At 39.8% G+C, this 144,179-nt stretch overlaps 5 protein-coding genes across 5 annotated transcripts; all 5 read left to right on the top strand.

Annotated features, from left to right (window-relative positions):
* The first annotated feature begins 855 nt into the window (after nucleotides 1-855).
* On the top strand, nucleotides 856-51,490 carry map2k5 (mitogen-activated protein kinase kinase 5). Its single transcript, XM_070904308.1, has 22 exons — nucleotides 856-1,106; nucleotides 1,458-1,506; nucleotides 2,517-2,584; nucleotides 6,662-6,731; nucleotides 7,531-7,571; nucleotides 9,050-9,117; nucleotides 9,249-9,297; nucleotides 11,206-11,270; nucleotides 18,921-18,960; nucleotides 19,109-19,177; nucleotides 19,826-19,907; nucleotides 20,922-20,983; nucleotides 22,861-22,909; nucleotides 23,012-23,085; nucleotides 24,257-24,307; nucleotides 24,440-24,511; nucleotides 26,040-26,069; nucleotides 31,000-31,026; nucleotides 31,367-31,399; nucleotides 38,208-38,269; nucleotides 39,350-39,395; nucleotides 51,380-51,490. Exons 1-22 carry the CDS (start codon nucleotides 975-977, stop codon nucleotides 51,488-51,490), a joined length of 1,350 nt encoding a protein of 449 aa, XP_070760409.1. The 5' UTR covers nucleotides 856-974.
* A 14,002-nt stretch (nucleotides 51,491-65,492) lies between these two features.
* Nucleotides 65,493-71,672, top strand: LOC139287414 (SKI family transcriptional corepressor 1 homolog-B-like). The gene is made up of 8 exons (XM_070908435.1): nucleotides 65,493-67,256; nucleotides 67,895-67,976; nucleotides 68,061-68,132; nucleotides 68,282-68,344; nucleotides 69,437-69,511; nucleotides 69,713-69,787; nucleotides 70,449-70,514; nucleotides 71,575-71,672. Exons 1-8 carry the CDS (start codon nucleotides 65,493-65,495, stop codon nucleotides 71,670-71,672), a joined length of 2,295 nt encoding a protein of 764 aa, XP_070764536.1.
* An 8,307-nt stretch (nucleotides 71,673-79,979) lies between these two features.
* On the top strand, nucleotides 79,980-125,375 carry LOC139282405 (E3 SUMO-protein ligase PIAS1-like). Its single transcript, XM_070902104.1, has 13 exons — nucleotides 79,980-79,993; nucleotides 104,010-104,505; nucleotides 116,510-116,594; nucleotides 116,707-116,845; nucleotides 117,006-117,140; nucleotides 118,237-118,342; nucleotides 119,183-119,256; nucleotides 119,528-119,688; nucleotides 120,772-120,908; nucleotides 121,299-121,521; nucleotides 122,367-122,506; nucleotides 123,028-123,068; nucleotides 124,655-125,375. Exons 2-13 carry the CDS (start codon nucleotides 104,013-104,015, stop codon nucleotides 125,018-125,020), a joined length of 2,100 nt encoding a protein of 699 aa, XP_070758205.1. The 5' UTR covers nucleotides 79,980-79,993; nucleotides 104,010-104,012; the 3' UTR covers nucleotides 125,021-125,375.
* A 5,113-nt stretch (nucleotides 125,376-130,488) lies between these two features.
* Nucleotides 130,489-131,475, top strand: rxfp3.3a1 (relaxin family peptide receptor 3.3a1). Its single transcript, XM_070907497.1, has one exon. It carries the CDS (start codon nucleotides 130,489-130,491, stop codon nucleotides 131,473-131,475), a length of 987 nt encoding a protein of 328 aa, XP_070763598.1.
* A 2,605-nt stretch (nucleotides 131,476-134,080) lies between these two features.
* Nucleotides 134,081-142,270, top strand: LOC139282046 (mortality factor 4-like protein 1). Its single transcript, XM_070901811.1, has 12 exons — nucleotides 134,081-134,212; nucleotides 134,708-134,754; nucleotides 134,865-134,932; nucleotides 135,080-135,166; nucleotides 135,386-135,466; nucleotides 135,674-135,699; nucleotides 136,465-136,553; nucleotides 137,574-137,675; nucleotides 137,957-138,045; nucleotides 140,095-140,267; nucleotides 140,539-140,623; nucleotides 141,686-142,270. The coding sequence occupies exons 1-12, from the start codon at nucleotides 134,173-134,175 to the stop codon at nucleotides 141,768-141,770; spliced, it is 972 nt and encodes a 323-aa protein (XP_070757912.1). The 5' UTR covers nucleotides 134,081-134,172; the 3' UTR covers nucleotides 141,771-142,270.
* Nucleotides 142,271-144,179: the final 1,909 nt, after the last annotated feature.

The following is a 144,179-nucleotide window of genomic DNA, read 5'->3' as shown; positions in this document are numbered from 1 at the left end:
TGAAAGGAATATTTACCTTTTAGATACCCACACATTATACCCCCAGAAAGCTATTGTGTACTCTCTTATCAAACTTGATCTCATATCAATGTCATGCACAGCAAAAGCAGTCCAAGGTGGCAACCGTCTCTTTTGATGGAGAGCTCGGTAATTCTTATTCAGTATGAAAGGCTGTGCCATCCAGTGTTGCCCTAATGCACTATTCTTTTTTTCAGTCTAACTCTATCTAATCCAAAGCACATTTATAACTAGGATGACATATTATTTATTTGAAAGCAACAATTTAAAATAGCAACACTTGTAGTATGAGGAAGAACTTTATTGGTAGGTGGACGCGTTTTGGCTTGTGGCCTTCATCAGGGTCATCCACTTCACTTCAAGCCGAAACGGGTCTGAATAAAGTTGTTCTCTTTAACAAATTATTCAAATATGTGACAGTGAGCTTTTGCAAGAGTATATTTGAATAGCCTGCGTGTACTGCATGAATTTTATATATTTTTTCTGCATAGTCAGTATTTGAAATACCCACTGTGTGTCAGGCCACTTACTTGACAGTAATTAATGCCCAAAATAGCCATGTTTTGAGTGGGTACAGGGTTGGAGGTCTTTTATTTTGAAACTTCCCTGGGCGGATGTTGATTCGGAAACGCTTCAGGAGCAGTTGTGGTTTCCTCCAAACTAGCTTCATGGCTAAATATCTCTGATGACACAGTATAAAACTTTGCCCCACATAGCGGGCGAATACAATTGTATTCACCGTTAATGCTAAACCTTTCATGCGGTTATGACGTGACTTCGGTGTCGGCAGTTACTAAGCTCAACGGTTAACGATTTCAAATCCCCGCATCACTTAACACAAGTGTCTGGACTGAGCAGGATGCTAGCCTGTGTAGTTAGCAAACCACTGCAGGAAATTAGCTCCTTAGCTTAGACAGCCAGCCAAGTGTTATTATGAGGCTTAATTTTTCCTCTTTATGATCATACTCGATTTAAACAACCGCTGCGCAATGGACACCGAGGCAATAGTGATACGTATAAAAACGCCGTCAGGGGACATGGACTCGTCCGTCGACTGTCCATCTCTTCTGAACTTCAATGACTTGCTGGTGAGTCTTCTAAATGCTAGAGAGCTAGCTAATTGTCACCCTTGACTCCACTTGATGCTAACGTTAGCAGTTTTCGGCTTAAAAACAGCTGTACAGTGAAACGACATGTACATACGGTTTTGAATTTGTCAGTTTCGCTTTCTGACTGAACGTGTCTGACCTCAACTCATGTACATTAAACAGTTAACTTTTACAACTCCACCACGACCCCACCTTACATATTAATGATATATGTGAACCCAATTAGGTCTGTCTCACTTCCTCAATCGTAACTCTGCATCTGTATACAGTTTTTAAACTTTGTTACTTCATCGTTGTCTCTGTTATAATTCACTCTTCCAAACATTTCAGGTCGCAATCAGAGATGTCATGCCTGAAGCTACTGTCACGGCCTTTGAATGTAAGTGTCTGATTCACACTTGTTTTGCTTTACAGCTGAAACAGGGACTCTACAACCACAGCATTCATTATGACGAGGCCTATAATACATCACAGCACTTGCTCAATTCCTGACAAGCTCTCAGTAACTTACTTTGTTAATCTTCTGTGTGACCTTATATAGTGTTTCTTGTCTGTAACCACAATTTATATATGTGCAAAACCATATTCCTATAATTTACCAACTTGATATCAATAGTCATTCCCATAAGTTTTCCACTTAATTAAGGTTTTATCTCTTTAGATGTATGTAGATCTAGCTACTGTATGTGAAGAAGGCAGGAAAAGGCAGGAGTCAATTAACATGAATTATGAATTTTTTTTAGATTGTTGTATATCCTGATAAACACTAATAATAAAGATAAAATTGCTTTTAAGCAGCATTAAAGCTAAATAGCTTGTAGTGATGCATAATGTCAGTTTTAGTAATTGTTATGTCAAGAAGTTGACAGATAAGACAGGTGAGTATGTTGAAGTTTGTGCTTGTCTTTCGGATCATTAGTTATGAAATGTTGACTTAGCAACTTATTTTTTGTGATTTTAAAGGCATAAATATAAACAGTAAAACACTGCTTAAAAATATTAATGCCTTTCTTTGTAAATGACGTGATTGTGTTACTTAAAAACTGTGTGAAATATACTTTGCATGTCATCACAGTTATTGGCAAATGAAAGTCATGTGCACAGTTTCAGAAAGAGTGACTTAAGATGACTTTGCTTTGAAGGTTTTCATAATATGGAATGAGTTGCAAAAGTTTTGTATTGCTCGTTGATATAATACTAAATTTAGTCTACTTTTGTGTTACAGTTGTAACCGTGCATTTTTGCTATACCTTATCTCTTACCCCTAAATCAATCCAGTTTTATATCAATAATGTGTTTCGCTTTGAGGGTTGCCTATGGTGTTCATGTTTTATTATTTTATGAAAAAGTCTTACAATTCAAATTTAAAGATGCTTCTGTGTTTTTTAGATGAAGATGAGGTGGGAGACAGAATCACTGTAAGAAGTGATGAAGAACTCAAAGCCATGTTGTCCTATGTGAGTACATAATTTAAAATTAATTTGTAATTTTTTCATCATGTCACTCTTCCATCCCACAAACTGCACAACAGGATTGTATTTTACTGTGTTTTTTGGGGTGTATTTCTTTATTTGACAGTAGTTCTGATGAAAACTGTTCACATTAAGGTTAGACCTCACTGTTGCCGTTTCTGTCTACAATGTATATACGGCATGCACTGCATGTCTAAACATCTGGAAGGAGAGAGATTTTTTGTGCAGCTTTTCCAATCCAAATCAAGGATCTAAGAATATAGAGCGTTGTATGCTGTGCAGATTGTAAAGCAAATTTGTGATTTTGGGGTATACAAATAAGATAAACTTGACCCGACAGAGTAACTGGACATTGTTTTAAATGTCCTGTATTTTCTGAGTGCTTTGTGCAGCACAATGAAAGAGCCACTCACCTCCCTTTTTTATCGGGCAAAAATCTTAGAGACAGACATCTCAGAACCTAGGTCCATAAAACTGTCCGTTTGAGTGTTTTCCCTTCTAGCTGGCATGAAGGTTTAAAAAAAACAAAAACAACAACCACTTAATGAACAATTTGAAAAACGTTACATATGTTTTTGCTGCAGTAGCTAATCTCAGAATTACAGGGTCCCTCCCATGGTCACCAAAACCTTATTTACTGGTGTTCAAAATGACCAGGGCTGTCTGATCTATCAGATAACGTAGAACTTTAACAGTAAAATTCTCGCTATAATGTGATGTAGGAGGCACTATTGATCTGGTAGAAACAAATCTAAACTAAGATGCTGATGACAAGATTGACACATTTTAACTTGCTTCCACCTCTACACTGACATTGTATTTACCTGCAATTTAGCAACCTATAAAGAGTTTTGAGACCATATAACCTCATCCAGTTGTATTTAACCTTATGTAAAAACCAGCTTATTGGCAGTTTTCAGGAACAAACACATACTCATACACAAGCACACACTTCCACTACCCATTCAGCTCCCCCAGCTAGTGCAGTGCATTTTCATATTCCACCATACTTACTGTTCATGCCACGGACAGTAAGAGTAATGGCGTGTAATGGGTTTCTCTACGAGGTACACTGAAAGCTAAATGAACTGTCAATTTTTATTATTTATTATTCAGTACTTAAAGTTTTGCCTCATTAAAGAGCGGGCCCCCCTGGGCTGCAGAATTGTTCAAAATCTACTTTCATCTGTGGATGTCTTTTACCCCCCATCAGCTCACAATGATGCTGCTAGAGCCACAGGCACAATTTACACTCCTTGTTTTTTGTCCATTTTTATCATGCATTCACTTGTGGTTGCTTTTTAATCATTAGGTAGCATAGGGTAGCAGGGTGATTAAGCAAAAAGAGACAGCTGTTGTGCCGATGAGAGTTGTGAAACAGGGATGGAAAAATTATTGACCTCAGCCAGCTTCATTATTCACAAATCCAGCTGACATGTTTTGAGATTCTTTTGCGATTTTCCCTTGCTGTCCTGTTTGAATGGGAGTAGCTTTTGAGAAAGTCACAGTATTGATGTCCCAATAAGGTTTCAGGAATTTCCTGTCCTGGGTGTTTTGGTATTACCACAGTTATTTTGAATATTGTTTGTCAAAATTGCACCTTAAAATTAATTTAACAACCTAATTTGGAAGTAAAATTATGCTGCTTCAGTAGATTATGACGGGGCAGTGTGGTTGTTCTTTTCTTTCAGGAAATGTATAAATGCGTGATTTAAGACTATGATACTTTTATTATGATACTATTTTGCTCAATGATCAACCAAATATCAGCAATAGTTGCATAGAGAATCAACTGCAGTAACACTATAACACCTACAAGCTACAGCTGGAACCATCACAGTCCCTGACATCAGTTAATTTTGTCAAATTTTTTCTTTAATATATCCATGAACTTGATCTTTATCACGTTAATCAGTACCTATGTATGTACATATATTTGGCAGAACAGGCTACAATAAACATATTGATTTTGTAGTGCAAAATGGCAGCTTATAGTCCCAACACTTCCTCGTTCTTTATTCAGATGATGTCTTGTGATGGCATATTAATTTATGACCCTTACCTACACCTCACTCTACCCACTACAAATATTTAGTATCCACAACACTGCACTGCTTCGTCCACAGATTTCAAAAGCCATTTGTACAATGAATATTCGGCAAACAAATCCAGGAACCCCCATAATGGCTTTCTACTCCTCGTGGGACAGCCAAGTGTACAAAAAGCTGCTGATCACCTGGAAAATACTGGGCTCACTAAAATATAATTTACACTAGCCGAGTACTTTAAATGTCTTATGCAAGGGTTATGCATTTCAGCAGTCATTTGCATTTGTATTCAGTGGAGTTTTTCTCGGCTGTTTGCTGTTGTTGCCATTTGGCCTCCGCAGAGACCCCAGTGGATTTTTGCCTCAGTGTTGTTAATTCCAGGTGAGCAGACAGCCATTGTGTAAAATTACAAGGAATTAAGAGAAACCAGCATGTTAGGTGAAAGGTGGGATAATTCATTAGCGTCTCTCATGGTTGCCTTGTGTGTGCATGTGTTTCTGTGTGTGTGGATGTTTGTGATAATACATTTACAACCAGACTTTTAAATATGTTGCCACTACGCAGTGTCCTTTTTCTTATTCAAGATCTCTGCTTTAACATTGCCTAGCGAAAAAATTCATGCTTCGTGTTGCTGAGCAAAATTAATGCTCAAATTCAGCACTTAATTAACATCAGTCTGCAGAGGGCATTTATTGTGAAAAGTATCCCCCATCACTGAGAACATTGATTGCTACATGCTCCTGTGAGACCCAGTAGTCTTCCAGGCATCTCTAATCATTGTTCGACACCTTGAAAGACAGACGCCCCTGTTCAAAGTTAAAGACTGGCCTGTGTCAGGTGCTAAAAAAAACATGTGACCTCATCCGTTCCTCTCTCAGCTCCCCCTGGAGGTAGTGGCTCTAATTCCACCATTCTTACTCCCATTTCCCCTTAGTCTGCTAATGATGATGAGACCTCCGCTCTCACTCTCCCACTTGTCCCTTAAGGCTGAGCGATGGTATTTGGGATCGGACACTGTTTAGTTATTGGCCAACAATGGAGAATGTCTTTTAATAACACACCTACTACAGATTAGGTGGTAATTGCAGCCTTAATCAATAAGCTAGCTGAGCGGAAAATTAAAGGTACGTGAAGCCCGACCCCCCCCCCCCCCCCCCCCATACACACCCTCAACACACACAACATGTTTTTTTGGTATTAGGCCCATTGTTCAGATGTGGCCTAGTGAGAACGCTGGAGGGCGAAAGCAGAGGCCTAGGAGCGAGGAGGGATCTGACAGTGATAAATAGGCCTTTTAATAACAGCTGTGCCACTTGGGTAGCCATTCTGATCCATTCCCATCCAAGCCGGTCCCATCGTCCTCCCTCCCTCCCCCACAATGAGAGAGCAAATTTACATATCGCTGTGATGACTTGGTAGTTCATACTGGATTGTAAATGAAAGACAATGAACACATGTACTGCGGACGACATAGTGACATACATCTTCTAAAGTATCTAAGTAAGGTCTTGCTGTTATTTTTTCATGTTTGAAGCCTCAAAAAGGAGGGGACATAAACAAAACACACATGAAGACACACACACACACACTCACAGTTTAACAGATGGTTTGGTTAACTGAAACATCAATTATTGCATTGCCTTGGCAAGCATCTGCGAGGCTCCAGAGTGTGTGTGCATGTGTTAGTCCTGTAGGATATGAGTGTTTGGTGAGCTGTTGACCTGGAGGAGAAAAGGGTTAATGCTACACTCCTTCACAACAAGCCCACAGGGCATTGGTCCTCTTCGGCAACAGATTTCAGCACAGCATGCTCACATTTTTGGAAACACTGTGGATTAATTCTGACATCATTTAAATAAATTTTTTATGTGTGTAGTACTCTAAAATGTGCATAGTCAAAATGCAAATTTACAAAAGCTTTTGTATGTATAGTATATTTAAGTTCTATTATGTGTAATAATAACTTCAAACCACTATTGCTATCAACTATTTGTGACTTTCTTTTCCCCTTTAGTACTTCAACACAATGAATGAACAACGCATGAATGGACTGCTGCCGGACCCTCTACAGATTTTTCCACGAGGTATGGAGTGACATGTTACAGTTTATCATGGATTGGTAATACTGAAAGGCTCAATACATCTTTGTAATTAATCTGTTGACAACCAATCACAAGCACAATTTAAGTATATAAAAATAATATACAAATTTCAACTGAAATTTGGGTAAATCCCTCATGCTGCGTTCAAACAATTAGAGTATTGGAGCACATGGTGGCTGGAAGTAACAATGCAGCCTCTGGACAACATTAAAATTCAGTGGCTCAGTCTATTATTGTGTTGACGGTCATTTATAAATCTACGTTTCTTTTGCTTCAAGGACGTTGAAACGGCAAGCTTGTGTTCAGGCTAAGCCTTTCCCAGATCTCTGGCATTGTGTAGTTTCTTCCTGAACTGTTTTTTTTACTACGAGTGCTTTTTCAATACTTACTTCCTTACTTACTTTATATCTCCATATAGATTTCTCACCACTCAAAGTCATACATAATCGCTAACAGGCCCCAAGGGCAAAGTGACAGAACATTTTATTGTCTCTCTTTTACTCTGTATCTTACGCGCTTCCTGTCTCACTCTCTTTCTTTTTTCTCTTTCCCTTTCTATCTCTCTAACTCTGTGATTCTGGTTTTCCTTCCTACCCACTACCACAGCTGTCTCAAGAGCCCAACGTCTCAATCACTCTCTTGTCTACTAACTAATTTCAGAGTAACCCTCATTTCATTTCATCTTTTTTTTTTCTTTTCTTTATAAAGAACTGATTCTTTTTCAGCACATTTGTAAATGGCCCAGTGATGTGTTCTACAATCTAGTCAATTACTGTTTCAGCCGGCAAGACTCCAGGGATCCGGAACATACATGGCCTGAAGGTACCTATCTCAATAATTGTTTCAGCTGCCTTACACAGAGACCGAGGGGAGGGGAGGGAGGGAAGTTGAGGCAAATGGATTGGTAACGCTGTGTTCCACTTATTGAAATGTCAATTGAAGTCAAGGCTCTCCTTTTCTTTCACTCATTTTCTTGCTCCCCTCGTCTATGTTTATGTATGGGGATTGCTGGCTGTGGCTGTCGCGGGGCTTGTCTCTCCTTTTCTATCTTTTTATATTCTTGTTTCTTAGGCTGGGATAGTCATTAAAGAGCAAAGTGTTAATGCTGAAACCTTAATCCCCCTCCAGAGTATTATGATCCTCTCATTCCATATGATAGGAAGAACATCGGTGTTGGTTAGAACAAAACCTAAGTCAATAAGAAGATGTCATTGTTCAACCATGAAATTGTCATTACAAGCCCCCCCTCTGCCATTTACAAATGGCCTTCCACAGACCTCCCCATTTTATGTTAGGCATATGTTACTATTGAAACTCATTGCTAATTACCATGGGTTAAATGACTTGACACCTCCTCCATCTCTCCAGATGATCCATATTATATCCATCTCCATTTCAATAATAAAATTACCCCCCCCTCCCCAATACTGAAAGTGTTTTATTTAATGTATCCTCTGAGGAGCTTTGATAACAACTACTGAGTTGTGTCAGTTTTTTTTTAAGGTCAAGGGTCTGTTTTGAGAAGATGATGTTTTCCCAAAAACCTTTAGTCCTATGGTAATCTTTCCCCTCTTTTCTCCTGTTTTAATATAAAAGTAATTTGCTGTGGGGAATGTTGTGCACTGTTTAAATTAGGTCTTTCTGGGCACTAATTAAAGAGAGATTCCCTGTGCTTTAGTGGACCCAACGCACCGGCCTTTTGACCTCAATTAAATGAGTTATTTTTAGTATCCCCTTTACAGGGTCTTGTCTCCTCTTTTGTGTACGATATCTGGGTTGAGCACAGAGGTCTTTGCAGTAAACATAGATGCAGATGAATAGATGTAAAGAACAACGTCCCTAGTGAGGCATGACATTTTTAATTTCTTAACTTTATTTTCCTCCAGCCCTTGCCCAAATCTGTTTTATCTGTCTCATTTCCTCTAGTGTTAGAAATATTGCTGTACTTTCATGCAAATATATTTTTGGCTCTCCTCTCCTCCCTTTTTGCTTCTGCTGTCTGTCATCCTTTCCCCTCCTCTATGTGGACACCTCTTTCTTTCTTCTTTGCCTGCCTCCCTTCTCTCCTACGAAAGCCAATTAACCTTCAGGCTGAACTGAGAGCTTGTGTTTTGTTCTTGTTCATTAGGGGGTCTGGCCATATGTCTGTCTGTCTGCCTGTCTTTTGGCCTTGACCACTAAGCGTCTGTCTGTGGTCTGTGTGTGTGTGTGTGTGTGTGTGTGTGTGTGTGTGTGTGTGTGTGTGTGTGTGTGTGTGTGTGTCCTTTCACATTTGTGTATATGTATATGTACACCTTCAGGTTAATACAAGACCTAACCCAGCCAATGACTGCACTCATGCTGTCCCAGACTCCATGGCCAACAACAGGTGAGCTTGCTGGGCCACGAGGAGCATGTTTCACTACCTGGAATAAACTTTGCTTGGATGGTTGATAGATGAATAGAAAGGATGTCTGTGATACTTATGTCAGTGCACCTGTGCTGTGTTCCTTCCTCCAGCTTAAAGAAATCATCTGCTGAGCTGAAGAGGATCTTGACAAATGGGCAGGTGAGCCTGTGTTTTGGGTTTAAGTAGAATTTGACCACTGTTATTCCCCTGCTCCTGCTCTCACACCTAGTTTCCACTGACAAGAGCACATTCTCGCTAGTGGTTGGCTCCTCTATTGATTTTCTGTAATACGAACTTGGGGCATGTTATACAGTGTGTATTTGGTTATTGTCTATTCACTGTGCCTCACTGGGAGTCTGTGGGTTCCTGAGCGCAAGCCTACAGTCATGTCTCTCTCTCTCTCTCTCTCTCATATACAAACAAAGACACCATGGCAAGCGTGTCAGGGAGACAATTAAGCCAGTGGCCTCTCAGGTTTCTGTTGTAACACAGTGAACTAATAGAGTTGTCCTCTCCATTCTCCCCCATCCCTTCATCCATCTCTTTTCATTCTCTTTACCTCCCTCCTCTCACATGTTATCAAATCAAGTGAGGTGACTTAGGGGGAAACGTGTGTGTGTGTGTGTGTGTGTGTGTGTGTGTGTGTGTGTGTGTGTGTGTGTGTGTGTGTTTGTGTGTGTTTGTGTGTGTGTGTGTGCGCGCATGTTTACATGTATGTTGTGATGCTTGCCTCTGTCTGGCTGTACAAAATTGGTCTTGACAGCCCCACATTGATATCATATCAGCCGCAGTACAAATAGGTCTCTGTCCACACAAGCTGGCTTATTGACAGGGCACTGTTAGCCTGCAACCTCATTGAGCGCCACACACAAACAGTTCATAAACATGTTGAATGTGGTGCTTCAATGCAACATGGACTGGTGAAATAATCAATTAGAGAATTATTCACTGGACATTGTAAATTTTGGAATGCAAATATAAACAATGATTTTCATTCCTGAAATGTTTTTTATATTCTGTATGTTTAAATTAGGGGATTTTCAGGACACTCAATAAGACTTTTAATATAAATAACAATAAAATATTGTTAATAAATATATTATTATATAGCTTTTCAGTTTTAAAATCTAGGTTTCGTATCATAGTAGTCGATATGTTTATGTGAATGTAAAAAAGCTTTTTTGGAAGAGATCTGAAATGTATTTAATATGTGTATTTAAGATATGGAGCAAATATATTAAGATATACTTGTAGCACTTTTTTTTCAATTACGGTATTAAGACCAGAACAAACACTACATAATAATTTGTTAAGTTATAAAATATTCCACACTTTGTTTAGTCTTTACATTCTGTAACACTTAATTTAAAGTATGTGGTTTTGTAACGGCTGAGCTTGAGGAGTCAATGTTTTCCTCAGTGTTAATTTTTCTAATTATCAGACAGGTGGTGCTTTACTCTACTCCACCTTTAGGAATTCAGATCAAATGCTCTCTTCTTCAATGCTGAGTAGTTACTGTTATTTGAGATATATTTGCATGTGCTCTAACTAAACCATAACTACAAGATTATTTGAGTGCTCTGTTTTTCATCTGAATTTCATTGACTTACCGGAAGATTTTAACTGGTAATTTTCAAAACGTGTTAGCTCGAGCTACGTTATATTACCCGCCTCTGACACTTTTTGTCAAAGTAGAGTGGAACGACGACAGCAAACAAATCGTCACTAAACTCTACATCAGTCACTCCCCCACTCACCCAAACACAATGTCCTTTTATAAATTGGACAGCAAATGTTGTATTGATCTCTTCTTCTCCGCTTTCTGTCCCTCTGTTTTCTCTCCTTATGTTGCTGAACTTGAAGTGACCTGAATGCTTGTCTTGTTTATAGCCTCCAGTGACAATGTAGTCCCCCCCCCCCCCTCTCTCTCTCTCCCTCTCTCCCTCTCATGCTCACTCTCTCTTACCGGTGTAGTTGCACATATCATCCACTGGTTGCATGTCTTCTCATGTTATAACATCCAAGTGCCATTATTGTGTAACTGTGTGTGTGTTTGTTGCTCTGCAGATAAATGCCCAAGATATCAACTATCAAGAGCAGCTTGGCCATGGAAACGGAGGGACAGTTTACAAGTAAGTATTTGCTGGCTCTCACATTGAGGCACCAACATTGCAAGGCCACAGCACAATAACGAACAGTGACACTGAACAGATACCTGCTGAAGCAAGTGATAGTCTGAATGATGTATTCAGTGATGTTGAAGCCTCTTCACAGTACAAATATTAAGGAAGAATTAAGGACATTTCAGATTTTTTCTGCTCATTTTTCACTCAATAGAGTTCTGTGAAGGAAGGGTACTCCATTGTTCGCCACCCTTCCTCTTTTCCTTCATCTGTCCATTTATCTCTCAGTGTTTGGTGTGACATCTATCAGGCTGGTTTGTGCCTGTACCTGAATTTATTTATTCTGGTTTGAAGGTTGCAAACATATATGATATTGATTTGGGGGCTGTAAAGTATGACAGCAATTGACTTAATCTGTCTGTAGTACAGCACATTACCTGCCACGATAGAACAGCTCCATCTTCTCTGGCTAGACAAATGTGTTACTGCCCTGCTAACGTTATGACAGGGTTGGCATTTGTGCTGCTCCTTCTATCCCTTTTTTCCCCACCTTGTGTTTCCTCATTCCCATCAATCCTTTGCTATTGAGCTGTTTTATTGAGATTGAAGTATTGATCACTGCTCAAACTAACCTTGACTTGACAGAGTGGTCTGTCTCACACAGTCCCCGGCAAACCCAGTAAATTTCCTATCTAGCAAATCCACAAGATTTTTATTCTCACCCCTTTCTTTCCAACCACCTTTTCCCGTTTTATGACTTTGAGATAGTTTCATTAAGAGCCAGTCCCTTATAGTTGTAGGAGAATAAGATTGCTGATAAGTTTGGCACCAGAAATGGTTACACTGCACTGGGGAAGGCCAATATTGCAAGCCCAACAACTTCTCAGTCAATTTAGCCCAGCAAAAAATCCATATGCTGTGGTGCTGAAATTTTTATGGTTGGAAGGAGAAGATTAAATAAATACAGATAGAAAAAAATCCCTGGTTGTTTGTTATTTTGGTGTTTTAGATTTCGTTTAATTTCATGTACAAATTTCGTGAACAATGGCTCAATTCCATTAAGTGTAAGTCATGACAGGGACCCAGGACCCTGCAACTCATATAAATGGAATGCAGTTCCAGTCGATCTCAATTACACTTGGGCTTTTCCTACTATGTAATGCCAAAATGTCTGCCGTGAAAAAGATCTGTTCTCTATCAATGCAATGAAATGGAGGAGCTTCTCACAGCTGGAAAAAAATAAAATCTAATTGAGTAAAACCTCAGAAAAGATATAGAATTTATGTGAAAGCATTTTTCTGTCACTTTGTAAACTTAAATTAGCAGTTGAATTCCAATGACACACATATTGCATTGCATATACTATTACCAGTCTCTCATACGCTCATACCTTAGATTTGTTTACATTTTGTGCTGAATTAAAATTTAAAAGTCAGTCGTATCGTTAATGACAATGTTTGGATCATTACAACATTATCCATTTTGTATTGTCTCATAAATTCAATACATATGTAGATACATGGTCTAAGAGAGCAATTGATATACTCCCCCAGTGCCTCCTGGACATTCGACAGAAGTCTGGCCAGTTTAGGAGCTACTTTATTTGCTCCTTCACCCTTCTAGAAATTTCCCAGTTGAGGTCAACTTTTCCACACCCTGCTGAGGACAGATAGGGCGATGGCTTTTCCTTCTATGCATCAACAAATGCTTTTTCAGAAACTTTAAGGGTTCCTGTAAGTCATTGTCCAAGCCTGTCATAAGTCCACACCCTACAACTGGGCATTTGCTTCCAAAACTACCACAGCTGCATCCTTCCTGGTCTGCCGGTCCCCCTCTGCTGAGTCAGCAGTAGCTTAGTAAGCACCAACCGTGTTCGGGTGCAGCCTCTTCCTCTGCAATGTTTTGAAGAAGGTCCATTCCATGTACCCAATCTCCACCATGACACTGAAGAGGCTGGCTTGATTATGACTTGCCAGCAAATAACAGAACAAGTGACAGCTCAGCTACTCCATCAACCCAACACCAAGTGTCTTGTGCATTTAATTGCTTACTGTAATCGTAGATCTTTGACTTTAGCTTTTGCACTGGCATTCAAACATACGCCCTTGACTAGAAAGTCCACACATACAACAGTTCAGATCTGCCCTGGCTACCCTGCACTCTGCCTGTGTAAGTCACAGTCACACCTGCAAGTAATGCAGGACCCTACTTGACCACATGGCTGTCACCCCAGAGCTTGGAGGCCTGACTAATGTTGATAAGGTACTTAAAGAGAAACTTCAATAATCACTTTTTGCCATGAAAAATGAATGAATAAATAATCTTTTTATCTATTAAACAGAAAATGAATAGTATAAGCTTGTGTTCTAGGCCTTCCTGCCTCCTGTCTATAACTACACAGGTCATTGGAGTTAGAGGAAACTCAAAATTGTGAATTTGTAACAGAATTGGTGTTAATTGTGTTGGTGGCCTTGACATCAGCTCCTAGAAATTTTCATCAGTAACTGTTAATTGCTTCCTCGTTTCTTTAATTTTAATTATTTTGTCACAATCAGAAAAAGCTCAAAATATTTAATACTGCTCTTCCCTTGGCGACACTGACTGGATTTTTCCATTCAACTTATTACAACGGGTATAAAGTCCTCTTTTCTTCTCTGTAAATATTTCATGCCAAAAGTAAATTAACTTATTTTAAGACAAAAAAACAGTGATACAGTAAGTTCATCAAAAGAGTTATCCAGTCTGTCTTCACAAAAGCTTTATCATGGTGGGATTTTCTTAAGGGTCTGGACAGGAAGCTGAGGTTATCCAATCAGGTGCATAAAGAGATGAAAACATGAAGGGTCTATGTTGGAAGGATCAAGGATCTCAATCAACCCCAACCTTTGTGTGTTGTTTCTGCACAGAGACAAAAGAAAAGAGCATTACATTAGCATGGGTTAGTCTAATTGTCTCCAACATATTTAAATGTCGTCATTACAATGTTTACATTAGAATGTTGTATACCTCTTCTTTATTACTTATTAACTTGGGTTATATCTTTGCAGCTCTGCCCATTGGTTTTTTTACATTGTACTCACCAAAGTAATCACTGAGATCTTTGATCAAGGCAACATCTCTCATTTCTACATTGTTCTGATTAGAAAAGCTTTTCTTCTTTTTTTAAACAACAACACATTTAAAATGAGAATTTTAGCTATATTGGCCAGCTATACCAAACAAATGTTGCTGTATCAAGCAGGAAATTAGCCATCTTTTAAAATACTGTACGTATACGCACAGAGGGCCTAGACAGATTTCTTGCTACCTTAGAAACCAATTCTCTGTCCTCTTCAGTCCTACCCTTTGGTCCAGCTTATATTAGGCTTATCACGTGTGAAAAGCACTACCACTCCCCACCTTTTAACCTCTTTGCCCATTTATGACCCAGAGCCATTTAGACTCAATTGGATGTTACCAACACCTCAGCTCTCCATAGCCACGCGCTGACCTAGCCATCCATCAATGTCGGCCTTTGTTTTTTTATTACACACTCTCTCAGAGGTCCATCTTGTCCACCAATCTAACTGACTCTATGGCTTATAAATACAATAACAAGGACACACAGGCTATTTTCGTGACTCATGGATCCAGCAGTGCAATTAAAACAAGCACATTTGCCTGACTGTGACTGTGGTGACATCTACTTAGACACCCATGGCTGTTCCTTTAGTCTCGCAGCCCATTTTCTCCATTGATTTTGTTTTTTCACCTCACTGATTAAACTGTATATTGAAGGGCCAAACCACTTTGGTTAATTGGTGGTAACCTAGTATCTTGTATCCAGATATTTTCAGATTGTGTCTAGAACCAGTTTCCACCTGGCGTCACAGTGCCTCTCAAATGCATCTTGAGTGAACTGTGATGGTGCTAGAGATGAAGATTCTTGTGGCTGTGTGCCTTGGTAAATTAGCGGTAGCGGTTTGAAATAGGTGAAACAGCTTTTTTCTGGAGATGATATATGTTAAACTATGAAGCTGACCAGGTACTCCTTGATTGCAGCCTAGTACAACATCTCCGCATTAAATCCTACCTTCCTAAAGGTTGTAATGTTCAATTAATTTCCTAAATAATCATTAATGACTGACGTCGGCAGCATGGTGGCGCAGTGGTTAGCACTGTCGCACGGGAGGTAAAGCTGGTTAGAGCGGGTTGGCGGTTCGATCCCCAGCTGCCCCGTAATGTGTGTCCTTGAGCAAGACACTGAACCCTATGTTTCTCCCGCTGGAGACCAGCACCTTGCATGGCAGGTCGGTTGCCATTGGTGGGTGAATGTGTGAGTGATTGGGTGAATGAGACTTAACTGTAAAGGTTGAAAAGCACTATATAAGTGAGATCGTTGAAATAACTTGTATATCTCTTGTTTATAGGTAGACTGTTTGGCTCTTTGAATCTTTCTCCAGATAATTAGGCTAAACTATTTAATGGTTAAGAGGCTGTAATCTGACGCCTGGATGGAAAAAAGTGTTTTACAGCCTCAAGCTAAATGATTATGAAATGATTCGGATGTGAAATGATTGTTTGAGTATTTGGTATCCACTGGAGGTTAGTGTGACTCAATGATGTTCCAATTTATTCATCTTAAATGGGACATTGTGTAAACTATGAAATTTACAATACAGACATAAAAAACAGCAAGTGTACAAAAGTTGTTATTGCCTATAGGTGTCGAAGATGTACGTTTTTTAGCAGCTCTTGTAGAGCCTGTAGATGGCAACATTGACATGTCAACATCTGCAGGTCTTAACTGTTGCAGCTGTTGCTTTCCTTTCCTGGAGGTCACACAATGTGGCATGTGCAGAACTGGTCCAACAATGAGTGAATGCCATAGGACACCCTCTAAGAAAACAAATCGATTGTAATATTAAATATAAACATAATGCTACACAGCCAAATGCCCTTACACTATCTCATTAAAACCAACAATCTGAGAGTAGAACAAACAGCAAACCAACAACAGTTGTGTTGTTGTAATTTATTTCTCAGCCACAAGAGGCTTGCTCTCAAAAGTAATGTCCATTCATGGCATTGAGGAATATTGACTTTCAGTTTTTTTTAGCATGGTGGGATATAAACAAAACAAACATTTCAACTTCAGCTTCGAATGAGCCTGATATTTAGCAAACGTTTTTGTGTATATTTGTGTGTACATGCAGGTCTGTCTGTCTGTGTCAGTTAGGAGACCCATTATAGCCATATCAGGTCAGAGAGTCGGGGGGGGGGGTGGGAGGCAGAAAGGCAGCAAGGCAGCCCGTCATCCATGTGGCAGTGTAAAAGTACCACGTTAGCCCTGATCCAGGAGGCCAGTCTCTCTAACCCCCAGCCCCAACTTCAGAGACATAGAGAGAGGCCCTATGAATACTGCATGATGGAGCTTTTATTACAGAGCGAGCTGGAGTGTAAATAAGATCCAGGCAATGGGGCACATTTACTGGGGTCAGATCAGGGGGAAGTGGCGGGGGGTGGCTATGTAACCTTGTCCCCATGTCTCCCGCTGTCACAAGCCTGTCACTGTAACTCATACAGGGATGCTCGGCCCTGAGGTGGTCAAGGACAGTCTGAGAATAAAGCTTTAACCAAGCAGTAGTCACACCATACCTCCAGCCCTAAAGCTGTTAAAACATCTTAACAGTTGTATATCTAACTTAGACATACAGTTTGTTTATCATTTAATTATTATTGTATAACATTTGTTGCTACTTCTGAACATATGCAGTAATATTGGGCTTGTTGTTCTGTAAGTTATATTGTGGGGATATTTCCCTTCAATCTTTTGTGAAGCATATTTAAGAAAACACCTTGTGTAAAAGTGTTAGGGTTAGGGTCACAAAAGGAAAAGAAAAACAGCATTAGCTTTAACAAACAGATGTGAGGCTTTGCATGAAGGTACATACACAAAGCTTGTACGCACACAAACACATGGTATCCCACATACACAAAGCTGCTCTTCTCATGTGTTGAAGTAGGAGTTAGGTGCATTCAGCCACGGGCAAGGTATTTCTTTCAGCATGTCTAGACTTCTCAATCTCTTCAGGCTGCCTTACACATACACAACCTGCCCAGTCAGTATTTAACATGTCTACCTCTGCGATCTTGCCCAATTAACATCTTCATCTTAATTAAGAGGCGGCAGTCATGCTTAACTGGTATTGATTGTAGCTTAAAGGAAGACCAAGACATCAAAATGGAAACAAGGCCATCAGCCTTATGTGCAAAGAGCTCTTTTCCAGAAAAGATGACACTAATGATCAAGAACACTCAGGGCAAAAAGAAACAACACTGTCCACTTAAGTCAGAAGATGGCTGAAGGCTTATGGTTTATTCTAATAACTAAACACACCATTTTTATTTTTTGTCATTTCATATTTGGAGTATGGACATTTTGTAGAAGCAGACATCATATCTGTTTCAAAAATTGTGAACCTGCTACATGTAAGATTCAATTAAAGGAAATTATGTAAATAGCTATTAGACCTTGACACAAACAATTAAATGTTTGTTTTAGTTATTCTCTGGACAGCTTGAAATGTAAATGTCCTACTAAAGTTTACTCTTTTTTTTTTTTTCTTTTAATTTCTTAAAAGAATCTCTTAATCTCTTAATTGTTTTTGACTTCAGCAGTGAAGTAACTATCAAAGATAGGTAAACTACAGCTCAAATACAGCATGGCATAGCTACAGTCAGAGACCAGTGTTTATTCAAACTGTGGGTAAATACACACTAACCCGACATGGCACTAATGGGTGTTATTAATTAAAGGCCTGGGCCAGTTTTGAGGTGTCTGGCCGAAGAGCAATGTGATACTCTAATCTAAGACACATTAATCACACCTTGCACCATACACATTCTCTCTGTAAGACCCACGGTCAGGTGAGTAGCCAGGTATCACATTTACTAAGCCTGCTTGCAAGCTAACCAGCCTGTGTGACGTACACCACCTCATCCCCATCACCTGACAGCTGTTGGACAGTATTCGTCCTTGAGGATTGTATGTTGAGAGGTCCTGAGGTATTGTCACTGGTGCCGTAAACTAACCTTCAAGGGCTGTAACTAAAGCCGATGTTTGGCATTAAGGAGTTTGATAATTAAATCATTACGGGGCCGGTCTGTGGCTGCTGCTTTACTTGCAACTCAAAACTCTGTCTGGAACAACTAGCGATAGGGCTGACTGGATCTGGTTTTGGGTGATGACCTCAGACCTTTTTAAGAGAAATGACAGAGGCATTTTGTCATGCTAACTCTACTATTGCTCAGAAACACAGAGACCTGTGGAGTTTTTATCGCACTTTGAACTATTATTGCGCTATAATGTCCTTTCATTACCCATCACTTGAACTTTATCACTATGTTTAGTACATTACATTAAGGATTTGCGATTGCTCTGATCAATATTCATTTATTAACCACATCAGAACAGTGACATTACATTTTGTTTTTCAGAGCAATGTGCAGGGGATTTTTGTTTTTTGTTTTTTCGTGGCACTGTACCTTTTTAAAAAGGAAAAAAAAAACTACATGATGTTTGAAAATGAAAACACAAATGCTCAAGTTTCCATTTAAATAAACTCAAGTAACTGCTTTCTACAGTTTTGTTTCATATTATGTGTTTTGTCCCTGTAGGGCATACCATATTCTTGGCAAGCGGGTTTTAGCTGTCAAGGTGAGAACTCCTTTCATGTTGATAATAATATTACTCTTTCATAAGTGACTCTTAATCTAGTCCCATCCTAACCCCATCAGAACTTGTTGTTTATTGAACCTGTTTATTAAAGGCTGTACCTTTTCTTTCCCCCCCATTGTGATTACAGGTCATTCCCCTGGATATCACGGTGGAATTACAGAAGCAGATCATGTCAGAATTAGAAATTCTCTACAAGGTTAGTTTTTACCGATTTCATCTGTTCCTCTTCACCAAAACATTTCTCTTTTCTCCATTGAATGTTGCTGTCCTACCTCTTAAGTACTTATTGCCTCTGGTCTTACAATGTAAGCTAGGGATACATGTGACACACGCGCAACACACATGGACTAGGCATGTGAGTTTACTGATCACTGTCTTTGAAACAGGAGTTTTTTTTCTGTTGTGCCTAAAATGTACCGGCCCAGACGCTGTGAGCATGGAAACTCACTTAAACTGGGCATGAATGCACTTTGTGTTATTAGCATTGAACATGAAAAAGGAAGTTGTGGTTGCCCTGAAACAAAGAGAACATCAACTAACCTGAGCTCAATATTTTGATGTGTTTCTGTGTGTGGAATTAAATCATAAATAAAATTGTTTATTTCCAAACAAAAAGAGTTGATGGACTTCAAATTGATGCTTTTGAGCTCTGACTACAACCAATTCAGCATGTGTGATCATGAGAAACTTCAGCTGTTGCACTTTTGCACTCAAAGTCCTGGTCACATGATCGCTTTTGCACTTGCAGATTCATAATGAGGATGTATAAGCAAATTATTTTGTATCACAGATGAATATTTTGGCATGCCCTTTATGATCACATTGTCTCTTCTCTTGATTGCAGTGTGATTCACCCTACATCATCACTTTCTTCAGTGCCTTTTTTGTAGAGAACAGGATATCCATATGCACAGAATTTATGGACGGTGAGTTTGTCTGTGGCTCAAGCCAGAAGATCATATGTTTTTCCTTTGCTAACCACAGCTGTGTAGAAGGGACTTTGGGGAGCTGTCCTCTGTCTCTCTACTGTGTATCCATTTACACTTCTGCAGATCAAGAGAACGTCTTATCGCTGTGAGCTGCTTAGCATGCCTGTGTGCTAAAAGCTACAAGGGTGTGATAAATCTTGACTTAAGTGCATTTGTAGGTGCGTTTGTATGTGTGTGTCTAGACTGGTGTGAGATGAGGGACTGTCTATGTTTTTAGATGTGTGTGTTTGTCCAAGTGTGCGTTAATGCAGTGATTCCCCTGTTTCACACATTTGCAGGCTTGTTGACAAATTCTTGTCTAACGTCTCTGCACTCTTCTCTTCATGAAACTTTTCTTTGGTCAGTCATTTCAACTGTTGTGCTTGATTACTGCAAACAAGAAATTACAGTGTTGTGAAAATTGGACGGGATAATGAAACATCAATGATTTTGACATCTTGTTTATTGTTTTATTGATAAGACAAATAAATATCAAACAAATACAATGAAAGTGTCAGCGAGAGGAATTATAACAAACAGTGAATATATTGAATATAATTGTGTAGAATCACTTTTATTTTCAAGTACATACCTGGAATGTGTCCTCTGTATTTAAGCTCTGGAGTGGACAACTATTCTGTGAATGTCCACACTGATGTGGGACATTTTGATTTTGATCCTTTTCTTCTTAGGTTTTCTTTGCCTGTTTCTGTGAACATTTTTGATGTGTTTAGGAGTGCTCATCTTTACTTCTAACTATGAAATATATTTACATATTTACTTTGTTTTTTGCTGGATCTGGATCCAGATTAAATTGCAAGCAATAGTTTTTTGTCAGTTGTTTTGATAGGTTTGGAGTGTTACACCCTGCATGACCAACATGAATTTGGCTTTGTGTTGAGCCAAAAAGGCCATCAGGAGATTAGTTAAGACACTATATCACTGCCTGAATGAATAATTTGTCTTTTACAGGTGGTTCTCTGGACGTGTACAAAAGGATTCCTGAGCACGTGCTGGGCAGGATCGCTTTGGCAGTAAGTTTCCATGAAATACTCAAAATCTTCCTATCAGTAGTTTGATTACTGAGTGAAAAGCATTTGAATTGAGAGGTCTGTTCTGGAGTTTTTAGAAACATTTATTTAAGTATGTATATATTACTGCGCCTGGCAGTAACAGTTTTCAGTGTGACCTGTTATTTGTTTGTCGGATACAGAACATGTCTGAGGAAAAAACTCACTCATATTATTGATGAAATAAAAGAAAAGAGAACCACAGGTGTGAATTTTTCAATTAGCTTCTATTTGGTGAAGTGACTGACAAAGTCAGTGTTGTTTTCCCCTTATCCTCCCCTCTCTCCCTTTCTCCCTCCCTTTTTACTCTCAGTTAAAACTAGCATTTTGATAAAATGGCCTTGATGTTGATAAATGCATGTCTCTTTTTGACACTCATTATCCTTCCCCTGTCTACACCTCCTCTTTTCTGTCTACCCCTTTTAATTTTGTCCGTAATCAAACAATGACAGCTATTTAGTCAGTGTTAAATCTAATTCACAGCTTTCCCTCCTTTCCACTGTCACAGTTGTTAATTATCACAGAGGGAAAAGCACCCAAGAGGGTGTGAGTGAAGCTGCACACTGCAGTTGTTGCACCCACACTACCACCTTTTGAGGCAGCAGGACTTCAGAGAGCTTTTGTGCTTCTTTAATTTATCTCAGAGCTTGTTGTGCATCAGAGATTGATGACAGGAGCCTAGAGGCTAAAATCAGCTCTCACATCCCACAAATGAAAAAATCTCTACAAAGCAGTATTACACATAGAGAGATATGTAATACAAACAAAAATATAATGATTGTATGGCTATTTTATGAATCTAGCCAGTCGTAGTCATATGAGTGCAACGAATGCACTTGCGATGGCTGCACAAGAGCCTCTCCTCTCTTACCCACTTTACAAAAACATATTGCTCCTGCCTGTGTGTCTTTTACCCAGGTGTCTCCTCTCTGTGAGTTGTACACGCATCACCTCCAAGGAGAGGCAACAAGGAGGCGTCCTTACTACATGTTCTAACAAATTCAGTGAATTTCTTTCAATGCGAAGCAGCAGCGTCTCAATACCAAGGTCCTCCCTAATTGCTTAGCTCCTCACTCGATCCTGTAGGGAGACACAAGAAGAAGAAGAAGAAGAAACGTTCTTGGTTGCTTGTATCTGCAATGTTATCGTTTATCTCAGCTCTCCTTTGCCGCCACAGTCTGATACAAAGTCTGCACTAGTGCAGCTGACACCTAATGTAGTCAATTTTAGGATATTTTTTCTGTTATTAAGAGAGAGAATTGTCGTCTCTAAATTGGAGGGCATCGCACTAAATATATAAAAAAAAATATATATATAAATATAAAAAGCACATCAGAATAGCAAATGTCTGTGACACTTCAGTTACCTCCCACTCTGTAAAAAAAAAAAATAAAATAAATAACTTTACCACACCCAGGACGAAATCCACATTGTTGCAAAATTCTCCTTTCACAAGAAGGCTAATCAGTGTGAACACACACTCTGGTCCTCATTTATGAAACAGGCAGCACCACTCCCGATTAGCAGTCTAAGGGCAACATCAACACAACATTAGAGACATATGTGAACTGTGACAGCGCAGCATTTCAGGGTGAATCTTGTCCAACCCCCTTGTCACTGAGGTGGTCAATAAGCTCCTAAGAGGAATGTGCCATAACAGTCAGGTTGTGAAGTATAAACAGGGTCATTGTCATTCTTCCCTACCCATAAGTTCAGTTTGTATAGTTCAACTGGAGCCTCTCCACATTAATCAAGTTAATTCATTATTCAGCCAACATGTGCTGGGTAAATGTTGAATGATGCCAAAATGAATATATTTTTTCTTTCGTCTGTGTCTTTAGGTAGTCAAAGGCCTGACATATCTGTGGAGCCTGAAGATACTTCACAGAGGTGAGTAAGGCAGCTCTGTGTTATTAAAAAAAGAGCAGAGTTGATAAAGACAAGCTACAGAGTGCTGATGTTGCAGTTCTATCAAGCAGTTTGTCTCCGCAGATGTCAAGCCTTCCAATATGCTGGTGAACACCCGGGGACAAGTCAAGCTCTGTGACTTTGGTGTCAGCACACAGGTACACTGATTTGTTTGTGTGAGCATGATAGCGAGAGAGAGAGACAGAGAGAGACAGAGAGAGAGACAGACAGAGACAGAGGATGGAAGAGAGGAAGAAAAACAATTGTCTATAGCTGCATCACTGTGTGTGTGTGTGTGTGTGTGTGTGTGTGTGTGTGTGTGTGTGTGTGTGTGTGTGTGTGTGTGTGTGTGTGTGTGTGTGGTCAACCTGTCAATCACTGCATTCATTTTCAACTCAAAACATCAGTGCCCTCCCAAGGGTCTGCCTCTCACATTAACTCCCCCCCCCCACTTCCATTGTTTTGCAGCCTCAAAAAAAATCACTTGTTATAATTATGACCCGCACACACAACGGAAAGCCTCATTGATATGTATTCAGTAGTTGTGGGGAAAGCGTGGGTGGCAGACAATAGCCTAGTCATTGTGTGTGGGTGTGGGTGGGTGGGTGTGTGTGTGGGTGGGGGTGTGGGTGGCAGTGTGTGCTTGTAATGTAATCATCAGGGACAGACCTTCAACGTTCCCTAAAACATCAAGCCCGAGGACTCTGTCTCCCTTTTCAACACACACACACACACACACACACACACACACCATCCCTTCTGTGGCAAACTGTTATTCATTTTTAACCTCCACTTCCTTGAAACCTCCAAGGTGAATTTTACACCCAGTATGTGTAACACTAGCAGCATTGACTTGTCCCCTGTCTTTTTAACTTTATTTTTCTGTTTATCTCTCTTTCACACATATACACTCCCCCTCCCCCTCCCCCTCTCACACTGTAGGGCATGCTCCAAAAAAAAAAAACGCCATAAGGGAACAGACACTCATTATCACAGTCCTGTCATTGATGGCATGTGCCATTGTATCCACACACACACACACACACACACACACTAATGTCTCCTTGTCTTACTCCTGTTCCCTTGCGCGAGGGTTGAGAGCATCCAAAAATATCAACCTGACATGTCTATAGATTTAGATAATGTCAGTTATGCCCAGCTTTTTTCTTTGTTTATTCCCTAATATAGGATATATATATATATATAGAAGGAACTCTTAAAAGTTATTTATACGGGTTAAGGTGGCTTATTACAGTCAGTTTAATAGAATTTATATTGATATGCAGCATAATTATTTGCTTATCCACTGTTAATTAATTTCATTTGCAGTTGGTGAATTCTATTGCCAAAACGTATGTGGGAACTAACGCATACATGGCGGTGAGTAACCCCTTAAGTTCAGTCTCATGTCAAATAATTTGTAAGTTGTATGAGTGATGAGATGCGTTAGCACAGGAATCGGAGCCTCTAACTTTGTCCATACAGCTTTTGATGTCTGTTTTTGCTCCACAGCCAGAAAGGATATCAGGAGAACAGTACGGTATCCACGCAGACGTCTGGAGTGTGGGAATCTCTTTCATGGAGGTACGACAATAGAAATGGCTTCATGCCATACCTGGCATTTGTACACAGAGAGAAGTGTCGGATATTTATGGAAAGGACACTAAATTCTTGCAAAAGTGATCCATTTATATTTTTTTAAATTACAAAGTTAGGCATCATACACTTCAAATAGAATAGATTGTCTTGTATGTCTTTAGAGTGGCTGTTGCATGTGTTCGTGTGTGCGTGTGCATCAGTATCTCTGTTCATCTCTCCTTGCTTGACTGACATCCTGCCTTTTCAAATAACGTTTTAATTTCAGCATTACATTTCCCGGGTCTCTTGTCCGCCCACTGACGTTATTGATTCTCCATCTGTTTCTGTCCACAGCTCTCCCTCTGCAGTATAACAAATGATTTGGACTTCTGCCTCGCTTTTGTTTGTCAATACTGTTTAATATCATTACAATTATAACAATAATGGATGAGTTCACGGAGAAGGAGCCTTGTCAAAATTATTGACATGATCTCTGTGTGATAAAGATAGAGTTTTATAGGAGTGGACCCCCTGGCCCTACTCTCTTTATATGTAGCTGTGGATGTGTGCATTAAGCTAAATGAAATGGCTTGCAGTCCCACTCAATTTGGATTGATCTTTAGCCTACAAGTTGGTCTATTTATGTTCAAGGAAAACCGTGAGCGTTTTGACGTTTTAATAACGTAATGTTGCCAATAAGCTGCCCTTGACCAAGATGAAAAATGCCCACCCCAAGTGAATTGCCAAATGTCAGGAAGAGCTGTTACCCAACCCCCCAGCCAAAATAACACACATTATGTACAAGCGTCCCACAATCCTGTCCTCCTTGTCTTTATCCCTGCATTTTGTTCTCTGCAGGTGGTAATCGTGGGGGGGTTATTAACTAATAGCTGATGTTGTTTGATGAGGAAGTGTTATCAGCAGGTGGGCACTAAGCTTACCTCAAAGACTGAAAGTCTCAAGTTCTGCACGCTTCAGTGGCTTTAGCAGCATTTTCCTTCTGTGTCTACACTTGAATTCCATGCCAGTAAGACACTGGCAATGGCATGTATGCATTCATATATGTATGTGTATACATATGTGTACATATATGTATATCTATATATACGGGGGGCGGGGTACATTATCATGAGCGCCTGTGTAGTCTAATGGAGTCCAATCAGGTAGCCATGCAAGAAAGTCTACCTTTTGTGAAGCATGTCAAAGAAATGTTGACTCAACTACTCTACACACACACACACACACACACACACACACACACACGTAAACAGTATCTATGAGGGTGGTGGGTAAAATATTAGGGACTGACTAAAATATAAAGTTACTAAAATTGCCCATTATATGCTGCACACATGTAAGCATTATGAAGGGGCTGTTTGATTGGATTGCGTTAGTTTGTACAGGTGTTTACAGATATTGTCATAGGCCCAGAACTGACTCAACCTTTTCCTGAATTCTTATTATTATTTCAAATGTCTCAAGAAGAATCTAAGAATATCCTGTAGCACTTATTATTACTTTCTTCTTTACACAGTTGGCGCTAGGCATGTTCCCCTATCCACAGGTGAGTTATTTTCACTGTTTCATATATCTGTATTTTCAGCTAATTGTTTTGATTTATTATCGAGCTCCACTTAAAAATATTCTGTTTTATTTAAAAGGAGCATATCTGTTAGAACTGATTTTGGCTGTGATGATTCCTGATTTCAAGAAAACACTGTACTGGAAATTGCAATTTTTCAGATCAGATTATCTAACAAAATTTTGTATCATTCAAGATTTTTTTAAAAATTATATTTAATAAGATGATGTTTTAAATATTGTATATACCTTTTCAAACAATTATTTATATGGTTAGATTTTCTAAACTTTGTCCAATCAGCTTTTGAAATGAAGGCCCTGCATGAGACTAAGATGTCTGTTGATCTTGTATATGTAATCTTCTGTCATATTACTTTCTAGATTAGTTGTTCAATATTGATATACAACCTTAAACGTATAAATCTACTGTTTGGGTTAATTTTTTTCCCCTCATTACACTAAGTTAAAATCCTGCTCAAATGTAATTGCCGACCACAGAAGTGACTTCCCAATCCCATCAAGTCTTAATTAGCCCTTTTAAGATGGGTTTATCTAACTAATCCCTAGCTGAGCAATCTAAATCTGGTTACCTCAGGTTACCTCCTGGCCGCATGCCTCCACGAAATGTGAAGGCACGGATTTTATCTAAGAGTTTGTTCCTAGAACTGCATTGTGATTGAGTTCAAATTATGTTGAAAATCTTATTTTACTATAAAAAGGATGTGATTTTTTATTTCTGCTAAAACAAGTCAGCCATGGACAAACACTAGCTACAACCTCTCACTTTTTGTACAGTTTGATTAACAAAAAAAAGTCTTTACACTGCTCTACGTATTGGCACATTTGTTAATTTTCTGTGTAATTTTCCTGTGGGCTTAATGTATGCAACACTTGGACTGCTCCATCAGTCAAATGAAACTTCATTGCAGTTTATTAAAGAAGCAGAGTGTAACCACTGAACCGTCTGCCCAGGGATTGCCTAAGTGACTGCTTCTTTCAGTATGGCAACGATCCTTCCTGGGAAAGAGGGAAGCAATTTGCTAAACATTTGAGTTGAATGTCATATCAGATTTTTTAAATCTCAGCGATTTCTTGTAGGCCATGGGTGTTTTGGACATTAACGTCAGTTACCTTCTTTTGAAGATGTCATCCTATTAATGTTATCTATTATGTGCTGAGAGAAACTCAAATTTGTCTTTTACAAGAATTAATTCAGCACCTAGTTGTGTACTTCTGCAGTGAACAGCCATCTGTGAGACAGATTATAGTCGTGGTGTAGCTATTCACTCATTGTCTGTGTTGATTATTAATGATGAAAAGCATATGCAAACCTTTGTGCAAGGGAGCAAGGGTGCGTTTATACAACACTTAAACTGTATCGTGACGTAAAGGTCACACAATGATCAATCTGTGTGTCTACATGTGTGTATGACTACAGCCTCAGGCATGTCTGATTTTAAAGTGCTGTTCCTTCCTTCATTTAATGCTTCCATTATCATGTTAATTGTTAGTGTATTTGTGCAAATGAATGGTTGTTTAATCTACCCTCTTTGATATAAATGGGGTGGACAAAGTACTAGAAACACCTCTCAATTTCTAGTTTAGGCTCTCCACTGTCACGCAGCCTTCCTCATCTCAGTGTTAATTTTCCCCTAACTCCATATGGTACTGCAGACAGTTCACCTGCAGGCTGTAACAGAGCGGTGTGGCGAGAGCGCTCAGATCCAGCTCGTCAGGCGCAGCCAGCCAAAGTCCTCAGGCCTAAGCTGTCATTTTTGCAGACGCTGGCACAGCTGTCTGTGCAAAACCCCCTGCTACACTTCACAGAGAACATTTTAGTACAGACTGAGGGAGAAGTTGGAGAACACGAGAGGGAGAGAGAGACTGGAAGAGAATCAGAGTAGACTAGTGGAAGACACAGGATGGGTTGTTAAAGTTGAATTTGGCTTTGAGGCATTCATGATTTGCACTTTTGAAAAGCCAATTTTAGCATTGTTAGGGGTCTTTTGTTCACCCTTTACATTCTGAGGAAGTGTGTGTGCTTGCCAATTGCTTTTATTTGTGGATGTTTAGTTGATGCATTATCTCTCATTCATTCTGTTTGTGTGTGTGTGTGTGTGTGTGTGTGTGTGTGTGTGTGTGTGTGTATGCACACACAGTGGAATCATCACCTCATGTTTGTCATGATTAGAGATCGTCTCTTTAATTTCACTTCACCACATGTCGGGATTCATTTGCGTCCTTTGTCAGGAGTTAATGGAGTTTTTGCACGGCTCGCTCTGAAAGTCTTTGAAGACACCAGACCTGATGTGATGTGACGTGTATACAGCCGCCAGCACTATAGCTTCTGATTGATTTGTTGTCTTTTTGTTTGCTCTATGGTTGTTTTTGTTTCTCTTGATTTTGTCATATTTTCTCAAATTTGAATGAATTTCTGGATGAAATATCATGTCAGTTTTTGTGTGTGTATGTTTCAGGAGCTTCCATTACACATCACTGCATCCATCAAGCAGCATAGGCACTTTCTCTTTGATGCTTTGTTTTTCCTTCTCAAATGAAATGGAAAGGAAATGGTATTGTGGCACTATGTACTTTGTGTCTTGTAAACAATGTTTGCTGTAGTTTCTCAGCTCCCCATGCCAGCCACACTGTTAAACTTTGCTTGGTCACATGTCCTTCTTTAAGAAATTAGTTGGAATTTTATTTCAGTGTATTAGGCTTCCCTTTTAGGCTTTAGATTATTTCACAAATGATGTGAAAAAGATGTTGACCCTTGCTTCTCAATTTTAAGTAGGTTCAGTATATCTGTCTTACAACCATGCTAATTATTATCACCCACACATTTTTGAATAATGCACAGTGTCTACAACCTATAACCTTGTATTTGGCTTCCCCATGCGGCTGATGAATGGTAAATGATTTTGGTGATGCAAGTCATCTAAATTTACCACCATTGAAGCTTTTGGCTAACGATGAAAAGGTGATCAGTTTGTAGGAGATCAGAGAAGATCTACAGTCGTCTGATAATTTGTAAAAGCCTATAATTTCAGGGTAGCACATCAGAGTGACTTAGTTGCTGTTGATCCAACGATGAAGAAAAGGACCTCTCACCCTCTCCCCTCTTCTTATAGTGATATCTCCACTGCCCTTACCCATAACCAAAACGTGCTTGTCAACTTTTGTTGAAATCGACCGTTTTGATCAAACTGAAGCCTTTTGTAAGACTTTTCTGATTCGTTACCCTTGAAGAAGTATGTTTGAAATCCTTAAGAAGGGAAACAGTCATCTGATCTTTTAGAAGTGTTTATTGAGTTGCTCTTGAAAGGGACAGAAATCATTTAACATCCAAAAATTTATTTTGTGGCTTCTTATTTTCACGTTGAGATATTGTCAAATAATGAAAGAAGCTTAATGTGGCTCACAAATCGTCACAAAGCCACTTGATTGGTTCGTAACAGGGCTCTCCAGCTCAGAGGAACAAGAAGGTGATGTTCTATACAAATACAGTTGTCATTTAGTGATACACACACACACACACACAGGTACAGTTATAAACACTCTCATACACAGTCCTTTACAGACGGTGAAGGACATGGTTCCCTTCCAACCTTCTGCAGCAAACACAACACCGTTATTTGTCAAACATGAATTTGTTTGTTAGTCTTCGATCAGGTATCAGATTAAATGCATTACTGGAAAGTCTTTTTTAAGTATAAATATCATATTAAACAATATTTACCCTCAGGGCGAACATGCAGATAATGATATGTCTCCAAGATAATCAGTCCACAGTGATGAGAGACTGTTAAGAAGGAAAGATCTTTTTGGTATGTGGTCAAGCTACCTAGTACAAGAAGAATAAGTGCTCAATTATGCTTGAATAAGTTAGTCTCCCACTATCCAATTTCAACCCCTGGAGCAGCACGCAATTTTGTCCTAGTAATTATTTCTGAACAAATTAGTTTTCCATAGTTGCCTTTAATGTGTCTGAATCAGGCAAAACTGGATACAGAGGCAGTTTAGGAGTCTCTTGGTATTTGCAGAGTGTGAAAACCTGTATTTTATTGAGTGAATCAATAAGTGCTCTAATGCACTGTCAAAAGACCTGAAGAAATGAGCAATTTATTTACCAAACATTATTAGAGATTTAGCTGAGCCCAGGTTTCAGGCCTTGTATCATTTAGTCCAAATGATGAAGTTATAAATTTGGGATTTTAGAAATTAAAACGGATTATCCTGATGGATTTAGTCTTGGGATTTTAAATGGGAAACTTAAATGATTTCTATAGTTTCACTGCAGTGTCAAACATTTTACGACATTATCTCAGAGGCAGTGTATAGATCTCCAAATGAAAAGCTTGTTTTGATTTTGACCATAGAAAGTACACTAAGTACGTAAGATAAGTATTGGATTTCTTAATGTCTTTTGCTATATGCTGTAACACTAGTTCTTAGCTGTTATTTTTGTCCACACCTTCGAGGATTCAAATCACTCTTTTCTTTTACCTTTAACCCTATTGCCATCATGTATGCAGGTAGCTTACCATGTCCTGGTCTGTGTTGCACCTGTACCATTGGCACATTGAGCGTGCTCATTACAAAGCTTGCTCATGCTGTTTGTAACAGTTATTCTACATCCCAGCACATCTAGATAACCTGGAGGGCAGGAATAAAGTACTACTCTCAAAATTAGCATTAGTGGATCTTTTACCCCCATTCTCCACAAATGAGAGCAAGGCCATTAACATTTGTGTGTTTTCATTATGTAAATGGTATTAACGCATACTCACAAATTGCCAACAGGAAAGCAATAATTTTCTCCTGGTGATCATAATGTGTCCAAGTGCATCATCTTGATTATGACACGCTAATTACATATTGCCTTGTCCCTTCTTCTCTGTCTTGCCCTACAGATTCAGAAAAACCAAGGATCTTTAATGGTAAGTTTTATTGCATTAGAAAAAGGAGGGAAGAAAATAGAGGTCTCCCACACTCAAGTCTGTTACTCTCTCTTGGCTTTCTCATATGAAAAAAAAACTCAAATTGCATTTTTGTAATGAAATATTAGATCATGTTTAAACTGCTGGTATTACATTAGGTGCCATTATGGAATAATAAAAACATTGAGGAGCTGAGGGATGGCTTTGCCTGAGCTCGCTGCATTTGATTAATCTAAGTAGATACCTTTTTTTTTTATCACGCTATTGATTTTCCTTATTGCCAAGAAATTCCATGTAGGCTAACATGTTTTTTCATCTCCCTGTGTCTCTCCTCCTCCAGCCTCTCCAGTTACTGCAATGCATCGTTGATGAGGTGAGTCGTCGTCTTATGTGCTTTTGCATCTAAAGTCAGTCCTAATGGCCCGGAAAGCTTATATTTTGTTTCCTAATGAAGCAAACCACTCAGGCGGCTTTGCTCCCCACTCACTCAACCCTTCACCCTATGCAACTGCCTCAGGCAATACACATATGCACACGCACATTACTGTAGAGGTTGGACCTGTCATGAGTGACACACACACACACACACACAGCAACGCAACTCTGATTTCTGTATACTACAGAACCAAAGCAGACAAAAATGTGTTTAACCAGGACTATTCTCATAACTGCACTGGGTGGCTATTTTTTATATAAAAAGGCATAAGACTCACAACACTGAAAATATACACATATAAACAAGCATGTGTATAAAAGAAACAGACCATACAAAAACAAAGATGAACAGACAAAGAAAATGGCAACAGACACACAAAAAAGTTGACATACATAATTTCATAATCTTTCATTCAAACTCGTCCCCTTTAAATAACCCAAACTTGGACACATCTCATTATAGAAATAGACAGAGCAGAGGCACATAACAGAAGTATATGATGAAATTAGGTTTAAGTGATATATCTGGCATATTCATCATCCTCTTTATAATTAGTTAGTAATATCTGATACTCGTGTCCCCTCTCTTTTTCCTAACACACACAGTTTATCAGTTGAAAAACGTAAAAAACCAGGCTACCACACACCCAACCTGAGCCTAACCTGAGGAGTTTTCTATCCTTTATCTACTGTATGGACACACTATTTTATTGTGTCTGTGTACCTGAAGGTGTAAGCTCACAATGCCTACATTTTCATCAAAAGCAGCAATCACAACCTTTCTCTCCTTCTTCTTTGCTGACGTACACTAATAGAAAACATGCCACAACACCTCTCTAGCATAAACGCAGCCCCCCAAACCCCATCACCAGCCATATCACACATTAAACATACAATGTCACTTGTCCTTAACTGCCTGTAGATCGGCCGTAATTAATAATTAAATGCTTTTGGTTGTAATGGATTGACCCGGGCTGAACTGTTCATTAGTCAGCTAGACAGAGGCATCACTCAAACAATTTTTCCTGTGCCTTTTCCTGTTCCTCCCCTTGAGGCGAGAGAACATTCTCTGTTGTCCCTGGCGAGTCTCACTGTCCCAGCTAATGCAGTGCTTCGTAGGAAGAGAGACGAGGATAAGCACTCTTTGGAAAAACGCTCAGAGAGAATGTAGAGGTTGAGGACTGCACCAGAGTATGGAAGTATATACACTTCAATGTGCAGTACAATAACCAGAGAAGTGCTTTATCTTAGTCCTCCCAGATTGTTGCCAGTTCCGGATCCCTCTGCCATCATTTTGAGGCCCTTTCATTGTGCACTTTTAAGGACACAATTGCTAAATTAAAGCCTTCATCCAGTCTTTTTAGATGTTTTGCCTGTCAGAATTTTGAAGGAAGTTTTTAACCATGTTGATACCACTATTTTATCCATTGTAGAGGGAGGGCTGTGTTCCCTCCTGCCTTAAGCTCGCAGTAGTGCTTTTATGTCATCTCAGTTAGAGGGTTAACTGGGTTAAGCCACGCTAACTATCTCACACCTTCAGCCAGTACAAAACTAACAATTAACAAATACTAGAAGACAAGATCATATCATCCCTGTTTTAGCCTCACCTCACTGGTTCAAGTTGGGATTTCTGGTTAGTATTTCTACTTACGTAGTGACACTTCCACACCGCTGCACAACACTGCGCTTATAGGCGCAACACCTCATTTGGTGTGAATTCAGCCTTACAGGCATGCAGGATCTTTTTAACCTCTTCTCAAAACATATGTTTTAATAACGAGATAGCACACTTTATTTCCAATGTGTCTAATCTGTTAAAATTATTATTATTGTTGTTTTTATCTTATATTATTGTTGGGTATTTCCTGGTTTAACCACGTAAAGCACTTTTTATTTTTATTTTTCCTTCATAAAAATACCCATATGAATGGACTAGCACTGATCCCATGGAGTAGTTAATTTAAAGCTTTGGTGTTTTTAATTGGGCTAGACACACCTGACTTCAACAACATGGCAGGTGTGATAAATTATACCTGACTCACTGACATTTAGTAAGTATTGCCCATTGGTACATACGGTAGATGTGATCCAAATACTTTTTATTTTCTTTAGATGTGATGCTTTGATATTGTGTATGACTTATCCACTGGGGATTTGAAAGTTGCTGTAATGGCTGAATGAGTAATAGGCTCCTTTGAGTGGATCATTAATATTATTGTAGCTTGAGGTATGTGTGTGGTGGGGGGTGGAGTGTGACAGTCTGCCTCTCTTTTTTCTTTCTTTTTCTATCATGCACAAACACACTGTGAGGCATTGCTGAGAAAGGCTCAAATAAGGATTTGAGTCTCATGAGGCTCAGAATAAAGACCAAATTAATACTGAGATGAACATTAAGTTTAACAATTAGAAAGTAGACTGAATAACGAATACACAAAGGATTGTAATTTTCACCTGAGTGAATCTCAAATACAAAGGTGGCTGCACAGAGGAAGTTTGTTTTTTTATGCTTTTTATCATTTTTATGTGGCACGGAGAGCAGCCTTGAAAATCATGACGTCAGCATAGATAAAATGTAACAGAAGAGAAAAAGTGGTTGCAAGTAACAGTTTACAAGATAGAACGACACTTAAAGAGTCGGTTGACTCAAGTTAAAAAAACATATCTTCTCACGTACCTGGTGGTATCCAGCTATGCAGATTCGACTGGCATCCCAACATTATGGAGGTAGATGTCCCAGTTTATCTGGATAATCCACAGAACAAGCTGTCCACAGTTAGTAGTTCGAGTTAAAACAATTGAATGCTGCAACTGAAGTTACACTGGGGGCTTAAGAAAAGCAATATGTAATGGATGCTTGTGTAGAAATTGCTTATATGCAAGTCCAGCCCACAAAAACACAGAATCCAGTTTGAGGAGAACAAAACCTGAAGGCCTGAATTATGAAATATTCGATTCAGCTTTGATAACTTTTTGTTCATTTGGATGAACACATTTCAGGACTTGTATGTATGTCAGTGATTAAAGTAAAACTTATTACTACTACTTACTTATATATTGAGGCCAAAGACTGGTGTCACTGCTTATTTGATACCTCATGTATGTTTAATTTCAGTTAATTTAACTATCCTCCTTGTAAGTGTATATAAGTGCGCTTACACCATTAGAAAGTGTCTAGTGCGTCTTTTTAAATGTTAGTTGGTATTGGAGTGTGGCAGAGAAACATGCTCAATTTATTAAGCCTAGGTCTTGAACGAGAAGTTCTCTGTAGTAGTTCCTCCCATCTGTCCGCTGTCCACCCTCATTAATGTGCCTCTTTCCTCTATTTGTTGAATAGCAAGTGGCTTCACTAATAAAGAACTCCCACTTTATTTTCAAGCCTGTAATTACTGATCTAATTTTGCCTAATAATTGCTTCATGGCAATGACATGTATATTTACTCGTACCCTTGTACCCTCGTAGTGTGTGTTCTGTCTCATAGTGGAGCGCGTTGACAACCAGAGGAATAATTCACGCAGACTAGCCACTTTCATCAGCCTGCTTGTCTTTTGTGCTGTCGCCTGCTGCCACATCAAAGCTGCAGCGGTGTTCCTCTCTGCTGGAGACATGAATACATGCATAAATGTGTGTGTCTGTGTCTGAAAAAAGGTGCATGTGCATGCAAATATGTGGGGAAAGTGCAGAGAGAGATTTTGTATCAGATTTACCTTATACAACACATAAATTAGTTGTGTAGTCAACACATTGCACAAACTGTAGGTCCAATTGATCCTGTTTTTCTGTGTTTGTGTGTGTACACCATAGTACAGTGGTTGCAAATTATTTGGTACTCTCCTTCTAAACGCAGTGTACTCTCAGGCTTGTGGTGGGCAGCGCTCAAGGGCATTTGTTTGTGTATGGCTGTGTGTGTGTGTGTTTATGTGCATGTGCTATGATATATTGCTCAGTGAGATTAGAAGGGAACCCATTCCTTTGTTAATTTAAATGGGTTCATGCATCATGCTTTGCGGGAGCCTGCCGATCAGAGCATTAAGGAATGGCGAACACTGCCCAGAGGTGTTTTTAATGGCACAGCAGGGCTTCAGATTTAAAGAGGTTTAATTTGAATAAACGCCTGGTTGTGGACCCAGGCTTTATGATTTTTGTGCACATCTGAGTAGTTTGTGTATTTTTGTTCATATCTTTGGATGTCACTGCTTTGCATATTTTATATCTTATAGGAGTTGCACCTACTATTTACCTACTGGTCAACATACTTTTGATATTTTCTGGTAGAACCTCTTGTGTCTGAGGTAGACATCCCTGTCTTGTGCACATGCTGGTTTGTTGGGATACAGTACGTTTAATTTCAGCAATCAATGTCACATATCGGAAGATGGGTATTTTAGTAATCCAGAGTTGTTGGTGTTTTACTTAATGCCAGTTGTCTCATTTGTAAGGAATGAACCTTTGTATATTGACAATGTGATATATATATATATATACATATCAACATTTTCTCTCCAAGGATATTGAGGGCAAAAAGTATAAATAAATATTAAGATCTTTTCATGCCAGCAGCAAAGACTGAGAGTAAGGAAATGGATGGAGTAATGAGGTGAGGGGCAGTAATAGAGGGTCAGTCTGGCCCAGCTGTTCATAGAACCTCCATTGACAGCTTGTAACAAGCCTGACACACACACACACACACTTGTGGAACAACATTGGGAACATAGTAAAAACCTGCAGTAATGGAGAAAACGCCAATGGTTGCCTGTTCTTCAACAGTGATGCAGACTGCACAAAGCATTTTCACACACCATCCCTCAGTGTGAGAGTGAAAAACCACGTTTGACATTTTGAGAAATGCACTTTGCGTATTTCCCAAAATGTCAAACTTTTCCTTTAAGTAGAAATATGCTTTTGGTGTACACTGTAAAGCTGCTACGGTAACCGCCACTTTTTATACAGTTTGGTGTCTAATTTGAAGGTGGTTAAGTGTTTATTAGCAAAAGGTTGGTTCACAAGGAACACAGAGGTGGAAGCATTACATCTGGCCCTAACAGACCCAAAAGAACTGTGCAGCTGCAAACATAACTTATTTAATTATTATTTATTATTTCAGATCAGTCAAGGTTTTAGTTCACAGCTGAGATAGATCAGCCTCCAGAAAAATGTATTTCCATTTGTATTTTATATCTATTTTTAGGGCACCCCAATCATTTTCATCTGTGTTGCATCGACTTGAAGTAATATGAAATGTGTGAAATGAGGGTTCAGTGTCATTAATATGTATGAACAGGAATAATTGGTCAAAGGTGTCCGTTTCGAACAAACAATATTTCTGACAGGCTGTATCAACAGCCCAGCAGTTTTTAGGGTTTTTGCCTTATCTTGCTTCTCTAGTTGTTCAGTGTAATCTAAGTAATATATTAATTGTATAAACAACAGTTTCTTCCTTGGCCAGAAGACCTTGATTTGCTCTTTTCAGTGAGAAGTGCATCTTGGCTTTGTCAAAGAACTGGGCATTTAACTTTCTGAAGTAAATTATGAGTCTAAGAATTAGTACTTACAGTATTAACAATTACAGACAAATTGTGATAACGACGTTAAGAAATTGCTATTTCATGGTTGTCATGTTCTTCCAGCCATTTATACAACCATGGTGGTAGAAATCCAAACCATGACAGCTTTAATATACAGAAGTTTCTCTTACATTTGCACTTACACCTTTTGAATCACCAGATTTGTTGATTGGTTGACTCAACAAGACAAATGTTGTGTCACCCAGCAAGTGTTGTACATTAACATGACTGCCAATCACTACTCAATGCTGCCATGAGTACAGAGGATAAAGACTGCAGCGTGTAGCCTTGAGATCAGACACAAGCGTTCATACAAGAAAGGTACTTAACTCTGAACCTCACTGAATCCAGGCTCTTCAACGTTATATACTCTTCAAACCAATGTATCAGTAACTGTATAATGACACATACAAAAAATGAACCTGTAGGCGTAGATTACATCACTTTCAACTAGTTACAACCCTGTTGCACCGAAACCCTAAATGTAGTTTAAACCTTTCTTGACATGTTGGTTCAGTCCTCTCAAAACCTAGATCAGAACCAGTCCTCCTCCCAGGAGAAAAATAAGACAAAGACTAAACCCAAATGTCACATGTGTTTCATGTCATATTTTGATTGGTTGGTCACATTGTTAAATTAAATTTCTGACACTGCCAGAATTTTGCAGCAAGCTGTCTTTCATTGCCAGTGCTCCAGTGCAAATCGGCCATCAGTGGACGTGTCTCACTAGGATCTAGGACCGCCATTCTGGATTTTGTTTTGACCAAAGATTTTGCCATGTTTCTCTTTCAATTCTCAACTTAATTCTCAAACAGCCCAAAATTGGTGTGAAGTGTCACCATGATGGTTCTATTAAACTTTGATCTCTCTCATTTTGGCCTTTTTTTATGGTGGTTTACACTAATTTTCAACTTTGATTTAAATCATCAAACTGAGTTTTATTCATCTAGTGTTAAAATACATTCAGCAGGTAGGATTAAGTTTATATTGGATTTAATAATTTCAAACTAAGTTAATCTAAACTATGACTGACCCTAATCTTAGTTTTGTTTAGTTTAAACCACCCTTAATCTATTTTTTAATTTAAGTAGTGGGCTGTTAAGTGTCAGGATTCCTCAGTCAGTGCAGTGAGTTATCATCATCCCAGGTGAAAATGTTTTACATTGTTTTGTTCCTCTTCGCAGGATCCTCCAGTTCTTCCTGTCGGCCAGTTCAGTGAAAAGTTTGTTCACTTCATCACTCAGTGGTGAGTCAGTTACACCTTCAGATTTTAAATGGAATTGGATCTGTTTTCAATGACTGTTGATTGTGTTCTGCATTTGTTTGTGATTCTAGTTTGTACTAGCTTCATCTGAGCCCCACAGAGCCAGACTGAACAATTACAAAGACCACAAGCTGCATTTAACATAGACGAACCAAATCACTGTAGATGAATCAAAGGTATAATGGTATACAATGGGATTAAAGTGCATTGACTGTGTGTGTTAATGCATTGTGGTTGTAATGGTTTTAGCTATGATTTTCACTGCTGCTGATATTGAATAAAAAGCTGTTTGTTTTTTACGAGCAATGATTGATTTATCTAATGCAACAGGACAAAGACAATGTTTACCCTGTGTTTGCCTCTGATTCATTAGCCTCTTGTAACCTTTACAGTTGCACAAACATGAAGATGCACACCCAAACCACATGCAAGCAGTGTGTGCGTGCAGCACTCACTGGCTGGCTATACCAGCTGTTGTTTATCCCCCATGTCTGCTTTATTTACTCAAACAGGGCACCTCTCTCTCAGGACACACTGAGGTACCGGTTCCCTGCCCTGCCTTGGTGCAGGACTGGCACTGTCTTCTCCCAGGCTATTCTTAGAGGGTCATGGCCCATTCATTGAGATACATAAACCAGTTACATGACTAACTGCAGACAAGTCCCTGCACTAATTTCACAAAGTCCTCAATATAGGTCGTTTTGACAGATCATGTACGTACACATAAATCCGCTGAACCAATGTACTAACTGCTTCAATTGTTGTGTGTTCTGAGTAATGAAAGAAATATTAATTGAAGTCAGAAATATTAATTAAACGATTCTATTTGAAATAAATGTGCTTTATTGTTAGTCTATAGTGTTTATTGTCTATCAAGCCCTCTCTTTCAGTTTCTGTGGCATTAAAGGTTTCATTTCAAGCCTCCTCTTGAATATTCTTTTATAAATGACAATTATGCCGTTCATGAAATGAAAGTTAGGACAAAAACGTCTCTTGCACACTTAGAAACACAGTTTGAATAGTGGCTGGATATAGACTGGTTGTATCTCCTTTTTTTTTCAGTATGCGGCGGCAACCCAAAGAGAGGCCTGCCCCTAATAACCTCATGGTAAGTTAAACCAAGCTTTCCTTTAAACAGTTCCAAGGACCGCAGAATATAAGTTTTGAATAACTGTGCACAGAGGGTGATCATATTCATGCATTCCAATAAAATTCAATTAAACATAATTTTATTATCTCTGTAGTTGTTGGAGTATACAATTGTATTTTTTGCAATTATTGAGGTGTTTTGGGTCAAGGACCTTCGAAGTTGGCATTGCTGAGTGGAAACAACAGTAATGAACTTTTTTCTACCAATGAAAGATGTCAGAGAGAGGTCAGCAGGAAACCTTGAGGTAGGATTGAGACCCACTTCAGCGATAATTCGGTCAATTCACTGCTTTGGAGCCAGCCTGAATGGATCAGGCATGGTTGTTGTGCAAGAGTCAAATAATTCCAGTTTACAAAAATTAAGTTTTATAGCCTAATGAAAAATTTGGGCAAGGGAAACAAGTGTGTGTGTGTGTCTGTCTGTCTGTCTGTCTGTCTGTCGGTCTGTCTGTCTGTCTGTCTGTCTTTGTGCATCTAACGGTAAGAAATTTCTAATTGCATGGGCTCCATTGTACCAAAATGTAATATTCTCAGCAAAAGTATTTCTTTCAGTTCTAAATTTTAAAATTTGAGGAGCTGAGGTGCTAATAAAGTAGGTATCTTCAGGCACAGGGTTGGAGTTAAGAATGTCTGAAGGTCTGAAGTAAATTTTTATCTCCAATAGCATTTCGAGTGTGAAATATGCCATTGATAAAGGTGCCACTATAGGATAGGAAAACATAGCCTAAACCCATGGCATCGTGTCTGCTGTCCCATCTCTAAGTGGTTTAAAGTACAATATGTGTGTGTGTGTGTGTGTGTGTGTGTGTGTGTGTGTGTGTGTGTGTGTGTGTGTGTGTGTGTGTGTGTGTGTGTGTGTGTGTGTGCTTTTAGATTGCTGTAAAATAAGTTTGTTGATGTTGATTTTGACTGGCTGAGACTTGCTGACTTAGAATAAGGCAACCGTGATTTGGTTTTGTCGCTGTACTAACAGCCTTGGCAAGTTGATTATTTTCAAATGCCACAAACCATAGATTATATGCATTGTGACTTTGGTTCAGTAGAGTTTCATAAATAAGGGAGAGGACTTCACCAAGTTCCAGCTCTTCCTTTCAGTGTGGTATACAAGTCAAACCACACCACTCCCTCCCGACTTGGACTTGATGATTTGTGTTCTCTAGCATTAGCACACAAGGCCACAACAGTTTGCACAAACTGCCTTTTAAGAGTTGCAACACGCTCTGGTTTCTGTGTTAGGACCAAGGACAGCGACAGGTCCACAGAGAGAGAGGAGGGTGAAGGTTTGTGTTGTGGGGAAGGAGGGCTGGAGGGTGTAAATGCAGAGCTGCTAACAGATTGTATGTTCTCAGTCTCACACCAGGAAGGAGGAGTGAAGGGAAATGTTGTCTAGACACTCATTGGGAATTCTTGCCTCCAGACAAAAGTGTTTCTCTTGAGGGAGACACCACGCACTACTCCTTTTGGGGAAGTTTAGCTTGTGTTTGCAATGTGCTGCTTTGTACAAAACCTACATTGTTTGTGTCGAGTGACACCTTTAACTCCAATCGTTAATACGTGTGTCTAAGTCCGTCTAGATATTTGTTCCAGTGCAGAGGATATTGTTCTTAATTTTATTGAAAAATCTTCTTCTTCTACTAAATCTTCTTTTCTCGTAGTCTGACTGAATGCCCACTTCACATACTGTATCTTGTCCACTGCCTTTGTATTCATACCATGAAAAAGATTATGAATATTTGACGAGTTTCACAACCAAAGCTTCATTCCAACAGAATACATTGCACACACCAATATTTATCAGTCAATATTAGACCCTCACCGATGAATATGCAAATTATCCCCAATATATGAATACTGTTGATCCAAGACCTTGTTTCTTATCTGCGGTGTCTACACTGCAATAGATATAATTCTGTAATATATATATTTCTGTAATGCCAGTGAAACAAACCTAGATGTCGTCCATAGGTCACATTACAAACTGTCAAGAAGAATGTTCTGATGAGAAAGGACAATATATGACCCAAAACATCGACCATGTGGTTCATTTCTTTGTGAGTTGCCTACAAACTGGGCCACAAAAAAAGAAGAATTAAAACATGTACAGCCTTTCGGTTTGGTTACTCCCTTAAATAGACAATTCCGTTAATGCTCTCTCAAAAGTTGAATTTGATAGATAGATTTGATAGAATTAATAAAAACTGCAAGAACAATCTTATCTCATGGTCAGTAGCACCCTAAGGAACTTAAAGGTAGCCTGTGGAGTTTTTGCCCATTAGTAGCATTATGGATCAGCGTTTTTACAAGTGGGTCCCCATTTTATTTAGATCATGCAGAACGAGCACAGGTGGCATATACATTGCTATTGTATATATTTTTTACTTTTATTTTTCACTTAAATATTGTAAATGTGTATATTTTTATTTTCTATTTCTTATTTTTTATATTTTGTACATACTTTTATTTCTAAATTTATGTTACTGGGAGCACCGGTACTGTATAATTTCCCCTCGGGGATCAATAAAGTATTTCTGATTCTGATTCTGATTCTGAACACAGCAAGAAATGCAGCAATGTGCCAACTAAGGCAGGGAAGAAGAAGAAGATTGCATGCAAGTAAATAATTCAGGATTTCGGATGTTTAAAAAATCAGCTTTGCAATTATTTTATAAAGAAGAAAAAGCATTGAACACATTTGTTAGACCTCAAGAATACACACAATGCTTTCGCTGAGTAACACTGAATCTAAACAGGAACGCTGTTTACAAGTAAACTGGGTTTAATATAAAGGCAATGAGTAGATCCCATTCCTCCCTATATTTTCTCCGTAAAGTTAACAATTTCTCATGATTTCCTTTTAGTTGTTTATTGTCTTTTTATGGTGTGCAAATGAAATCAATCACCCACAAGGTTTAAAGTATCTATGTAGCGATTCTGGATTTCTTGCCATTTTTTCTTCTCATTTGAAGCATCAATTCAAGCAACTACTATAACTTGGCCATCTTTTTATTACTATACGTAGCTTCCTTTTTCAACCACACGCTGCTTTTCTTTCTGTTTTTTTAATGCTTTCGGGTCATCGTAGCTCACATGGTGGCATTTTCATCACTGCTCCTGTCAATGTTTTTCTCAACTCCCCTCCACATTCCTACTCTGCCCCACTTCCTTCACATTCATTGTGATCCCTGTGCTCTTTTTCAAATGCTCACAGTTCTCTCTCTCTATTTTCTGCACCCACTTTCTCTCCATCCCTCTCGTCTTTCCTTTACCTATATTTTTGTCCTCCTGTAGGCCTTTCATTTCTTCCTCTGCCCACGATGAACTGAGATATAAGGTCATGGATGCCTGTCTTTGTGGCCCCCGCCTGCTGATTGTCTTTCTCTCTCCTCCTCCTCATTCCCTCTTTCCTCCCCACCTCGCACTCTACCTCCCCCATTCCCCCAGCCTCCTGAGTACATTAAAACTCTTTACCTATTCTATCTGTATGTTAATGCACCTAGCCACCGCTCCCCTTTTCTCCTCTCCCTCTGTGTCACCATTTGCTATCAGTTTTTATCTCTGCAACTCATTTCTCTTTGAAGGTAATGCGGGAAATCACTCAATAGCGTAGACACTGAGAAAATAATGTTGTTTTATGACTACACAAACTCACCTAGTAGCTGTAGTTTGCTCATCAGGTTTCAGCATGTGGTTTCTCTAATCACTGGTAGAGCTTTTATTGGCGTTATTTTCTTTGGGATTTTATCCTATTAGACGTTCTTCTGGCTTCTTTTTGTATTCCTGCTCTTGATGGGCTCTGTCCCCGAAGCTTTAAACAGTGTGCTACAAGTACATATACTGAATGCTTTGCTCATACTATTGATATTTTATCCTTTTCAGTTCAACTTTTTTTTTTTTATCATTCTATGCGACAAAGGCGCACAATGAAAGGAAAACCTTTTCTGGTTAATGCTTTGTTCCCTATGTGAATAAAGAAAGAGAGAACAAGGACAATACCAAGGAAAAAAAGGTTAATGATAACAGAAGTATGAAAGAGTCTTGTGTCCCACATTTAATGATTATATTTTGCACCAGAGCAGGAGAATTTAAACATCACTGCAAAAGCACATGCATTTGCACTTTGCTAACATGAAGAATGACAGTTTTGTTTGATATATAATTTTTTATATAGTGTCTTTATTCTCCAACAGTTTTAAAAACCAATGGAAACATAGGCTGCATGTGTAGTGGTGGCATTGGGGTGGTCTGAACATGTTTTGTGAGGCGAAGGTTAACATGGGAACTTTTGAGGTGTGTGGGGATATATTTTTAATACCTAAAACCAAGCCAGTTTCAGACCCATGTTTTGTTATAAGTACAGTTGTATATTCAAGTTTTCTTGTTGACATATAAGTTACATTTACAATCTTTTATTCACTCACCAAAATGCATTTTGTGTGTCCTTGGGGCTTCACAAAAAACAAAACACATTTCCTTTCTTATAAAACATTTGAAGAACCCTATTTTGTTTACTAACTTGCTGTCTTTTTCTTCCCTGCCTTTTTTAACACATTACTATGTTTCTTTGCATGCCAAAAAGCCTTATAGCGCGAAACCAGCTGCAGAAATATGTACACGTGTTTGTTCATGTATGTGTGTGCATAATACAAGACAAACTGAGACAAACTTGTAAAGACATTGTTCCATCGTGCTACTAGTGATCAAAAACTCCACTGGGTGCCTTTTTAAACTGAAGCAAAACAACAATCCATCCTTGCCACATTCTACTACACAAACACTATTCTCCAAAAACATCCCATAGTTGAATTATTTTGATTGATTGGCACATATTTAGTCATTACTGTCTCTTCTGCAAGTAAATTAGGAAGTTTGAATTGACTTTCAAATTTCATGTTATTTGCAATATTTCATTTTCAGCTTTAGAAATTGTTTATAGTTACAGTATATAAGAAGTAAATCAGTGGCTTGTAATTTGATGCCTCACCAATGGAAACCTTGAGTTGATCTGAACCCAGGTGGTTGACACCATGACTCATAATCTGTTTGTCATTTTGTTGGGCGCTAACTAATCAAAAAGAAAAATCTAACTGAACTCTGTCTGGCTGTAGAGATCTTTCTTCCCTTCATTTGTAAAGAATGACATGATGAACCATCAGAGAGGAATGTGAGTGTGTTTTTCTCTCCTTATACTGATGTATCTTTCATCGTGGACACCCTATCCTGTCATCATAAGCTAATGACGTTGGTCAGTTGAGGAGACTTTCCATTGGCTCGCGCCCAGGACGTTAGCTGCAGGTACTTGGTGATGACCCGTCCCGTCTGAGGTTTCTTGCTTTTGGTTCTTTCTCCTCCCCCTTCTACTTCAATACAAGGCCTGGTCTGAGTGCAGCAACTATTGGCTTATTTATCAAGCTTTAGGGCAAGAAAGACAGAACATATAGTGTTTGTTACATTTAGCATCAAATTAGCCTGAAAATATACAATTGGTGTTACATTATTTTGTGTATTTGTGTGCTTCTTTTTGCATGTGTTGATTTGTGTGGATGAGAGTAAAAAAACAAAAGTGATGATCCCACATCCTTATATTCTTTGATTGTGATTTGATGGACATTTCATTTCTCCCTGCCCCCTCTCCCTCGTTGTCCCTCGATCCCCAGCCAGCAGCCTTCACAGAGCCTTTTAGCACCCTTGTCAATGCAGCCCTCCTATTCTGCTTTTCTATTCATAGGCACACACACACACAAATTTCGTAGCCCTCTTTCAACCCCAGAGACACCAGATGAGCCCCTCGGTTTTCCACAAAGAAACCCCCCCCCTGTCTCAGACTGTCCCCAAATCTAGTTTCGACTTACACACAAACACACACACAGATAGAAGCTGAGCTTGACCACTAACAGTGCTTTCGTTATAAACAAACAAACTCTGACAAGTTAATATTAATCCATGATATATCTGTCTTAAACCCTGTCACCATAGTAACCTCTGACCCTTACCATCCGTACTGTTGATCAGGTGGCTCCTTAATAATTATGTTCATTTTGTCTCTTATAAACAGTAGTTATAGATGTTGTTTTACAAAAGCAGAGAAATTCTTTGTGTATTCTTTTTGTTTGTTCTTTTGTTGGTTCTTTTGTTGTCGGGTTTCTTCATTGTCAACTGCTGAGCAAGGCAATGAAGAAACACGAATGTCCCTTACTGGCTGACTTAGTGACACCACATTATTGAGACAGACATGTATGAGATGAAGCATGCAGTGGACTGGAGGCCACAAGTTTAGATACATTGTCCTTACAAATACTGGACATCCACAGAATATGGCAGACACTCTCAGAAAATTCATTTTGGATCAAGGAAGTAGCAGATCGACTCATTTTGCTTTCTTTCCAGTTCATGAGCTGCCTCAATTCTTGAACACTGATGGCATTTGCCTTTGTTGTCTTGGTTTTCACGTCTTTACATAATGTGGTACTGTTAAAGAAGGGGTGAAGATGTAGTTTACTCCAAAATGTCTTGGCAGAAACTACATCTAATCATCTATATGTGTAGTTAATTTTGATAATGCTTTATGTGGGTGATGTCTTCCATGAGTTTTAGTTATCATGTGTCTTAAACTGTGGAAGCAGTTTTAGTGTCTGAGGAATAGATGTCTTCATTTTTACATTGCTACATATGCAAAAAGGATTTTCACATGTATGCTAATGTATCATTGCACCGCGTTGGGATTCCTCTTGTCTCTTTTCAGGCTTGTGCCAAATCGCTGGTGTCTCCTCCTCCTCCCTAAACTTTTCTGTCAGCACCTTCGCTGCCAAATGTTTTCACATTTCACCCTTGGGTCTTCATTGACTTGAACCCCATTCACACATTCTAGGACTACAGTGTGGCACTGCTGCACAAATTCTTTTTCTGGAAAAGTTATATGGTCAGTTTATCAGTGAAATGATGATTGGACATCAAAGGACCAGTTCCCATAAGGTTTCTTGACACCAAGAATGTCAGTAAGTAGTTCTCACAGTTATTAGTTTCTCATTACTTTTCCTCATTAACTCCATCCTCTATTGTTATAGTCCTGGTCAATGCCTCTCCTAAAACATATATTGCCATATAGGTGTAACATCTGCGCATGGTCACCCTGTCCACGATCCCAACCAGTAGGATTTGTTAGTTCAGGGACAAGCTACAGTTTGATGGCTAACAGCTTTGAGAGTGAATCCTGGCCGCTGCTGTAGTGGACATTTTGCTCTTTTATATACTTGTTTGGAGGCTAAACGAGGCCGTGAGAATGATGGTGCTCTTACTGCTCTTGGTTCTCTTGTTTTACTGTCCTTTTTTTTTTCTTTCCATTTCGGTGGCTAACATTTAGTGTTGTGGCTCATTGATAGGTGGACATCTGGAGGAAGCGCTGCCCAACAGTCACTATGCCAACAGTTTTGAAAGCAGCACATAGATTTGAAAGTAGCATTAGATGCTTGGATCATTAAGTTTAGAGGGGAAATGGCATTGTAACACTCCTAAGAGAAGTTTCCCTACATTCCCTGTGCGCTAAGATCAAACTACACACACATACTATTCATTCATACACACACCAACTAAAGCCAGCCAGTTTCCAGAGGGAGCTAGTGATTAGCATGCAAATCTGTAAAGACCTAGTTATTCTATCTACCTCTTCACCCTCCTCTCTGTTTCACACACACACACACACACACACATCCACACACTGACAATCACACCATGTTTCTTCCAACACTATTTCTAATGAGGTGATGACCAGTCTCTTGTTATAATTGCCTCAAACTCTTTTTTAATTTCTTCTGAGCGTATTAATCATACATAGAGTTATTTAAAATCGCATAAATTAATCTTAGATTAAACAGACGCTTCAAAGGCTTCAAACAATTAAAGAGTTAGGTAGTATTTCCCCTGGGTTCAGGCCATTTCTATTTGAGCAGAGCAGTTGCAGGTGATTATCCCATTTTGATGTGACCAGCCGGTGATTAATGTACGTTTTTAAATGACTCCTTCCCCCATCTCACCTCTGTCCACGTACTGCTACAGCAGAAAATCACAACACCTTCAATGACCTTACTAAGGAGTGGTTATTCACTGTATTTATGACTCTTCCCTTACAGGTTTCATACTTCATTTAAGTTGCAGGTAAATTTAATTATTAAGTGATTATGTGCGTGCGCGTGTGTTACAGAGGATGTATTCCTAATATACTCAATATCAGGGTGTGTGTGCACCTAATATAATGGTGAGTCTGCAGTTGACAGTCTGCAGCAGTCCTTCCTAACCTGCGGGTCATGTATGTTGGGCCATGGAGGGGCCGCGAGAAGATAAACTAATTAGAAAAAAAAAGAAGAAAAATTGTTTCTGCTCCACTAACATTATGTTTATCTTTTTTGGACTTCGGAAATCTTAGCTTTTGTCTTGTGAAATATTTGATAGTTTCACAGCTTGGGGACTCACAATGGAACATCAGTCTTTGGTTGAACTGCTCACAGTTTGTAGACATGCAACCTGTGACGAAGAGTAACAAGTACACACTGCTTGGCTATAAAGAGTCACATAGCTGAAACTGGTACTGGTTCCCTTTTTGCTCCAGATAATAAGGACTAAGAACAATTCACTTTGACAAAACAATGTCGTGAAAATGTCTCTTGTATGCTTGAGTTCTCTCTTTTTCTCACTTTATTTCTTTAATTTTAAAACTTTACATGCTAATAATTTACATGCCTACTTTCAATCAGGTAGCAAGGCTTGTGTTGGTGGAAGGATACATTTAGAGAGAGAAAGATCTGACCTTAGCCACAGCTTCAGATGAAACAGTGTGTGTTTTGCCTGAGTTAATGCTGTGTTTCTACAGTGTGGTGTGTGAGTGCAGTATGACGAGCCACGCACCTTCATCCAGGTCAGATTCCAGCAGATGTCTGCGGCCTGTCTGGGTTAATTTCTCAAGCAAGAGGTGGAGAGCTGGGCTTTTAAAAACATCACTCAGGACTTCCTTCTTTATTTCTGTATCGCTCCCTCTCTACTGAGGCAACGAAGAATGATTGATGAGATGGGTATTCATCACATAGGGGCACCCAGGAGCGTCCAGTCCACCCGCCTCAAACTGACACACACACACACGCTCACACTGATATGAGAGTAATTAACCTCAGACTGTGTTAACCCCAGCTGCCCATTAGAAGGACAACAGGATTGATGGGACTCCCCCCAGTCCTTCACAATCTTTTATAGTTTGTGCAGGATTAGAGCACACTGGAATGTGTCACCATTTTCCTTTTAAAACGTAAAACTGCACCAGACTAAACATGCGGTGATTGAATGTTCACAGTCTGAAGTAACAGTAGTGAGCAAAGAAAGAGTAAAAGTCAAACAGAAGTCAAACACTCACTTTATTTTTATTAACTGTACATATTCTTCCATTTAACATATTTTCCAGTGTAACTGCAAATAGACAAGAGGGGATCCCTGGAGGAAGAAAGTGGACCGTCACCACCAGTCTGTCCTACTTTGTTACTAATCTTACATTGTCTGCACCAGTTTGGGTGTTGCTGGCGGGTATTTAACGTTGTGCCACCCCAGAAAAAAAACAGCCGACAGCAACACAACTCACTTTGAAATCACTTTCTGCGTCAAATGTGAGTCAAACTAATAATGTCATTTGTTCCCGTTTTAAATGTTATATTGTGACTATATCTCAAACGATACACGATTTTTTTTTTAAACAATATTCATTCTTTCGCATAAATGCATAACATAAACAACCATTTTTCATAAGGATTCCTTAAACTGTTTCATCAAGTGTCACCAAGATATGTACTGAGCAAGACATTTTACAGTTGAAAAATAAACTCATTGTTTTCTGGTGGACAAAGATTGTAATAATGACACTGTTTCTAAATTAAAGCACTTATAATCAGTGTTTTTATAACAATACCTGCCCAGCACCAAATATCAGACAGCTGGTGAACAGCCAGGCTGATTTAGTGGTTGGACTCCGATTGAGACCATAAATAGCCGAGCAAATCTTTGTCCACAAATTCCTCTTATGTGAGACAATGTCTTAAGCCGGGCAGACAGAAAGATTAGCCATGATTTTAGAATTTCTGCCAAATCAGTTGTCGCTTGACGTGCATATTGGATTTCAGATGGATTTCTGGCATCAGAAATTTTGGTCGGTTACTTGCAGTTTGAGCAGTTCTACAGTTCGATGGCTGCTGTCAAACGATCTGTCATAAATTGTAGTGAGCTTGTTTTAAAATTAGATTTAATACTAGACTAGTATTTTACATGTTGTTACTAAATCTGTGACTGAGACTGAAACCTTTCCTTTGTACTTTCTGTTCGTCGTACAACTCCACAAAGTAACGCCGCCTTTCTCTCTTTTTGTCAACACTGTTGAGGACGCGGTTGTCCTGTTTGAATAAACTTTATTGGAGATGTCATTGGACAAAACCACCCGGGGGGGTTCACATTTATGCTCAGTGACAGCCCCCGCATCGTGGGGTCAATTGATCTGTACAGCATAAAAGTCTCAGGTTGTGGTCGTGCTGAAAGGGCCATTAAAACATATAGTGAGTTAGCACGATGTAGAAGATTAATAAAAGAAACATGCTCAGTGTCTGTCCAGCTTAAGTCAGAGCTGAACTCCTATTAACAGTGACAGTCTCTTGTTGTTAAGGACAGAAATCATTGAAATCAGTGTTGACAAGTTCATTTAAACTGGTCGGCCACAGCGTTATTTATCTAATTGGACATCGAGACACCACAAATAAAATTCACGGTCAGCCTCAGTTGAAGTGTCTCATTTACAACCTCCTCCCCTCTCACCTCTGACCCCTCTGTGACCTCTGGCTCTGGTCTGGAAAGTCCCCCAGATGAGGCTGGTGATTGGGACTGTTGTCATTGAGATATCACATGTGACATCTCTGTTTCGGTGCTGCAGCGGTAACAAGTGAACGCTGCCACCGATCCACAGAGACTGGTCGCATGTTTGTTGGTTTTCAAGAGCTCATTTATTGGCACTATTGACAGAAATCAGTCAAGATGAAGACTGTATTCTTTGATGGAAATCTGATAACATTTGTTTGCGTTACTGCCACTGCTACCTTTTATTACAAAGCTCATTTTACAAGCTGTTATGACTCATGTAGATCATTAAAGATATATCTATAAAATGCCCTGACAAGCCATTACTTAAACGTTCTGCATTTAAAACCAAATCTGTTGGACATAAATATTTAAGAGGCTTTAGTGATGTTCCTGTTTAGTTTATTTGTATTTTATTATTATTTCTTGAATCGTGATTTAGAGTAATTATACAAGTAGAACTAAACCATACACTTCACATAAAGGTGTAATAATGTTTGTGGCTCCAATCTGTTTAATAATAAAAATAATATTGCAGGACAGGTATTAACATTTTTTGATAGCTGTTGAATTATATTTTCTTCTGTTTTTATGAGAAAGCTCATTACTTGTGTTTTTAGAGGCCGAGGATGACAATTATTCTGAAGGTCATATGTATGGAGAGACAAAAGATATTTATTTTAAGTTCAAAGAATTTATTAAAAATATAGATTTTTCCAACACAATTTGCAATTGAATCTGAATGACTTTTGAGTGAAGCAAAATTTTGTCTTTTAAGTATAAAATCTAATGTGGTTTCTCATTGCAGTTACATTTTAGATAAGACAATAAGTCCATTGCCTCAATATGTCTCAGGAATTTCAGACTTTAAAAAATAATTCCAAAATTTGTCATACCAGTCTGACTTTTGAATTCATTTATTCACTAAATAGCTGTTTCAATTCATTATTGTTAGTATTGCAAACCCAGGTTTTTCAAATAAAACCTTTTAAATGCACTTGTTAACTTGTTTACCAAATAAAAAATGATTTAACACTTCTTTCTTTCTTTCTCTTTATGTTTTTGTTCTAGGATCATTCCTTCATCATTCAGTACAATGATGGTAACGCAGAGGTGGTTTCGATGTGGGTTTGTCGCTGTCTGGAGGAGAGACGAGCTCAGCAGGCTCAGGGACAGGTCTAACGTCCTCCTGCTGCCCACGATGGACCTGGACATTTGATCCCAAACCTCGACACTTATCAAAGGCTTCAGGGTCAAGTACGTCCATACGCACTGTACGAGTGACTCAATGTACTTGGACAAAAATCACTAGTTGTTAAATACGTTATGTGAGTATTCCTCACATAAAGTATTTATGTGTCACGCGCCGTGACATCGAGGAGCTCACATCCTTTGAACTCTGCATCCGAATCTCTGCATCCAAAAAGTGCGGAGAGAGCTTTCTTTCTATCGTGGTTCTCCAGCCGCAGCTTCGTCCAAACGTTTTTTCGAGAGTAAACAGAAACGAGCGGAAGTGAGCATCACAGTCGGATGAATGGAGATAAACAGTCCTGATTTAAAGGATCGGTGACAATAAACGACTTGCTGGCAGAGTTGTGCCCTGTTTCGAGGATGGTATCTCAAATAACCGTCTTGTGCTTTACTGTTGACAGCCCTCTAGTGAATGTTAAGGTTTTTACCTGTGAGTAACTGCCCATGTGTGTGCCTGTTTTTCCAGTGGTGTCATTTATTACCTCAGTAAACTTAGGTTGTCACTGTAATAGGAAAACTTCCCCCCAAAAATTAACCCATTTTTAATACCCGAACTAGAACGTTTGTATCCAGTTATTTCCTAATCTTGTGAAGTTGTGGTTTTAACTGGATACAAAGCTCTGTCTCTGTCTTCGAGGGGTGTTCAAGTGAACAACAAGCCTTCCGTATCAATGAGTTTGAAGCAGCCCTGCTGTGTTACAGAGTGCAATGAAATGTTGACATGCATCTTTTCTTGATTCTCAAGCTCACTGACCAAAACAATTTATTGTTCACACTCATCAGGAGGAACCCTGGTTTCTTTCCGTTTAAACCAGTTCTTAACTTTGTTGCACATCTTTTATTTCCGTTTGCACAGACATGGCTGAAGTTGAATGCTGCTGAATTAATTGTTGGAGAGGAAATTGTGCTGAAGCAGATCGCCACTTTCATTCAGCAGCTATTTGTTTTTCTTACAAAAGAGAAAAGTAACAGAAACCATAACTCTTCTTCCCCTTATAAACACTTTTTTCATTTTCGGTTATTGTTTTATCTCACTTAGCTCTGACAGAGCTCTTACTTTAGCAAGATAAGTCATGTACTATACAGAAATTATGCTGTTTTATTGCATTGCCAAATCAGTTGATATACAGTACTGCAGAGGGAAAACATTAACGCAGTGCACTTAACACCAAAGACGCAGCCTACAGTGACATGATGTGTGCAGCGTGAGCATCGCTGGAAACGAATGTAACGGCAGTACATCAGCGCAACAGAAAAAGCTTAAAGCACGAGTTTATTCTACATGTGATGAGTAGTTTCTTCAGTACACTGTTCGATGTGCTTCTGTCCTCTGTAACGATGAGGAGACGCATGCGTGGTAGATTTTAATCACTGGCCTTTGACTGTAAATCACCCGAAACTGAGAATACATTTGTTGTTTGTAGAACAATCAAACATGTCATTCATAATTTGGGAACTCTTTTGGGTAACAAGTATTTTTACTCGAGCAAGCTTACATCATTTTGATTGTCCAGCATCTTATTTTCAGAACGGGCTGTTCATTTAGCATATATGCTACTGAAGTAACATTTACTTTCCTCTAGAAATGAAAGAAATACTGCATGTGTGGGGAAATCCCAGGCTGTGTCCCAACTCCATACTACATACTAATTCTAAGCGGGTTTTGAGTATTTAGTGCATATATGGATACATTAAAAATGTAGTATACTAAAAGATGCAAATATGGATACACTGTTGTCCCACAATGCAATGTGTGGCCGCTCCAGACACATCTTGAAAACAAAAAGTCTGAACTCGAGGTCAACATACTAGTATTTTCCAGAACTAAGAAGACCGCGAGATGCATTTCAAAGTTTTGGTAAAAGCTAGTAAGTAGAGTGTTTTTGTCAGGTTACTGTTTGTAAGGTCAAGAATGAACATTTGCTCTTGAAGATTTCAAGTTTGTCTTTGGCGAATCGCAGTTTAATCAACGGCCATCTGCGCACATTATATATATTTTCTTATAAATACAAAATTATTACAAAAGTACAAAAATGTCTTGAATGCTAACTGCAAAACATTGTACCATGAAAGTTACATACTACATGGTATCAGTACAGTCTGTTGGATGGAATTTGGACACAGCACCCCAATCCGGTGGTAACGGCTCCTTATTGTAGTGTGATTGGTCAAACTAGTTTAAAGAGTTACGATGTGGGAGGGAAACTTCTCACAGCGCCCTCTACTGGTTGTGCTTAGAACTGATTCCAGATCCTGGACAACATTAAATATATCTGTTAATTATTGTTAATAAACATTGCTTATTTCAATATACAGCCAAATTGTTTGTGTTAGTTAATGGAATCCAGTGAACTGCACAACCAACGGAGGCGTTCTGTGTCATGAACCCTCCCATATTAACACAATTAGTGCCATTATTTGCCTCAGACACCTGAAAATGAGGCACAGCCTTTTTACTTTTATGTACATAAATATATTTTGGGAAGGACGTCTGTGCAAGGTGCCATTCATTTCCATAAATAAAAAAAAATTACTCTGATAACTGGTGAAACTCAAGATTTGAAGATGTTCTCGTAACTGAAATATATCAACATGGATTTTCAAGCAGTTGCACAATGAATAGAATATGTACTCTGCATTATACCACATATATTGTCAATTATATTCATCTGTCACTTTGGGTGAGTCAAGTTTTACCTGTGAGACATCCACCTTACATTAAGTTGGCCTTAAATGTAACTGAAGCTATAAATACTTAGAAAACTAGTAAATAAGTGTGAAATAAGACGAGTGTGTTGTGGCCACTGGCTACTGATGAACACTCTGCAAATGTTAATGTTTTCTTGCAACTCAAATGAAACCAAAAAGAAACAAACATTGAATATTTCTGAACAGATTAACTGTAAATCTCAGACACTTCTTTTATGGTTTAGCAATGTTCTCATTGACTGTGATTTTTAAATATGGATCTGCAGTATCAGTGGAAATATTTATTGTTTTTTTTACTTTTCAGCCTGCTTACAACAGAGATCACCTCTTGTGACTCTTGCCGTGTTTTTCCTGTTTTTGCCACGAAGCATTAAGTCAGTGATGGAAATCAGCAGAAATATTAATGCTGTGATGTTACTGGCTGATTATGGCCTTTTCTGTAATTCTCTGTGTTGGCACACATTCCAACCATAATGCACAAATAATAATAAAATGTATTTAAACATAAGAGTTTGGGTAAGTTTGAGATTTTGTCTCTCTTTCTCAGTCTAGATGTTGATGGTTTTATTTTGAAGGGGAAACAGATTTCACTGCTTTCACACAGGCGCACAGCGATGAAGTTAATCAGTGTGAGGGAACAATCACTGTTTTTCGGTCACTTTCAGTCACAACCTTAATAACCTTCAGGCTTCTTCTCTTCACCAGCCCAGAAACTTGATGTTTTGTTTTTGCTTTTGAGAGAAGTGCAGCTTCCAGATCTTTTGAAGTTACGTTCACTTGCCAGTTTATTAGGTACATCAATGCAACAAATCCTAGCTTCATGTTCGGTTTTTGTTGAATCTGTTGTAGAGAGGTTTGATTAAACTGTATGGTCATATTGGAAGCTGTAGTTTGTTGCATTATACAGAACATTTTGGAAATGTTGCCAATACTGTATTTCTATCGGTGTCCCAGCTACATACTAATTTTAAGCAGGTTTTGAGTATGTAAAGCATAAAAATTATCATCTATAAATATATGTAAAGACGTAAGTATGCATACTAAATTTGTTAGATTTTTGAGTGTGCTCCCAACAATGTGGTGCATGGAAAAATAACAATTAATTGAAGATAGTGGAGACGACTCCAGAAACTCCAGAAAAAATGTCAAGAACTGATATTCTAATATTTAGTCATTGATATGAATGAAGTAGACTGTCAGTATAATGCAATACGATTCAACAGCAGCACAAACTGCAGCCTCTAAACTGACCAGACAGTTGAATCAACATCTCTCTAAAACAGTTTCAACAACTGAACATTATAACCTTCATGTAGGTAAGATTCATTGCAGGGCTGTTGTATTAGACTCTATTAGTTTTAGCTAGTTGTACCTAATAAACTGGCACACGCAGGCAGCTTGATGGTGTTTTCATTAAAATTACAATAACGAGACTTGGGACACCTGTAGGACATGGCCCCAGCTCTTCACATGGCTTTAAGTATATAGAAAAATTATGGTAATAGTTTGACATTTGCATGTCTTTGCGTAGAATGACCCAAACCTGTAAGCACCTTCCTATCCTGAGTTCAATCACTATTTACATTTCATAATTAATCTTAGTCAACCTTTAATTAACATCAGCCTTATTCTTGGTTATTAATTTGTGCATTAACCTGTGAAAACTAGTTCAAAGTCCACATATATAAGATGATGTGTTGTTTTTTTTACTACATTTTCTTTTTCCTGAGGTTAAAACACTTATAGCTCTGAACATGACTGAGCATGAATCGCTCCCAAACCTTCAGCTCCTGATGCTGAACTTCATTACCTCTGAAAAAAATAAGTGAGTCAGTTAGAGTTTATTAGAGGAGCTGAAGTAAAACATGGACTTGATAACAGAACTTTAACCTCAAACCCATCAGATACTTGCTGGTATTTATCAAACACAATTCATCCCCTCAACAGCTTCACATGCAGAATTAGACCACACAAACTAGTCCTGCTGAGGTCCTGATGAGCCTCTGAATTAATACCACTACATTAATAGTGTTTATAATGCAAAAGATCAATTCCACAACTACCAAAATGAGCCATCATTTTAGGGTAAATACATTCATTAAAGTCTGAGTGTCTAGATAGGAAGACTGATAAATGTGGCTAATCTTAATTTGTCTAAAAATATGTTTTGAAATAGAAGACAGTCTACCAAAAACACTATCTAATTTAAGATTTCACTTTGGTGGTTTTCCCCTTTGATGTTTGATGTGGTTTGATGATGATGATGATGATGATGATGATGATGATGATGATGATGATGAGCAGTGTTGGATTCATTTCTCATGTAAAAATTGAGTCCTGAATCCTTGACGTTTTTAGCCAGCGTGGCTCTGGGGATGTTTTGCATGTGTTAGTGTGCTGGTCGATCCACCACTTTGGTCCAGCACGGCTTTAGACTCTTGTTGATCTTTGGACTGAGCCAAGCTAGCTGTTTCCCCCTGCATCCAGTCTTATGCTAAGCTAGGCTAAACCCTACTAGACTTCAGCTCCAACAGTAATACACACAAACAGTAATAGAAAGTGCTGTATGTACATTCAACCTACAACATGGGAGAGTTGGACTAAAAGCTGTAATTGTTAACGTGAATGTTCTACTCAGTGGTGGAAATAAACAACTTTGTAACTAAATAAAAATGGAATTTAATTTTATTTAGTTACAAAGTTGTTTATTTCCACCACTGAGTAGAAAGGATGTTTGTTAAATAGCAAAGTGCATGACAGAGACAATGAAACAAGAACAAACAAAACATTGCTGCGAAACATGACATTAGTGTCCATGCTGAGAAGAAAGTTGCATTCACCAAAACCATTTCATTTGAATTTGCAGTAATGTTGTCACCCTGCTAACAGCGGCCAGTCAAAAAAAGGCTTTGTACCTTATGTGTTCTTAAAACAGCTGCTACTAATAGTCTGTCAGCCATTACAGGATTTGGCAGACAGTTAACATATTCAGGTGGAAAAGAATAGTTTGGTTTGGCATCGTGACCTTTTACAAGCTCATTTACAGCTCACCCTTGTAGTATAAAACACAACCAATGATTAATTTTACAGAAGGCCAGAGAGGTCTTGTATTTAATTACTGGGGGGGGGTTTCTGAAATAAATCAAATGAAATCTTTCTTTTGTCTTTAGCATCAACTTTCAAGATAACACGTTAATGTCAAGATCATAAAAATTATTTTCTTGCGGCCAGCATAAAATTTAATGAATAGATAATTTGTCCTCCCTGGGCTTCCACACAGACTTGTGTCCTTCACAGCTTTATTGTGTTACTTACTGTTCGTCATACTTTGTTCCTCAATCAGAGACCTTGTGCGACATTATTTATACAAGTTTCTGTCTGAATGCAGCCACACATGTATTGACTGGCAGCCTGATTTGATCATTATGCCGCTGTGTGTAACACAACGGAGCGATGAAGGCGTTTCGGGACCCAGACACACACCTAAGCAGCATGTAGTCAGTCAGCGCCGTGTTGTATTGTTTGCATTATCAACTTTTTAAAAGGAGCCTCAGAAAGCAGAAGGACAAACGGTGTGATTGCAAAGCTCGTCCATACTTCTATGATCATGCAGGAATCCATTCCTCGCTTTATTTGATCTTTATGAATAAAAGCCGGGTTAAGCAAAATGACTGATCCTCCTGCTGTGACAGATACTTTACCTGCTATTTGACCCCTCTTACGCTGTAAGCACCAATTATTCTTCGAGGGACACCAAAGGCAGTAATACAACAAATACCCGCTATGAGCCAGAATACTGCTCGTCCTTGTATTTCTTTTTCTTTTTCTTTTTTTAAATGGCAAGAATCTCCAATGGGAAAGGGAACTGCCTCTATACTGCATGAACCTCGCGCCGCCAACATCCCATAAAAGTGTTTCGTGTTTGACAAAGTTGATTAGAGGTTGAAAAGTGCAGGGTGGACTCCACAGTGAAGGGTTTTGACAGTACACTCACAGTCCAGCCAGGCAGCAAATAATTAAGCTTTTGTCACATTTACTGTAGTATCCTTTGAAAAAAACAACGCTGCCCACCTGCTGCTGGATCAATAAGAGAGTTGTCCTAAAGCATCAAGCTAAAAGCTGCTGCATGCCGCCAAGAAAAGGCTGCAAAGCTCCTTATGATGGTCCCTTCAAGAACATTTTTGTACCTTTCTGAAACTGGAAGTCCTAAAAGTCTCTGGCCACTTTCCACAGCTGGTGTGAGAAGTCTGTTAACATGTCTCACATCCACTCTGTTAACTGTTCAACTACTACCAACATGCATAGTAACGTTTTCTGCATTTATCAAGTGTAAACTATTGTAAACGCCGCTGCTTGAGATTTCTTACAATCCTGTTTCTTTTTTGCAGTTTCATGAGCAAAATCGTAGCTTCTCTTTGCCGTATATATGTCGGCCAACAAGTGGCACACTTGCTTTATTGCTTTACCAAGGAAGGAATAATATTGATCCAAATTGGAACAAAACACTTTTGGGAAGCTAACAAAATGCTAATGTCAGTATGTTAAAATGCTGGCAGCGACTATGACCATCTTACTTTAGTATGCTAGCATGCTAACATTTGCTAACTATCACTTAAAACAAAGTACAGCTGAAGTTGATGAGAATGTCATTAGTTTTGGACAAACTGAAACTGATCGATGGAAAGCAGGAAGTGAATGTCTGCACCAAATGTCATGGCAACTTGTCCAACAGTTGTTGAGACATTTCACTCAAAGCCTCAAATGTGAACCTCATGGTGGCGCTAGAGGAAAAGTCAGGGGATCACCAAAGAGATTAGGATTCATCCTCTGGGGAACATGAATGTCGTTCGCAAAAATGTGTGCCAATCCATGCAGTAGTTGAGATAACTTCTTCAGCCTCTCGTTATCTTCTGCTAAACTTTTTAATACATTTCTACACAGAACAAGGACTTCAGATTTTGAGCCCCATCTCTCGCACTGACATTAGGAAGAGGTTTCTTCACCGCAGCCACCAATAACTGTCTCCACCTACATGTGGGCATGTGAGTATTGTTTTGTTTTAAGATGGACTTGAAAAATGGGAATCCAGCCTTTAACAGGAGCCCACACCTCATGCCTGAGGTGCAGTTTACAACTGAAGGTGACAAATGGTTGGTAGCAGCATTTTATTACTCTCAGTAAGTAGCCACAAAAATAATCAGATTTTGTTTGTTTTTTTCACTTTGTACTGTTAAAGCACTTTGGATTTGATCACCTGACAGTGTGCAAAAGGCTCACTTAGACCACAATTCACAGTTCAGAGAAAACAATTGAACACTGAAGTTAATAAAACATTTTTTTTTTTAAATCAAAACCGTATTTTTTTCTGCAGGTGGAGGTTTTGTGTGGGACATGTTTCCTCAGTATTTGTGAAATCCTCCAGCTCACAACGTTGCATCACCCAGTATAAAGCTGACATGATCGCGTTACCTGCCGATCAGATGTGTTGATTTAACCAAACTGCAGCCTGCTGGGATCAGTGGTGCTGATCAGTCAGCTCTGCCTGCCACAGATGTTTGTGGCGTCAGATGATGTATGGCTGTGCTTCATGTGACCTATAGTGATAATATGTCTGGAATGAGGATTTGGATGCTGCATGATCTCATTTGGCGGGCCTCTCTCCGGGATATTGACCGCGCTTTGTTTGGAGATGCGTCTTCATTTCTGGCAGTCCCGGACCTTCATATTCCCAAAGTCCCACCGAGCTGCGTCTCCGCTTTGTGTCGGCCAATGACCTTTTTTTTTTTTCCCACAGCAGTCCGACTTGATTAGCACATCAGGCGGGACAATGAGTGGCCGCCCTGTACACAGCCATTACCCAGATCCCTTTATCAATGTCCTGTAATTAAAATGTCACCGTTTAATTTTCGAGCCATCGCTTTCCTCTCGGCGGAATCTTTCCTCCAATAAAAAGTGCAATCGAAATGCTCTTTTCACTGGAAACAAAAAGGGATACGGGGAAAGCGTTTAGCAGCGAGGGATCAATAGGCCCTTTAGTCCAAGAGGAGGATTGATTGGTCTCTAAAATGGGATTTATAGGGGTCATGGTTTTATAGGGTGCTGATACAACTGTTAATTATAAAACATTTGGCCTCAATCGCTGCTGTTATTAAACCCGTCCTGATTGATGCGCGCTTGATTTATCTTTTTACATCATAAAAATGCAAGTGTTATGTGGAAATGAACCTTTAGCAATAAGATGAAACACGTCCTGCAGAAAAAAAAATATGATGATGCTTCAGCTTTTGACTCAAATCAATGACATAGATTGGTGGCATTAAAACACGTTTACACTCCTGGTTGTTTTACAGTTAGAGGTGTTCGGCGTCTTAAACCCCTTTAATATATATATATATATATACATGGATTCAGTTTTTAGACACCTTTTATAGGCTGCATGTTTGCATTGGACCATAACACCGTAAGTGATGTGACAGTCGATTAAATAAAAGGTTTGAACTTGATCTGAAGTTGCTGATCAGGCAATCAATCAATGAATACATCAACATGTGAAGGAAAAGCAGGTATGCATTCTCTATAAACTACATCACTGTCATGTGTGTTGACTTTTATTATCATCATTTTAATAAAGAGAACAAGGAACAAACACGGAAGTGCTTTAAGAAGAAGTAGAGCTGCATTAAACACACAAAACAATAAAAATAATAATAATATTTAAAATAAGTGCAATATATATATATATATTTATTTCTATATATATATATATATATATATCCTGTGTCTATATCCCAAAATAACCCAAAGTATCATTAGTGTAAAGCTACACTTTATCAATTGCTAATCAAACGCTTATTAAACGTTATTTCCAATAAACAAGCGTCGCATCCACTGCCGAGTTAAATAATCCATCAGGTCTGAGTTCACCTGCTGAGTTGGGACTCCTAATGACTTAAACCTGAAGCGCATTAATGTTTCAGGTTAAAGGTTTGTTTAAACAATTGAGCGCATATCAATGAGGCCCGGGTAATTTGTATCCAACAGTAATAATAAAGAGCTCGCCTAAAATTACCGCTGAAATGTCTAATTAAAAACTCCTCGCTGCTGATCCAGACACGTCAGCTCACGTTTCCCCCGGAATAAGCAGCGACAATGGCTGCATTCAAGTCGGCGGTCTAAATAATTAAAAAGCGAGGAATAATTACAGTATAAAATTGTAATTATTGGCGGGGGCTGCAGGGGGAAGCCTCTTGATGGTGAAAGAGGAGAGGATGCGCTTAGGATCAGGTTCAGCATCAATATTGCAGGGAGGTAAAACTGGCGAGCTCAGGCTGCACACACACACACACACACACACACACACACACAGGCTGATGATGCTTCATACACTTCACACACACTTCATACACTCTCCTCACATCAGTCCGAGTGTGTTCTGGTTAGTTTATCGCTGTGGCGTCACTTCATTTATGATAAACTGTCCAAAAACTCGCTTGACCATTTGTCTGGTTTCTCTTGGCTGAAATATCCTTTTGCTTGTTTGTGTATTTATAGTAGCTTTCTCGCCATCAGCAGCATAAACCTTTTGTTATTCTGCAGATTATATCAAACATGTGGAGACCAGTTTGAAGGCAGTGACGGTCTTAGACTTTATGGGGTCCACGGTCCCCTTAAACCCCCCTGCCCCCCATCAAATACACTTACTGCAAGCGTTACTCAAACATGAGGGAATGGGGCATTTGTTGGGAACTATTTTCAGCGGTGGATTAATACACAAGTATTTTTTGGCAGCAAGACTGTGTGTGTGTGTGTGTGTGTGTGTGTGTGTGTGTGTGTGTGTGTGTGTGTGTATCACCAGACGTATGTGTAGCACACCTTGATCACAGGTTGTGAACTCCAGCTCACTTTCAGCACTATGTTTATTTATAAACAACACATCTGTCATAGAACTTCATTATGAAGATGTTATTTCATATTTCATATTGTTTATGACTGAAACGTTGCTTTAAACTGAATGCTGACGGTGTTCCTTCATTTTTAGATGTGCATGTTATAAATAATAACTATGATCCAGATGCTGTGTCCTCTCCTATCTCTAAATTTACTTTTATTTTTATTTTTCTTACTTTCACACACTGAACTCCTCATGAAGGGCAATAAACATGTGAAAATGTGCATCACCAAGAGAGATGTTCCTCTGTTGTGGTGTCAAACATGAAGGATGGAAAACACTATAACCCAATTCTGGATTTTTAAAGTTGATATCGATATTGATATTTTGGAATTAATAAAGTCAGATTATTATATGTGGGCCGATGAGGATCCCTTTTTTTATGTATTTAGTGGGACATTTTACTGTTGAAAAATTAACTTTTCAGCACTCTGTTGTATCCCCTCTTGGAGCTTCTTATATACACTGACACCGATATATCTGCTAAGATCACTAATATCGGCCTGATTCTAGTCAACAGGAGAAGGAGAGGATTTCTTTTAGGGTTTATTTCATGGAGAATCTTGTGGAATTCATTTACATGTATTATTATTTTCAATCTGCGACCTCCGAAATAAAAGACCTTCAACAATAAGAAGGATGAGGCTCCTGTTTGAAGGTGTGGCTGTTCATCACACTCTTTTTTTCTTTTTTTTTCTTCTCCATCCATGATGATTAATGTAAAATAATGTCTGACTGCTTTTGCCTTTTCTTCCCTCCACTCATTACTTCACAGATTTCCTTCTGTTCACGTCCAAACTCTGTCTGTCTGTCCAGCTGCTGCAGGTATCGACACTTGTATCTGTGCAGGACAGACGGGACATTAGCTTGGTTAAGCGATCAGCCATCGATCCGGTTATTAATAATAAATTAAGGTCTTCAAGGCAGCCAATCGGCTTGACTTTCACCATTTACATCACTGACATTTATAAATATATTAACAGATGATTGAACTTTCTTTCTTTCTGTGTGTGTGTGTGTGTGTGTGTGTGTGTGAGAGAGAGAGAGAGAGAGAGACAGTCTGGCCTGAGGCACCACCATCATCATCTTCATCATCATCATCATCTCATCCCAGATTCACTCCATTTTCATCGCAGAGAGTCTGAACATAAAACGCCTCCAAATTATTTGACGCACCAACAAAGCCTCAAAATTCAAGACGTTTTTTTCTAGTTTTTTTTTTTGTATCCTTCATTTCTTCCTTTCCTTCCTTCTCTTTTATCGCTTGTAGGCCCTCAGATTGATTTGGGTGGCCGGTGTGGAAGCCTAACAGATGGTCGTGTAACTTGATAAATGAGCCCGGGCCTTTTGTCATTCTTGTTGCCCTCCAAAGTGCCACTGTTTGTCAGCTCGCTCCCGCTGCGGTGGAAATAATACAGCATGTGAATGATTACAACTGAACTGATGCTTAAAACACACTGTGCAGGATCAGTTAGGCCAGCAGTGGTGTCCAATGTGGGGTCCGGGGGCCCCTCAGAAGGTCGCTGACGGGCTCCAGGGGGGTCACAGTTATCACAGTTATAATTTCTCTTTTTGCAGATGTGACTTTGTTATGTTGCTCTCTTCTTAATAACAAATATATTCATGAACGGATTTTAGGGCTAAAATGTTTCTACATTTTGGGGTCAGCGGGGGCCTAAATGTGCGTGATATCTTCCTGTTTCTGCTGTTTCTGGTCATATTTGTGCGTCAGGGCGGCGAAACTGTGAATTATCAAAACTGGTGTGTAGTCTTAGAGAGAGAGAGAGAGAGAGAGAGAGAGAGAGAGAGAGAGAGCTATTACACATCAGCGTGACAGGAGAGAGAGGGGAGGGGGAGTGTGTGTGAGAGAGAGAGAGAGGTGCCATGTGCTTCCTGTCTACACGCCATTCACCTCCCCGGGATCCAGCGGGATGGAGGTCCTGTCTGCTGCTGTACTGAAATAAAGTGAAATAAGGAGTCCAGCTCAGAGTTTCTACGGTCAGACCGCCTTGTCTGTGGCACCCTGCCTCTCTGGACTCACCGGGCCTGCATTTCCATCTATTTATTCTTATTAATTATCATTTTTCCCCCCATCCCAAACCCTGTTGGAGTGTGTCGTCTTTTTAGGAGAGAAAGGTATGTTTGGGGTTTTTTTAATTCAATTTAGCAAGAAACTGTGATAACTTTGTAGTCGCTCTTTGAAATTGTTTGCCTTTTATTTAGCAGGCAAAGTATGTATGATAACCCGTCAAACGTCGGTCAGTCCGTCACTCTGCAATAGTTGTATTCGTGTCAAAGCCGCTGCGGGATGTTTCCATGTCGTGTCTGAGCGGCCTCCGTAAAGCCAATAGACGAGATGCAAAAAGTAAGTATGTGCAGGTGAACGTGAGATGGGCCTCCTTCAACCTAATTTCGAGCAACTGGCTGAGGCTAATCTGCGCAGAAGCTTTAATTATATATAAGGCTAGTCTTTTATTAACAATGCGAAGAAGCGCTCTCGGATCTGTGTAATTACCAGGAAAGCAGCTTATAGTTGTTCTTTTCCTCTCTGCTAAGCGCATCGGCGCAGCTCAGGCGGCATTTTCCTTCTGTCCTTATCCGCCTATAAGGATCTTATGTGACTCTTAAGTAGTTGCCCCATAAGTGCTGAGCCGATTTTGAAGATAAGAGGAGGAGCAGCAGATCCACCTCCGCGCAGGAACCCGGATAACCTGAGAGAGAGGAGGCCGAGGACGCGGAGGAACGAACCGATGCGAGAAATAATTAACGAGACGTCTGATTGATTTCACTTTTCTATATAAACTCCTGCAGCAGCCTGGTGTTAGTTATATTCCGTCATTGAAAATATATTTATTTCTGTATTATTATTATTATTACTATTATTGTTATATAATGTCCCATAAATATCAACATTAATAGGCCCAGCTACGTGATAATAATGGTAATAACATTAATAATAGTAGGCCTGTAATAGTCCTAATGATAATAGGTATTATTAGTCACCTTTATTTACCTTGATACTTTCATCACGTCTATTTGATTTACATATGTTTCTATTTATTTAACATATTTATTTTGGTTTGTTTTGATTTGAGTTGTAGGCTACCAGTGTTTTTGTCACAAGTGAAATAATTTCAGGATGACGCAGTGAAAATATTGTGCTTTTGCATTGTGTCAAACAGCACCCCCCCCGCCCCCCCCCCCCCCCCCCCACCCCCCCCCCCCCCCACCCCCCGGTTCACTCCAGCTTTCTCTTTGATTGACAGGCTTCCAGGGATGGAGTCGATGCCCGGACAGCTACGAGACGCGGGACGAGATGCCAGCTCTTCCCCCAGTTTAAAGCAGGACGCGCAGAGCTTCTCCGGCCCCAGCTCCCTCAAACCAAACCAAGTGAGTGAGACCTCCCTGTACGGGGTGCCCATCGTATGTCTGGTCATAGACGGTAAGGAGAGACTCTGCCTGGCGCAGATTTCCAACACCCTGCTGAAAAACTACAGCTACAACGAGATACACAACCGCCGGGTCGCTTTGGGCATCACCTGTGTGCAGTGCACCCCCGTCCAGCTGGAGCTCCTGCGGCGCGCCGGGGCCATGCCAATCTCCTCCAGGCGCTGCGGCATGATCACCAAACGGGAGGCCGAGAGGCTCTGCAAGTCCTTCCTGGGGGCGCACAGCCCCCCGAAGCTACCAGAAAATTTCGCCTTCGATGTGAGTCATGACTGCGCCTGGGGCTCCAGGGGCAGCTTCATACCCGCCAGATACAACAGCTCCAGAGCAAAGTGCATCAAGTGCAGCTTTTGCAACATGTATTTCTCCCCAAATAAATTCATTTTCCACTCCCATCGCACCACAGAGTCCAAGTACCTGCAGCCGGACGCGGCCAACTTCAATTCGTGGAGACGCCACCTGAAACTGACGGACAAAAAACAATCTGAGGACATTCACCACGCGTGGGAGGATGTAAAGGCCATGTTCAACGGGGGGAGTAGAAAGAGGACTCTGCCCATGAGCGGGTCGGGAATGTCCTCGTCGATGAAATCACAGGCCTCGTCCAGCCTGGCCCAAACCAGTTCCCCTGAGATCCCTCACAAAACTTTACGGTGCGACGCGGATCAGGGGAATAATAACCTGAGTTTGGTGAGTGGCGCACGGACCTACCCAGTCATCCCAGTGCCCAGCAAGAGCTTTGGCATGCTTCAGAAAATCCCCCCACCTCTGTTCCCCCATCACCCCTACGGCTTCCCCAGCTATGGGCTGTGTCAGAAGAAGAGCGACGGTGTGCCTGATGCGAACAAATCCAATGTGTCTGGTGTGTTTTGGCCTGGCACGAAGGACACCCTCTACCCCGCTTTCCCCATGTTTTGGCCCACAGCTGGCGGCCTACCCATGCCGCCCTACCCGGGGTCTCCACCCAAACCTCCCCCAGAGCTGCCAGGCGTCCGGCAGAGCGAGCTCGACTTATCGGACCAAAGCGACCGAAGTGCAAACACACCCAAAGACACCAACCACCACCCTCACCATCAGCAGGACAGCGGGGAGCGCTGTTCCAGCTCCCAGTCCTCCTCCACTAGGAACGACGAGGATAAGTCCGGAGACGAGACCCCTCAGAGGAAAATCAGCTACATCTCGGCCTTCAGACCTGTAGTCAAAGACGCAGAGACCATCGCCAAACTCTACGGGAACCGGGACAGCTACGGCGTGCGCCCTGGCTACCTTTCCCCGGATTTTATCAGCGAGAGCTCCAGTTATAGATCAGTATCACCGGACAGGGACAGCGTGGTGGACGACGACGACGACGACCCGGACGTGGATGTGGAGTCCAACCGGGGACAAGACGAGGAGGAGCAGATCCAGATCTCGCCGGGGGCGGACCACCATGACTCCCCTGTGCCGGACCCGGTCTCCTCGGGTGCTGAGGAGAGCCAGGAGCAGCCTGATGCCTCCAGCCCCGCGGCCGCAGCATCATCACCGGAGGACTCCGTGCACACCGGGTCATCAGATGAGGACAGACGGATGCGTAATGGCTCCCCTCTTCATGAAGTAAGATTAGATTAAATGAAACTTTAATGATCCCTGTGGGGGGAGTTGAATTGTCGCAGTGGTGGAGAACATGACAAGACTTTATACAAGAGAGGAGGCCGATAAAAATGTAATCAAGATCAATTTATTCAATCAATTAAAATATAATCCAGATGCAGATATCTGACAGGCGTATTTTCTAAATATTAGAATAAAGGTCAACAGGCGGCCTAGTGTTTAAAGAAGGGTTGCCATTCACCAAAGCAGCAAGACCACGTTACCTCTAAAATCAGAGAAAGAGAATCCCCCCCCCCCCCCCCCCCCCCCCCAAAAAAAAAGAGTAAAGAGACACATTAATTTGTACTGAAGTATCACCGATTCAGTCCGAGTAATTAAAGTATAAAACCGTAATTTATCCTGATTTGTTTTTTGGATTTATTCCTATTAAAACGCCTTTCTGTTTAATTATAAGACGTTGCAGCACCACATCAGTGCTTCTTTCTTTTAGGAATCAGCTCAACATCTTCACAACAAATAGAGCTCCTGGGTTTGTTTTTTATTTCTTTTGAAGAAAAAGGTCTCAATTATGTGAAGAACCGCAGCAAATGACATATAATTGTTCCGCGTTATTAAACCCGAGAGTCTGCTTCGTTTTACAGGTGTACGCTCATGAAAAGGACGGCCACGTGCTCCTGAACGAGCCTTCGTCGTTCGGGTCGAAACAATCGAGCAGATCCAACGGTAATTATTCAACCAATTTATGGTTTGGTTATTAATGCAAACTGCGTCGTGTTTGTCTCTTTTAACTCGCTTGTTTGTGTTTAGGAGTTCATCACGTGTCTGAAATGCAGAACCAACGCACTGCAACGTCCTTCCAGGAGCAGAAGAACAGACAAGGTTTTTAATTTGTTCCCTTTTAAATTTAAAATCCTTTTTAAAATTTCAAAATCCACTCGTCCTGTCTCTTTGAGCTGCTTCACCGCGTTTCACCAGAAGCCTTTAACTTCTTTGTAGGTTAAATCGTGTGTGTTATTGTGTTTGTGCAGCCGATGGAGCTTTACGCATCGACATCAGCGTGCATGAAAGAGACCTGGAGAACATGGCCAAAGGTAAGAGGCTGTTTTCAGGATCACAAGGAAACAAAAGAGAGAGAGAAAAAGTGTAGCAGGTGATATTAATTATCATCAGCAATTATCCCCGTTTGGATTGTGATTTGGGTGCAAGTCTCTCCAGCCAACAAATCTATATTTATACAGCAGCTGAACGGCTGACAGGGCCTGGGCACCACACTTAATTAACACTGATATTATTATTATTATTATTATTTGTTATTTTTAAATGTAAGAAATTACATTCAATCAAATATAGACAATGATTTGCCAATTTGGTTTAATTTCTGAATTTATGAACCTAGTTGTATCCCGACCGCTCTTCCAGGGTTGTTTAATGATCAAATAAGATAAATAAATACGTGTAGTATTATTATTATTATTATTATTATATTAATATTAAACATTGGATTCCACCTCATTTTAAATTCAGCTAAATGCCCACGGCCTGCTAAAGATGACGTGCCAAAATCCAAATGTGAATTTACATTTTTGTAGGCCTAAAGTGTTTCCATAGTTGTTAACCACTTAATCACGAGATGTGGGAGTTTTGACTTATTATTGTAAGAGGAAATCGTTTAGAGGCTATTAATATTTTAACGAACAGAGCCATAACCCCGAGGCACGGCAGCTAATTATTTTACAACGCTTGGAAAAACCCTGGGACTCCATTATTATCGTCTCAACCTCCAGGCAATGCATGGCAATTACTGTGGCAGCGAGCGAAAGCAAAGCGCTGAAATGGTTGTTATCAAGGATGTAAACGCACCTGAAGTCGGTTTACTGGGCTGACATAAATCTTTATGAGCAGAAATTCAAAATATATCATATTAAGTGGATGTGAGGTAGATGAGGAGAGAGAGGAAACATGGGTTTTGTTATTTTTTTACAATTATTTGTGTGATATTGGAGGTTATTTGCATCATGGTGCATGATTTGTCATTGCACCACATCCCTACTTGTTATTCAGAAGTACTGTAGGTGTCAGACCAGGTGTGTTTCAGTGTTTTAGGGTGAATAATGACATTTCCTTGCAGCAGATGAACATAATTTGGTGTTGAAATTGACATATTTTGGGTTTGGGCTTTGCAGAGGAGTTGCAGAAGCAGCTTGTGGAACAAGTTGAGCTGAGGAAAAAGTTGGAGAGAGAATTTCAGCATTTAAAAGGTAGGACAAAAAGTGAGTCTGATTGCAACAGAGAGATGTGTTTTTACATCTTTGTTAGGATCTGAAACCCTGTGCCTGCAGCCTAGATGTTAGGAGAAGAGCGAGTTATTTTGTCCCTTTGAATCCAGGAAATGTGTCTTTAAATTCATCTCCACAATGTCAGAGAGTTTTCCATCTGACGTGGCCTTCGGTACTCTTCAGATAATTTTCAGGATCAAATGAAGCGCGAGCTGTCCTACAGAGAGGAAATGGTCCAGCAGCTGCAGATTGTTCGAGGTTGGTCTCTCTCTCTCTCTCTCTCTCTCTCTCTCTCTCTCTCTCTCTCTCTCTCTGTATTTTGTGCCTCCATAGATTATGACTGTAAAGCGGATGTAGATCAATGCTCTTTAAGTTTATGGGAAAAAAATCCGAGCCACAAAAGAGCGTTTAAGTAACATAGGAAATATCAATCCATCCGAGCCAACTAGCCTCTAAACTGAAACAGAAAAGGAAAAGTGACACTTGCATATTGAAATATTGGCCATTTGTGTGCAGCCTTTTTCCTGTAAACTCCGTATTTTTTCTCCTGCAGTTGAGTGAATCATTAGATATCAAAAGGTGAAACTGAAGCCACATTGTTTTGTTTGCAAAGGTTATTTTCTCCTAAATCATACCCTGGAAAATTGAATAGACAGACCATTATGTAGCGCTGTATCAGTTACATGCAGTAGACAGCAACTAATGCCACCCGTTAAAGGATTGGTTTAATGTTACAGTAGTTTAAATACAGGGTTCAAGTACACAGAAGGGTCACTCAAATACCATAGGGGCAAACGGCATACATTACACTCCTCCACCTCAGATGCTACACAGCAACTCACATTTTCTTTTTCTTTTTTTATTCCTTTTTTTTTTGACCAATTTTTTCATTTTTTTTATTCATTTTATTTTTGGATAGACACTTTGTGCAGCGAGTTGGACCAAGAGAGAAAGGCTCGTTATGCAATACAGCAGAAGCTAAAAGGTAATTTTATCTGGTCCAAAAAAAGGAACATGAATACATGTCATTTTTTTTGCCTACAAACATAAATATGCAAGTGCTACTTTTTTATGAAACATCTCCTGTCATCAGTGTGATCGATAGTAACCGCAAGACACCATGAAACGATGGGTTCACACTTTGTTCAAGTCTGTCTTAAAACAATTCTGACGTGCCCACATTGAAAGCACTGTTGGTCCCTTTAATTGTCCATTCTGTTTGTAAAGAGGTGCCATCTCAAAGCAGTTTCAATGTAAATTATGGGAAAATCCACAGATATAATTCAGAAAAAATTATAAACTCAGGCAAAGCTAATTTGAGGCTTCAGCAATCTGAGTTAGTCAAATCAAGTGTCTATCTTCCAAAGTCTTTTTAGTACAAAATGTCCTCTTTCTGTCGCCGCCCCTCCACCAAAACCAAAACATTTTGGGGGAACAAAACCTTGAAATATCTCAAAATAAGTTTTGACGCTTGGCTGAGGTGGAAAAGTTTGTGTATCGACAAAAGCAGACTGAATAAATCATGATGATACATGAAGCATGTGACTAAAACATCCTCTGGAGAGACTGAAAGCAGTCAAAGACGGCGAGGAGACTGTAGCCTTCCTCTAATTAATACATGAGCCATATTTGTTTGCATCGTTTGATGTTTGACTGACGCTCTTCTAATTACGTCATCTCCCTGCGCCCTCTTCCTCTGCAATGATTTAATGGCGCCTGACTGGAGAATTAGCGTCTCCAGCTGTTAATCTCGACGTGCTCAACTCCTCAATTTTCTCTTAACGGTAGAGGACGGAAAAAACACGCGTTCATTCTCATTTTACATTGAAATCATGTTAAGAACAGGTCCCTTTAAGGACAGGAGGAACAACTGTCTCCATGTACATGTGAGGATTGTTTTATGACAGACTTTAAGACAAACTGTGAACCTATCCTTTAGCAAAATCAACAAAATACAACTTCCACCTGTAAAGTGAACAGTATTTTGTGAGAGTGTCGTCTGTGTTTGTCTGCATGTTCTCACTGATGGACTCGTTCCTCCCCAGAAGCTCATGACGCCCTTCACCATTTCTCCTGCAAGATGCTCACCCCTCGTCAGTGTAGCGGAGCCTGCACCTTCAAACCCCCGCTGCTGCCTCCGTAGTGCCCGGCGCCACCCTGCACTTGACCCCCAGCACAGCCAAAAAAAGAAAAAACGAAAAACACACACATACAGGTCCTCCTCGAGAGCTCACATGTGTTCACCTCCCACCTGAAACCCAAGGACTTACCAACCTGCTGTATAGATACACCACTCATTTTAGCACTTGGAGACTCGGAGAAGGTTTTGCCCCCCGCCCCCCTCACAAAGACTGAACTCCTGAGTGAAAGAGCTCAGGATTTACTTAAACATGGAGTTCATTTTATGTTATGAATCAAAAGGATTGTTGATCTGAACCCCAAAACCAAGGAGTCTCTCTGAATCAAAGCCGTCTGCTCTTTAGCTACTCTGAAAAGAAAAAAACAACACTATATACATATACATATATATATATCACGATGTGACGATGTGCAATGGCTTGTATAATTGTGACATTAAGTTGAAAATGTATCTCATTATTTAGCTTTTGTTGCTTGTTTGAATACCTTGAGTTTTTACATATATTTGTTATTTATCTGTGTTTGGTTTAATTTATTGTTTAGATTATTTGTATCACTGTATACGTCGTTCAAGCACTTTAAATGGGCAACATTGCTAAATTTGACCATGCCGTCCTATACCAAATTCTTTTTATCAAAAATATGAGGATCTTTACGTTTAAAACAGAGCACATTATTACGAGCACTTACTCCAGAAGCCGATCAGGTTTGACGTCAAACAATAAAATAATTTTCTTTCACCAAGTTTGAAGTGATTAAAAAAATAACAATCTTGAGCCATTTATAGATATCATGTACAGTTTAGACCGAGAATTTTAACACAAACCTGATCCCATAATTGTCTCTGTTTCAGGGTTTTTTCTATCATTACATGAATCTGTGAGCCACAACAGACAAAACCAAAAGTTTTTCCTATCATCTGATGGCCTTTTTATAAGAGGAAGAAGAAGAACACAATATGTGTAATCTGCCATTCACACAGCTGCATTTCATTTTCTCTCATTTGTTGAATTTGGTTTGTAAAAAAAAAACAAAAAAAAAAACACAAAGAGCACTTCTAAAAAGAAACAAATCCTGGTTTTTGACACAATCCATCCATAAGTTTCCCATTTATGTATGTACCCATGTCAATATTAATAAAACGTGAAAGCCACTTTCTGCTTTACACTCTCACTTTTTTTGTGTGTCTTTCGCCGGTGTGAGTCTGACACCTACTGGCCTCGGCTCAGAATAACTCCTCGTGAGATGGATCACATTTCCTCTTATTGTATTTGAGTTCAACATGATCTCTTTCATTAGGCGGCTACATCAGCGCATGACATGTCCAGTCAACTTATAATGTTTGACGTCGAGTCAGGGGAGCAGGCTGATCTAATAGTGAAATCTAATTCTTCTGATGGGAGGGCTAATAGATATTGATTACACCGCTCTCGGTCCCGGGATGTTTCATACTGAGACAGATACTCGCATAATGTCACTGACACACAATGAATGTTAATTTTCTGAGAACGTAATTGCCCTCCATGGCAAAGCCGGTTCTCTTTGAATACTAACAAGGCCTGCAGAGCCAAGCACAACTGAACTACTGTGGGAATGATTGGCTGCTTTACTGTATTTTTATTTAGAAGAAAAACCTGATGAAGGTTGATATGTGGTGACAAGTGTGGATGGATTATATGATAATGGGGCCCGGGGCACAGACATGTAGAAGTCCCCCCAGACCGCCGACGTATAAAGACCCACAGATTCAAAGACTACACATGTAGTCATTTTGTGTCTCTTTGTGGTCATTTTGTGTCTCTTTGTGGTCATTTTGTGTCTCTTTGGGGTTGTTTCATATCTTTCTGTGGTCAGTTTGTGTCTCTTTGTTGTCAGTTTGTGTCTCTTTGTTGTCATTTTGCATCTCTTTGTGATCGTTTTGCATCTCTTAATAGTCGTTTTGTGTCTCTCTGTGGTGGTTTTGGGCCTCTTTTTAGTTGTTTTGCATCTCTCTGGGGGCCCCTGACCCCTTGGGCCCATGGTGCTGTGCCCGGCAGGCCCATTCAGTATCCATCCATGGTAACTATAATTGGAAAAATGTCTCCTTAACAAGGTGATTTCAGGCTTTTCTGAAAGTTGAACCATAAACCGAGTCTTCTCTCAGAAAGCCTGAAAGCTGCTGACTACTGGCATGATAAATTATTTCATGATAATTTCAAAATTATGCAACTTTAAAATTTCATGTAGGACTTAAGGCACTTATTCAAAATGTGCCCCGTCTTCCCACATTGCTCCACAGTGCATTTATATGAGGCACTGCTAAAAGAAAACGACATAAATTTATGAGACATTTATAAGTAAAATACCCAATTTACACATCACCGCAACTTTATGATATATTGTTGTTTTACTTTGTGAACCTGAGAGTTTATTTCATACATGTAAAACAAAAAACAAAGATAATTGACTAAATGAATAACTAATTAAAAATGAACTAACATATAAAATATATGAATTAAAGAGAAGATGCTGATAATATCTTAAACAAGTAACAAACAAATCAACAAGCAAAATATATCAAATATACTTTCTTGCCTTGTAGATCGTTTCTTATGACCAACACAACATCTGAAAATAAACAGGTTTTTATATGCAGTGTGTGCCGTTGGGCAATATGATCATAAATACTGTGGGCAACTATGAACATATTAATATAATTTATATAATAAATATTATATTATTCTTCCTCTGTCAGAGAGTTTGTCACACTTCTCTCTCTCTGTCAATGGTTTACATTGTGTCACTGGCTTTATGGCAATATTGGCTCTGTATATTATTTTTGCATCAGTGTGATAAAGTGCCTTTTATTTGTCGTACATTTCATTAACTTTAATAACCAGTGGGGGATGAAGTACACATGAGTATCAAGCATTCAAAAGGAGAGAAGTACTGGAAACAAAATGCACTTCAAGTGTCAAAAGTAAAAGTACTTTTTAAGTCAAATGGCACCTGTGTTTGATACTTTTATATATATTTTGGATCATTATTATTGAGGCATTAACATGCAAGCAGCATTATATATATACTGTATGTGTATTTTAATCTATATTATAAATATTTTAAATGTAGAACCATAATCTGCAATAAGCAACGAGTACCTTAAATAAATGTGGAAGAGTAAAAAGTAAATATGTTAAATGTTACTGGTGTTGATGTATGAAGTAGCAGAAAATGGAAATATGAAAGTAAAGTACAAGTACCTCAAATTTGTACTGTATGAGCAGTACTCCTGGTAACTTTCTACCACTTTTTATCCATAAACAGTTTCTCAGTTGATTTTCTACATAATGACATATGTGTATTAATATATAGTATCTAGATATATTGATATCACAATATAAGATTACATATACAGTACTGTAATAGAGGATTCCATCCATATCGCTCACTCCTAGTATTGTTTTACACGTTCCTAGCAGCTCACATTGAGTGCATTTACACAAGCTAACATTAAATCCATACACTGTAATATCAAACATTTCAGACACAAAGAAGAATAATGTTTTATCTTCCTGTAGCACATATTGTCTCACAGTATTTGCAGTCTGCACCACTGATTCATTATTTGCTTGTATAAACATGTGTGGTCAGCGGACACCTGTCCCATCACTGGCCATCAACAATACAACAGATGGCAGCAATACATAATGATATAATAAAACCTCTGTGTATGAAACAAGCAGCAGAACTAGTTAGTCGATAGATTCGTTGTATGAACCTCGAGGGAAGGAGCATTTTCTGATAATGGATTTGGGCATAAAGCCTAATGTGTTTGGAGTAATAGTGAATTTTTCTTCAGTATGGAAAACCATTATACCATGCAAAGATGTCATTGCTCAGGAACAAATGGGCTTTACAGGGTGAGAAGGACCTGAGATTTAACTTCATGGTTTATCTGGATTCATCTTCATTTGAAATGAGAGGGCGCCACCTACTGGCTGTACCAGCACTAAATCCTTCACCTGGCTTTGAGTTTCTCTTGTCTCATTGTACTTTGGACAGCTTTGTTGTGTCCAATTTAGACCTTTTTATCTGATTGTTCTTAATACTGACTGTATAGAAAAGGCAGCAGCATCAATTTACTATGAACAACTGCTTGGTTTTAATCCCTAAATGACAAATGTCTTGAATCAGGGTTTTATAGCCAGAAATGCTGCAGTTATCAGTCCAAGTTCCCCCAACACATAGTATGTATTCAAAGCCTCCTCCATAGTGCAGTGGAAAAATATTCTGGTGAAGAAATATTGAATCCTTCATTCTTTTGTTTCCCGAAAAGTAGTCAAATTTTGATATATTGAGTCTCAAAATGAATGGGTGCACATGAAAACATAATTGGCAAATATTATATGTTTTTTTTTATTTGTTGAATTGAAGATCAAAAGAGATTCAAATTAAAGTAAAAAGTGAAAAGTATTAACGCGCTAGTCTTGACAAAAGGCCACATAACCAAAGAACATGAATAATACTTGATTTTATTACAGTAAAGTGTGCTTTGATATGGGTTGTATTTAACAAATCTGCTGTCAAAGTTAGACATTTCAGTGTGAGGTGCACTCCAGCCTTTCAGTATTGCACTTACAAAAGTTGGCAGACTTGTGAAAGACAGATTAAAAAAAAAAAGATTAGTTCATCCAGCAGAGGCCGAGATATCCTGACTCTTAGTCCCTAATATGGGTCACGCTCCAGACACGCTGGATCCTACACTTCCCATGATGCAACTTAGCAACACATGCTTTCTGTGTGACTTTGACAAGCTTCCCAATACTAATCACGTCACCAGGGGGTCTATAAGAGGAGATTTAGGGGGTCTGTAAGAGGAGATTGCACTATTCTGTTGCGGAAAAGTGCCTTTAGCCCGTCAGCCTGGTCTGTCAGAGGTTCAAGAGAGACGACTAAACGCTTATAGATCTTTCAGTGACCAATTAAAACAATGGATGATTAATACAAACGCACGTCAGCACTAAACTCTCCTTTTGTTGCTGCCATCTATATGTCCTACTTGTTTGCAATGTTGTTTTATATGTATATATGTCACTACTGCTTTTACTGTTTCTAACAACTGCGTGTCCCTCTTCAATCTTTAAACTGCATGTCCTGTTTTCTGTTTGCTTTGATGTATTTTAAGAAGCCCTTTTAACACCTTGGCTTACAGCCTTTTATAATGTCGTTTTTATTCATTTGCATCCTCCCTTCTCTCAAATACACTAAACTAAACTTCCTCCAGAGCCACACATGACATTATACAACTGTTTTCACGGGCTGAGGAGAACTTCCCATCATAAGTAAACTGACCTTGATGTGTGAAATACAAGTTACCATAGAGAAAGAAAAACTTCATTGTAATAAAACTCTCTTTATCGGGAGACAGTTCAGCTGACACAAATATTTAGGAAATTAGACCTTTTGATATAATCATCTTGATAATCTTGGTGATACCAGAACTTTCATGTACAACTGTCTCTGCTTTTCTGCCACACTATTTATGAAAATAATGTAATAAGAAAAAAATGTGTATTTATAAGTTATGATCAACTTTGAAATCTGAGTCATCATGACTAAGTATGATAAGAGGATTTACTTCCAGTTTAAACACAGTTTTTGTATTTGTAAGATTTTAAAGATTAAACGAATGTAAACAATTGTAATTCAGGTTAAGAGTACAGTAGAGTCAGCTGGTATTAAATCACATGAAAATATAATCAACTCAAGAAGAAATAACATGCTTGTATGTGTGATACTCTGGTTGCCAACCTCTCGGAGGGTCAAAGGTCCAACTACAGCGGTTTTGAAACTTATTTTGTTTTAGGACACTTGAGCAGGTCTGACACAACCTGACTTTTTGAGTTTGAAGCTTGTTCTCCTCATAAATGTCATGTTAATTACTCTGTACGCCATCCTTCTGCTCAGCTCACATTATATTTTATCTTATTATATAGCTTGTTTGTTAGATGAGAGGCACAGTGTTAATTATAAGCACCACACCCCCGACAAGACCAGATGAACAGTATGCATTATGGAGATTCGTCACGTAGATCTAACATACAGCACTTATTGTGATACAAGTACATCTATACTATGACAGAACAATATATTTGTCAAAGAAAGTTGCTGCCTGTAGATGCATCTCTCCCCTGAAATATTGTGTTTCCAAAAATGTTTAAGGCTCAAAGGGATTCTTATTATAAATACTTGAGATTAAGAGACCTTGAAGATGTTTATTAATTCTCATATTCGTCCTTATCTTGCTCTGAACCTATGAATACTTTTAGACCACACTGAACACATACAGTGAATTTTAGACTCAGATTAATAGAGAACATACAGAATAGGAGGGATTTAACCAGTGATCCCTCAAATAAATGATAGAAATGCACTAATAGATGTCTGGAATCAATATCTGTTTTGGGGCTTATTTGTGAGAGCATGTCACTCAATACAGCTGTCAAATGAGCAATAATATAACTAGTCATGGTCTTCTGTTGTGGTTTATGTGATAAGAAATGAATGATTGAACTTGCCATTACATCCTTGTGAATTAAATACATTAAGCCTGTTTAAATGGATTAGCTCTCTGGTTACTAAGAGCTGGGATGGGCTGTTTGCATCCTTAATACAAAAGAAAGACATAAAGCAATGTGGTGCAACCGGTCAGTTCACCCAAATAACAAAAAAACATATTTTATCACTTAGCTATAATGGGATTTAGCCATGCAGATAGTTTAAAGTTTGTTAAATATACAATTTAACAGCAACCTTTCTTTTATCTACATGTTGGACAAACAATTTCTCTGGATAATCCACAGAAAGAAAGTCTCCGAAGATTTTCATACAGACTGTTTCTCTACTAGAAAGTAGTTCCACAGTAACCTGGACACTGTTTCTGGAAAGAGATGTTGCTGTTGAATATTTTGAATGCAAGCTTTCATTGCTTTGAGCAGCACAAATTCATTCAGTACCAGTAATTCAGGGACAGTATGGGTTAAAGCAGGTTAGTGTTTACATCTAATACAAGCAAACTGAGCATATTTGTGTATATATATACATATATTATCTATAAAAGGTTTTTCCATTGCAATGTGTCACACCTATTCCAATCTTCCAGTCAGTAATGATTTTAGATTACCAGTAGTTAGGTTACAGGCTGATTTAAATTGTTGGCAGACTGATCTGGACCAGATGTGTCTTCAACTTGGCACTGCTGACCATTAGTCTGCACTGACATAGGGAACATGAGCCGAGCATGTTGAGGTGTGGCAGTGATGGCACCGTTTTTCAGATATTTTTTTCAAAAATATACGGGTTGGTTTGTTTTTTTTAATATTTGAGACAGAGACGAGATTAGGCTGTTTGTCCACATTGTTATGGCCAGAGATGACCTGCATTTCTGAGTAATAACGTTGTCATTTCTACATTAAAACCCAGTGGAATAGAATCACTTCAATACTCATGTGAAAGTTTGAAAATCACTTCAGAAGTTAGTTTTTAAAAAGCTACAGAATGGGCAAATTCATGAGAAATTAAATCTCTTTTTGTTAACTGGTGCAAACAGAGAAAGAGAGAAAAAAGGTAAAGGGAAAATTAAATGGAGAATCTGTTTAAGACACTGAGTTAAGTTGTGTGGAGAAAACATGTATGTATGTACATGAGTTCATATGATTATGGTCAACAATTTGTAGGCGACTTTTCAACAAATTAGACTTATATTAAAAAACGCACCTGTTGTCAGTGGTGGAAAGTAACTAAGTATATTCAGTACTTGTACTTTACTTGAATATTTCCATTTTCTGCTACTTCATGCCTCTACTGCACTGCAATTCAGAGTGTATAAAATATAATCAACAAAGAATCAGAATCAGAATCAGAAAGAAAAGATGAAATATGATATATAATTATTGGTCAAGATTAAGACTTTATTGATCCCCAGCAGGAAATTCACAAGCCACGAAGCAGTATGAAGTAAAAATAAATTGTGTACAAATTGTGTACATTCTGCATAATACTTTTGTACTTTTAGTTAAATAATGTTTTGAATGCTTTACCTTTACTCGTAACAGAGTATTCCTACATTGTAGGGTTACTACTTTAGTTTTTGGTTTTTCTATTCCTTCATTCTGTAACATTCTACAACTTTCTACGGCTGTTTTTCCTCTCATCATTTGTGCTCCTGAACGCACCCTTGTCGCTGTGTGCGCGTTCACACAGCGCTCTGCGCGTCCCAGTCATGTGACAACTCCACACCACGCCTGCGCAAACAAATACAAGATGGCGGAGAGTGCGGAACTGAAGGTAAGGCGCAGCCTGAAATCATTATAAATTTACTCGGTTACCGAGCGTTTGATTGTCAAGTCACACAGTGCGTCAGTGATTTAAGCCTCGGGGGGCTGAGATGATGTCAGATTTTGTGTTTATCGCTCAAACACAGCAGGAACTTTATTGAATCCGCGAGCGCCAAAGCTTGCGCGAGCATGTTTATGTTGATATTGAGACGCGCTGGTTTGGCTGAACGGACCGTTTTCTTCAGTACACCAGCTCCTGGCAGGGCGGCATTCACTTTATAACCATCCTCTGTGTCTTGTTGTAACACGGCTCTAACGCGGCTCACTTCATGGCATTGACAACTGTGTCTGTGCGGTTTGTTGGATGACATTTTTTCTGAAAAATAACGTGAGCTTGCGGGCAGTTGTCGCGCCGACAGCCTCCAGACTGTCAGACGGTTTGAATATGACAGCGGCATCGTGCCTGTTGGTTCATGTTTGAAAACACGCCACATGGACGGATTATTCTGCACATATGAATGATTATAAAGTTGATATCGATTCCTCACATCGTGTCCGAGCAGAGGCTGAGTCTGTCTGCAGCTGAAGTAACGTTACCTGGCCCGTTCATGAATACCTGTGACTCACTTTACCTGTTGATACATGCATAATAAACACACTCCGCTTCATGTAACGGTACTCTGGCAGCTCATTAGCCGTTTTATCAGCAGCGTGTTCAGGCGGTCCGTTCTCAGATAGTCATCACTGATGCACCTTGCCTTTACTGAACTGTGTTTGCTTGGCAGCTTCACTCATTTACACTGTTTTTAATTTAGCTTTGTAAAGCAGAGCTGGAACATACACTATATGGCCAAAAGTCAGTGGACACCCCTACTAATATTATTGAGTTCAGGTGTTTCAGCCACACCCATTGCTAACAGGTGCTTAAACCCAGCAATCTCCATGAACAGACATTTAAAATGTGTCATAAAGAGCTCAGTGTCTATAATCGTGGCACTGTCAAAGGATGCCACTTTTGCTACAAGTCAGTTTGTGAAATGTCTACCTTTGGTCGACTGTAAGTGCTATTATTGTGAAGTGGAAGCACGTAGGAGCAACAACAGTTCAGCTGCCAGGAGAACGCTACCTTCCGAAAGGCATAGTGCCCATTGTGAAGTTTGGTGGAGGAGGGATAATGGTGTGGGGCTGTTTTTCAGGGTTTGGGCTTGGCCCCCTTAGTTCCAGTGAAGGGTCTTTTTAGCGCTATGGGATGCAAATACATTTCAGCCAATTGGGTGTTTCGAACTTTGACTGTGAATGACTGTGACCCTTTGCACAAAGCGATGTCCATAAAGAAGTGGCTAGAGGAGTGTGGGGTGGAGGAACTCGATTGGCCTGCAGAGTCCTGACCTCAACCCCATTCAACACCTTTAGTAGGAATTAGAAGGACACAGATTGGGAGCCTAGCTTTCTTGTCCAACATCAGTGCTTGACCCCACAAATGCTCTTTTGGCTGAATGGGCACAAATTGCCACAGATTCACAGAAAGCCTTCCCAGAGGAGTGGCGGCTGTTATTGCAGCAAAGGGGGGTCCACTACATTTTAATGCCCATGGTTTTGAAATGGGATGTCCAACTAGCTCATATAGGTGTGATGGTCAGGTGTCCACTGACTTTTGGCCATATGTTGTATCCAGCAGTTATTGACTAGAGTGTTGGGCTATTTTTAGACTTTCCCCCAGTGTGTTTCCACCGCCTGCCTGGGATCTGTGGATCTATACGTGCTCCTTTGTGCCAGCTGCTGCTCAGCTACACAGCCTTTAATGAACAGGTTTTTAGCTGCACCCTCTGCCTCTTTTGAAAAGCCAGATGTTCTTACTATATAGCCCACCAGTGCCTGTGAATTATAGGCTTTCCCTGATTAATGATAGTCAGATGCAGTTCTTTGTGTCACAGCTTCTCAAACTACAACATTTGCTTGCCTTTTCTCATTTTCATCATGTAAGTTGAATGCTTGGGGGTAGGACGATTATTTTCATTGTCAGTCAACAAGTAAATGATTTTCTATATCTATAAAATGTCCGAAAATAATAAGAAATGCCCATCACAATTTACTAAAGCCACAAACCCAAAGAGATGATCAGTTTACTAACACAAGAATAAGAAAACCAGCAAATCTGTAAAGAAGCTGCAACTCTGGATTTTTGTTTTGGCATTTTTGCTTGGCTTAAAGAATTAATTGATTTTCAAAAAATGTTTTTATAGGTTAATTGAATGATAAAACATAATAATTGATAGCTTAATGATTGATGAGAGGTGCTGCTCTTGTTTAAATGGAAAAAATGGTGGATATTTCTTGTCTGTACAAACATCAAAGAAGTCATCAGGCCGGCCTGCTGTGAGTGTTAACCTCACGCCCTGCTGTTGACTGTACAGTAATGATGAACCACTAATGACAATCATATGCTCCACCAGCTTTTGTACATGCATGTTTATTTCAATATTATATTCACAGCATCTTAGAACCACTGTACTATAGAGGGTACTGAGGCAGATCTGACAAACTAGCCTGAGGACTTGGAGTTATAGAATCCAAACAAGTGAGGTTTGGTTTGATAGTGATTTAGCAGTGATTTACTGGAGATTGATTTGGCTGCTGTTAAAACAGGGGCCAACCACTTATGAATTCCCGTGGACAAAATGGGCTTACTGAATGAAATGAGTGAAGGTAGCAAACAAATTGACAGAGGCATCATCTCATTCAGAGATTTCAAAATCTGAGAAATTCTTTAAATATACTCTTGCTTTCAGTCCCAGATGAGCGTATTTGTTAAACCTCTGCTCAAGTGTGAGATAAAGGAAGAGAGCAAACCTGTTTGAAATGCTGATTTGGACTTTTATTATCACAGGAATTTAATGAGTCAACAGCAACATCTCTGAAATGACTGTTCTCTTAGTTGTAGGAGGAAATATCTCCAACCTGACCTTGACATAATGCCTCAGGATTTCAGAAGTCTTTGAAAACCAAACAAAATCTGTGCACGTTCATTTTCAAATAAGTGAAGCTGCTAAACCATTTTACAATGAAATATGCAACCAAAATGCGCTGAGATGAGACCCCTAAACAGCTCTTTCATCCTGAACAACTGCCATATTTTATCAGTAAGTATGTGTTGTCATCAGTGGTCTTTTTTGTTGCTCTCACCTCTAAACTCTACAAGAACATAACAAGCACAGGCATGTGAACTTCGATTGAAACATTCTTGTATATCTTCCCAAGTGTGTAAAGCTTTTTGACTAAATGAAAATGATTCAAGCTTTGATCAGTCAGTTGTGACCAGATGAGAGGTGAAGGCCACTTCTGTGGGTGTCATTAGTTTCTACACCACCACAAGGATGGTTAGTTTTTTGTCTTATTATTGTTTTTGATTTATATTTGCCATAGACACCACTTTTTGATGGACAGCGGAGACTCTCTCTAGTGCTGCCAGAGCCTCTGGTGATTGAGGCTATTACCCCTCAAACCACTCGTGACTCCTTGCTGTCCGTCTCGGCTGTGATGATGTTTTAAGTATTAATGTTGCAGGACATCTCACATTTACAGAGCACAGTGTCCGTCTTGCTGATGAAACAGTGCGCACATTTAAAGATGTGACATAGACGTGGGACAACACATTACAGGATAATGATTAGGGGTGTCAAAACGCAGACACCTCACAGTTCGGGGCGTTTCACGGTACACCCACAATATTTTGAACACACTTTGAAAATAAGAACAAAGTGTGACTTATTTTATCTTTATTTTTGTTTATTTTTCTTTTGGTGAAAATGTGCAAAAACGTGTTATGTTTGGCAGTAAAAAAAAAAAAAGTTAATCTCTTATCTCTAAAAGTGAAAATTTGTACTGGATGTGAAAACAAATCCCCCTCAGGGACACATCTTTTCACAATTGTCTTAAGGGGGAAAAATCTATGTATCTATGTAAAACTAAATTAAAGAATAAATGTCTAGATGGGAATGTTGTCAGTGAAAGAGCAAACTTCTTGGTTGAATTCAGTTTGCCACACACCCCAATTTAAACCTTTGCACAAAGTATTTTTAGATTTTATAGAGTAGGACAAGGACATTTTTTAAGACTATGAGCCTGTCAACATTTTCAGGCAGCAGTTGAGACCTTTGACAGAGCAGATGGATGATGTTTAATTACATTTTGTTGCATTTAATGTTGACTTTTTGCAGTCATAGCTGATCAGATTCAGGTAATATTAATTTCTCAGCTGCACAGTTCACACTGTCAGATTTTTGTACTGCGATACATTGTGCCATGATACATGGTTGCACTAGTAATACTGATGCAACAACAAGGGATTAGTGCTCATAAAATAAGACATGTTTAATGTTACAGTAATCATAATGATGTATTCCTCCTGTTTCCTTTGTAATGTGAATATACTCATTAGGACATGAAAAGTAATAAAGAGCAGCCCCAGTAACTGTGCTACATCATGGCATTTTACTGCTGTTTCACGCCTGAGATAAAAGCGTGAGTCATTTTAATGATGATTTTAATTCATTTGTCTCTCCTGTCCATCTGCACCATGCTGTGTTTTTGTCAGCCGCCGGAGGAGTAGAGATCATTGGCCTGGCCTTACTGTTGCTTCTAAGGCTGCAAACATCCACCAGTGACAGTGTGTGGCAGGAGTCATCAGACTACCAGAAACAGAGAGCTCAGAAGCGGTGGATTCAGAGAATATTAATGAAAAGGGTTTAAAAAAAAAAGGGTTAAAAAACATTACAGTGCTCTATACTGTATATAAACATATCCCCTATTTGCTCTAACATATGTGGCTGCAACAAATTATTTGCATCACTGACTAACCTGCTGTCTATTTTCTTGCTTAATAGATTAGTAATTGTTTCTATAAATTATCAGGAAATGGTGAAACATGCCCATCACATGTTTCTAGATCCTAAAGTGATGCCTTCAAATAGCTTGTTTTGCCCAACCAACCATCCAAAACCCAGAGAGATTTACACATGTAGATGAAAATAGTAAAAGTCTCATATAAAGGAAGCTGGAACCTGAAAATGATTGGTATTTTTGTGTGAAAATTGACTGAAATGGTTAATTGATGATCAAAATAGTTGCTAGTTAATTATCTGTTAATCAACGTAACAATGCAGCTCTAGTAACATGATAGTTTGGCCATACCTGCTTTATTGTTTTGATTTCAGAAAAAAAAAACGTCCAGAAAGGCAGTAATGGGCAAAATGATCTACTTTGGTAGGTTTCAGCTTTGCAGGACTAATGATTATTTTCATTATTAAACTTCTATACCCATCACAGTTTCCTAAAGCCCAGGCTGACATCTTCAAATGACTTGGTTTTATGGTTTTATCTGACAAACTGTTCAGTTTACTGAAGAAAAGCAGCAAATCTTCACAGCTGAGAGGCTTGAATTTGGGAATGTTTCAGATTTTTGCTGGAAAAATGACTGAAAACAATCAATTGATTAATAAAATCATTGCAGGTGAATTTTCTGTCAATCGACAAATCAATTATTCCACTATTTGCTGCAGCTCTAATATACTGTATGTTGGTTTGCACTGCTGTACGTTTTGTTCTTGGTTGCCTTGGCTGTATACTATTTTAGATTATCGAGTGAATTGCTGCATAAATCTTCGTCTGAGACAAAGTCTGTGCTTGTGAAAGCCTCTGATCATGCCAGGCCCCCCAAATGTGTCCTGTTGCATCGCATTTTGTTTCACAGGAGTCCCGATCCGCCTCGGCTTCTTTGAACTGTCTTCTCTCTTCTCTGGAGCTGCTGCAGCAGCAACCTGGCAATACAAATAACTGTCTGTGCGCTGGCGGCTTATAGGTGGAGACAGTCTATTTGTAGAGCCTGTGGCTAGGTTAATCCCTAATGATACAGGCCTTCTTCTCGGCTCCCCTACATCCTTTCAACACCTGCCTATTTCTCTTATTGTCATTGTCATTATCGCTGCAGTTAATTATCAGTCTAAAGAGAATTAGACGCTCACATTGAAATCACCAGAGTGAATGATAACCGTGCTCATCTGTTGGTGTATTTAAAGCTTGCATGCATGCGCGGATGTTTGCCGTATGTTTCAAGGTCACAGTAGCAGATGAAGAGGTAGATTTTGTGGCTTTTCACGGCATCATCTCAGACACAAAAGTGCTGGAAATGTAAAAATGTGAGTGGCGATAGGTGGATTTAAGATGTATGGCAGCGAACAGCAGAATGTACAAAGCTCACAGTGTGAAACATGATACAGATGTTGCATGTCTCGGCTGTAACAGAGATGTCAGAGGTGTTTAGCGTTGAACCAGCTGGAACAAACTGTTGTAGAGAGTTTATTACCTTTTTTTCTTGCTCTCAGCATTTAGTGAAGTTTATCGATTAGGCTGCCAGATGAAGATAACAAACATGCTTTGTCACTTCAGGCTGACATATGTTCTGTATGTTCAGCCCAGTCAAACCAGCTTTTAAGCTCTATTATTGTCCGATATTTTGCCCCGTGAGAGCGCATGCTGTCTGCAGCCAACGACTTCTGTTAGGCTTCGGCGTGAGGGAGCATTTCTTAACTCCTGTGGTGATTTTGTTACACAGTCCCGTTGCCGTGGAAACGTGTCACATTTGAGATAGACATGGGTAGGTAGCAGTTTGTGTGTTTCCAACTGGAAGAGAAAGACAGGCTTTTCATTCACTGGCCACCCTCCTGGAAGATTTTGTTTTTTTAGATTTTTAAATATTGGAATATCAGAGAGATTTTGGTGTGAATCGAGAGGGATAAATGAATAAAAAATGTCTTGTGAAAAGCCTGTTATGGTAGAATATTTCTTTATCCTGCTGCAGGCTTTAGCAGTCTGGTGTGTTCGTCAGACCCTCGCCTTGAAGTTCATAAATCTCTCCACCCGAGGCACGCAGCTCTGTGCAACTTGCGTAGCTAGTTTTACTGTCTTTATGACTCATAATTCACTTATCATTTGCAGCAATGTATCAGACGTTTTTGTGTACGACATGCATCAAGATTAGCTGCCGTTTTCCAATAAATCTTGAGCCTAAGTTTTATGTCCTCCTACCTTGGTGCAGTATGTAAGACGTCATGTTGCCAATAACACCTGATAGCACCTACACCTCAGGGCTCCCAAATAGAAACAATGATTTGAAGAGAATTTGGGATGCCTTGCTGCATAAATTTGCAAGTTCATGAGGAAATAAGTTTTTCTTGAAACGTCTGCTTTCTTCATATTTGTAGTTGCTGTATACTGTGTGAAGATAAGTATGTAAACAAAAATATGTAAACTTTACAGATGAAGTAACTTAATTAATGGCCTGGCTTGCCTAAATGGTTAATAATATCATGGCAAGTGTGACTGGACATTAGTCTACTGAAGTGGCTCTTGATAGAGTAAACATACAGTATATTTGAAATAAGGTTTTGTATTACAGGTGTGTGTTCTGGGGTGTTTGTCCAGATGTAACTGCCTTTCCCTTCACAACAAGCATTAAAGGGAAATGCTGTCTTTAGTTTGAGAAACACACAAAAACATGTTTTTCTTACATTTTAAGATGAATGAAAATTACTTACTAATTAGGCTCTCATCCTCTCATCCAATGAAAAGAAAGACAATTATACTCTGCTTTTATCCAGGTGTTTGTCTTTTTCTTGGCAAATTGTTTCCTATCTTATGTCTGTTTAACGGCATATCATTACACCTGCAGCCTCGCAGCCTTTTGTCTGAGGCGATGAAGTGTTGTCGTGAATCTGTGGGAGAACGAAGCCAACTGGTGAAGTCAATAGTCCGCTTGAAGGGTTAATGGCTAATAATAGAAGTGAGTGCATGCCGTGGGCTCTCCAGTGACCTGTAACCTGAGGGACCGCAGATTCACCAAACAGTTTTCATTCTTCAGGAAGTAGCCTGCCGTGAGCGGAAGGTTCCTCTGTGTTTTTAAGAAAACAACTGTGTATGCTTTGCTTGAAGGACAGAATTAAATGAGGATGATGATCCAGTTTGTCACCTCTTACCTGTCGAATAATGGCCTCTGTGGTTGATTCTGCATTCAGCAGATTGAGTGTTTATTACGCAATAAACATATTTCTGGGAAGTAATCAATAAGCTCTATGTGTTAACAGCAGGTCTCTGTAGGGAACCAAACTAAAAATGCCTTAGAGCCAATGCTTGTTTTTTCCACGATAGTGTCTGTGAAAATAATTAATTGATTTCCTAAGATTGTCGTTTTATTTTATTTTCGATTAGTTCAGCTTGTGCAGTGAAAGTGGAGTGAAGCAGGGCCGCACAGTTAACAAGATGGTAGCAGGAGTAATGTCAGTGATATAAAATAATATTCAACACTGATAGATTTTAGTAGTTTGGTCTATTTTGCTAAATTAAAAAAAAGAAAAGTGTTGTAGATGCTCATACCTTTTTTACACAGTACCGATGTCTTCATTCCCCAACACACAAACTACCTAAAAAGATTCGATAAGGGGTTTGAAAGGATTCGATAAAAAATTATCAAACCCCATCTCTAGTCAGATGTCCATTTCTTTGCAGCTCTAAGCATTATCCAAAATGTACCATTATGGTGAAAGATTATTACTGTCAATCAATTTTGCCTCAGAGGAAAAGTATTTCCAGAAATTACTTCTGCAGGTTTCAGTAGAGCTGGAAAAACTGTTGCAGGCTCTGCAGCAGCGGTCGTCTGTCGGACAGTTTGTTACTAATAAGACCAGAGCCAGTATGTTACTTTGGATATTTGGCTTTTATTACATACATAAAAATGAAGTATCAATAAATACATTAAATTAAATATTAAGTTCCTATTCATTTAAAAGTTAAGTTGACAGTAACAACATGAATAAAGCTGCTATTTCAAGCATACAATACAAATAAATAAATAAAAGAAAAGAAAAGGGCCAAAAGGGATTAGAACATCTTAGATTTAACTCTGAACCAAACAAAGTATCAGATTTGATGTGTTTTCAGCCATCTTCAGTAAACTGATGATAGGTATGATAAGAAAAAATGACCAATGGCCAGAGGCTGTAATTTTAATTTAAGATCTTGGGGAAAGCAGCTAAACAAAGTGTTGAGGTGTGATGTATCAAATTGTTGTGTTTTTTTCCCATCATGCAGCTGTAGAGTAGAAATTGAATCAGGAGACTTCATTGAGCACAGACCAGCCTGGTGTACCCATCTATGCTGCTGTCTTTCTCTGAATGAAGCTCAGGACTAGACCACAGTAATGCAATTGCAGTGCAATTGCAGTTCCCAGGCGGTCCTGAGCCCAACGTCAGGAAGGACACTCTAATGATAAAAAGGCATCTTTCTACTCTGCCAGCAACATGTTTGCTGAACAGCCTGCAATCTCAGGCTACTGTCTCTACATTTCCCCTTCATCTCGGTGTCTGCTGACCTCCGCCAACTCCGCAGGATTAAAAGGGTGCAGAGGGCGAGTGCAACTCATTGGTCTTCCTACTCTTCTTCACTCACTCGCCAGACCAGTGCAATGGGATTTTGGCGTCTTATGTCTTTTGATCTCAGCCTTTTAGCCTCCGTTCCTTCTTTCTTTCGTCAGCCCAGGGGTGAGGTCAGTGATAATCTAACAGGTGTTGTGCCCCAGCTCAATTGTAAGCACCATTTCTTTGTCCGAGTTGTTCCTGCCAACTGTCTTTGTCCACATACATACATGGCAGCAAACCTTTGTTGTTTGGTTGCTACCAGCAGCATGTACCCGAACTGTTTTGGCACGAGATTACAGTTGTCATCACAACTTTGTGCCATTCAGCATTGAAAGGGACGGGTTTCAGATTCTCTATCTGCCTGTGGCAAGCTGGGACTAGACCCCTGTAGCCTCAGGTGTGGTGGCACAGGATTTAACATACTAATGATTAAAAAGGAAATCATTCTGAACTCAGTCCAGCTGGGTTGCATGAACTGATCCTGCTCAGGGAAGGAATTGCCTGATCCATATTTTAGTCCGAAACTCCGTCTTTTGTTTGATCCACAATGCGCACTGTGATTTTGATACCACAGAGGCAGGAGGGAGAGAAAACAACAGGCGGAGAGTTAAGCCTGAGTCAGAGTAGCTGGAAGGCTAAGAGGTGGGGGGATGGGAGGACAGAGAGGGGAGGAGGATCGGGAGGGAGCTGGCACTCAGTACAGAGACCTCTAGCCGAGAGTGGGAGCTTTATATAATGGCCAGGTAGTGTGCAAGCTCCCCCCCATCCGCCAACACAACCTCCGCACACCCACACACAAACACACACATCCTGCAGAACCTTTGCAGAAACTGCTTGGCACAACATTATTAGCCTCACCATCTCCCAGTCTCCTGAGACTCAGAAGAACTGCATTACTGTTCACCTCCTCAAAACCAAGTAGAGTGCTGCAGATTTTTTCAGCTCTGCTAGCAAACGTGTGGAGCTCAAAGGGAAACGATATTGGTTGCTTAAAGCTGCTGCCTCGGCCTGATTAGGTGTAATGACCAGCACTGCCTCTAGGGGACACTAACAGAGGTTTTAGACTTACTTACTAAACCCCATACAGTTTGTCGCTGCGACGCGGGTTAAACCCACACTGGCAGTTGATCTGAATGGGTCAGTTCTTGTCAGCTGACCTTTCGTTTGTGACTTTCCAACCTGGGTTGAACTCCCAGGGACTGCAGATGTAAATGAGCTATAAACCCTTGTTAAAAAAAACAAAACGGTCGGACACTGAACAGCCTTCAGTGAACAGGGCGTTTCTGTTGGGGATGGAAATTTAATTTAATCATATCGACGTTTAAACGCCATTTAACCAAATGCGTATTGAGTAGAGAGCAACACACGGTGCTTCAGTTTACACTTCATTATTCACTGATTTTCTTGTGTGCATGCATGGCCAAGTTACCTGTTTCTAATAGGGTTTTTCCATGAGCTTCCATCTGCTTTAGCCGTGCATAGCCAAACAGTGATAACATGCGTTTCCACTACAGCCTCACAGCAGAGGATAGCCACATGAGCCACGCTGCTGTGGTCCTGGTTGCAGGACCGACCACAGCCCGCTCATGGAGGTCCCTTACCTATCTGCACAGCCATGTGGCCGTGCCAGTGACCAGAGAGAAAGTTTTGTTTTTCACGTCTCTCTGTGATTAGCTCTCAGTTCTTTTGTAGCTTCTACCTGAGTCTTAGTGGTTTGGAGTTTAGTTTCACTCCTACGTTCATGACTTTACTTATCAGCCTTATTTTACTGTTTACTGATCGCTTTTCAAGGCGGCTCGACTGGTCGTGTAAAACAAAACCCATCAGCAACCTCAATCAGGATATTTACAATATATTACAGTATATACAGGCATAAGGTTTCAGTGCACCTGAAGATGATGTTTTCTGACATATTTGTGGAGGTTTCAAGTCTAAAATCATGTCGAGTCAAATCAAGGTGTGGTCTAGAGACTCCTGTTTCACCGCATTACTTCTCAGTGTCGTCATGAGGGGAAGAAAAATATTTATAGTGTACGGTGTTGCCTCAGGCAATGGAAAAAAAAAAAAAAACTAGCCTAAATTTGTACCAGGCTATTATAAAATAGCAACCAATGTTTGTTTTTTTTTAAGCAAAGGTGAGTTAATCATCATTATCAGGAATTTTTTTATCTTTTATCTGTCAGTACTTTGAGGTACTTGTTACTTTTCAGCTTCTTTGCAGATTTATTCACATGCAGAAAGAGTCATTGTGTGCATGTCATATGATGGTCATGTGACTGAACAGTGCATTTGAGGTTTTGCACAAACACCAGCCATTTGGCAAGCACATGCGATCAGATCACTGCGAGCTTAATGATCTCTCGTGTTGTGCATGGGTCCTGGCACTTTGTGTGTGTGTGTGTGAGAACATGTTCCCCCTCACATGGTTACTCTTTATGTGTGCTACATCTGTGGCACGCATGCACCGTCTTTGTGACTGCCCTCTGTGTGTGAGCTCAGTTGAACTGAAGCACCTCGCATGATAACCGTGACATATTTGGTGTACTTGTGCGTGTGCATTTTACGTTTGACAATTTCCTGTTAGCACTTGTTTGTGGTCGTTTCCCCTGTTAAAGTTTGTCTGTGTGTTTGCTGATTGTGTGTGATTTGATTAAAGATAAACACACACACAAATTCAGTAATAGGCTTACTGGGACACTTGAGCAGAACAGAACCATCGTTAATGTCATTATTATTAACAGCAAATGTAACACTACATTTAAACACTAAACTTCCCTGGAAATTAGTGTATGTACAACAAAAATATATTAAAGTCGAGATGAGAAAAATAGGATTAAAATCTAAATGCAGCCTTTAAAAAACTAAAAGTCTGAACTATAATAAACTATACTGAGCCAATACTTACGTCAACATATTAAACTCTAATTGAAAATGCCTTATCAATACATATCTTTAGCATTTCTAAACGGTTGTTTTTTCGAATTAGAGCACATTAGATTAGAACACATAGGCCAGTATTGATTGGAACTACAGCCATGGTTGCACAAAATTAATGTGCAACAATTTATATAAATAAATGTAAATATTTGTGCATTTTCCTAGTTTTCTATGATAGTAAACTTAATATATTGGCGTTTTGGACAGTTGGTTGCACAAAATGAATGAAATTTGAATATGTCAACTCAGGCTTTGGGAAATTGTGACCCTTTTCTGACTTTTTATAGACCATACGATTGACCGATTACTTGATAATGAAAATAGTTGTTAGTCGCAGCCTTAATAATGATACGGTACTGATAAAGGCTAATAAACATCTCAGTCAAGATGACAAGCAAAGGCACAACTGCAAGTAAGTAGATGACAGCAGAGAAAAAGTTAAACATCTCTACTGTCCCTAAAATAACAAGGGAAGTAAAAGATGAATACTGGACAATAAATCATAACAGAGGTGACAGAGTGTGTGGAGCTGGTAATCTGTACTGATCATGACTTTGAGAAACATTGCCAGCTCATTGCCAACCAGTCTGCACTTTTGGAGGCCAGTGTTTCTCCTGACAGTTAAAACAACCCATTCAAGGCGGCTCGGCCACTGGCCAGTTCCAACCTGCCTCTCCTCATCAAACGGGCCTCCGTGCTGCCTGTTTCCTTTCATTACATCTAACTCTCCCTGTGATCATTCATTTTAAATGTCTATATAGCAAATCTCAAAGCACAGCTGTATTTTTGTGAATTTTGTTAGGCGGTGTTGTAATTAAATAATGATTTTATCTGCTGTGGAACAGCTTGGTGATGACTGCCGGTTAAGAGGGTATTTATGAGCTGTGATCAAATGTCACACTTCTTCTGACATCTGACAATAGAAACAGAAAATTATGTAAATGAGAACAACAATGGCGTGAAGTCGCCTTCATTAATACACAGTATTTGTGATCACAGAGAGCGGGGGAGGGGGTGGGGGGGTTGAACAGCTGTTCCAACAAGACCATCTCCCTTCCTCCTTCTCTCTGTCCCTCTCTCTCTAATTACAAACATGAAAAACTAGTTTTGCTGTGATATGTGTTAAGACAAAGTCAGCAACAAATGAAATGCATGATTAATGCTATGGACATTGGTGCGCAGAGCAAAGCTTTGTTGAGCAGGCATATGGAGACGCAGGGTTTTGTCAGATTGGACAGCAAACTTGTCAGGATTGGCAGATGGAAAAGGGGATCGGTTGCTTTGAATTAAAGAGACATGTCACTTGTGCTGATTAACAGTGATCATCGTCACTGTGCGCAGACATGCCACTCCACCAGAAACACCTCCTTTAAATGCAGACTAGGCTGCAGATTTTAGATTTAGTTTGTTAAAATCAGCAGGGAAAAAACGAATCGTCGATGTGATCGCCCACTGAGCATGCAAGAGTTGGTTTGCATGTTTCAGTAAGCTGTGTGTGAATACAGGTGTTTTAATAGCATCTAAGCCTCTGACAGATGCAGTAGTGTCACTCTGAATCTGTCTCTCTCTCTGAATCTCTGATAACAGGCTCCATGCCTACAAGCTGTCTTCAGTTTAGGGCTCTGTTTTTGTGGGAGTCATTATTTCAAGCGTCCTGGAAGTAATAGTCCCATTAATTAGTTAAATGACACATATTTGGATTACTTCCAAGGTTAAGGTTGGATCATCAGTACAAAGTATGAGCAACTAAATGTATATCTAATTCCTTGATGTAAAAAGCAAAAGCTGCAAGCCTGTGTACATAAAAACTGGAGAGAAGTTAACTATGGCTTCCAGGGTGTCGCATGTGTAACTGCAAGTGAAAGCTAAAGATTATGCTTTGTGGAAACTAGAACTGCAACAATTAGTTGATTAATTAAGCAGGATCGACAGAAAAATAACATTCTCTGGTTCCGGATTTGCTGCTTTTTTCTGTGTTACATCATTTTAAACCTTAGTGTTTATCTTTGTGTTTGAGGCTGTTGTTGGTCAGACAAAAAAAGATCTCATCTTGCCATTTTTCACTATTTGTTAACATTTCGTAGGTCAAATGATTAATTGAAGAAAGAAAATAATGGGCACATTAAGCAAAAAAAGTCGTTGAAGTTTTGTATTCTGGATTAATTTTGGATAATTTTGGCAACTACAGTGAGGTGTTTTGGTCCCAACTGGAATGAGGAAGCTTTTTGCCACAGCTCTGATTTGTGCCTCTGATGAGTTTCTTCTTGTTAGCAATGGTGGATCAGACTCGTGGTTATCTTATTTACAGTAATGTCACCAACCATACCAAACTGACGAAATTGTGTAGTTTAAACTGATGGCCATAACTTAAAGATATAATATATGTGTGTGTGTGTGTGTCTGTGTGTGTGTCTGTGTGTGTGTATATAATATTTAAATAATCCAGGAGACTCTTGTGTTTCCATGTTGAGGAACATTATGTTATATTTTTTTAGAACAAAATGAAATGGGAATTTAAAGTGCTAAAAGCTATTACAACCCCTCCCTCCTGTGCTTTCACTGGAGCTGTGGAGAATTTCATTTGGTTTGGAGGCTCAGCTGCTCCCTCTCTCCCTCACCCCATCCCCCATTCCCTTCATCCCTCCATCAGTCATTCTCACCAGCTCTGGACACAGCAAATTATTACCCTACACCCCACTCTCCAGTCTGACAAGAATCTACCAAACATACTGAGCGAGATTAGAGTTTCCATCATTTATGTCAAGCACAAAGTGAACGCTAAGACAGTGTCCACACTAAACCGGCTGATTATAAAAAGCTTTAGTTGTGCCTAAACACAACAATTTTGTGGTCATTTTTAAGGCTAGATATCCTCTTTCTCTCTTTTGGTCAGCAAACAACTTAACTGTGCATCACTGACAACATAGGATGAGGCGTGGGATACACACAGTGCAGCTACTCTGCTGAGTCTCAGCTTGTTTAAACCTCCATTCTCTCCCCTCCTACTCTCTCTGATCACCTGTACTGCTTTTCAATAACTATTGTCAGACAACTGCACCTGTATAAAATAGTATATAGTGTGTTGCATAAGTGCAACCTGTTATTGGCTATGTTGACTTTTAAAATGAGGGGTAACAGAGAGGGTTCCTAACTTCAGTGCCATACACACACCCCCTCTGTAGGGTGTTTACAAAAAACCTCAATTTTGGGGTATGTAAATATGGACAGACTGTGAGGAAAAGGATGCATCTTTAGATTTAGCTGTCTTAGGATGGTCTTGAAAATATGGATATCCAAAAAAGGATCAAATTGGACCAACAGACTATCAGAAAACTGATATCCTGGTGTTTATTGGTCTGCAGCACCACTAACTAGCTATTGTTGTTGCAATGTAGAATTTTCTGTGAAGGATCAACAGAGATGGGAATCTGTCTGTTAGAGCTCCTTGATATAAGGGTTTGTTAGTTTGTGACCCAGCAATGTTTTCTTGAAATGTTGCGCCAGTTTGGATGCAGCTACAGATGTTTTGGAAAAAGGAAGCCACATGTCTCAGCAAGCATAAGAGCGAAAACAGCATGAGACAGAATCAGCACTGCATCTAAAGAGCTTTGAAGGACTCTACTTAGTCCAAAAATCAGAGCGGACATAGGACTTTTATGAACGACTTATCTGCCAGCTATATGTCAGCACAGGGTTGTCCAGAGACACGGAGATGTTGAGTTTATGTTCAGTCAGTTTGTTTTTAAAATGTGTCTTGTGAGGACCACCGCATGTTTAAATGTTTACTGCTCTGCCGGTGGAGTTGAACAGGGGTTTTATTTCCATCCTGTTCCATCTGTTCATCCCTCTGTCTGTTTTGTGTGTCATTTCTTCTGCAGGTAGCACGGTTACCAAAACGAATAACTTTTGTTACACACGCTCAGATATTTTGATACACTCAATAAAAGAAAAATGCATTTTATTAAGACTAAGAGTGAGGAATAAAGTAGTACTGAGAAAGAAAAAAAACATGTAATCAGTCAAGTCAGACATGTGGAAAAAGTGGACTAAAGATGGTCCACAGTCACAGAGCTTGAAGCAGTCACAAGGCTTGTATTATACCAGTCAGCAACTGGTCAGCACCTGGATGGTGCCTGAGCCATCAAAAATTTTTGGGGGACGTAAGTAATACAGCCCAGGAACCAAAACTGAAACTTGGTTCTCAGGCAGATTCCTGAAAAAGGCCAATACTATAAGTTAAAGAGGGCATAAGTCATGATTGTTTCTCTCTTCTTTCTATCTATTTTCAGTTTTCAATTTAACTTTAATTTTAGGACTGTTAATTAGACTGCTGTTGAAACACAAGATGCTTCACGTTATATATATATATGTTTATATATATGTATACAGGACATTTGCTATTAGTTTGTTGGTATCTAAAAAATGATGTCCCTGATCCAACATATATCATATGCCTATATACAGACCGTAGTAATCATTTGGTATATTTGAATTTGTATTTGTGTTGATAAATGTGCGTGTTTTAATTACTTTCCAACCATGCAAACTTATTAAACTGAGATCAAGTCGACATAAGTAATGTCAACAGTCTAACTCTGCAGTGAAATGACTCTTTTTTTTCTTTGCACAGTTCTTATGGTGTTTTTTTTTTTTTTCTAAATGAATTTTGGTGCAGTGGTTAACTTGCCTCAGGGAGTTTCATCATTCTGGGTTTTGTGGGTTTCGGTTTTAGTGTCATGTGTTGGTCTAAATGTTGTTTCAGGGGCCTTTTTCATTCTGACGAGAATATCTCTCTGGTGGACTCCTCGTCTTTTCTTTGGCACCAAAGCTGTCACATTTAGATATATTGTTTATTGGTACAAAATGTCACATGCTGGTTGAATTTAAGGCAAAAATGCCCTCTTCAGCTTTAAAAACCGACACTGATCTGCATACTGTGTGTGTGTGTGTGTGTGTGTGTGTGTTGTGTTTGTAAGAACTCCCGTTACCACCAGCTATTCTCTTTGTGTTGTATCTCTCCCTCTTTCACTCTCCTTCCTTTGTTGCAGCTTCCCTTTGCACCTACATGTCAAGTTGTTTCAGTAAAACAATACAACAGAGCACATTCTCACACAAACATGCTTTGTTCAAAACCAGCTTTTCAGTGCAGTCGAATCTGAGATGGGGTGATTCTGATTTTCGCGTACATTTTAAGTAATTAACTTAAAATGATTTTCATTTTTGTGTCTTCGGGAGATCAGTGAGCAACATCTGCCAGTTTTTGGCTATTAATATTTTGGCACTATAATGTCAAAATGCCTCTTTGATATTACTTTAAAGCATTTCATTGTTGTTTGACTAAAGCAGCCATTGATTCAGGCACAGGTTAGATGTTTCATCAGGCCACTGCTTCATTATGCTTATAGCTGTTCTTAGGTAGGCAACTATTTTAATAACTAGTTTAATAAATACTTTGAATAATTTTCAAACAAAAGTGCCAAACATTTGCTGATTCCACTGATTGAATGTGAGGATTTGCAGCTTTTCTGAAGCTGAACATCTCTGGGTTTTGAACTGTTAAGCAGCGAGTATACTTTGTCAGAGCTGCTTGTCGGGTGGTTGGATAGCTTTGGAAACCCCCCTCCCCTCTGTTGACCAGGAAGATGGAGGAGTTTAGGGAAGGCCACCTGTCCTGGGAAGGAGAATGATTGAGTGATGGAGAGGAGGACAGAAAAGAGAAAGGGAAGAGGAGATAGTGTGAGCTGTTCATCCATCTCTCCTCCAACACCACCCGCTCCACTGTTTTCTCTCCTCTGTTTGTTTTCCTTTTCCTTTTTTTTTTTTTTTTTTTTGAAGCCAGAGGAATGTTACACATCCGCAGTGTGGTGGAAGAGTGTGTGTGTGTGTGTCACGTTTATGTGAGCCAGTGTTTGTGCTTGTGTGTAACTCTCGTTTGTGTGTGTTTGCTTTGTAGCGAGAGTGGGTGGGGGGCTTGGCGTGTGTTTTTGTGCAAAGGTGTGTGTGTGTGTGTGTGTGTGTGTGAAATGGTGGGCAGCCAGTGTCATCATTTTTTCACACACCCCTCTTCTCTACCACATGCATATTTCATGGAACTGGTCATTTATGTCACCAGCAGGAGAGCTTCTTGGCCGAACCAATACGCTTTATATGTGTGTGTGTGTGTGTGTGTGTGTGTGTGTGTGTGTGTGTGCTGTCTAAGCCTAGGGATACTAAACTGAATATTATTGAATTATTAAGATTATTGTTCTATATATCTCTGAATGTTGGAAATCCGGAGACAAGAAAGCTGCTGCCTGCATGCTGCATCTGTGATTGAGCTCCCTCGTCCTGCTGTAAGAAGCGTCTGCGTTTGACTGATGTGTTTTTTTACTGATGTGTCTGTGCTTCAGACGCAGGCGTCAGAATTACATTCACAAATGGGGGTCTGCCTCCTGATGTTTTCTTCCTCCATGAATGTGCCTTTACTGTATGTCTGTAGTAGCGAAGGACAAGGACAGGTCTATGTCCTGACTGGCAATTGTGTCTGGATGTTGTATACATTGGGCACTTGCCTAATGTGTGTGTGTGTGTGTGTGTGTGTGTGTGTGTGGGGGGGGGGGGGGGCTATGCATATGTGGCAGCAGGGCCCAAGATGCAGTGTTTGGTCTGTAAACAGCAGCATGCTCTGTCACTTTCAGCTGTGTGGAGCTTGTTTGGGGCTTTACCTACCCCATAACCTAGACTTTTTTAAGAACCTTGTGAGTCGAGCTGAAACAATTAGTCGAGGAAAATGAATGTGCAACAATACAGCTAATCAATTATTTGTTTTGGTAATTTTTTAGGCAAAACTGGCAACAAACTGGTTTCAGCATCTCAAATGTGGATATTTGGTGGCTTTTTTATTCTTCTTTGATGGTAAACTGAATATCTTTGAGTTTAGGCGTGTTGGTCGGACAAAACGACATTTGAAGACGTCATCTTGGTCTCTGGGAACTTGTGACGGACATTTTATTTGATTCCCTGACATATTATGGACAAAATGATTAATAGATTTATCAAGACAATAATCAATAATTACCATAATTATTAGTTGAAGCCCTACTTGTGAGGCATTGGCTTTGGTTCTTTCTTGCGTTTCCACTGTATTTCACAAAAGGGTATGTTTATATAAAAAGACCTACAGCAGGACTGACCTCATCAATTTAATGTGCTGTTTGGCAATAAAATAAGTGGTTGTAGAACAGACTGTTGCTCATATCTGTTGCTGATTTTCATTCATGTTAATATGAAAAACAGATTATTTTCTCAATGAATGTCTTGGTCTATCAAATCTATTCTGGCAGTTCAAATAGTGAGAAATGCCTGTCACAGTTTCCTGTAATGTCAAGGTGATGTCATCACATTGCTTGTTTTCTCTTACCAATAGTCCAAAACATTAAGATATTAAGTTTACTATCACATAACAAAGAAAAACAGCCCTTTCTCCCATGCTAATGTTTTGGCATTTTTGCTTCAGCTCCAGTTGTAACTGCCAGATGCTAGACACTGTGTTTGTGTTGTAGTTGTCCTTGTTGTTATGTGACGCCACATCAGCTTGACCAATCATGATTGACAGTGCGGCCAGTAACCCCTGAAAGTACCTGGAACTTGCATTTAGTATTTCCTCCCTAGCAGTTCCAGGAACTCATCCCCAAAGTGGGTGGAGAACAGCGGACACAAAAGCAGAATCTGTGTGACAACTACATGTTACGTAACGTTACGTTTAGTTTAGTCCTGCCGTGGAGAAGGGCTAAAAGGTGACAAAGACGGTCAAATTGTTTCTGTTTTTTTGTTCACCTTTTATCACCACAGAACAGCATCCTGAAATATGCTTTCGTAATTATCTGAAGCTCAAGACTTTCGGCTGATTGTTTGTGACAAATAGTGATAGTTTCTCACTTTTCTAAAATGTTTGATCAAACCTGTTGGTAATTCATCTCTCCTATCATCCAGAAACTATTCGCAGGTCTCTAATTTCATTTTTTGATTAATGAAAATGAATAAATATTGCTCAACATTTTACCAGAAAATGTTTTCGATGTTTCAGGTGTTGCACTGTTATTTGAAGCACGTCTTGGTTTGCTGCACTTGCAGTCTCTGAAAGCTAGATATGCAAAAGTGAAACAAGGTTTACAGTAAACTGCAGCACTTTGGGGGTTTCAGTTCCTCAGTTTTAATGATAGACAGTTCTGTGATTGGACCAGAATGAGAGGTTTTATTCACACCTGAGCCACTCGTGTTAAAAATGAAAGTAGCTTTGGGCTGTAAGATGGTTATTTTTTTACATTTAGATGAGACTAACTAACTATTGTAAACTGTTGAGCATTTATTAAAAGAAACAAATTAGACTGTGTAATCAGTGTTAAATGTAAGTTATTTACATTCAGTCTGTTCCAACGGTGAAAAACTGGTATTCGTGGGTTTTTGTTTTTTTTTCAAGCTTAAAATGTCGCTGCTATGGTTAGGTCACAAAACACAGCCTACAGCAGTCATGTATGTCATTTTAAATGTCAATTAAATGCAAAACCCCAGTGTAACCCAAGAAGAATGTGCCTCATTATAAGAAACAAAAATAAAATCTTGAAGGTTTAATGCTTTGTATGGACACACACATATAGTGTACATAACCATAATAACAGTGTGTGTATATAATTGATTAAGAAACTGACCCAATGGGAACTAACAGCCCTGTGTGCTTTGTTATTTAAGCGTTGTGTGTTTCTGTGTGCGTCTGTGCTTTTTTATCCCTGCTCTGTCATTAAAGGAAATGAAGAGAGGAGGTTTGTCCAAGACATTCTTACAAGTCTACCCAGTAGGTGTGTGTGTGTGTGTGTGTGTGTGTGTGTGTGTGTGTGTGTGTAGATATATATATATGTGTGTGTTTGTTGCAAGAAAGACGGAGTGGATTCCAACATGTATATACAGCTATGTGTCCATGTTTATAGCTTGTGTAATGCAGTTAAGATTGTCTTTCTTTAAAGTAAAATTCTAGTATTTTTAAACGTGAGCCGTGTTTTTACAAATGGTGGGGTCTAAATGACTAATAGCTACCAAACGTTTTGGAAATTGTCCAGTAGATCGCTTTAGCCGGCAGCCACGAACGGACTGCAATGGCTGCAACATAATCCTTGCAGGCAACTGTGCCTGTGAAACATACGTCCACTAAAGGTTTTTGACCACTGACAGGCTCAGATTGTTGTTTTAAGTGTCTGACAACATTATGGAAAGGATCCCTACAGAGATAAAGCATTTTGTTAAACAGTAACAGAAGTGTCGCTCAAGGAGAAGTCTCGCTCTGAAATCTCGCGAGAGATGAGTTGTTGCAGGAAGACAAAGGTGTTTCTGGCAATCTGCTGGACCAATTCCAAAACTTTTTGTCATTTATACATCAAAATAAGTAAAAAAGGCCCCTGGTTTAAAAAGACCAAAAATACAGTTTCAAACTTCAGCAGTGTCCTGCTTCAGATTCAAGCACTTAAATTCACACCTGGGATCTGCTGGGTGTCCTCAGTCATGTGGAGAAACCAACAAACGATGAGAAGTACATTGCTCAAGGGCACCCTTAAATATTAATGAGCTACTAACTACAAGGGCAGCTGTGTTTCTCTGTCTGTCTAAATCTAAACTTGTTTTTTGATCACCTGAGTTCAGTAACGGAATTTCAGCAATTAGTGCAGCAACGTCACATGATTATTGATTATGGCCTTTACGTTTAAACAGCTGCAGAAAATGCTGAGTTACAGTCACTGAGGGTGTAACTTAGTTAGTCTACATATACATTTGGACAATTGGTCTGGTGAGATGAAGCGCTGCCAGCGCTTAGCCCACTGTAATTTTGGCCAACCTGAAGCTAAACCTGAAGTCAATGCAGGCAGCAACACTTTTTCCCAGGCTCTTGCTGCAGCTCCTCCATCCCACTACCCCCTGGGAAGTACAGCCTCAGCCTCACGCTGAGCCAGGGAAAATCCTTTGTTGGTTAAAGTTTTTTTCTCACACCAACACAGACAAAAATCTGCACTGCATTGAGCGCACTGCTCCCAGTGTTGGTGGTGTTTACAGTATTTGGACAAGTTCTTATACACAGGTCAGGAATTAAGCTGTTCTAATACTGAGGCTTTTATGGTATGTACTGTAGTGAAATGAAAGGATTTTCTGCCTGGAGGAAAACTCTTCAGTGTATGTGCAGTTTTGCAGTGTCTAAATGTAGTTAGAGACTCAGCGCAGCCTTTGGTATTGCTTAGAAGTAACACACCAGCATCGAGCCAGATAAAGACACAGAATATTGATGCAAATCATTCAGTTATGCACTTCAAATTCAATCTGTCCGTTTATTTTCATACCTGGTCAGGTTGACAGTGGGGGAACGGCTAGCAGAGCAGCCAAATGCCTTCTTCCACAGTAACTTCCCTCTGCTTGTCCCTGTTGAATCCCCAAGTGTTCCAACGCGAATTGAGTGTAACGCTGCATTCACACAAAGTCTGGCCTCTCATAAATCTGTTGCTCTGTACGTGTGTTGTGTGGAGCACGTCATTTACATACTTTGTTTGTTTGTTTTTCTGAAGTAGCCACTGTACTACGCAGGAGGACGTTGTTAATAGTTTGTTTCCTGAGTACAGAATAGCTTTGTTTTCAGTATAAATACGGAATGTGTTGTTTTAATACAACTGGAAACGATCCCCCAATCCACTGGAGTTGCTGAGTATAAAACAACTCTGTGCCTCTGTTTCTGTGGGAATCAAAACGAGTGCACTTTGCTCTCACCTGGTTGTTGCTCGCTTTGCATCAGAGGACATTTGCATAAAGGTAAGCCTTTCTCAACTTTCCCCTGGGCACCTTTTTAAATCTCTGTAACTCAGGAAGCAGCAATGCCGGGTCCCATTCACAATGAATAGCAGCCTATCGCTGTCCCAGCTTTTGAGTCTGTATGTATGAATGGTAAACCCACCGTTGTGTCCTGGCTCTCTGCCTTGGGGTCTCTACACAACTGATCTTACCTGCAACGCCTTCTCTACAACACATTTTTACTAGTTGCTCAACTAGGCTTGATTCAGATAGTCCCCTGAATTGCTGTGCTCATCACTCAATCCCATAGAGTTACACCCTGTGGAGAAACCTTTCTGCCCCTTCATACACAGCCTCACTCTTTTAATTACTGTCCAAAGGTTGTGACCGTATATGAGGGTTGAAGTGAAGAGTGACTGGTCAAGTTTGCTTCCTCACCACTGAAAGATTGAAACAGAGCTGCATTAGAAATGTAAGGGTCTGTGTTGCCTCAGGTACCGATAAGACAATGACTTACAATCGAAGAAGTCCAGTTTGAATAACAGATTCAAGAGTTTGCAGGCTTATCAGACTCCCAAACACTGCACAGTGGTTTATAATATTTCAAGGATATTTTGACCCAGAGACACCTGAACTCCACTTGGGGCTGCTGCTCACCTCTCTTTAAATTTCACTTGTAAAGTTTGTCACTTTTTGGAAAAGTACTGACATAAATGAAAATATGATGCAACCAATTATTTAGTATCATGAGAAAGTGGTATTGGCATTGCATCTGAAGAGTTGATTTCTCATTCTCTTTCTCATCCCCTTCCTCCATCACAGCAAATGGTGATGAGCCTGCGGGTGTCGGAGCTGCAGGTGCTGCTGGGCTACGCTGGGCGCAACAAGCACGGACGCAAGCACGAGCTGCTGACCAAGGCGCTGCATCTGCTGAAGGCCGGCTGCAGCCCCGCTGTGCACATGAAGATCAAAGAGCTCTACCGACGACGTTTCCCTGCCAAGATGGTATCCCACTCAGAGCTGGCCATGCCCGGACCACACCACCCTGCCACAGCTGGAGTGGTTGGAGGAGGGGGCGCCGCGCTGCCTGCTGGCCTGACACAGCTGGCGTATGAAGGTCACGCCGGTCACGGTGGAGCCCCATCGCCCGCTGCCTTACTGCCCCTCTCACTGCTCGGCCCAGGGAAACACGAGTTGACCGGGCTGACGCACCACCTGTCCACCTCGGCCACGCTGCACCCGGTCCACCCAGATGTCAAGCTCCAGAGGCTGCCCTTCTACGACATGCTGGACGAGCTCATCAAGCCAACCAGTCTAGGTGAGGGCACGTGTGAGTGAATTTTGTGTAAGAGTTGGTGATGTCAGATTGTCAGATTAACTTGTAGCAAGAATTTCCTGGTGAGTAATAATTAATTGAGTCAAACCTGGTTTCAATTTTCAACACAACTAGCACCATTTTTATTTACGGTTTGGTGTAAAAAAACAAAGTGCATGACTAAGATATATTTGTTTTTTGTAGCTTCACAAAACCAGAATGCACACAGCTGCTTACTAGAAATGTAAGAAAACACTATGAAATGGAAGGTTGTGGAGCATCCTGTTGGCTTAGTGGTTAAGACACACATCATATTCAGTAACTGCAATTGACCAGGGAACTTTAGTGTTCCCCCTCTCTCCATATGTTCCCTGTCTATATCTTCACTGTCAAACTGTCCAATGAAAAAAAAATCTGCCAGGTTGTGAATATTTATATCAGTATATTCGTCCCGTAATAATCATGGCAGCAGTCACAGAAAACATTGACATTTGCCTCTCTGTTGTGGAGAGGCTCCCTGCCAGTGCTGGTGTTGTGCTGCCTGCTAATGTGTTGACAGGGCACAGAAATGTTAGTGCAGAAATATCATTTTCAGATCTCCCACGAGAGTTCAGAGTAGACAGAGGCCACAGTTGGTTCCCAAGAGGTGTAAGTGAAAATATTAATTGGGTGCCTTATCCAGCCTTCATCCAAAAGAATAAAAGCAGAATTTTCCTTTTCAGATTCTCTTGTTCTACTTCAAAGACTTTACCTAATGGTGGTTGTACTTTCTCAGGTGTTTATTTCCATTAATGAGCAAGAGAGCCTTCATTTTGTCACCAGCTTGATGAGTCATATAGGGTTTTTTTTTTGCATCTGAAGGTAATTTTGAGAGTGACATTCAGTAACTGAAAAAGTTTCAGTATTCATTATAGGTGAATAATGGCTTATTTTTGGATATTTATATGGTTACATATGGACTGTAATGCTGGAATCTGTTTTGGATGGGGCGAGCAATGTTGCCGCATGATGAATTGTCATTATGTTTTCATTGTACGTATATATATTTCTAGCTGTGAGACCAATTTTACATTAGTGTGGAGCCACTGAAAATAATGAATCACTCCATGTAGACCATCAACAATATATGTTGACAGTACCACATTTATCTACACAAGCTCAGGTGTCTCCAAGGATACTACATTAAGTCAGTAATGAGGGCCAAGACAATTTATGAGTACAGTAGTTGAGCCGTCACTCTGCAGCACTGCTGAGAACATAACACCATCACGTCTTAATGTTAACACATAGCTGTGGTAAGTCCAAAATAAGACAAGCTCCTTAATATGTAGGTAAACCTTGTATTGATTGTGTTTACAAACGTTTATAGTCATTATTACACTAATGGTGTATTTTCCTACACTGTTGACTGTGTACTGTAGAATGAACTTAAAGCAAAAACGTGGTTTCAAAAATCTTGGAAGTTTTTCTCTATACCATTAAATATCCATAGGTATTATTTATTAAGAGTTTAACAGTCAAAAACTCTGCTTCATCAGGACTGCGTGGGTGTGGTTTTATCATATTTAATTCATATCAACCCTATAAACAAAATGATTAAAATATTGCAAAATCCTGATTGGTGCAGGGATGCATGTGACATCACATATTTCCAACTGTGCCTCGCCCACTTCAAACCAGTGAGACAAAAACATAAATCTTTCATGTAAAATAACGGTTCCAAAGAAAACATTGTGTTCATGTAAGACCCCATCACTCAGAGTAAGAAAATAGTCCAAATATTCAGACTCTTGTTTTTTGTAATTTCATGAAGGCCCTGCGTTTAAGCACCATGTCTTGTATCCAGTCTGCCCTTTAATTCACTACTTAAGAGACTTTTAATCTTGGCTTGATCTTGGTCAGATTTGTCGTTATATTAGGTGTGCATCCAGCACCCAGCCTGCATTTAGCATAATAACACTCCTTGGGCTCTGGGATGTATTGCAAATATATGGAAATGTCTAGATTTTCCTACATTAGCATTTTAATGGAGTAGGGGACCATCTCGTGATTAATTTGCCTGCAGATGCATGTACAAACACAGCGCCTGCAGCTCTGTCATCACACCATCTTTCTCCTCTTCCCTCTCCCTTTCTCACTCTATCCATTTCCTGCACATGCTCCATCCCTCTTCTTTCCCTCCGTCTTCCATCCTCACTCTGTCTCCGCGGCCATCCTCGCTTAAAATTTGCATGCAAAGTGATGATGATCACACCGACGTATACCTGTGCCCGCAGAACACACCCTTCCTGTCATTTGAATCTGAATCGCACATTCACATCATTCTCACACACACACACACACACACACACACACACACACACACACACATCTGCACATAGTTCTGTCAAAACACAAACGTACGTTCCAATAAATAATGCATGTTGATCGTATTGTTCTCAGAGAGGCAGAGAGAGCGAAAGGGATGACTGAGAGGAGAAACCCAGAGGAAGAGGGTGCACATTGTTTCACAAAGCTGAACATTTGAATTTGCTTCTAAAATGAAATTCAGCTGCAGCTTGGAGGTGATGACCCTCTTTATCCTAATAATAATGGAGGGCAGTAATGAAACCACTTGATTAATTGTAATTCCTCCCTCTTGGGCAGGCTGGGAGATTTTTTTTCTCTTACTTTAAGACAACGTTAGTCCCCTCATTCCCTGATCAAACTCTTTCACATACTCTGTCTCTTCTCTGCTTGTTTATTTCTCTCTGATCTCCTGATTACTGCTCAGTCCCTCTCTCTCCCTCTGTCTTTCTCCCCCATTGTTGTTGCCTCTCCTGTTGCCTAGCCTCCCCTTTCTCTCTCTCTCACTCCAATTTTTTTCTGACTCCCTTCCCCCACTTGCTTGCTTGCTCTCCCGGTTTGCTACATCTCTTTTTTTGCTGGAGAAAGCTGATTTTTTTTTTTTTTTTTGGGTCGTGTCGGTGCTTAACCAGGATTCTAACGGATGTGCATGACAGACTTAAGACAGTGCAGTGAAAGGAAAGATTATTACTTGTTTGGTGCGTCCTTGCATCTAAAATTGGAATAAATAAGTCTGAGCAAGTCTGTTTCCACAGCTGAACTGCAGGGAAGGAAAGGACTGCCAAAAACACAGTGCAGTAGAAAACAACACAACATAGCATAATGGTCGGTTTATGCCAGTCGTTGGAGAGGGACAAGACTTGATAATTGTTTAAATATGGGGATAACGGCGCACATTTTTAGACAAGTGATGCACTCGTCTGTACACATCAAAAGTGACTTAAGGGGCTTAAGGGAGAAGTTCAAACCCCGCGTACTTTCTCACCTCCACACAGCTAGCCAATCGCTGCGAGAAGTGTGTGTGTGAATGTCAGATTGCCGTTTTTTGATAAATTTGTTGGCCACAGGTTCGAAGGGTGTTCAACCATCCGACAAGCACTTCTGTTGAACCGTACTGGCAGCTTAAAGATTTTCAATAGATCGAAAAGGTGTAAGCTGAAGCTACAGTTTATTGCATCTGCCATTAGAATAGAATAAAAAAGTAACATCAGACCTAATTTTACACCGTCCCTTACCGTACTAATGCTGATGTTTTGATCATGATTTCTTTTAAATTGGTTCATTAAGTTATTTTTAAGTGTGTTGCACATTTTCAGTTCCTCACGACAACTGTTCCATAAATTCACCCCTTCAACTGAAATACAACAATTTCTGTACATGTAGTTCTGACCTTTTGTTTCCTCAACCTGTCCTCTCATGTTGGCTTTCTAAACAACTTTGGGACACTTTCAGGCAGTAATTTATTTTTGACTTTATACGCGATCTGTACTATTTTAAGACTTACCAAGTCCCTACATTTTAGAGCCTTTCATTTAATAACCAGTGGGTTTGCTGGTTCTTGAACAGTCATTTTGTCTGTATTTCTCTTGGCTCTCTTTTGAAGTATAAAAACTGGATTTGTATTTGTTTTATATGCATTCCCCACAGTAAGTAACTGTAACTAACCAATATAAGGTGTATAATGTAGCTTGAGCCTTACACAGTGTTGCACATATGCACAGTGAGAAGAAAACTGTGTGCTCTCTCACTACAGAGCCAGTCCTCTCACTGCGACATCAATCCAAATGCTAAAAAGCCGCAGGAGCGTATATCACCATCCTAAACTTAAAACCAAAGCCTTGGTTCACAAATATGGTAGAGGGGTCTGAAAGAAATGTGGTTTCTGACCAGCTGCATGTACATTCAGGTTTACAGTAACCCAGGAATTGTGGTGATCAGATTTCCTGCCTTAACCTGATTTCTGACAATAACCTGGTTTCTTGTGTGCATGTAAACGCAGTTATTATCTCCCTCACACCACCTCCCTCTGTCCCTGTCATTATCCCTCCCCTGCCTCCCTCCCTAGCAGCCTTGTGCTCTCTGCTGAGACTTATCAGTTTGTGGGATAAAGGTTAGTCAGCCCACAATTTGGCCCTGCCAGTCTAAACTGATCAACAGTCTGGGCTGCACCAGCTACTCCTTTATTACCATGGCGACCTCACTGGTTGAACTCTAGTCTCATCTCCATCATTATCCATCCTCCGCCGAGAACTATGCCTCTGTACTCATTATGGATATCATTGTGGTGCACATGCATTATACATGATTTAATCACCATATCTTCAGTAAAAGGATGCAAGCCCATTTCGCGTTTGATGAGCGTTTCGTGCATAATGGCTTGTTACATGGGAAGATTGCTGTGATATTCATACAATGGAGGGAAATCATGTGGTAAAAAATGTCAGTCTAATCAAGAGTTTAGAACATCACTTCCTTCAAAGATGAGTCAGTCCATGATTTTATTTTTGTGTACTGAATCTTGGAGACCTCTTTGAAAACTAGACGTCTGGGTTTCATTGTTAACAGTTTTTTTTACTGCCTATTGAGGCCAGTAGGTCACAGTCATATTTGTCTTTAGTATATTTTTAAAAGCCCAGGGAAAAAAAAAAAATCTATCTTCGGCTCTACATTCAGTTTGCTTTGCTGCCAGGACAAGAATCCTGTCATCATGGTGCCATCTGCCTGTCAGTTACACTGTGAACATAATAACTTATTCAATCATAACAGGTTGCCTCTCTACAGTGGATGATTTGATTAGATTTTGGAGTAAGGCAGCAGCAGTATTTTCAAAAATCCTCTACTTTTAGAGGCAGGAATCAGTGAATATTTGAGTTTTACTTGAAATATGACTGAAACGATTGATCAAAATAGTTGCTGATTTATTTTCTTTCTGTCAAGTAATCATTTCGTCGGCTGATGATTGTTGTTATTTTGGAGTCTTTCATTCATGCAGAATTGTTTATATAAGTGAAGGTTTCTTGAAACTAACTCCACAATCCTTAAGCCCTGTTTACACTTGGCATTAACATGCATCTTGGGTGATCTGATCACAAGTGCAAATAAACACGTACATCATTTCCGTTTGCAAAAACCAAATGCGTTGTTGTTTTTAACCAGACGGGAGGCAGCAATTCACTTCTCGTGCCTAGTCTGCTGGAAGTTTGCAAAGACCTTGGCGTGCGGGCAAAATCAAAACAATACAGACTGGGTCTATTCCTTGGCGTGTTCTAGGCAAACCAAATTGCCCAGGATGTTTGACGCACTCGTAATATACCTCGCACCAATTACGTACTTCCACTTAAGCGGAGGACATCAGTTGAGTAGGCGGTCCTTCAGTGTAGCCTGGGACACATTCGCGTACACACTGCTAAAAGAATACTATCTCCGAATGTGGTCAGAGGGATCGGATCTCAGTGCGTCTTGGGTGCTGTTTCACATTGAAACACTTTCAGTGGTTCATAAGCAGTAACTCCTTCTCTTCCCATGAAGGGTTTTATTGTGAAACATCTGTAGGAAGTGCTGAGATAAATTACCAGCAGCCTAATATCAAGAAAGCAAAGTAAATCAAACTTGAATTAATGAATCACTGAGTGTAAACAGTATTTGAGATCCGGCTATTATATGAGACGTTACTGTGAGTTAAATTAATAGATCTAATCAACTGTGCCATCCCTCACCTATCCAAGAGTAACTAGGCAACAGTAAACATCAGGACAATCATTGACAAATATACAACTTCATTTTTGGTTCTTGGATTTTATCGTGGGTCACAAAGCGGCCAACTAACACTAGCATCCAGAAGTCGTGGGTTCAAGTCCTCATGTCATCAGTGGCCTTGAGCAAGCACACTTAATCGGTACAAATACGTTGCTGTACATTTAGTTTTACCCATGTCCTCAGGGAATCAGTAAAGATAGTATATCACATACATTATCAGCTATATTTACAGCAGGTCATGGTGGTTAATGTTCCCAAACAGCTACAGCACAGAAACCAATAAAGTGCCTCATCACATCAAAACACAACCTGAGATTTACCAGCTCATACTCCCGAGCAAATTCTTTATCTCATTGTAAACAACTCAGCCTTCTCACAACAAGTGAAGATCAACAAAGGAGCCCTGGCTCCTCCGAACTATAAACACGCTGCACAAAATGGCTTCCCTCTCGCAGAGCCTATAAAACCAGCAGAGTTGGTGCATCATCATCCTCACGAGTTGCCTGATTAGACAGACCCCAACCCTGATTGTAACTGATCTGAATCTGTTCCACCGTTTGACATTTGACTTTGCTCTTAGTGTGTTTCATGATGTGTATTACATGAAGCCAAGCACTTCAGACACTGTGAAGAGCCTGCTACAGTATATACGTTGATAGGAATAGCAGGGCCAGCTGCCAAACTGAGAAAATGTAATGGCATGTAATGGCAGTCTTAGCGGTCCTGTAAGCACATTGGAATGCCTTAATGAGCCCTGTCAATATATAACTGTACAACACCCTTATGCAGATAATAAAGGATAATCACTGCTGTTAAGGGGAGAGGAAGTAACACTTCTGGAAAGTTTTCAATTGCCATTGTGTGTGAGAGTGTGGGGGCGTAACATCCAGATCTGACCTTTTGTTCAGGTCCTTCTTGCATTGTAGTTTTGAATTTGAGTGACGTTGAAAGGATTTTTGTCTTTGTTCTGCCTGTGAATGTTGCTGTATGTTGTGTTTGTGCATGTATGTGGGGCTGTCTTTGTGCATTGTGTGTGTGCGGGTGTGTGCGTGCGTGTGTGTGCCTGCGGTGTACCAAACAGAGAAAAAGTAGCAAAGCCACTAACAAGTTAATAAACTCCAGCTGGGCTTTGTTGTGCTGAGGACAGGCTATAGAGCTGAGCACATTCTCTGTAGCTTAGCTCACACAGCTTCCCTTCAAACCAGAATGAAACCCAGAACCAAGACTCTTCTGTATTTTTACTTTGTGTTGAGTCAAAATCAGCAATGTAAGAATATTCATACTCTCCATACTAGTAGATATTGATAGCCACAAGAGAGCTTGCTGTTAGTTTCTCCCCATATTCTCACTATAATACAACACTGGGTTTCAGTTTAGCAGAAGGACAAGATGTAGAAATATTTCACTTTAATGTAACAAGTGCTTTGAGACCAGATGTGACCAAGTCGGTACATAAATCTAGTTCAAACATAAATGTGCAGGGTACAAAGTCTCTGTTTTATCTCACAGGGTTTTTTACTGTGTAGAGACCTCAAAGTGTAAATGACAAGCATAATAATGGTAGTTGTCTTCGGTTGCCTTCATTCATCACGAGTATCATTATTTGTTCCCGTGGTGTCTCTTGTGCTCACTGAGATTGGCAAAGTTATAAAGCTTCAAAACAGCATGCTTGCAGAGGCTTTTCTTACTTTCATTAAGTTTGTGAAATGTTTAAAGATGTGCAAATGCGCCTCAATTGCACAAATATAAACTCTGTTGCCAGTGTAGCTAAAACGAATGCAGTCTAGTGCAACAGCCCTGCAATAAATCCTGCCTTCATGAAGGCTTGTGGCGCTATTAAAATACTGGCAGGTGTTTCTATTATTTTGTCCACCCCATTCACGTCATTGAGGTTAGAATAAATATTAGAAACACACCCAATACAATTCAACAGCACAAACAAGGGCTGCAGTGATCATTGTTTTCTCTAATTGGGTTGGACAAAATATTGGAAACACCTCTCAGTGTAGTTTTATATACCATGTCTAATAAAATGGCAACTGACTGTAGGTGTTGGGTCCCCCTTGGTTTATTTCCTCTTCACTGTAAATATCAATCCATTGGAGGTCATTTTCCCATCTGTCACTCTTCCCACCATCTGTCTTTTCCAACACATACATTTCATATTACCAAACAACGTGAAATGCAGCGCGGTGGCCGGTACAGCAGGCGGTCTCGAACACCAGGCACCATGAAGGACAGACAATCTGCAGGATTACACTCATCAGCACCAGGCCTCTTTCTCAGTGTGCATTCTTCGATCCATGATAACGCGTTTCACACAATTACTGACATTTAAAACACAGTTTCAAAACAGTCTGATTGATTTTAAAGCTTGACGAAGAAGCAGCATGTCTTTTCTCATCAAGACAACTTGGCAAGTTTTTTTCCCCAGAAGCTCTCTAATATCCACTTTACAAAAAGTCACCTGAACTGCCCTCCTCTCCTCTGACGACTGCACCTTTAAACCACAGAGTAAGGTCTTATCAGCTCTGATGTTTAGTCAGAACAAATTCTACTACTTGATGACGCATGCTGGGAGATTTGCACTGACAGAAGCTGTTATTTGTTTATTGTAATTACGCTTGAGTCTCAAAATTAATGTCCCAGTGATTTATTAATGTTCATATTCTAATAGGAGCCACTAAGCAGAAATAAGATTGCATGCAGTGGCATAAATGTGCTTAATAACAGTAATTACAATTCTTCTCATAGCGTCATTAATTTTCTGTCTTCTTTCAGTGAAGTTAAATAGAGACTTCATTTATTGAAATCACATTCTGTATGTGATCTAGTCAACTTAATTCTTTATAATGACTTGATTCCTCAACTAGGGAGGTTCTTCAACCACATGTGATAAAATTCTGTCTTGTGCTCTATTTATCAAATGATCCAAAGTCATACATGTACATGCGTCACCTAGTTTGTATTTTCACCGATCCGCGTGTTTGGTTTTTGAAGACCGTAGCTTCTATCAAGGCAAGGCTGTGTTTTAGACAATATTTTGAACTACTTTATGTACTGAATCAGAATCAGAATCAGAAATACTTTATTGATCCCTGGGGGGAAATTACACTGTTGGGTAGTTTAATCTACAGCGATGCATCTTATTCTATAAAATCCTCATATGTTTGTAGCGCCGCTGTCCTGTGAGAACCACGTATCACTAACAAATCAACTTTTCATGAGCTCAGAGAAACAGCCCTGTTTTCAGCCTTGTGACGATGCATTGTCCAGCTAACTTTAAAACGTTTATTTAGCTTAATAAGTAGGAGAATTTTCACAAAAATTCACATTCAAAATCACCAAATTTGAAGATACATGTTTTTTCTGTCCAGGAAGGGTATGAAAAATCTGTACCTGACAGGTTTCGATACTCCAGACTTCTCTGTCACAATTACAGTCTGATGTCTAGTCTTAGTTTGAATGTTACAGTGTCTCAAACAAATAAAAACATCCTAAAGTTGATGACAAATGCTGTGTATGCATCTTAAATCACTGGATTTAAAGAAGCCACAGTGGGAGTTTGTGTGTGCATTGGGGTAAGAGAGAGAGAGAGAGAGACAGAGAGGAAGACATCAATCAAAGCTCATTTCAACCCTTCTCATATCTCTCCTAACCACACATAAAAACACCAGAAACAAATCCACTGCCAGAGAGAGAGTGACTTATAGAGCGATTGAGAGATGATGGGGGAGAGAGAGTGAGTGAGTGAGAGAGAGAGAGAGAGAGAGAGAGAGAGAGAGAGAGAGAGATGACAGAGAGAGAGGGAGCACTATCTATTTATAGCCCGTGTGCCCGGAGAGGAGGAAGACTGTTGTTCGAAAGCACACTTGGTGCGTATGATTTTGTTCTGCAGTACACAGGCTGCTGCTCAAAAGACGCAGGAACAGAAATGTACAATAAATACATGCCATACAAATTATATACCATGTGGGTGGTAACATGGGACATTACTGGGAAAATTAATGGCTGTTTGAAAGGCTGATGAGAGGAGGAACATGATTGGTCCAGTAATCATCCGCCGGAGCAGTACACTTCGTCCCCCTCAACGCCCTACATGGAAAGAAATTAGCTCTATGTGTTTTATCCTGCTTTGTGTGTGTGTGTGTGTGTGTGTGTGTGTGTGTGTGTGTGTGTGTGTGTGTGTGTGTGTGTGTGTGTGTGTGTGCGCGTGTGTGTGTGTGCATGTATGTTTGCATTTTTTCAGATTATCCGCATGTCTTTAAGCTGTCACTCACTGACAGTTCAACCTTACTTTAAGTGATTAAAGCAACAATCATGATTCATGATAGGTAATTCTGTAACTCGTCTTCCTGCTCACTTACACAGCCTTCAGGCCAAAAGATTCCCACTGAGATTCAGCAATTATGTTTCTCAAAATATGCACGCGCGACGAGAACGCTCCAGTGTTTTAATAATCGTTACACTGGTCTGTAATGCTAACTCAACGCTGTGCAGAGCACTCCTGTGCTGAAGTGTTTAGTTGGTTTTACTGTTGAATTAAAAGAGTTGCACATTTGGAATAAATACAGTGTGTTTATGTACATTACATGTTGAACCATTTCTCCATCTGGATTGTCTTTAGGTCCACAGCAACTTCCAGACTGTCAACATGCTTTGGTTCTTTCTGCTTTTTGGCTCATTTGTAGCATGCTAGCACAACAGCGACTTTAAAAAGCCCCACCACACACTTTCTTTTTTTATTTTAAAACATTAAAACACAGCATTAAAAGACAGATTATTACAGCGTAAACTTTATTTTCATTATACTTACTTATATAAGAGAACATAATCTTGTTACTCCTACATAATTTATCTTGCTAAAATGAGGGTAAACTCAAAGGAGGTCTCAAAACTCATCTCAAAGAAGGTCAAAGGAGAGACTTGTTATAAATACTATAGTATACAGTATTGTATGAACTCATAAAGACCTGATAAACTGTTGAGTTTGGGGGTTGGTTATTGACCATGCTAAGATTTCTTTTGTCAAATGGATAAGCTCACTCACAACTCAACCTAAAAAGACAAAGTGTCATTTTTACATTTCTGTTTGTTTACAAATTAAACAAAGGAGATACAACATGTTAATAAGTGAGTTTTAGTGGTGCAGATAGGTATATTTTATTACCTTTGGACAGAGCCGGGCTAGCTGTTTCCCCTTGATTCCAGTCTTTATGCTAAGCTAAGCTAAACGTCGCCCACCTCTTGCTTCAGACTGAAGCTTGAAACTGACATGAGAGTGGTGTCGATCTTTTCACCTAACTCTTGGAAAGACAGTGAATAAGCATATTTCCCAAAATGTTGAACCATTCAAATACAAAACACAGTTTGGTTCGAACCCTCATAGCTCCTTGTTTCATGCTAACCTCCTTCTAACATATACACACAAACCTTTCTTGTCTTTTTAAACCTGCTGTCTCTTTAATGAAGGCTGGGTTAGTCGCACCAGTTATTTCCAGCACCTCTCGGTGGGCCTATAAATAGAGCACACACGCACACACACACGTTTTCTTCTTCTTCTTCACCTCTGTGTGAGGTGGTCTGGTTTTGACGTCCAGGTGTTCTTCAGCTTTTGCTAATTTCATGCCTCCGTGGTCTACACAATAATTATAGTTTATGCAGGAGACACCCACTGACACATTTCTGTGCGCACGCCTCTTCGTCTTTTTGTTTGTATTCTGCTTGTCAGTAGATTAATACTACGGTTTACTGTACTCTACTGTTTGTGGTATTGTCTTGGGGTCACTGATATTTTTTTTTTATAATTGGCCAACATTATGTCACAGTTAAAAACTTGTGCATGGATGTAATTTTCCCGGTTTATAAACATTCCTCTCCTTCCTCTCTTTCCCTCTCTCTGCAGCATCAGACAACAGCCAGCGATTTCAGGAGACATGTTTCGCCTTTGCATTAACGCCACAGCAAGTCCAGCAGATCAGCAGCTCAATGTAAGATGAACACCTCTCTGTCAATGCAGGATGGTGAATCGTTTATGAATTATTCATAAATGTACTTGGTTTCTGCAGATTTGTAGTGATAAATTGGTTTCTGTGCTCAAAGGGACATCTCGGGGACCAAATGTGACTTCTCAGTTCAAGTTCAGTTGCGGTTTTGCCTGTCGGAGACGAGCTGTCCTCAGGAAGACCATTTTCCACCCAATCTGTGTGTGAAAGTCAATGGGAAGCCATGTAACCTGCCGGTGAGGAGCTCCGCATTAACCACATGCCACAATCTGACACGCTTTTCTCTTTTTCCACCTTTCCTGCCTTGTCTCTCATGTCAGTGTTTCTTGATGACTGTTTGATTTAACTTTATAATATTTCGAACAAAAAGGCTAACATTTTCTCTGTTTCATGTAGGGTTATCTTCCTCCAACCAAAAACGGCGTAGAACCCAAGCGGCCCAGCCGGCCCATCAACATTACCTCACTGGTCAGATTGTCCACCACGGTCCCCAATACCATTGTGGTGTCGTGGACCGCTGAGATTGGAAGGGTAAGAACCAAAATGTTTCTAACAAAAGACTCATGAAGTGCCAGTTTTGATAATCAATGACAGTTTTGATACGTGATAAAGTCATTTATCAAGTGAAATTGATAAACATTTGTCGATAAAAGCTTCTCAAATCTAAAGATTTACTTGCTTTATTCTGTTTCTTGTCCATTTAAATTGAATATATGAGTGAATATGAATATATATATGAGTTGCTGCAAAATCTGATTGCATCGGATTCTGTCAATGGAGAATCATCACATGTTGTTGTCGTGGGTTATTGTGTTCACATGGACGAGACAAACAGACGCCACCAAGACAAAAAGATGCTCTACAAACATGTGACAACAGGAAACAGTCTAGTTTAAAATGAATGTAGACTTAAAGCAGACTTCCATTACATACAGTAGCTTTAAATTCAGTTTTGACCAGTCTTGCCTCCAGTACTTGTGGGATTAAATGGTTGTGTGTGTGTGTGTGTGTGTGTGTGAATCACATGTATGAGTGTGTGGGAAGCAGTTTGAAGCCCAGGAAGTGGGATTTCTGGCCCCCACTGTGTTGAGTTTTTACAGCCAAAAATCTAACACAAGCATTAAATGGAGCAAAGTAAGAAAGGGTAAAAAACGCAACTTCAGGGAAAGCCCATATCCACGCTGAGTGAAGGCAAAGTTACTGACAAAATAATGTTTAGATGAAACATTTTAGACCAAATAAATCTGTTAATTTTACTAGAAATAGTCTATTATCTCATATGCTGATTTATGTTGAGTTGGGTTGAGCTTGACGTTTTTCTGCAGGCAGGCAATAGAGAGCAGTAAAGGAAGTACATACTGGCCTCAAATGTCAGCGTACAGAGCACAAGGTCTTCCAACCCCCTGTTCTTCTTTACACATGGCTGATCGTACATTTGTTGAGCAGGAGGATCGACTTTACGTTAGAAAGGATCTTGCCTGCTGAAGCTACCTCGAGTAACACCGTTCAAGGACGTCGTCTGTAACTGACCCAGAACTCTGACTCTGGCAAGCAAAAAGTGTCTCTGCGGGATTTTAAAGTATCACTTTGCACTTTGTTACATTACTGTGTGCCTTCATGTCCACAGAGTTACTCCATGGCAGTGTACTTGGTGAAGCAGCAGTCATCCACAGTGCTGTTACAAAGACTACGGGCAAAAGGCATCAGAAACCCAGACCACTCCAGAGCACTCAGTAAGGACTGTCAACCTCTTTTTTTTTAGAGATCCAATATGGCGGATTGGTTTCAGGGCCGATATTGACCTTATTAGGCGGATCGGGCATTGGCCAGACATGACTGATCCACATTAAATACAATTTCATTATAATATGATAATTTAAATATAAAACTCTGTATGTTTAGGTCTTAATATATCCAACTCAGATATTAGCGGGCCAATATGTGATTATATAAGAACCGTGTTTCATGATTTTACTTTTTTTTTTAATTAAGAAGAATTAATTTGCAAAAACAGATGAACACCATTCTTAAAATGAATAAATTAAACATTCCCTTGAGTGCACAAATGATTTAGGAAGATAGATAAAAACAGAGATATCAGTTTTTGCAAATGAACTTTATATTGAATGTGATATCTTGTCTGTTTGGTGAGTTAAACTGAAGAAGCTGGTGGCAAAATGTGTTTTTTGCTCCATGACTTCTCATGTTAATAGAGATAAACAATACTTTCTGGTGATCTTGTGTGCAGAAAGATTTAAAACTCTTGACCCAGTCAGATGGCCAAATTCCTTCTGATTTCAGTTGTATTATGAATCACAAAATTGTATATATCTGTAAATATTTCACACTGTATGGGAAGTGCTATAAGAAGATTCAGGTGCAGAGGGGGGCCCACATAGCTGGAGGAGCTCCTGAATAGATTTTACAGAGTGCTGCTTCATTCGTGACCTTGGTTTGAAACAAGTAGTAAAGGAGCTGCAGTCTGAAATGAGAAACTGAGCACGTTTGTAAGAACATATCCGGCTCTGTCTGGCTCTCACTCACTCGTTGTGTGTTGCACTTCTCCTCTGCAGTCAAAGAGAAGCTAACAGCAGACCCAGACAGTGAAATAGCCACGACCAGCCTTCGAGTGTCGCTGCTCTGCCCGGTAAACTTGCTCCCTGCTCTTCATGAATTTAAGACGGTGTTTAGAGATTCAGTCATGCCAAGACGTGTCCATCCATTCTTTTCTTTTCTTTTCTTTTCTTTGTATGTGTCTCCACACATGTCACACATACATGTCCTTAACTGCGGTTTGAGTACATGATCTATCTGTCAAAGTGTCTTCTCAACCCCTATCATGTACCTTTTTCCATGTGGGTTTGTGTGTATCCTCTTCATGCCCTGACTACATGTGTGTATGTGTGCACACTGTGCAGCTGGGGAAGATGCGGCTGATGATCCCATGCCGGGCACTGACATGCTCCCACCTGCAGTGCTTTGACGCCACACTCTACATCCAGATGAACGAGAAGAAGCCCACCTGGGTGTGTCCTGTCTGTGACAAAAAGGCCCCCTATGAACACCTCATCATCGACGGGTAAGTCACCAACCCCCATCTCCCCATCCTACAGATGACCTGTTAGGAAATGGTGATTTTCAAACCTTTAACCTGAAAACACATCTCGTCGTTAATTAGTGAGCTTCAGAGGTGCTGGTAGGTGGATTTTGTTACCTTTGTACAGAGCCAGGCTAGCTGTTTTCAGTCTTTATTCTAAGCTAAGCTAACCAGCTGATGGCTGTAGCTTCATATTGACAGACATGAGAGTAATTTTGATTGTCTCATCTATCTCTTGGCAAGAAAGCAAATAACCTTATTTCCCAAAATATCAAACTATTTCTTTAACTCTTTTGAGCAACTATGTCAACCAACCAGAAAAGGAGAAACAAATCAGTAAAATTAGCTCTTGAGCATAAAAGTTGACCATGGAAACAGTAGTTTGATATATTAAAATCTCAACTCAAGGTCCATTTCGTAGCTGTTTTCTGGAGCTTTCAGCTGCATCTTGCGGTCTTCCACAGTCTTTCTTCTGTGCAGTCTCAGTAAGTGGACCTTGCGTTAAGATGTTTTTGTCAAACTCAGCTGTTTTACCTCGTCACCTCCTCTGCCACTGCTGTCTTTCATCCTGTATACATGGTATACATTTACTCATGAAAGGAAAGACTGCCCCTGTCTGTAACTGATAACACTGATACAAAATCTAGAGCTGCACAGAAACACTCACACACCTTGTTTAAACCTCATCATGTGTAGCCTTTTGAAGGACCAGAAATCTACCTTATGAGTGTCCTGTCTTTGATGCAAATGTTCAGTATGTTCCGAGTACTCATTCACTCACTCAGCCACCTTTAAAGCTTTCAGGTGGCGAGTATATAATATCAAAACATAGACATTTTGATGGGGTATTCCATTAACTCACTGTGTGTTTTATTTAGAGAGACCTTTACAGCACAGTGTTGATGTTGGCCTGTTTAGAGTAGATTTCTTGTCTTTAAAACTTCATTTAAAGTGGATGGTCTTTTCCACTTTGCCCAGCGTTTGTTTAAATAATACCAATTTCTGCATGTGTTTGTGTACGTTATCTTGGATGGGTTTGTGTATGACGCGTATGTTTGTTCTCAGGCTTTTTGTGGAGATCCTCAACAGCTGCATGGACTGTGATGAGATCCAGTTCAAAGAGGATGGCAGCTGGGCCCCCATGAGGTCTAAGAAGGAAGTGCAGGAGGTCTCCTCTGCTTCCTATAACAACGGGCTGGATGGTGAGACATGTCATGGAGAAGGATATGGGGACAGGCTGGGCTAAGAAACAGAAAGGTTGCCTCTACATGAAGGCAGAGAAGGCTGGAAGTAATTAAATTAGGATTAAAGAGACGTGGTTAGAAGAGAGAGACTGTGCATTTACATCCCCTCCCCTCTTTGTTTATGCATTGTCAGTTTTCATTTGGTAAGGCATCAATCATAATGCCACTGAGTAAACTGCCTGTCTCCATAGTAACAAACATACCGTATCGCATATGAGAGCAGGGGAAATGTGTATATGTGCATTTTGGCACGCACACAGTGTTCAGCAGCGCTTTGTTTTTGCAGGCTCAGAACATCATAAACATGAGCACGCAAACACAAACTAACATGTCACCGCTGCTCCCCAGGTTCATGTCGGATGTCTGCAGGCTCAGAACAGCGGAGCTCCTCGTCGTCCAGCCACGGTGGCAGCGACAGCAGCAATAGCAAGAAAGTGGAGGTGATCGACTTGACACTGGACAGCTCCTCAGAAGACGAGGGGCAGGATTCCCCGCCGCCGCCACTGCCTCCTCCACCCAAACGAGCGTGTCCCTCTATGTCCCCGACCTCGCCGCCTGTCATCAACAAAGGGTCAGACACTGTGGTTTCATCTCCACACGCAGTTTGTATTTCATTAAATGTGGAAATGAGGCTCATTTCAGCTGCTCTAATGGGTAGTTATGTATCTAGGTGTTAAATGATTCATGAGTTTTGCACTTGAACTCACAAGTTACACATCAACAGCACTCACAGTAGGTAGCCAAGAGTGCTGACTGAGAAAGCTTTGTCTTCACTCCTTTTTGAAGGTTAAGTTGGATATATAGATCTAGAAATGGGTGACTTTCCAAAAGAAAAACACTGAATCTGTTTGTTTTTCTGCACATAAGCATCATGAACAGATGATTAAAGTAGAAGTAAAAATCCCTCAATGTTATGAACTGTTGATTAAATCATCAGTCCAAAATGCGGCTGAGGCTCATGGGTATTGTAGTATTTAGAGCCGCCCTTCATGCCTAAATTATTTCTCAGAAACAACGTTACAATAACTAAAACTGGGTGGTTGTAACATAAACAATATGATAGTTAGAATATCTGGGAGAGTTTTTATGTTAAACAACACCGAGAACATTGTTGAAAGGAACTGAAGTGGGAAAACAGAGTGGAAATTTCTAGAACCAGCAGCCCTCCCACTTCACAACTCAGCTGCATTTTCTGTCAAATTAAGATTAATTATGTGCGTCTGTGTAGAAACAGCTGGTGCTGCGTTTGACTTGAATATGTTATTGTTCAGATGTTTGTGTTTCAAGGTCAGTGGAGGAGACAATGTGTCCTGTGACTCACCCCATATATGTGACATGAAATAAAAACCTAATTATCAATTAAGAGGCCTCCTTACCTCTTTGTCGCTAAACCTCTTCCTCTGTATCTGCCTTCAGAGTGTTGAACCTGCACCACCAGTCCTCTCCTGTGAGCCGTACTCCCAGCATGCCAGCCGTAGACACCAGCTACATCCCTCCTGTCCCCCCACTGATCCAGGACTATAGACCCTACTACCACACCCCAAACGACCTCTCAGGTAATGACAAACACACACAGACTTAAGATGATTTGGTTCATCTTTACATCTTTACACTCATGGTAGTGTCGGCCAAACTCTCGTAACTAATTCTTCTGGAGAAACCAATTTTCCGAAGACATAAAAGGCAGAAATTCTGAGTATATAATGACGTTTGTATTCAGTTTAATTATGAGTATTACAGTAGTTTCATTAAGAGTCGCAACAAGCAGATAAACAAAATGTGATTTAGTCATACGGTGTGAAAAAAGTCTCTAATTATTAATGAACTGCAGGGAAGTTTAATGGGGGGGGGGGGGAAGCCGAAGAGGTCAAAGGCAGTCTCAGAATAACAACTGACTTTTGTTCTCATTTAGATTTTTACTATAAAAGGCCTAATTTATCTGGTCGAGAACTCCTCCAGTAGTACAACATACCTCTGGCTTTTATTAACTTTAAAACTCGTTGTTGTATTTGCATCTGTGATATTAGTTTTTGGTGATATTCACCATCGACTCACCATCTGCCTGTCTGATTTCCAGAGTTGAACTTCTTCTCTTTTCTTCAAGGCGACAATCATCAGGTACGTACAACAGTGCATCACGTTATGTGGAGAAGCTGAAGCTCTTTTATTTTCGGTGAAGTCCTGGGAGGCTGTGACTGTGGTTCATTTCAAAATAATACGAGGGCTGTGACTCTACATAAGAAGAAATCTACTTGTGCTTAACAAAAAACAAAGCAAAAGCCATTCACTTAGTGTTCCTTGATAACAAACGCTCTCTCTCAGTAAACAGCATGCAGAGTCAAACACTAAAGAATAAAAAAAAAAAAACATTTGAAACCTGGTATTTGGTGGAATTGCCCATAAAGTGTCACACAACCTGCTGGTGAGCACTAAATGTCCTCCTCCCTGTCTGTTTCTGTCTCCACTGGCTATTTAAGGAGACATGAGACAAATGATGGTTGTCACCTCACAGTTACTGATGGGTTGAATTCTGTGAGGTAGTCAAACGTAAATATAGACATCTCTCGATTTCTGATGTCCTCATCTTTCATTCTAGATAGTTTTGAGATTTATGCCGCCCCCCCGATACAGTGAGGCTGAATGGATCACACGGTATAGAAAAATGACATTTAAATAATTCAACAGCAACTACATTTCCATATCAATAATGCTGTTACTCTGCTGAGACCACAGACGTCACTGCAGACAGTTTTCACTGGAACTACTTTCTCCTGAAGAAATTGCCCCTATGAAGACTGGAGGCAGGCATGTTATTTCTTTAATGCTGCAAGCAGAACACAAAAGTCAGCGGCGGATATCTCAAAACCCGGACAAATAAAACCAAAACTACCTGCACAGCTGGATACCACTAGTTTGTAATTTGGGTTTTGTAATCTCGAGGTAAATGTTTATCATCTTTGTTGTTGTTATTGGTTTCAATCAGGAACTGACTGGCCTGACTGCTTCCAGTCTTACTACCTGTATGTCCACAGTGAATGTGAACTAAAATATTCATCAACACACGAAGAGCAATGGCAGTTAGACACATTAACATCAACAATCCATCTAAAAACTTTAACAGATGTGTTCATGTAACAAAGTAAAATTCTGACTTCATGTTGAGTATTTCTACATGCAGCAGGATCAATTTTACCCTGTAATTCAGCGACATCAGATATATTTATTTAATGATTGCAGTGAATATTTAATGTACACTGAATGAAGTGTCAAACTGTCTGAATAGCACACTTTTTGTTTGATGAATAACTCTGACAGACATTATTTTTCCAGTGGCTAAGAAGTGCAGAGTTGTGAAAACCATCATGTCTGCTCGCTGAGTAGATTCTTGTTACCTCGGCCACCATAATTATATGCTTTTAAAAGTTGATGTAATGTTGTATTTGTACATAACTCATTACCTGCCGCAGCAGGTGAGTTCTCTACAGTTCCTCTCACTTCTCCCAGACTCAGGAGGAGCCTTTAGTGCTAAAATGCTTTATGAATTACTCTTAAACTAAGAACACACACGCCTCCTGGAGTTTCTATTAACTCAGCCAGTCAGGAGCGACTTTTAGAGTGAAGGTGTTTTGTGAATACGGCTCCTGGTTACTTTGGCTGCCTCAACATGTGAACACTTCCTCCTCTCTTTTTCTCTCACCGTTCAGCATTACAACATGGTGATGGCAGCAGCAGCCGCCGCTTCGGCCTCCGACGACCACGAGCTGCTTCTCAACCGCTTCCTGCCCTACAGCACCTCCTCCTCCTCCTCCTCCCAGCTGTTCCTCGACCAATCGGGAGCCTCCTCAGCCACTTCGCTGACCGCGCCGACCAACGGGGCGAGCAACTCGGGCAGCACCAGCAGCCTGGTCTCGTCCGGCAGCCTCCGCGACACTCACTCCACACACTCGTCTTCACACTCGGGCTCACACTCCTCACACACGCACCCCGGGGTGGTGGCCAGCCGGAGCAGCACTGAAGCAGCGGTGGCAGCTATTTACGGCGGGATACCTGACGTTATATCGTTGGACTGACTCAAGGAGAGTCAAGACTACACTTTAGGTCCAGCTAAGATCCAGTTACCTAATCATTAAACTTTCTGACTGCAGGGTGAAGTTTAATCCAGAAACTAGACTGGGCCCAAGCCGTCAAACTCATAACATTTGTGGAGTCGCAATGACAAGGCTGCCTCAAGAAGAGCACTAATATTACGAGCGGGTTTCCCTTCACTACACTGACCTGAGAACAGTTCTAAGTCATCACCTAAAGGGGTCAGCTGTGGACATTGTGTTGGCATACTGACTTCAGATCAGCATGTGAACCCACGTTACTGCTATACTGGTACCAACCCGGCACAAACAGCAAAGACGCTACCTGAGCAAAAACACAAAGGAGGAAGGCTCTTTTTTACAAAATTGAGGAGTGGCACCGTGTACAGAGAACAAAATATATTTTCCTCTTTTACTTTTGTATGTTAAATACAAGACATTTTCAGTCTAGTGAGCTGCTTCAATCGCTGTTTTTAAGTGGAGGACTAAGGTTGTTTTGTTGTTTTTTCTCTCACAAAAAGCTTATACATATGCCTGTTGCCATGTGCTTATCCTTTTCTTCTCTTTTAAGCTCTTACTTGCTTCATTTTTTTCCCCCATTTCTTCAATATAAACTTCTCTCCCTTTTTATCTTTCTCTCTTCCTCGAGCTCATTTTTAAATTCATGTTTTATTTCTCTTTCCAATGACAAGAACTTTTTAGACACTGAATTTACAGTTTGTTCATGTACTAATAATTTTATTAAGCTTTTTAAGTTATGTATGATATTTAAACAGTTATATATATAACTATATATATAGTTATATATAGTTATATATATATATGCATTCCCTTTGACCTTCAGGTTGATACTGTGGGGAGTGTATTGGTGGAAATTAGCCATTTCTGGTTTTTCATTTTCACTCCTTGATTTCCAACTCCTTACGAAGACTCTGCCGGCATACAGCATTTAGAAATGGAGACTTCTAGACTATTTATACTTGCCAATTAAGAGTTTTGAGCTGGAAGACTTTATTTTGTTTTCTTTTTATTTACTTTTTTTTTGCACAATGCCAAAAATATGATACAGTACCTATGAAAATTATCACAATAATCAAGAGTGCAGTTGAGTCTGTGTGCCACAGTGTTTTCAGTCACGTGTCCACTTCTTCGGTCTCAGCTGTGTCCTTTTGTCTCTTGTCTTCTCAGTTTCATTGTTTTGTGCTTGACTGTCAAGCGATGGAAACATGATGAAAGTTGTTGTAGTTGTATCAGCATCAGGCGTCCGCGACATGTGACCAAGTTAAAACTAGTGCCTGTTTGTTTGCATGCTTCACAGCGTGTTTGGGATGAAGTTTTCAAACTCAAAAGAATGTCTTAAATGGTCACCCGCAACCTCTGTCCCATCTCTGTCGAGGACGTGACTTGTGATTGATATCTAGGGAGAATCTTTGGGGAAACCGCTTGTAGAAAAGCATAGAAGAGTGTAAGCAGACAGTTTAGTGCCACGGTGAAAGAGGGAGATCTCAACGCACAAAGCCAGCTGGTTTAAAAATACATGACCTGTCTGTAACCCCACGAGCTGTCCGGTGTACGATGTGGTGTCAAACCGAGGTGGAGGTTTTAGGGATACCATGTCGCCATTCAGCTGAACACGCAGAGTTTACTCATGAATGTATTGTACAACTTTACAAGAGTGGATATACTTATAGTCCTTGCTTCCGTTTCTGGTCTCATTAGCAGTGACATACAGTAGACCTGGTACCCCTGCTGCCCTGTCAGTCCATCCCTCCTACAGGACTGTGCGTCCTTGAAACTTTCCCCTCTTATCAGTCTCCTCGATGTTCCACTTCCAGACGTCCGAGACAGGCAGCTCACTTCAAAGCCTAATTATCACCACCTCCATGGGATAATCACTTCTGACAGCAACCCCCGTCACCTGACATCCCCTGTCCTGTCCTTCAGCAACTTGGACAACCCCAAATGACCCCCCACCCCTCCCTCTTCCCCTGCCTTGCTGTCTCTTGGCATCTTCAACTTTATTCCCTGTTCTACTCATGGGAACCGACCCCCGGCTCTCAAACTAACTCAATCATTTGCCGGAAACAAGTCTTGTGTATTTCCTGTGTTGTTCAGTATTTTATTTATTTTGTATTCTTATTTCTATATATTATATTTTTACAAATTGTTTTTCCGTGGGTGAGCGTGTGAGTCACTGTCACTCTGGGATATGATTTTATTTAATATGCATTTTATTTTTCTTTGCCAGCAGCGCGATTTCTCAAAAAGGTACCGTTTAGTCATTTGTCATGGAAAAACCTGTGTGTGTTTTCCTGGGAGCTGATGTGGGTAACACTTAATAAGAGCACAAAACACATGCTTAATTGATATGTGCATGACTCATGATGATTTCATGTATAAATTAATTCAGGATGTAGTGTGAATTCCTGTTGCTCACCATTAAGAAAGAGATCTGCGAGTTTATGTGATTAATTAACGCTTGATGGCAAATATTAGATGCCACCAAACTAACTGGAATCCAGTTTCATAGAAAAGGGTTCTGATTCTTACAGAAATACGAGGCTGTTTTATCATCTATGTTGGTCCGTCAGTCCACCGCTTTGGTCCAGACTGAAATATCTCAGCAACCATTTGATGGATTGCCATGACATTTTCATACAGACTTTCATGGTCTTCAGAGGATGAATCCTACTGACTTTGGTGATCCTCTGACTTTTCCTCTAGCGCCACCATGAGGTCTAAATGTCAGTCTGTCAGGGGGCGACCCGGTAGCTCACCGGGTAGAGCGCATACCATATAGGCTGAGTCCTTACCGCAGCGGCCCGAGCTCTCTGCTGCATGTCATCCCCTCTCTCTCTCTCTCCCTCTCTCCCACATTTCCTGTCACTCTTCAAGCTATCACTATCAAATAAGGCAAAAGACAAAAGAAATGTCGGCCTGTCCAATACTTTATAGCTAAAAACCTGCAAAACGAATCACATTCCCATCAGCCTCCGCTGTACTTGAACTTTGTGAACAAGATTAACATCTACATGTTAGCTTTTAGCTTGTGCAGCCTCACAGACTCGTTCTTTCTCACGTCATTGCGATGTGAACTGTTGACGTATGCTTGAACATGCATGAATCTGCCCATTTTCCAACTGGAACCTGCTGGACGTTCTGCTCTTTCAATAACAACAAAAATATATAAACAAAACTACAAAAGACTCACTCGCTGGCTTCTAAATGTGACAAAGACCGTCGGGTCACGCAGCAACACGCAGATGTTTGCATCTGACTATGAGTTTGATGAAAATAGCTTCATATTAGAAGAGGTACTGTTCTGCTTTCAGAGAGGCTGATCAAATGCTGTAATGTCCTCTTCTATTATCCCTTTCCAAAGAAAACCGTGTACCAAATTTGGTGATTTTGAATGAGTTGAGAAAAATATCCAACCATTCAATCAGCTAAAAACAAGGGTGTTTTTCTTAGATCATGTAAAGTAGACGTTTTGAAGATAATGGTTTTCAAAGAACAGCAATGATATGTAACTGGATTCCAATTCATTTTAATGACATATGAATTCAAGTATGAAGTAACTTTGATTCATTAACTGGTGATCCATTGAGCAACTCACGGTGACTTGATCATTTCTTAGTAGTGAGCCATGAAAATTCATAATGCATCCCGCATTAAATCACCACGACTCGTGCATTAGTTAAGTATTACTTTAGCATGTGTGTTTGTACCTTTATTATAAAGTGTCACCCTGACTTGCTATACTGATGAAGATGTTGATCCTTTTACTTTCAATCATTTTAATTTCAATATTAATCACCAGTATTTTTGATACTTGACGAGGTTGTCACAGTTAACGAATGCATTTGATCACGATTTAATTTATTTAAACTGCTTCTTGTTTCCTCACGCTTGTCATGAGACGGTGCAGCAGACTGCGATTACGCATGTGAAGCGAGAGAGAGAGCAGACCGTGTTGAATGTGTTTCTGTTGAAGTGCTCTACAAACTGGGGGTCTATATGGGATAAATGAAAAGTCACACTCTCCTCCCCTCCCACATAATGTTAAGTGTCCACAGCTCCGTCCTGTGGTTCACAATAGTTGAAGTTGAAGTGGTTATCTTTCTTTCAAATTGGCCATTTTTTGTTAGAAAATGTCAGATTGCATGCAGGGATGGATGAGCACAGGGCTGTTTCCATCTCAGTCCCCCTCCTCACAGGTGTGAACACGTGCATAGTTTATTTATAAAGCATTTTTGCTGGTTTGAGCTATGGGAGTAAACTGGGCCAAAACCAGCGTCTGCACAGAATGAAGTGAATGGATTTAGGCCACTATTATCAGTCGTTACTCTTGATGGTGTTTTCAAAATCTCCACAGGCGACAAAGCAGCTCAACTCTTTGGTTGTCATGATGTCTCACATTAGATAAAAGGGAAAAATCATCGATGTGTATATTGTGTCTGTATGGAAAACCCGAAAACTGAAAGTTCAGATCCAAACGTGGGTGTTTGATGTCCGTTTGTATGCTTTTTGTGTGTCAATTCAGAGCGAGAGAATAAATTAATTTATATATTTTTTAGAAAATGAAAGCTGTACTATTATTAAAAAAAAAAAAAAAAGGACTGAGGCCAATAAAGAATCTTAACACAACTGAAATAATCTCAAAGTCAGACTCGAGTCGACATCTGCACTCACTGCCTTAAAACATTCACAGGTTCTGTTTCACGGCTCCAATCCGAGAAAAATCATAAAAAGTCTTTTCAAGGAAGGCAAGGAGAAGACAGTGTACAGTAGATCCTTGTCAGTTTGTACAAATATACTAAGTGAAAAAAAAATATTTATTACCTGCATTGGAAAAAATTGTTTACTTATTGAATGTTACCTGTTTATGTAGAAAAGTTTAGATGTAATAAAATGCATTCTGTTATTTCTCTGTGTGTTTTCCCTTATTTTAAAAGCTCGAGGAACATGTTGCTGACATGTTACCAGCCTGTTACACTTCGAAGTGAACACTGGGGGGCAGCAGAGGGTCGTTTTGCTCCACCTGTCCCTTGCTGTGACTGTACTGCACCAATTACGCACGCTTTGGCGACTCCAGCCGGTGCCTTCTTGGCTGTGCCACAAGCTATACTTAACATTCACATCTGAAATGATTAATTAGATGTTTATTATTTTAGATTAAAAGTGATGGGGAAGCCTCACGCTCCGTTACGCACAAGACTGATGGACGCATCAAACTTGGCATTCCTTTCATCCTGTCAGATCTGAGAGCGGTGATGTTTGGATGATTGCGCGTCTTGCAGAAGAGAGGAGGGGAGATGACAAGACAGGAGGGTGGGGTGGATACAGACGGAGGATTTGGAATGGCATCATGTACCCATCACTGATGTGGCACTCCAAGATCCAGCTCTATTTGGACATAAGTGTTTTATAAGTGTCTGTGAGCTGCTGACATTATGGATGAAGAAAATCAAAGCGTTTGTTTGAACAGGTCGCTGACGGAGATGGACTGCTTCAGCAACCTGGAGGACATCGACGTGACAGCTGACGGGAGCCCCGTCCTGAGGTTCCTCATCTGCCTTGTTTATTCTGTAGTCTGCGCTGCCGGTCTGATGGGCAACCTGCTGGTCCTCTTCTTCATCAGGGTCAAACAAGAGAGGAAGAAGTCCACTGTGAACTTCTTCGTGCTCAACTTGGCGGTGACGGACCTGCAGTTCGTGCTCACGCTGCCCTTCTGGGCCGTGGACACCGCGCTGGACTTCAGCTGGCCGTTTGGAGACGCCATGTGCAAAATCATCCTCTCGGTCACCGTGATGAACATGTACGCCAGCGTGTTTTTCCTCACTGCCATGAGTGTGACCCGCTACCTGTCTGTCGCCTCGGCTCTGAAGAACAGAACCGCGCAGAAGTCCTGTTCCACCAAATGGATCTGCGCAATTATCTGGACACTGGCGACTCTGGCGACTGCGCCCACTTCGATTTTCTCAACTGTCAGCAACGTGACCGGAGAAAAACTCTGTTTGCTGAGGTTTCCCGGGGGACAGTACTGGTTAGCGGTTTATCACATACAGAAAATACTTATAGGTTTTGTATTGCCCATGTCCATCGTGTCCATCAGCTACATCATGCTGCTGCGTTTCATACGCAATCGGAGTATGAAAACAACCAACCCTAAACGGAGATCCCAAGTTACCAAATCTATCACCATCGTCGTGCTGTCCTTCTCCCTGTGCTGGATGCCAAACCATGCCATCACCTTGTGGAGTGTGCTGGTCAAACTGAACGTCGCAAACTGGGACAAAGCGTACTACTTAGTGCACACATATGTGTTCCCACTGACCGTCTGTCTGGCGCACACCAACAGCTGCCTGAACCCGATTATTTACTGCCTCATGAGGAAGGAGTTCAGGAACAAACTGAGAGGTCTGATACACAGAGGATAGTGTTTCTGCAGCTTTGTGAATGTGTGACAGAGCGCGAGACCTGCTGATAAACAGTAACCAAGACGGGGGGGGGGGGGGGGGTATGGAGTGAGATCCTCGATTCTGCTTTTGGAAATTGTGACTTTCATCTGCGCTTCTTGTCTTTTCATGCTTGCGTAATGCTGCTCATTTCTGTAGAGAAACCACTGTAGCTAGTTTAGAGCTATACGCATAGGAAATGCTAATTTGTGGAGAAAAAAAAGATTACACTTCTAACCATGGTGGCATTGCTTGTTAAATAGCCATTATGAGCGATGCATTAAAGTCTAACTGGCTGCGCGCGTAACTGCGCACGACAATGAATTACGCATTAGTGTGGAAACAGGTGGAAAGTAGCTGAGCGCTTTTTACATCCACCTGTGAACGTCTTAGCTAATACTGTAGCCAATGTATAATTACTGCGTTTATATCGTGGATGCAAACATCACCTCATCACCTGCTGAAGAGAAGGGGGGAAACTTTACAGGTGAATAAGTTATTGACTCAAAATGTGATAATGAAATGTGTACGATTGTTGTAAATACGCAAAAAAACAATCTGTATCCATCGTGTGTGATAATAAAAATGTACTGAAGTTGTCAGATGGGTTAGTTTCACTCATAAAAACAACTGAGCCAAAGTGTAACAGGTGATGACGTTTGATCAGCAGTCTGAGTTATGACTGGCTGAGTGTCCTGCTGCTGCAGATTGAAGCGAATCGTTTCAACTATCATCAACATGCAAAGTGAGCGGACGAAATAGACTTTTAAATGGCCTCTTGTGCTCAACGGTGTATCACTCATGAGAGGAAAGTGGCTGCATGCACGTTATTCTGAATGGGTTTGCAGGGCTGCAGTGCTCGTGCACACACAGCTGGGTGTCAAGTGAACACATTCATATCAGAGACCAGGCTCTGTTTGTGTCGCACAGGATGGGCTCCGGCTGCAGTTGTAGATTGAACTGAAGCTGTGTATGTGGTCTTAATATAGTTCAATTTTCCACCAAGCCTTGAAAAAAATAAATCTTTTGACATTTTGATAAAGTGTCACCTCAGTGCTGCTGGTCACGTGGAGGCACTGTAGGTCTTGTAAAGGTCAGCACCTGACACTCTGAGGAGGGATCACAATGTTCACATTTAGGAAGAAACACAGTATTTAAAAGCAATAGTCAGACCTCCTCTCAGGACATTGAAACCATGCCTCTGCTCACCGAGTACCCCGAGAAAATCAACAGGAACTGGGTCCATTACTCCCCTGATCAACCCCAGTCATTCCCACCAGTTACAGACAGAACTGCTCTTCAGTGGCATATTGTGAGTGTTTCTTGCCATCGAACATGCCAGCAGTGTTAAAATACTTGTTCCTTTAATCATTTATGTCAGTAAATATGACAGCTTTGTTTTGTTCTCTGTCCTTTATTTGTTATTTAAGTATGCACTGCTTTTTAAAGTGGCATTAGCTAACTGGCAGATAATGAACAACAAGCCCTTGAAATCCATGGTTGTACTGACATTGTATAGCAATTTAAAAATACTACATTACAAGTAAAAGTTCAGCATTTAAAATCCTACGTGAGCAAAAATGTACATTTATTTTGACATTTATTATTGTATATATAAATTGACATTTATATATACAGTCAGATTGTTAATACTGATGCATCAATGTGAAAGTAACATTTACTGTTGTGTAGGTGGAGCTCGTTTTAATGACTTTATATACAGTTATAAATGAAATTAAATGGTAAATGATCTCACTTGTATAGCGCTTTTCAACCTTCACGGTTCCCAAAGCGCTTTACAGCTAAGTCTCCTGGCGACCGAGCAAATTTTCCCAACGATGCTTTCCATGCAACAATATACTGATGGCACAGAAAGCACCAGAGTAAATGCGTTTTTAGGACGTAAATTTGGCCACAACTTTCAAGCGGACAAGGGCACTGTATTTCAATATATGACAATACAACACAACTTTATTGTCCAAGTAGTGGAAATTTGTCTTACATGAAAACTTGGCAGAATACAACATTTTCATATAAAAAGTTAAGAAAAGATAACGCTTCATTGATCCCCCAGATGGGAAATTAAAATGAATAAATAAATGAAAGTATAAAAACTAAAAATAAGAATATATTAAAATAGAGACTATACAAGAGCAATTAAACTGAAAACTCAATATTACAGGCATTGCAGTACACATACAGTACCTACAACTAGTGTTATTGATATGTGAACCATGGAGTGCTCCCTACCAATAATACCAGTTTATGCCAGTGTGAGTAATACTACAAAATAAAACAAAAATAAAATCAAATAACAATAAGATACAATAGTATGTTAAAATTCAAATTGCATAGGGAATAAAAGGCTTTTTGTCAAGAGAAGCATCTTAAAAAGCGTGCCAGAAGGCAAATGTGCTGGAAATACTAACACGTAAGTGTGCGAGATCTTTGCTTTGACTTTGTGTGACAAACTATTGTTTGTACGAGTTCCAGGAGGAGCACCTGAACGCACCGCAGCTCCGGGTCTTCATGGTGGTCAGGTGACCCAGCAGCAGGCAGGCCATTCTCGGCTTCTCCTTCGCTGTGGCTCCAATGTCGGAGGTGTTTGTGCCTGGAAGAAATGGACTCTGGCAATGCACGAATTTGATCATTCAGAGATCCGATCAGCTGAGTCTGTGAATGGCGCCAAAACAGGACCCTAAACCTAAATTTCAAGAAGGTCGGCACCGAAAAATAACACGGATGAATCCTTGTTACCGTCTGGAAGGGGGCGGGTTTGTTGTTGTTGATGCTGCTGCTGCTGCTGCTCTAGCTCGACAATAGTGGTCCCAAGGGAGGGACACAAAGCTACAGAGCATTTATTACAGCCCAAATATGTGTGGAATTAATTTAAAACACTTCCGCAATTGACTTATAATAAAACGTATCACCTTAAAATAAAGCTAAAGGTGTAAAACAGACGTTAACGTTTGGCTAACGGTTAGCTAGCTATGCTATTTATGCTAGTTATGAGCTAAACCTTTATTTATGAGACACTCACTGACACAAAAGAGTCGCTGAAACCATGTTAGTCCAAATGATATTAGTTAAAAATCCTGCTGAGGATCTTAATGGTAGTCTAACGAGGTATTACACCAGAATATATTGTGGTCATTTAGTGTATCAGGGTGTGTTTTTACCCCCTCAGTCCTCATGTGTTTTTCTCTCCTCGCAGGTGAAAGAGTCCTGTGCTTTCATGGGCCATTGCTATATGAGGCAAAGGTTTGTTTCAACACTAACGTTATATGTGCTTTATTAGTTGATTATTAAGTGCAAAACAAATTGACAACAATTGAAGCAGACGTGTGTGGGGTTTTTTTCTTGTCTTACAGTGTGTAAAGATCAACATAAAGGATAAGCAGATTAAATACTTCATTCATTACAGCGGATGGAACAAAAAGTGAGTAGCTTGGTTTAAATACAATTTGTATTTCTCTTTGAGTGTTTACCTCTGATTCCCTGCTGTGCTTAATGTGAGGGTTTTTTTGTGTGTGGTGTGACTTTTTTTAACTGTTTAAATTGTTATGGAAATTGTTATGTTTTCCAGCTGGGATGAATGGGTTCCTGAAAGCAGAGTTCTCAAATATGTGGACAGCAACCTTGCGAAACAAAAAGAGCTTCAAAAGGCCAATCAGTAAGTTTCCCTTTTTGTGCTCAGCAGGTAGAGATGATAAAGAAGTATTTTTGTGAGATATCAGATTTTCAGTCTTTTGTTAATCATTTTTTCTAACATTAACAAAAGAGTAAATTAATTTTCACTTAGTTAATTTCATTTATGAAATTATGAACAAATATCATTAATATTTAATAAAGTATGTTAGTTAATGATCCTCACTCATGTTTTCTTCTCCAGGGACCATTATGTTGAGGGAAAGATGAGGGGTTTAGCACCAAGTAAGAAGATTGCTGCTGTGCAGCAGAAAAATGTTGAACTGTAAGTATCCTCCTTGATTTTCCACCTCTGATAACTCAACATATTGTAAACACATCATGAAAGTTGACATAATATTGGCCTGACAATATATATTGAATGGAGTAACGTATGCATGTATGTACTGGATGTAGTCTGTGCAGGGGAACCACACAGGGTACATGTGTAACATTAGATCGCCACTTATAATGCTTCTTTTTTGCATCCTAGGAAAGTGAAAAAGGCAAAACAGAAGAGTAAGTAAAATGTTTCTCCATGACATGTTAGTTGCAACTTTAACTCAAGTAAATGTTTATATAACCCAAAATCACAAGTTTGTCCTCAAAGGACCGTTTGTTTAGTCACCAGAATGGGACAGTAACATTTAAATATTACAACCAAATGATAATGGACCATTTTAGTTCCAAAGTATCTAAGAAATGGCAAAGATGTGCCATCAGTCTATAATGTTATATGTGTGTACTTACCATTTTGAGCATTCAGGAATTTACCGTGAGCCTTGCGAGTATTATCACAGTGTCATGTTTTTTCTGTCAGTGCAGATTAGGAGCTTCTTTCTGATAATGTTTTTATCATATCAGAAAGACAACAGCTTTTTTTGTATATGGCGATATCAGGTAATGCATTTATATATTTGTCACTTGTATTAAATTAAGTATACTTTCAGATATACTTAATTAGACAGTTGTTTTTTGTAACATGTGCTCCACAGTGTTGAGTAATTTATTTAGAGTTCCCACAAGTACATAAAATAGGCTAAAGTGCTGTTTTATTCACCATAATTTTTGCATCTAAAATACATAATGAGTTGTTGCTGTTTACCTGCTAATCCATTATGGCTAAAAAGCATACTTATTTAAGGAGCTTGTTATAGTTCTGTTCAGTACAAGAAGAGGCTTTGACTTCGACAACCTGCCAAATTGATCTCACAGACTTTTTATTAAAACCACATGACCCTCATTTCTACCTAATTTATAAGCTGTAATGGGTGTCTTGTTTAGCCCCAGGGCCGGGTGAAGGTACGAGCAGCGGAGAAACGCCGCAGGGACCACGGAAGAAGAGGGCTCGGGTTGATCCCACTGTGGAGAGTGTACGTATCATCAGTTATAATAAACATACCTACCTGATTATGTAGCTTAAAGCCTTCATAGCATGGCATTTTTCTTATGAATAAAGCTGGGAAAATGCTCAAATGTTTTAAGGAGCTGTTTTGATCACCAGGCTTCTGTACAGTTGTGATATCACAACTGATTATCTGACCCAAGAGATCCTTTATATAACTGCAGACTGAACTTCCTTCTTGAGGTGTGAGCAGAGTGGGGAAGTATTTAGACGTTCAAATGACTATGAAATTCAAAATGAAGAGCTGTAAAAATAACTGTTCTTTTTCATTTCATCTGGCTCGTTAGGAGTCAGTTATTCGTACATTGCTGGGACTCTTTGACCACAGAGTTCTTCCTGTTGTGCCATTTTTTCTCAGGTGAGAAAAATGCTTTAGTTTGCTCCAGAAAGCCAGAAACAGCAGACAATGATGGCACCATGCAGCCAGCAGTAGAAGTAAATATGATGCACACAAACCAGGGTGTCAACAAAAAATAACAGTATTTTTGTCATTAAAAAGCGCAACATTGGTCTGGTTGCAGCTGCAGAGGTAATATTTTGCTCTTCTATGGCTGCCAGTTTCAAGCAACAGGAAAGTGTTTGAATACTGGGATATTATTGTTGAAAGTTTGCATTCACTAATATGCATTGCATCTGTATTACTTCATAATCCAAGATCTTGTGAAAATTTCAATACGCTTTTAAAAATAGCAATAAGAATTGCAACTGCAATTTTTAACCTTGTACAGTGAAGTGAAGTGCCTATCTCTACGGTTATTAGAGCTCTCATCCTATTTAATTTCACTCTCAGAAAATTCCAAGTGTTCAAACAGGTTCAATAGTTGTGGGAGTAAAGCCTTGTAGTTTTATATGTCCTTCTTTGTGTCTTTGTGAAAGGCACAAAGAAAATGTGAAATGTTCTCCGCAGAACCTTGAACACTGTAGAGGTGAAAGAGACGCATTGCTGCTCCCAAACATCCGGTGAAATAATCAATTCATCTGTGCACAGGAGGAGATGTTCACCAACCGTGTGGAGGTGAAGGTGAAGATCCCTGAGGAGCTGAAACCCTGGCTGGTGGATGACTGGGATCTCATCACCCGACAGAAACAGGTGAAAAGAAGCACACACACACACACACACACACTCACACACACACACAAACCATGACAAGTTTGTGTGTTTGCTGTATGTTTACTTCAGCTATGATGACATGCGGAGGTTAGAAAGTGTAAAATCTATCACTGATAAATTGAATTATAGAAATACCTAATTATAGCATTTTTATATTTAAATGATATGTGGAGAGAATTATGCTTGAAATTACCTTCAAAGTGAGGAACACAGTGATGTGTTATGATGTGATAAAGTAAATAATTTTCTGTCGCTTACAGTTATTTCATCTGCCTGCTAAGAAGAGTGTAGAGACTGTCTTGGAGGACTATGCAAACTACAAGAAATCTAAAGGAAACTCGGACAATAAGTAAGAATAAACACCATAACTTCCTTCAAATGATGTGAAAATATAGAGGCGTTGTGATAATCTGTTCCTCATCACGCCACCTGTCACACAACGTTCATGCATTCTTCACCCATCAGTGTCCTTAAAGGGAATGTATGGACTTTTCAGAAAGTCGTTGTTTTTAATGACACCGGTGGCCGCTAAGTGAGCAGCAGTCAGCATCGTTGCTCGTGCCCGCAGTCTGTCGGGACGAACGAGCCAAAACAGTGAAGAGACATACACCAGACTGATTTACAGTCATAGTTAGAATAACGTTAAATATCTGTAATGTTCCTATATTTTATTTGGACCATTGGCTCCGTGATACAAACTGTTCCACTGTTCCAACAATCTCCAACTCTGTTTAGGTCGAAATAGATCCATAATCCACGAGTTAGATGTGAAAATATTCTGGCTATAACCTGACAGTGTTCCCCTGCTGCCCCCCCCCTCACCCTTACATCATTTATTGTTGGCTAAAATCAACTCCATTTGTCATAATACATCAGTTATCATCAGGTAGTATTTTGCTAGTCATATTGTTAGCGAGCAAGCTAATGTTGGCCAGCTAGCTTTAACTTAGCTGCTGCATGGATCTGGCGTTTGTGTTGTGGGCAAAGTGATTTGTATTTGCATTGATTAGCCCTGGGAGTCTGAATTAATTAGCATTTTGCTGCGTTAGCTAGCGAGTAATTCATCCACGATAGCAAGCAGGTGAGGTGGACTTTGTGTTGAGCTCTGTGTTTTGGTGGGTGCCGTTAGCAGACTGAGCTGAACATGGAGCTGAAGAGAGGCCAAGCACTCGGGGGCGCGGATAACGTCACCTCCTGTAGAAAACCTTCCCGAATCCTTTACATTGAAATCAGTCCACAGGCTGTTATAGGCAACCAGGAAAGTCGGGGAGGGTCTCATTTTTTAAGTGACGTTACACTCCGTTCACACATTGGTAACAAAAAGCAATTATGCATATTGTTACATATGGCACCTTTAACCCTGTAACGCCAAGTGTATCATATTTGATACATGAGTTTTTGAGACCTCTACATCATCAGTGTGATATTTTTTTTCCTGAAAAACCTGATGTATACAATCAGACACATGCAGTGCTCTCTCACAAGTGCAGGGAAGGGCAAAATCAAGTGTGGCAGACCACCCCCCCCCTGCAAAAAGCCAACCTCTAGTGTGCCCCCTGATGTGAGAAAGGATGGCATTGAAACTCAGTTTAATGGGTTAAAAATGTTGTGTTTTATATGTTTTTGTACAAAAATGATACAAATTAAAACTCATATATGCAAATTGATATATTTAATTTATTTATTTTTTATTTGTCAGAAGGTTCAATAAACACTCCAGTTTCAAAAAAGTAGAATTTTCTGGCAGTTATTTCATGGTTAGGTTAACTTCCTTATCAGAAATGAATGACAGGCAGTTTCAGCAGTCTTGTGCAATTAACCCCAGCAAGGTGCCTCAGCTATGATTAGACATCCTGCCGAATTGTGAAGTATTTAAATGACCATTACTAATGTATTTTCCACTTCTTAGCTCACAACAGCAAATTATATATGCTGCTGGCCATTTTCCTAAACGTGCCACATTTCTGAAAATATGTTTTTCCTGTCTTCTTGACTGCAATTTATTTATATTATATATATATTATATTATTCAGTTAAGTAGATTATGAAAATCACCATGTCATGGTTGGATACTTTATGCTTTGTTGTTTTAAATGTTAGCTAGACGGGTGCGTTCATGTGGTCTTTTACAAATCAGATAAACAATTTCCTTTCTTGGGAGTTAGCAGGACAATTTTTAAGGGGAAAAAAGTCAACTGTTCAACTGTTTAAACTGCATCACAGCACAACAAAAATCAAACTCTGACATAAATAAACCCAAGCATTTTGATTGATTTTCTGTCTCAAGCGAGTTTTCAAATCTGTGCAATTAATGTTTCTATAAAAGCGCAATCTCTAAAGTCTCCATGGAAGCTCTCTCCAGAGAATTATGTGACTTTTCTCCCCCCCCTCCACTTAGGGAGTACGCGGTAAACGAAGTGGTGGCGGGGATTCGGGAGTACTTCAACGTCATGCTGGGCACTCAGCTGCTATACAAGTTCGAGAGGCCACAGTATGCGGAGATCCTGGCTGAACACCCAGACATGCCGATGTCTCAGGTGTACGGAGCTCCACACTTGCTGCGTCTGTTTGGTAGGGACCCTGGACACACAGTGAAATACACACACACACACACACACACACACACACACACTCCTTATTGAACCTGTTGGAGTAATTAGATGTTGCCGTTTTTTTTGTTCTTGTCTGTGTCTTTGTGAAAGAAATGTGAAAAGCTTGAACACTGTGAGGCTAAAGAGAGACAAAGCTGTTTTTCAAGTTCACATTTTAAGTAACCTGAATCTCCTTTAGCCTGCAGTCTCCTTCTTCTTTGTTCCTCACATGTGTTGTCCTCCCCTGGCAGTTCGTATCGGAGCCATGCTGGCCTACACTCCACTGGACGAGAAGAGTCTGGCTTTGCTGCTCAGTTACCTCCAAGATTTCCTCAAGTAAGGTTTGACTCCCAGCATACCGCCGGAGACTCCATGTCATGTTTGGTTGATTCTCAGATGTCATGTTACATCCACATTCATATTAGTGCAGCCAGGCTTCTTGCAAATCCCCAAAACATACGCCATGAAATCGATTTTCTACTCTGGAAAATATTTTTGCTGAGACTGACAGCTCAACAGCATATAGATAGATCTGTAACGATCTAAAGTTTGGGTACTTTGGGTAGAATGCAAGACCACTGAGTATTATATATTATTGTATATGACAATTTTAGATTGTAAATACTGATACATCAATGTAAACAACATTGAGATGGAGAATGTTTTAACAACTTTATATACAGTTAGCCAGTTTAGTCCGGTGGTTCCCAATCTGGGGATCGGGCCCCTCCAAAGAGTCAGAAGATAGATCAGAAGTAAGATAGATCCTTACTTACCTTATTTTACGGGCTCCTGCAATTTTAGAAAGATAATGAAACAAAAAATACAGTAATCGTGAGCAAAAGCTCTCAAGAAGCAAGGTAATTTCAGCTGGAGCCCCAGAATAGAAACATGGTGGCAAAATGGTTGTTTTCTTCAGTAATCACACTGTTATGTATGCCAGCATGGCTTTACTCTCTGACCAGTATCATTCAGACTGTTAATGAACCAATTTCTGAAAACTGAATTAAACTTATAATTCTTTCCTATAGAAGTTGTACATTTAATGAAGCAAACACTTAAAGTTTAGTCTTAATAAAAAAAAGATATTTAATTATATTGTTGACTATGCAGCACTAAAGCACATATCAACTGACATGATTCAGGCTTTAAGGTGGGTCCTTACAGTATGTTGAGGCCCTGTCTTGCCGTGATGAAAGAAGTAGATACTTTCAATAAGGAAAAGCAGCAGGCTTTATCTGTCTCTTTTTCTAATTGTCCAGGCACCAGTGGTTTACTTTGTGTGAGTCCTGCAAAGGGATAATTGAGCAATACTTTGCAGGATCCTTTGCATTCAAGCTGGACAGCGATAACCTATGTTCCATTCCACAATGACAATCAGTGTTACATTTTCTTCAGGTACCTGGTAAAGAACTCATCCACCCTCTTCAGTGCCACTGACTACGAGGTTGCGCCCCCAGAGTACCACCGCAAGGCTGTGTGAGCGCTCTCCGCACACAGCGCTCCTATCGAGGCACGTCATCCCCATCTCCCAGACCACATGTAAAATAACCATTACTACCCTTTTGAGTGCAGACTTGGATGAGTTTTTTTCACTTGAACTGATACGCTTCCTCCACAAAGGTCTCAGGAGCTTGTCACAGTTAAGAAGTAAAACATTTTAGGAAACCTTTTTTAGCTGAATCTCTCTCCTCTTTTCTCTCCCTTTGTCCTTTCTCTCTCACTTCTTTGAGAAGACACAAGAAAGAAATGTGTTTTCTGTCGACAAGTTACAGTTTCCACAAGCAGCTCTTTGGTGTTTTTGTGCATTCCATCTGATAGGTATTTGTTGCTGTTGCATGTGTGTATTTATTAGTGCTTCTTCCGCCACATGAGGTGCAATTTAATGCTGGACCACACGGTCAACACTCAGCAGTTAATGTTTTTGTATCTGTATCTTGTGTATTTGTATCAATTTGTAAAAAAAACTATGTTTCTACACAATCCCTACATTGTTTACTGCGTTTTCTTGTTCATATTTTGTAAATAATTTGGTGTCATCAATGTTCTTTCAAGATGCATTTTGTAAAGTGTCACTAACTGACGAAATAATATATGTAAATGTAAATGAAATATAATGGAGGAAAGGCTCACAGTCGCATCAAGGCAAGACGTCAAAGACTTCCACTGTAGTATATGGTTTGATGTTCATCTGAGAAGACAGTGAGCAAAAAACATCCATACTTCATGCACATATGTTCAGTTCATAAAAAATATAAAATTGTGCAAGTGCCACGAGAAGGAGCAGTAATCAAGACAATTCTTAAAATTGATATGGCAGATGTAAAAACTCAAAAATGGCCCATTATTACACACTTCATTAGACAAGGGAGAAAAATAATTGGGATTTTAAAATGTACTTTTTAAGACATTCATGCCCATGGTAGGCATTAGCCTACTGGCAGTGAGTTACAGAACACATGACAGATGACAAAATACATGTCCCAAGGTCCATATAAATAAATTATTAAAACACAAATACAGTCTGCAATAGAAATCCAATTCCTAACATAGAGATGCTTTAAATTCTCTTACCAGTGTTTGTCATTCTGCAGAAGTAGAGGAAGCAATGCTGTTTATAAGGCTTTTTTTGATTCAGGTCAGTATATATAAATATATATATAGATATATATATATATATATAACCCCTGTGGACTGTTTAACAAGAAGATGTCCTTGGTATGAGAGATAAAGATATGTAATATTATATAGATCAAGGCTGGATTACTCATCAGACAAGGGGCCAGAAAGATGCAAGAGTACTATGTGTCACCTGGTTTTTGGTAATTGAAAACTTGTTTGGAAACAAACAACACTAAAGCATAATATCGTAATACCACAACTACAAGATAACTACTAGTAAATAAACAAAGTACTAAACAAAGTAAGTATATACTGATGTAAGTGAATACTTCCTCCACAACCACCTCAGGGCTGTGGAGTCTCTGATTTACAGTCCCACAAGTCTCGCCAGGTCAGTGTGTCTTCGCGCCTCCAGCCGAGACGGACGGCACAGCAACGGCAGCGACGTCGCCATGGTAACGCTGTTGCCACGGAGACGTCCTAGACAAAAAAAAAAAGAAAAAAGAGACACATTTAATGGCAGGTAGCATTTAGCTAGTTAAATATTTCCTCAAAGTAAAGACCGCCACACATTAAAAAGACAGTAGGGGACTGAGAGCAGCTGGAAACAAAACACAATGCCCGTCCGCTGCATGTTATTGATAAATCCAGACGTTTATAGAGAATTAAGCATAATGTTAAATGTCTGTTAACAGTCATTCCATAGTAAGTTTGTTATCAACTTATATTACAACACATGTTACATTCCACGGGAGTTCATTGTTTCAAGTATGTCAGTTTAAGTGTTTCATTTATATATTGACTGATTTATTGACTGTATTGAGTATTGAGCGAGGAGAGAGCCCTGGCTCACGCACCCACAAGGGGGCAGCATTTCCCCCTCCCTTTGATTGATAACCCCAAAAGCTCAATGTCCACCAGTTGTTTTGACCTACTTCCCTGTTGATTTGTATTTAAAGATTATGCCACTGTAGGCCCTCGGCGACACAGCTCAACTAATTATTATATTATTATATTATTATTAACATAGCCAGGTGTGGAGGAAGTACTCTGATCCTTTACTTAAGTACTAATAAAATAATAATACAAGTAAAAATACTCTGTTACTAGTAAAAGTCCTGCATTGGAAATGTTACTTAAGTAAAAGAATGGAAGTATAATCAGGAAAATGTATTTGAAGTACTAAAAGTAAAAGTCAACAAATAATTCAGCTGCTTTGTTGTTTAACATTTTGTTATAGTAAAGTTATAGAAATATCAAAGTAAGTATT

Source organism: Enoplosus armatus, chromosome 1 (assembly GCF_043641665.1).
Source record: "Enoplosus armatus isolate fEnoArm2 chromosome 1, fEnoArm2.hap1, whole genome shotgun sequence".
NCBI classification, from domain to species: Eukaryota; Metazoa; Chordata; class Actinopteri; order Centrarchiformes; family Enoplosidae; genus Enoplosus; species Enoplosus armatus.
Note: the sequence above shows the minus strand (reverse complement) of the source record. Positions and strands in the feature narration are given on the sequence as shown.

What these genes read in the sequence shown, in the direction of transcription:
- LOC139282405 (XM_070902104.1), top strand. Translation starts at nt 104,013, where the DNA reads ATGGTGATGAGCCTGCGGGTGTCGGAGCTGCAGGTGCTGCTGGGCTAC. An exon ending in GGACCGCTGAGATTGGAAGG is followed by an intron (nt 117,141 to 118,236) that starts GTAAGAACCAAA and finishes TCATGTCCACAG; the next exon opens with AGTTACTCCATGGCAGTGTA. An exon ending in GAACACCTCATCATCGACGG is followed by an intron (nt 119,689 to 120,771) that starts GTAAGTCACCAA and finishes GTTTGTTCTCAG; the next exon opens with GCTTTTTGTGGAGATCCTCA.
- LOC139282046 (XM_070901811.1), top strand. Translation starts at nt 134,173, where the DNA reads ATGGCGCCAAAACAGGACCCTAAACCTAAATTTCAAGAAG. An exon ending in TCATCACCCGACAGAAACAG is followed by an intron (nt 137,676 to 137,956) that starts GTGAAAAGAAGC and finishes TGTCGCTTACAG; the next exon opens with TTATTTCATCTGCCTGCTAA. An exon ending in TACCTCCAAGATTTCCTCAA is followed by an intron (nt 140,624 to 141,685) that starts GTAAGGTTTGAC and finishes CATTTTCTTCAG; the next exon opens with GTACCTGGTAAAGAACTCAT.
- map2k5 (XM_070904308.1), top strand. Translation starts at nt 975, where the DNA reads ATGATCATACTCGATTTAAACAACCGCTGCGCAATGGACACCGAGGCA. An exon ending in GGATCTTGACAAATGGGCAG is followed by an intron (nt 9,298 to 11,205) that starts GTGAGCCTGTGT and finishes GTTGCTCTGCAG; the next exon opens with ATAAATGCCCAAGATATCAA. An exon ending in GTTCACTTCATCACTCAGTG is followed by an intron (nt 38,270 to 39,349) that starts GTGAGTCAGTTA and finishes TTTTTTTTTCAG; the next exon opens with TATGCGGCGGCAACCCAAAG.
- LOC139287414 (XM_070908435.1), top strand. Translation starts at nt 65,493, where the DNA reads ATGGAGTCGATGCCCGGACAGCTACGAGACGCGGGACGAGATGCCAGC. An exon ending in ACAATCGAGCAGATCCAACG is followed by an intron (nt 67,977 to 68,060) that starts GTAATTATTCAA and finishes GTTTGTGTTTAG; the next exon opens with GAGTTCATCACGTGTCTGAA. An exon ending in GGAGCAGAAGAACAGACAAG is followed by an intron (nt 68,133 to 68,281) that starts GTTTTTAATTTG and finishes GTGTTTGTGCAG; the next exon opens with CCGATGGAGCTTTACGCATC.
- rxfp3.3a1 (XM_070907497.1), top strand. Translation starts at nt 130,489, where the DNA reads ATGGATGAAGAAAATCAAAGCGTTTGTTTGAACAGGTCGCTGACGGAG.